Source organism: Nerophis lumbriciformis, linkage group LG22 (assembly GCF_033978685.3).
Source record: "Nerophis lumbriciformis linkage group LG22, RoL_Nlum_v2.1, whole genome shotgun sequence".
Classification (NCBI taxonomy): domain Eukaryota; kingdom Metazoa; phylum Chordata; class Actinopteri; order Syngnathiformes; family Syngnathidae; genus Nerophis; species Nerophis lumbriciformis.
Genome location: NC_084569.2, coordinates 26757459 through 26889958, shown reverse-complemented (window position 1 = coordinate 26889958; position 132500 = coordinate 26757459). Strand labels below are relative to the sequence as shown.

Below are 132500 nucleotides of genomic sequence, written 5' to 3'. Positions count from 1 at the left end.
TTTTGGGGGCCTGAGACCCAAACCGTAAACAATGTCATAGTGTAAGCTTGTGAATACATTAGGAGTCAATAATGACATAAGTGAGAAAATGTCATATAATCCGCAACAACGGCCCTATGATAAGGGCCCCACCTGGCTAAAGTGGGACCCTCGGCAATTTTTTTTTATGTGAAACAATTTTATACTTTATACGACTAAAACAAATTCATTATTCAATATATCTATATATTGTATTTATATTATTTGTTTTATTAACTGAAAAATAACATATTTAACCTCATAAAATTTGACACATTACCAAATGGAATTTGATGACTGTGCTATTAAGGAGAATATCTGTGGAATTGTACTGTTATATATTAGTTGTGGTAATATTTCTTATTCACTCAAAACAAGGAACCCCTGGTGCGTGGGGCCCTACGCACAACAAGTGCTAATAATAACTCATATTCTGGCCAAATAGAAAATAAATAAAAACAGAATACAATGATTTGCAAATCCTTTTCAACTTATATTCAATTTAATAGACTGCAAAGTCAAGATACTTAACGTTAGAACTGGAAAACTTTGTGATTTTTTTGCAAATATTAGCTCATTTGGAATTTGATGCCTGCAACATGGCGGTCTTTCGCAAGACACTAAAGGAGCCTTGCCAGTGTGAGCTAGTCCATTTTCTATACTGCTTGTCCTCATTACGATTTCAGGTGAGTTGGAGCCTAAGTAGCATTATCACAGAAGTACGAGGCTAAACTTGTTACACAGTTAGCCAAGAGAAGGCATGCTAATAGCTAAGATAGCTTGAAACAACACCAAGGCATACTGTAAGCATACTTGCCAACCCTCTTGAATTTTCCAGGAGACTCCCGAAATTCAGCGCCTCTCCCGAAAACCTACCGGGACAAATATTCTCCCGAAAATCTCCCGATTTTCAGCCGGAGCTGGAAGCCACGCCCCCTCCAGCTCCATGCGGACCTGAGTGAGGACAGCCTTTTTTCACGTCCGCTTTCCCACGATATAAACAGCGTGCATGCCCAATCATGTTATTCCATGCTCATCGGCATACCGCCGATGAGCTTGGTGCAGATGGAGATGTACGAGCTGCGCAACGACGGGCCGCCGACCGTGTTGTTGACGTAGTGCAGTGGTCCCCAACCACCGGTACCGGTCAGTGGATATATATATATATATATATATATATATATATATATATATATATATATATATATATATATATATATATATATATATATATATATATATATATGTATGTGTGGGAAAAAATCACAAGACTATTTAATCTCTACAGGCCTGTTTCATGAGGGGGGGTACCCTCAATCATCAGGAGATTATATATATTATATATATATACATATATATATATATATATATGAAATACTTGACTTGGTGAATTCTAGCTGTAAATATACTCCTCCCCTCTTAACCACGCCCCCATCCCATATGGACCACAGCTCAGAAACAGATGTTTTGTTGGCGGCCCTAACATTTTGGACCTCGGGGCCCAACTTTTCCACGACATAGGAGCCCGGACCCACACAAATATTACCACTAAATTAATAATCATACTCTTGATTTGAATCCTATTCATTAATTACAGTGCTAAAATTAAAACAAATACATTTCAATATATATGTAAGATAACATAAAAAAAATCAATACATATGTAATAAATTTTGACTAAATGTAATAATAAATACTGTATAATATATGTTTCTTAAATAAACTGTTAATAAAATTAAAGTGCAAATGAAAATACAGCTTAACCACTTTAGTCCTATATTTTGCGCTTAAGAATCTTTTCTATGACTTTTGCTTCAGACTTTTTTTGTTTGATAGTGTCATTACTGCCACAAGTGGTGGAAAATTGTATTACAACGGAGCATCCCATACGGGCCACAGCTCAGAAACAGATGTTTTGTTGGCGGCCCTCTAGAGGGTTTCTTAACATTTTGGACCTCGGGGCCCAACTTTTCCACGACATAGGAGCCCAGGCCCACTCAAATATTACCACTAAATTAGTAATCGTACTTTTGATTTGAATCCTATTCATTAATTACAGTTTAGTCCTATTTTTTGCGCTTAAGAATCTTTTCTATGACTTTTGCTTCAAACTTCTTTTGTTTGTTTGATACTGTCATTACTGCCACAAGTGGTGGAAAATTGTAGTACAACAGGCTGTTAGGTTCCCAGATGGCTCAGAGTCTAGGGATTGTAGGAGAACGCAACATAAAAGTGTATAAACCAAATGAGTTGTAAATTAAAGACACCGAAGCCAAGAATTTAAAACAAAACTAGTGTTATTGAAAAGTAACCATGGGGGGGGTTTACAACAAGACACAACATTAGCCTAGCTTTGGAATACAGGTGCTGTCAAAGAAATAAACTTAACATACCAAAAGACACCTCTGAAAAAGAAAGGTAACAAACAAACCACCACTATGTGGCATGTTTTGCCATATTAAGAAACACTGAACTAAATGTATTATTGGAGTGTTATTTACAGTCGCTTGTTGACAACTTCCGTTACAGACACATGGATTTTTGTTTTCTTTTTACATTTTATGAACGTCTTAAAGTGGGCTTTTTTTAAGCAGGTAACACACACATTTGCTGCCTCCTCTGAATGGCATTGGTTGATCACACGAAACAAAAGTGTACATAGAAGAGAGGACACAGTTTCTGTTGTGTTTATTCATTTTTACTTTGCCAGAGCAGCAGGGAGAGAAAACAGTCAATAAAGAGACACAGAGAACAAAGGCAGACTTTTTCTGAGCGAAGAGCTCAGGGGCCTGTGTGTGCGTGTGTGTGGTTGCGTGCGTGTGGTGTGTGTGTGTGTGTGTGTGTGTGTGTGTGTGTGTGTGTGTGTGTGTGTGCTTGCGTGCGTGTGTGTGTATTAGTGTTTTAGTCTTTCATATGAATGGTAATTGGATGCAGCCTCAAAGCAGACTTGGCACGGGCCAACCAGTAGATGAAAAGACCTTCAAACACACACACACACACACACACACACACACACACACACACACACACACACACACACACACACACACACACACACGCACACACACACACACACACACACACACACACATGCACACACACACACATACACACACACGCACATGTTCTTGTATTTGATACCTTCTTGAGACCTCCAAAAAAGGCCTACCCCTTTAGAACCACCCTTTCTAGATATTTAAAGATTTGTATTTACAACATTAATGATATATACATACTGTGCAAATATAAAAAAGGTAAGCTTTTAGTTAATTAGTTTTTATTTATTTTTTGTTGTTAATTGGTTTTTAATCCTCATTATTTACTTCAAGTTATTACAGTATGTCTCTATATACATATTTATTTTTTATTTTTTTATTAATTTTGTTCAAAAGGGGCGCATTTCATTTCCTTACACACACTTGTTATTTCAAATGTTGACCAGAGGGGGAACACTTTTAAAACCGACACACAGTCAATTTGAAAAAGCCCTCCTTTGTGGGACCACCCTAGTTTTGATAGATTTCACCACCAGGGGTGCAAATGAGACATTATCTATTAGATGCAATGGTTTTCCATATTGGGACCATGATTTATGTCCTAACTTGTTCACACCTCCTCATATGGAAGGTACTTTTCCTTGTTGATGTCTCAAGAAGGGTATAAAATACAAGAACACACACACACACACACACACACACACACACACACACACACACACACACACACACACACACACACACACACACACACACACACACACACACACACACACACACACACACACAAACATATTGTTGTATTTGATACCTTCTTGAGACCTCCGAAAAATGCCTCTTTAGGACCACCCTTTTTAGATGTATAAAGATTTGTATTCACAACATTAATATTATATACATATTATGCAAGGTAAGCTTTTAGTAAAAAAATGTTCTTTTGAATTTTTTTGTTTGTAATTGGTTTTTAATCGTTATTACAGTATGTCTCTGTATATTCAAAGCATTATATTAGCAATTTTTTGTATTTAATTTTGGCCAAAAGGGCCGCATTTAAGTTGTTTACAGACTTATTACATATGTTGGCCAGAGGGGGAGCACTTCAAATTCTTACACACACTTGTTATTTCATATGTTGGCCAGACGGGGAGCATTTCAAATTTTTACACACAATTGTTATTTCACATGTTGAACCAGTGGGGGAGCACTTTTAAAACCGACACACAGTCAATTTAAAAAATGTTGATAGATTTCACCACCAGGGGTGCAAATGAGACATTCTCTATTAGATGCAATGGTTTTCCGTTTTGGGACCATGATTTATGTCCTAACTTGTTCACCGGTCCTCATATGGACGGTACTTTTCCTTGTTGATGTCTCAAGAAGGGTAGAAATACAAGAACACACACACACACACACACACACACACACACACACACACACACACACACACACACACACACACACACACACACACACACACACACACGCACACACACACGCACACACACACACACACACACTGAGCTAAGCCTATTACAATGACGCAAAGAGTACTGCAAGAGTACACGTTGGCTAACAGCTGTGTTTTTGTGTGTAATACCTCCACTGCTACACAGTAAAGGTGTACACAGTATTGATACAGTGTCCATCTACAGTACACACACAAATCCGTCTGTCAGGTGAAGCACAATTCCACTTCCAATTTGAGCAAGAAACCTCATCATGCGCCTGAAATATTCCATAATATGCAGGAGAACGTGTTGTTGTCCTTGCAAATATTAATTGCATTCACTGCGTCAGGGTGTACTGCACAGTGGGGTCCGTCCTCAGAAGACCATACTACTACTTTAGAATTTTGAGGACCAACAGGGTGCCCTATAGCATATGACATCATGTCCGTTTTTCTTCTTGGCGGCTTAATCGACACGATGGTCAAGCAGCTTGAGCGTAGCATTAACACAAGTGAGCGTGAGTGGAGAGTTTGATCAGAAAATGTATTTTGCTGTTCTGTTCTTGGGTGTTGCAGTCGTTCCAATAGAGAGATAGGAAAGAGTCCCCAGAGAAGTGGTTTATAAAGGTAATACAGTCAGGGGAAAACAAAAGTGCGTCGAAGAAATGGTTCTTAAAAACTTCATTTTCATCATCTGGTGGAATACAATCGGACCATGCTTGTGTCTGCAGCGATCACTTTGTAAAATGTTTGTTTGAACATTTGATTTGTTTGAGAAACTTTCTGTGATGCAATTGTGTTTATTCTCTACTATATTAGTAGTGTTAGAGAGCAGAACTAAACGTAAAGAAAGGACAAGAGTTAGTTTCAAATAAACTAACATAATGTTAAGTCCTACTAATAAATATTGTGATTGTTGGTAAACACCATATTTTTGTCGATTTTCATAACAAACTAAAAGCTTAGTTGTTGTTGTTGTTGTGCAGGAAAGACAAGTGCTTTTTTAGACACGGATGACCACATTATAGCGTCTTTGGTGATATTTGTTAGCATCGATAAAATATTCTTAATACATCCTTTCCAGTTCTGCAAAAGTAAAAGTCTGCTTGTATCGGAATTTATTATTATTATTATTTAAGATGCAAGTTGATATCATCCGACACTTCTTTTTTTGCTGATTTGGGAATGATATCAGTATTGGATTAGGACACCCCTAGTTAAAACCAATCCAATGTAGGTCGATATATGCTAAGTTAATATATGTGAAATAGGGTTGTACGGTATACCAGTATTGGTATAGTACCGCGATACTAATCAATCATATTTGGTACTATACCGCCTCTAAAACATTTGACTTCCGGTTGAGTGAACGCTGGTGCGTGCTGCTGCCGCTACTTATCGGTTTTATCTCTTCTCTTAAGTTGTTTTGGGTGCTTTTGAAGTTTCTTTTTTGACTGCACATGCTCACTTTTAATACACTTTTAAATTATTTTCTTGTCATGGTTATCTGAGAAATACCTCACCTGCTGATCATCGGAGTTTGGCGAAAGACGCCACTTCTCGATTGCCGCCACAATGTGGATGACCAGATCAAATGTTTGAATCCCGCTGATGTGGATTCTTTTGACCCACGTCCACTCTCCGGTGACTGCTCTCCTCCAATATTCTGCTGCAGACCTCCTGCGACTGCGTTCTGGGCTGTTTCGTCCCCAGCCAGTGACGCTTTGCCTCCACCCGGACATAGCCTACCAGCCTTACCGAAGGTACATCCACCGTGGGTTCCGCAGAAATCACCAGCTCAGTGACAACACGCCAATAAAATCAATTTGGTCCAAAACATGTCGCCCACCACGGAACATTGGCCTGGGAGTCGACCACAAGGTGTTAGCCGGCCTAGCTAGGTCGGCTAACCCAATACATCAAAATGACAGCGCTAACGTAAACTTCGGTATTCTTAACATCCGCTCACTCACGAGCAAACGACATCTCGTCCAGGATCTCCTTGCTGACCATAAACTGGACTTCATCTGCCTAACAGAAACATGGCAACACCTAAGTGATTACACAGACCTTAACGACGCGACTCCTCCCGGGTTTGTTTACACTTCCAAACCTCCTGGTCGCGGAGGAGGTCTCGCGATGATCTATCGCGAGAAGTGGAAAGTCTTCTACCGCCTTCTGCTCCTTTGAATGCACAGTTTTGCAACTATCTAGACCTACTCTCAGAATCATTGCTGCTGTGTACCGACCAACAAATTATAACAAAGATTTTATTAGTGATTTTTCTGCTTTTCTTGCTCATCTTTCCTCACTTTCCCCTAATATTGTACTGCTGGGGGATTTTAATTTTCAAATGGACAGCACTAACAATACAATCGCCAGTGATTTTTCATCCTGTCTTCAAAGCTTCGGTCTGCAGCAGTACATCAACTTCCCTACCCACTGTAAAGGACACACACTTGATTTGGTTTTGCTGTTCAGGTGTAAATGTTGTTAATGCCATTTCCAACTCACTGCCTCACCCGCTAGCATCTTTTACTGTCAAACTGCCTGGTTGCCTGGATTTCAGACTACCTCACCGATAGGCCACAGTACGTCAGACTGAAGGACATCACATCTGACACTGTGATCAGCAGCACCGGAGCACCGCAGGGAACGGTGCTGGCCCCTCTTCTCTTCACCCTGTACACCGCTGACTTCTGCTACAACTCAGAGCTCTGTCACATCCAGAAGTACGCGGATGACACAGCCATTGTCGTGTGCATCAGGGACGGCAGAGAGGAGGAGTTTTGTAGGCTGGTGAGGGACTTTGTTGTCTGGTGCCACAGGAACCTCTTGCAGCTCAATCCGTCAAAGACCAAGGAGCTGGTCATTGACTTTGGGAGGTCGAGTCCAAGGTCACAACCTATTGTGATCGAGGGAGTCGAGGTACAGACCGTGGACTCATTCAAGTACCTCGGGGTGTGGGCGGACAATAAGCTGGACTGGACTGTTAACACGGACCACTTGTACAGGAAAGGACAGAGCAGGCTGTACTTCCTGAGGAGGCTGCACTCCTTCAACGTCAGTAAAAAACTCTTGTGGATGTACTACCAGTCTGTGGTTGCCAGTGTTCTGTACTGCATCGTAGTGTGCTGGGGGGCAGTACATCTAAGAAGGACAGCTCCAGACTGGAGAAACTGATCAGGCGGGCCGGTTCTACGATGGGAATAAAACTGGACTCACTGGTGACGGTGGCAGAGAAGAGGACTGTGGAAAAACTAGTGAGCATCTTGGATGATGCCAGTCACCCTCTGCATACCGTTGTCAGTAGCCAGAGGAGCCTGTTCAGTGCTAGACTGCTTCATCCCAAGTGCAGGTCTAATAGACTAAAAAACTCCTTTGTCCCACACGCCATTAGACTGTACAACTCCTCTCTGGGAGGGAGGGAGGGGGGTACTAGGATGACAGGGGATGCAAAACAATAACAGTGCAATAATTTTTCATAACATGGTCACTACTGCCTAGTTTCTCTTGTTATATTCTTATTTTACTGTTATATTTTTGTTCTCATTGTTGCTTTTTATTTTTATTACATTATAATATGTTTTTATTTTGTTTCCATTTGTACCCCCATTATTTACTTTTTACTTTTTAAATTCGATCTCAATTCTGTACACTGCTGCTGGAATTTTAATTTTCCTGAGGGAACTCTCCTGAAGGAATCAATAAAGTACTATCTATCTATCTATCAAGTTTTTCTACAATTACCTTTTCCCGCAATATCTGTTTTCGCAAAATCAAGGACATCCACTCTGACACTCTTTCCACCGCCATTGACAGCATAGACTCTCTTTCCTCTCCCGATGAATTGGTCAACTACTACAACAATAATCTTCATCATCTACTGGACATGCTGGCTCCAGAAAAAAAAACTGAAGTGTCTCCTTCACCAACTCTGCACCCTGGTTTACTACCACACTCCGCAAATTAAAAACAAAGAGATGCTAACTTGAACGTCTTTACAAAAAAAACTGGTCTCACTGTACACAAGGACATGTACATCCAACACCTTCAACATTACAAAGACTGCCTAAACAACACCAAATCATCCTACTACACAACTTTAATAAGTTCTAATGAAGGCAATTCCAAGACACTTTTTTCTCTTCTTGGCAAAATTTCAAATCCTCCGCACTCACTTCCCTCTCATATGGCCTCAACTTATTTTTGTTGTTCCCTTATGCCATTTTTCAATTCCAAAATCACCCAGATTCTCCAACAACTTCCTTCTTCTTCTCCTCAACCACAGTTCACCACCCCTGCCTCCCTCATCCATTCATTTTCTAGTTTTTCACTGCCTTCTCAGTTGGACATCACTGCACTTATCCGTTGATCCAAGCCATCCACCTGTCATTTAGATCCCCTCAATACTGCTTTGGTGAAAGTCACTGATCCACTTCATGACGAATATCCACTGGAATTGTTACCTCAGCTTTCAAAACAGCAGCCATAGCACAAATTTTGAAAAAACCAGGCTCAGATCCAAATAATTGTAATAATCTTTGTCCCATTTCAAATCTGCCATTCATTTAAAAAATCCTTGAAAAAACTGTCTCCTCCCAACTTCACTCCCACCTACAGTTAAACAACATATATGCAATTTTCCAATCTGGTTTCTTCCCCCTGCACAGCACTGAAACAGCACTTGTAAAAATCACAAACAATCTCCTCCTGGCAGTTCATTCTGGTGTTCTCACTATCCTCATCCTTTTAGATCTCACTGCAGCCTTTGATACCATTTCACACATTGTCCTCCTTCATAGATTGCACAGCATTGGCATCACAAACACCCCTTCACTGGTTTAGATCATATCTCTCCCACCGCACTCAGTTTGTTCATCTCCGTTCATTCAAATCCCCTCCGTCTCCCGTTTCCTCTGGCGTGCCCCAGGGCTCTGTTCTCGGTCCCCTGCTTTTTTTCATCTACATTCTTCCCCTTGGCAATATTTTCCGTAAATTTAAAATACATTTTCACTGTTATGCGGATGACACCCAGCTCTCCGTCTCAACCAAACCAACTGCTTCTCTTCCTCCTTTCTCCCTTACGGACTGCCTCAGTGAACTCAAACTGTGGTTCACATCCAATTTCCTTCAACTCAGTAGTAATAAAACCGAAATCTTACTTGTAGGTACAAAATCCATTCTCGCCAAAACCAACAGCTTGTCCATTACTCTCGGCAATTCCTCTGTCTCACCCTCCTCCCAAGTTAAGAGTCTGGGTGTCATCCTCGACAGCACACTCTCCTTTCAAGCCAACATAAACAACATTACCCGGTCTGCTTACTTTCATCTACGCAACATTAATCGACTTCGCCCCTCCCTAACCCCACATACTGCTGCCATACTAGTCCATAGCCTTGTCACCTCTCGCCTGGACTACTGCAACTCACTCCTGTTTGGTCTCCCTCACAAGTCACTTCATAAACTTCAGCTTCTCCAGAACTCTGCAGCCCGGATAATCACCAGAACCCCTTCAATACGGCACATCACCCCTATTCTGCAAAAACTCCATTGGCTACCCATCAAACACTGTATCCAATATAAAATAATTCTCCTCACTTTCAAAGCTATCCATAACCTTTCTCCGCCATATCTCTCTGACCTGCTCCATGTCACCACGCCCTCATGTTCCCTAAGATCCTCTTCATCCATCCATCTCACTGTCCCCTTATTTAAACTGTCCACCATGGGTGCCCGAGCTTTCAGCCGCTCAGCCCCTCATCTTTGAAACTCATTACCACCAGACCTTCGTAACTTAGACTCAATATCCCTCTTCAAATCAAGACTCAAAACACACCTATTCCTGACTGCTTATTCTTTGTAAATCTTATTGATCTTTGTTGTTGTTGTTGTTTTCATCCAATTGATTTTATTGTTTTGATTCTGTACGGTGTCCTTGAGTGCCCAAAAGGCGCCTTATAATTAAAATGTATTATTATTATTATTATAAAAGGTCCCGGTACCTGAAAAGGGAGAACAGACGCATTTTGGCTTAAAAACTAAAGATAAAGGTGAAGTTATAACACTGAAACGCCCTCAGGAAGAGGTGCTTTAAGACATGGCTAGCTAGCTAGCGGCTAAAGTCCAGCTGCAGTCAGCAGTGTTTTAGCTACTTCTAAATCACTAATCCTCGCCTCCATGGCGATGAATAAAGTAAGTTTCTTACACGTATCGTTATCACTGGAGGACAAGGAATAGCTAAACATGCCTCACTACACACCGTAGCTCACCGGCGTCACATTGTAAAGAAACGCCATTGGTGGATCTACACCTGACATCCACTGTAATGATACCAAGTACAGGAGCGTATCTAGTCGATACTATTATGATTACATCGATATTTTTCAGCATCACAAAATCTTTTTTCGTTTTTTAAACATTTATATTATGTTTATAAACTCAGGAAATATGTCCTTGGAAACATGAGGACTTTGGATATGACCAATGGATGATCCTGTAACTACTTGGTATCGGATTAATACATAAATTTGTGGTATCATCCAAAACTAATTTAAAGTATCAAACAACAGAAGAATAAGTGATTATTACATTTTAAGAGAAGTGCAGATAGAACATGTTAAAAGAGAAAATAAGCAGATATCAACACTAGATGAAGTAGATTAATAATTCATTTTCTACTGCTTGTCCTTAATAATGTTGACAAAATAATAGAATATAAATGACACAATATGTTATTGCATATGTCAGCAGACTAATTAGGAGCCTTTGTTTGTTTACTTACTACTAAAAGACAAGTTGTCTTGTTTGTTCACTATTTTATCTAAGAACAAACTTGCAATAATAAACATATATTTAATGTACCCTAAGATTTTTTGTTAAAATAATGCCAATAATAAAATTTTTATGGTCCCCTTTATTTAGACAAGTATCAAAAAGTATCGAAATGCATTTTGGTACCGGCACCGATAAAAAAATATTGGTTTTGGGACAACACTAACATAAAATTGTCATTTTACATTGGCGTTATAGATGACAAAGCAAATCACTGTATTTTTTTAACTTTATGTCGCTCCTTTTTTCCCACGTTTTGAACCCTGCGGTGTGAAAAACGGCGCGACTAATTTCTGGATTTTACTTGGCTAACCGGCATAATGATCTGTAGTCGGCGAATGATGTTCAACACCGACAGAGACACTGAAAAGGTGTGTTATTGTTTGTGCCATGGCGCCATCTTTTGGACGAGTTCGCTCACTGCAGATGCTGCAGGTTGAAAATGCACTTCCTGTTTCACGCCTAGAACCGGAAGTGTTTCCCAGTTTGGTCTATGTCTGTGTGCGTTGGCACTTATAATAACAATATCACTCATATTTGGTTGATTTTCAGGTCACAACATGTAAATGAAGTATTGTTGGCGCTGTCTGGATATTTTTAGAGACTATAATGAGAGGACCCTCCATTTGTTGACTCAATTGTTAGATACTCATTTACCATTTAGAATGCATAAAAAAGCCAAGCACGTTTTCTTGTCTTACATACGGATTGTGAATGATAAACAACACATCTCTTTCACATTGTTGCATATTTCCAGTATGACTGACCTAATAATATGGTCAGAGTGCAGAAGCGTTATGTCGCTCTCTGAAAATAGCCGAAGATATTCAGAGCGGAGTATTCAAAATGGCTGACTGAATTTGTGGCATTTTGTGATGTTTAGACAGTATTTTCACATACTTTGTGGATTGTAAATACAATTGGATATGGTTTAATGCGGTGTTTTTCAACCTTTTTTGAGCCGAGGCACATTTTTTGCATTGAAAAAATCCAGAGGCACACCACCTGCAGAAATCATTAAAAACGGAACTCAGTTGACAGTAAAAAGTCGTTGTCGCAATTGTTGTGTATGACTTTAAACCATAACCAAGCATGCATCAATATAGTTCTTGTCTCAAAGTAGGTGTGCTGTCACCACCTGTCACATCACCCCCTGACTTATTTGGAGTTTTTTTTGCTGTTTTCCTGTGTGTAGAGTTTTAGTTCTTGTCTTGCGCTCCTATTTTGGTGGCTTTTTCTCTTTTGTTGGTATTTTCCTGTTGCAGTTTCATGTCTTCCTTTGAGCGATATTTCCCGCATCTACTTTGTTTTAGCAATCAAAAATATTTCAGTTGTTTTTGTCCTTCTTTGTGTTGACATTGTTGATTGTCATGTCATGTTAGGATGTACATTGTGGACGCCGTCTTTGCTCCACAGTAAGTTTTTGCTGTCGTCCAGCATTCTGTTTTTGTTGACTTTGTAGTCCGTTCAGTTTTAGTTTCGTTCTGCATAGCCTTCCCTAAGCTTCAATGCCTTTTCTTAGGGGCACTCACCTTTTGTTTATTTTTGGTTTAAGCATTAGACACCTTTTTATCTGCACCCTGCCTCCCGCTGTTTCCGGCATCTACAAAGCAATTAGCTACCGGCTGCCACCTACTGATATGGAAGAGTATTACACTCCACTGACACATGCCTTCTCTATCTGACCGACTACATCAAACATGAGGTGGACGCGGGCAAACACTGCGGCATGGTCATGCTGGATCTTCAGAAGGCCTTTGACACCGTTGACCACGCTATACTGTTGGATAAGCTCAGAGCAATCGGATTTGACAAAACCTCATCGAGCTGGATGCAATCTTACTTGGAGGGGAGGGAACAGGTGGTAGAGGTGAACGGCACCGTGTCCCCCCCCTCTCAGTGAGCTGTGGAGTCCCCCAAGGCAGTATATTAGGGCCTTTACTGTTCCTAGTATACATAAACGACTTGTCATCAGCATGCGACTGTGAATTGTTCTTGTTTGCGGATGACTCGGCCCTGCTGGTATCAGACAAGGACAAGTCACAGGTGGAGAAAATCCTCAGTGCTGAACTCTGTAGAATTTGCACCTGGCTCGCTGACAACAAGTCAGACCTCTACTGTTTCAATATCCATTTCTCTGTTCTCAATTGTTGATGATAATGATAACAACTAAACCTAACCCTCCCCCTCCACACCCGAATTGTAAATAATGTAAATAATGCAATGTATACACCCTGATGATTATCTTGTGTGAAGACTGTATTATGATGATAGTATATACGATAGGACACCCTAGGCCGCAGTTCCATGATCGACTTCGTAGTTGTGTCATCGAATTTGCGGCCTCATGTTTTGGACACTCGGGTGAAGAGAGGGGCGGAGCTTTCTACCGATCACCACCTGGTGGTGAGTTGGCTGCGATGGTGGGGGAGGATGCCGGTCAGACCTGGCAGGCCCAAACGCATTGTGAGGGTCTGCTGGGAACGTCTGGCAGAGTCTCCTGTCAGAGAGAGTTTCAATTCCCACCTCCGGAAGAACTTTGAACATGTCACGAGGGAGGTGCTGGACATTGAGTCCGAATGGACCATGTTCCGCGCCTCTATTGTTGAGGCGGCTGATTGGAACTGTGGCCGCAAGGTAGTTGGTGCTTGTCGTGGCGGTAATCCTAGAACCCATTGGTGGACACCGGCGGTGAGGGATGCCGTCAAGCTGAAGAAGGAGTCCTATCGGGTTCTTTTGGCTCATGGGACTCCGGAGGCAGCGGACAGGTACCGACAGGCCAAGCGGGGTGCGGCTTCAGCGGTCGCAAAGGCAAAAACTTGGACATGGGAGGAGTTCGGGGAAGCCATGGAAAGCGACTTCCGGACGGCTTCGAAGTGATTCTGGACCACCATCCGCCGCCTCAGGAAGGGGAAGCAGTGCACTGTCAACACCGTGTATGGTGCGGATGGTGTTCTGCTGACCTCGACTGCAGATGTTGTGGATCGGTGGAGGGAATACTTCGAAGACCTCCTCAATCCCACCAACACGTCTTCCTATGAGGAAGCAGTGCCTGGGGTATCTGTGGTGGGCTCTCCTATTTCTGGGGCTGAGGTTGCTGAGGTAGTTAAAAAGCTCCTCGGTGGCAAGGCCCCGTGGGTGGAAGAGATCCGCCCGGAGTTCCTTAAGGCTCTGGATGCTGTGGGGCTGTCTTGGTTGACAAGACTCTGCAGCATCGCGTGGACATCGGGGGCGGTACCTCTGGATTGGCAGACCGGGGTGGTGGTTCCTCTCTTTAAGAAGGGGAACCGGAGGGTGTGTTCTAACTATCGTGGGATCACACTCCTCAGCCTTCCCGGTAAGGTCTATTCAGGTGTACTGGAGAGGAGGCTACGCCGGATAGTCGAACCTCGGATTCAGGAGGAACAGTGTGGTTTTCGTCCTGGTCGTGGAACTGTGGACCAGCTCTATACTCTCGGCAGGGTCCTTGAGGGTGCATGGGAGTTTGCCCAACCAGTCTACATGTGCTTTGTGGACTTGGAGAAGGCATTCGACCGTGTCCCTCGGGAGGTCCTGTGGGGAGTGCTCAGAGAGTATGGGGTATCGGACTGTCTGATTGTGGCTGTCCGCTCCCTGTACGATCAGTGTCAGAGCTTGGTCCGCATTGCCGGCAGTAGGTCGGACACGTTTCCAGTGAGGGTTGGACTCCGCCAAGGCTGCCCTTTGTCACCGATTCTGTTCATAACTTTTATGGACAGAATTTCTAGGCGCAGTCAAGGCGTTGAGGGGATCCGGTTTGGTGGCTGCAGGATTAGGTCTCTGCTTTTTGCGGATGATGTGGTCCTGATGGCTTCATCTGGCCAGGATCTTCAGCTCTCACTGGATCGGTTCGCAGCTGAGTGTGAAGCGACTGGGATGAGAATCAGCACCTCCAAGTCCGAGTCCATGGTTCTCGCCCGGAAAAAGTTGGAGTGCCATCTTCGGTTTGGGGAGGAGACCCTGCCCCAAGTGGAGGAGTTCAAGTACCTAGGAGTCTTGTTCACGAGTGGGGGAAGAGTGGATCGTGAGATCGACAGGCGGATCGGTGCGGCATCTTCAGTAATGCGGACGCTGTATCGATCCGTTGTGGTGAAGAAGGAGCTGAGTCGGAAGGCAAAGCTCTCAATTTACCGGTCGATCTACGTTCCCATCCTCACCTATGGTCATGAGCTTTGGGTTATGACCGAAAGGACAAGATCACGGGTACAAGCGGTCGAAATGAGTTTCCTCCGCCGGGTGGCGGGGCTCTCCCTTAGAGATAGGGTGAGAAGCTCTGTCATCCGGGGGGAGCTCAAAGTAAAGCCGCTGCTCCTCCACATCGAGAGGAGCCAGATGAGGTGGTTCGGGCATCTGGTCAGGATGCCACCCGAACGCCTCCCTAGGGAGGTGTTTAGGGCACGTCCAACCGGTAGGAGGCCACGGGGAAGACCCAGGACACGTTGGGAAGACTATGTCTCTCGGCTGGCCTGGGAACGCCTCGGGATCCCCCGGGAAGAGCTGGACGAAGTGGCTGGGGAGAGGAAAGTCTGGGCTTCCCTGCTTAGGCTGCTGCCCCCGCGACCCGACCTTGGATAAGCGGAAGAAGATGGATGGATGGATGGATACGATAGTATATATCTGTATCATGAATCAACTTAAGCAAGTTGAAAAACTTATTCGGGTGTTACCATTTAGTGGTCAATTGTACGGAATATGTACTTCACTGTGCAACTTACTAATAAAAGTCTCAATCAATCAATCAACACGGTTACTCTGCCGAGCTCTAGACAGCACCGACACTCAACAACAACACATCATTTGCAGACTATAATTACTGGTTTGCAAAAAATATTTTTAACCTAAATAGGTGAAATTAGATAATCTCCCACGGCACACCAGATTGCATCTCACGGTGTGCCGTGGCACAGTGGTTGAAAAACACTGGTTTAATGGATATATTCAGACACAATTAAGCATATAAAGTCAACGTGTTTTTACACTCTACTGCTGCTTTAAAGATGTTTTAAATGTGTTGGGAAAGTAAATGCGATTATACACTTTCGTCCTTTCTAATAAGCTATATTTTGTTGCAAATTTTGCACAAAACAAACAAAAACAAACAATTGGATACAAAAAAGGAATAAGCTGATGTATCTGACAAGTGGCCAATAGTTACACTTTCAGAACATTTGCAATGTTCAATGTCATTGTTTTAGCTTGAAAGTACAATGCAGTGAATCATTTACACATTTTTCTGCGTGTGGAGAATCACACCGACTGAGCAATCTTAATTAAATGTGACAAATGTAATCATAAACTTAAAATGGAAACTGGTTTAAGTTGTTGCAGGTGATATTTCAACCCATTTTAGTCATCCACTTTGGTAATAAGACGATTATATAAAGAAAGTAACTGACACAATATTATCAAGTTGTTAATATTTTAAAATTTAAAAAGAATTAACGTAATGTATGTATAAAAAAAAAATCATTATTAATGTAAAATGGTGTACAATTAATTAAATTCAGGGAAACTATTTTTGTTCCTCGTGGTCATGACAGAAAATAATTTAGAATCACGGCTGCAGTGTTCATTGTGCCAGTCAAAAGTTTGGAGACACCTTCTCATCCAACAGCATGTGAATGACTGCTACTTTATTTCATTAATGATGATGTCATGAGTTTTTAGAATATGTAGCTGTAGGCCAAAATGCCTCTTTGGACACCCAGGACCAATAAACAATTAAGCAGAGAACCCCCCAAAAAAATCAAAAATACAAGGGTTTTTAAAAATGTATGCAATAGTGCAATCTAACCACTGGGAGGAGAACTTTCACTGCTTGACTATGACTTGTCCAGGGTGTACCCCGCCTTCCGCCCGATTGTAGCTGAGATAGGCTCCAGCGCCCCCGCGACCCCAAAGGGAATAAGCGGTAGAAAATGGATGGATGGATGTTTACATGTCATATTTCTGTGTTTTCTTTGGAGCATAAATTATCCACTTAGCGCAGGGGTCGGCAACCCACAATGTTGAAAGAGCCATATTGGACCAAAGATACAAAAAAGTAATCGGTCTGGAGCCGCAAAAAAATTTAAAGATTTACATAAGTCTTATAATGAAGACAACACATGATGTCAGTGGCTAATTAGATATATTTGCCTACTATCAAAATGATTTTAAAAGCCTTATATAAGTGTTATAATGAAGACAACACATGATGTAAGTGTCTATATTAGTTATATTAGCCTACTATCAAAATAACTTTAAAAGTCTTATATAAGTCTTATAATGAAGACAACACATGATGTCAGTGGCTAATTAGATATATTTGCCTACTATCAAAATGATTTTAAAAGCCTTATACAAGTGTTATAATGAAGACAGCACATGATGTAAGTGTCTATATTAGTTATATTAGCCTACTATCAAAATGACTATGTGTCGCAGGCTGACACAAATCTTTGTTGACAGAAATGTTGAAATGTAACATTTATTCTACACATTTTTACAACATTAGAAAACATTAGTACAACTTCTCAGAGGGTGAGATAACTCCTGGAAATGACTGTCTTAGAATGGCCAAAGGAATAGATGTGTGTGTCCAAGTTAAAAGGAAACGGCAGGCTGTCTTCTTCTAATGGATTTATTACAATCTTTTCAAGCTGGGTAACGTTTGCTGTGGTCTGGAACAACATGGCACACAAACAGCTATCAGAAATGCAACCAATATTACATACAGATAATGTGTCATGAGACATGAAAAAATAAACTAAATACACAGAGGACATAAGTAAACTAAATTAAATAAGCTCAAATATACTTACAAACGAGGCATAATGATGCAATATGTACATACAGCTAGCCTAAATAACATGTTAGTTCTTAACGCCTCTATTGCTCCATTAGTCCTCAGTCGCTCGTGGCTCCACAAGCACGATCTCCATATCTCTTGGTCCACGGGTAAAGTCCTAGCTTGGGGTACAGCGTGCCACGGCCACTGCCTTAAGTCCGCAGTCTCCCGGTCTTGCAGTCCTAAGCCCGCTTCACCTCCCACGGATCTCTCCAATATTCCCCCTGTCTACCATGATCTGGCCGCTGTATTTAACAAGGCAGTACACTCTCCGTTCCCCCAATTGATCTGGTTCCCAATGCTGTCCTTCCTACTAGCCGTCTATACAATCCCCAGTTCACTTCCCGGGTGTGACAGACCTTCTGCAAGGGGATTGGAGCTACGGTCTGCCTCTCATCTGGATACCATCCCTAGAGCAATGGACAGAGAGCCAACCAGTGCTTGGAGACCATGCTGCGCTGTATTGCTGCATGCCGACCCGCCTCCTGGAGCGAGTACTTACCCTGGGTGGAGTATGCTTATAACTCCATGGCCAGCTCAGCCACCGGTATGTCTCCGTTTGAGTGCTCCTTGGGCTATCGAACCCCATGTTTCCCCAGCAGGAGGTCGAAGCAGCGGTGCCGTCCACCAGATTCCACCTTCGATGCTGCATTTGGAGGACCGCTCATGCTTCACTTATGAAAGCCTCTGGGAGGATGCGCCGCAGCGCCAAGCGGCGCTGCATTCTGGCGCTGCACTCCGGCGCCATTCTATCAGCCCGGGCAGCAGGTGATGTTGCGGGCCAAGGACCCCAACCTACAGGTGCCCTCCCAGAAGTTGGCACCTCGCTACGTGAGTCCTTTCCCAGTAGAGGCTATCATCAACCCAGCCTCCGTACGTCTTTCCCTTCCACACTCTATAAAAGGCATCCCGTGTTCCATGTGTCCCAACTCAAGCCTGTGGCGGTCAGGCCCCTCTCGCCCCCTGTCCCTGCTCCTCCTTCTCCGAGGGTTCTTGAGAATGGTGACCCAGCTTGGACGGTAAAGGCGATTCTCAAGGTTCGTTGTCAAGGCAGGGGGGCTTCACTACTTGGTCGACTGGGAGGGCTATGGACCTGAGGACCGATCCTGGGTACCGGCCTCCTACTTTGCTGACCCCTCATTGTTGGAATAATTCTACCAAGCAAACCCTGATGCACCTCGGCGGTTGTCGGGAGCCTCGCACAAGGAGGGGATTACTGTCACGGCTCGAGCGCATCCTGCTGCGCATTCTTCAGCGCGCTCCTCTCAGTGCGCCTCTGGACACACCCATGGGCTCTCCTCTCCAGCTGCGGCTGTGGCTGTTCTCAATCTGCAATCTTCACACCTGACGCTGATGAGGAAGCACCACACTATTTAGACCAGCGCGTCCTGCGTTCCAGCACCTGTAACTTCAGTAACTGAGCTACTGTGTTGAACAATTTCCCTTGTGGATCATTAAAGTTTGTCTAAGTCTAAGTCTAAGTCTAAGTTTTATTTTAAGTAGTATATAAACTTATCAGAGCGGTTTGCCTATTTTATGGAGGAATGTAGTTCATCATAGAACTGGCACCCAATGTTATTCAAAAAGTATTGATTTTGAATCGAGAATCGTTTAAAATCGAGAATCGATTCTGAATCAAATCGTTACCCCAAAGAATCGAAACGAATTGAGTTGTGTGGTGCCCAAAGATTCACAGCCCTATCATATATATATATATATATATATATATATATATATATATATATATATATATATATATATATATATATATATATATATATATATATATATATATATATATATATATATATATATATATATCGCAATAAATTAATTAATCATGTTTAATCGAAGATAAGACATTTTTTATCTTTAATAAATGTACCTTACACAGATAATTTTAAAGTTGTTTTAATAATATCAACACGGGACTGGATAACTGTTTGGTTTATTAAATGTTTTTTAAAGAGCTCAACACAAAATGGACATAAACAATGTTCGTGTTCATCTATCAGGGTCAACAAAACCAACCTGAGATTTTTCAAGTGCCCGCCCATCTTCTCTAACACCAATATACAGTATGGCTGTCCAATTTTGGAATTAATTAGTTTAATTTAATCAATCATTCTGATACTTTTGTCACTCTTGTCACTTTTTACTAGACTCAAACCTCCTACATTTAGAGTGACAAGTGTAGCAATTTATCTTCCGGGCAGCATCAGGAGTTGGCATTTCCACCAAATGAGACACGTCTGTCAACATAAAGGTCGCATAATTTCACTCCTTCTTTAGCACAGCCTGCAAAAATGTCTCCTGCAGTACTTGTGTGCGTTACATGAGGCCTGCAGTACTACACTTGTGTGTGTCAGGTCGCTCAAGAGAGTGCTACTGGTAACATGTAAACTGGTTCTACCTGTTCCATGGTCGAGCCATCGGCGACTAAACCGGCACCCCCATCAAGTGCACTTGATGAGGGGGTGGTTGGACACCCAGCAGAACAAAAACAATATCTGCAAAAGTGCGGATGAGCACAAGAGTGCCAACGGCCATCTAGCAAGTTCCAGTACACCAAACTTTAAGCAATGACTACCCCCAGGACCCAAGAAACCCACCGACCAGGAGTAAACTAGTTATGATTCTCCTTTTGAAGGGAGAAGGAGCTACATAAGGGACACAACCCTAACAGAAAACAAGACCTCAACGGCTGAACAGGCAACTGTGAGGGCGGATGAAGGCTGCAACAGACCATAGAAGTGCCGTTTGTCTTGGTTCTCCATGCCACGGAGTCCACTTCTTAATCTGCCAAGTGCTGTGTGTTTGACAAAGCGAAACTTCAGATACATAAAAAAAAATAAAAAAATAAAAAAAAATCACCTGATCTCATCTCATCTCATTTATGTCATCTACATCATCATACCACACTACAAGCCTGTCGGCGATCAAGGATTGGCAATGGGGGAAGGCTCGTGAGGCTGGGAGCCCCTAGTCAGAATTGACACGTACAGCGGGAACATTTTGCTATAATGTCGTTCTTGCTTCTGGATTTGAAGTGAAGAAGCAAGTTGATCAGCGGTGTTCTGACTGAGCAGTCCTATTTAGGATCCACTCTGCTCAACCAATTTTGGGAAGGGGATGGAAAAGGTGCCCTAAACATTGTTTCACTTCGCCTACTCTGCCTGGGACGCCACGAAGGATACGTACAAAAATATGAAACTTGGAACTTGGAATATACGAACGTTAATGGACAACGAAAAGTCAGACAGACCAGAGAGAAGAACAGCTTTTGTGGCAAGAGAACTTCAGAAGTTCAATTTTGATATTGTTGCTCTCCAAGAGACCAGGACAGCGGAAGAAGGCCAGTTGAGGGAAGAACAGGGCAACAACACTTCCTTTTGGAAAGGAAAATCAGCAGATCAACCCAGAACACACGGGGTAGGATTTGCCATTAGAAATTAACTACTTGGTCAACTGACAGAACAGCCCGTGGGTATAAATGAAAGACTTATGACTGAGAATCAGCTTAAAACACAACCACTCTCATAAGTGCATATGCCCCAACTCTAGGTGCTGAAGAAGAAACTAAGGAGGCTTTCTATGCGGAGTTAGATGAGCTCATCTCTACAACACCACAACACGATAAACTTATTATTCTTGGTGATTTCAATGCAAGGGTTGGAAAAGATCACAATATATGGGAGGGTGTAATTGGACATAATGGTGTAGGTAAAGCCAATGCAAATGGGGCCTTACTTCTGACCAAATGTGCAGAACACAGTTTGATAATCACCAACACCATCTTTAGACAAAGGAATTCCGTCAAAGTGTGCTGGCAACACCCAAAATCAAAGCACTGGCACTTGATTGACTATGTTATAGTGAGGAAGAGGGACCAACAAGATGTGCTTCATACCAGAGCTGTAACTGGTGCAGATGAGTGCTGGTCAGATCACAGATTGATTGCATCAGTTATGAGGCTGAAACTAAAGGCTTGAAGAAAATGTCACAACAAAAATACAATGTTGAATGTCTAAAGGAAGATGAGCATGCCATGGAACTACAAACCCCGTTTCCATATGAGTTGGGAAATTGTGTTAGATGTAAATATAAACGGAATACAATGATTTGCAAATCATTTTCAACCCATATTCAGTTGAATATGCTACAAAAACAACATATTTGATGTTCAAACTGATAAACATTTTTTTTTTGCAAATAATCATTAACTTTAGAATTTGATGCCAGCAACACGTGACAAAGAAGTTGGGAAAGGTGGCAATAAATACTGATAAAGTTGAGGAATGCTCATCAAACACTTATTTGGAACATCCCACAGGTGAACAGGCACATTGGGAACAAGTGGGTGCCATGATTGGGTATAAAAGTAGATTCCATGAAATGCTCAGTCATTCACAAACAAGGATGGGGCGAGGGTCACCACTTTGTCAACAAATGCGTGAGCAAATTGTTGAACAGTTTAAGAAAAACCTTTCTCAACCAGCTATTGCAAGGAATTTAGGAATTTCACCATCTACGGTTCGTAATATCATCAAAGGGTTCAGAGAATCTGGAGAAATCACTGCACGTAAGCAGCTAAGCCCGTGACCTTCGATCCCTCAGGCTGTACTGCATCAACAAGCAACATGTGTAAAGGATATCACCACATGGGCTCAGGAACACTTCAGAAACGCACTGTCAGTAACTACAGTTGGTCGCTACATCTGTAAGTGCAAGTTAAAACTCTCCTATGCAAGGCGAAAACCCTTTATCAACAACACCCAGAAACGCCGTCGGCTTTGCTGAGCCTGAGCTCATCTAAGATGGACTGATACAAAGTGAAAAAGTGTTCTGTGGTCTGACGAGTCCACATTTCAAATTGTTTTTGGAAACTGTGGACGTCGTGTCTTCCGGACCAAAGGGGAAAAGAACCATCCGTATTGTTATAGGCGCAAAGTTGAAAAGCCAGCATCTGTGATGGTATGGGGGTGTATTAGTGCCCAAGACATGGGTAACTTACACATCTGTGAAGGCACCATTAATGCTGACAGGTACATACAGGTTTTGGAGCAACATATGTTGCCATCCAAGCAACGTTACCATGGACGCCCCTGTTTATTTCAGCAAGACAATGCTAAGCCACGTGTTACATCAACGTGGCTTGATAGTAAAAGAGTGCGGGTACTAGACTGGCCTGCCTGTAGTCCAGACCTGTCTCCCATTGAAAATGTGTGGCGCATTATGAAGCCTAAAATACCACAACGGAGACCCCCGGACTGTTGAACAACTTAAGCTGTACGCAGCTGTGATTCTGCACCTATTGAAGTAAAAACTGGAGTAAAACAGGGATGCCTGAAAGCCCCGACACTGTTCTCTGTCTTTATCTCTGTTGTGATCCACATTGCATATTCACGAATACCAGCTGAGCTATTTCAAATTGCATTTCGGTTAGATAGAAAACTGTTCAACCTGAGGAGGCTGCAAGCCAGAACAAAAGTTTCAAGGTCCACAGTAGTAGAATTTCAACATGCCGATGGTAATGCAATAGCAACCCAGAGTGCAGAAGATTTACAAGTAATACTGGATGCATTTAACCCCCACCCCGCCCATCTCTCGAATTCGGAGGTCTCAAGGTTGGCAAGTATGCTCTAGTATACTCTGGACTGAAGCTGTGTGCCTTCATTGTTTTTGTAGCTGTTGTTTTGAGGCATATTTAAAAAAAATAAAAAATAATGCACTTTGTGAAAGTCAAAGTATAGTATTTCCCATAGTTGTAGTGGGTATTAGGATTATCTCAGGGAGAGCATGTCCCAAATTCCAAGCTGCTGTTTTGAGGCATTTTTAAAAAAAATAATGCACTTTGTGACTTCAATTATGTCAGAGTTTGTAGGACGCGAACCCCAAGATGCAGAGAAGGCGGAAGGCGTTATACGGGAAAACATGATTTAATGTTCGAAATAAAGTAAAAACACAAACTAGGAACAGGCAAAATGGAAACAGGAACCAGAAAACAGAAAAACTGGAAATAGCAAACGGCTAACAGGATCTGGCTAACAGGAAAACAAGAAGCTAGGAGAAACCAACCGTAAATAGCTATAAGGAACAGCTTACCGCTATGACGACAGCGACAAGGACAGGTAGACACTACAATGACATCGGCAATGACAATCAGGTAGTGATGACAATGATCCAGCAGTGACTGGAGGGTAGGGCAGGTATAAATAGCAGCTGGCTGATTGACACCAGGTGTGGCCAGGTGCCAATCAGCCACAGCTGAGGGGACACAGCACTCAGGGAGACAAGTAGGAAATAAAGGCAAAATAAAAGTGCTGGACAGAAAACTAAGACAAACTCAGAGAAAAAACTAAAACACAGTCAAACTGTCAGGGACAAGCCTGACAGTAGCCCCCCTTCCTATAACGGATACCAGACGTTCTAGAACCCCCCCCCCCGCCCCAAAAAAGTCCAAAGTCACGGGAGGGTGGAGGGAGGACAAGGAGGTGGGCCACCAGGCTAAGTGTCCCCGCAACCAGCGGGGAAGAGTTAGGTGGCGACGGCGAGTTGAACGCCGCCGCAATTGGCGAGGCGGCTCGTCCGCCGGTGTGGGAGAACCCACCGGAGACGATGGTGGCGCCCTCTGCTGGCCCACCGGAGAAGATGGCGGTGGCGCCCTCTGCTGGCCCATCGGAGAAGATGGCGGTGGCGCCCTCTGCTGGCCCACCGGAGAAGATGGCGGTGGCGCCCTCTGCTGGCCCACCGGGGAGGATGGCGGTGGCGCCCTCTGCTGGCCCACCGGGGAGGATGGCGGTGGCGCCCTCTGCTGGCCCACCGGGGAGGATGGCGGTGGCGCCCTCTGCTGGCCCACCGGGGAGGATGGCGGTGGCGCCCTCTGCTGCTGGCCCACCGGAGAAGAGGATGGCAGTGGCGCCCTCTGCTGGCCCACCGGGGAGGATGGCGGTGAGTAGGCTGGATCATTATGTCAGAGTTTGTAGGACGCGAACCCCAAGATGCAGAGAAGGCGGAAGGCGTTATACGGGAAAACATGATTTAATGTTCGAAATAAAGTAAAAACACAAACTAGGAACAGGCAAAATGGAAACAGGAACCAGAAAACAGAAAAACTGGAAATAGCAAACGGCTAACAGGATCTGGCTAACAGGAAAACAAGAAGCTAGGAGAAACCAACCGTAAATAGCTATAAGGAACAGCTTACCGCTATGACGACAGCGACAAGGACAGGTAGACACTACAATGACATCGGCAATGACAATCAGGTAGTGATGACAATGATCCAGCAGTGACTGGAGGGTAGGGCAGGTATAAATAGCAGCTGGCTGATTGACACCAGGTGTGGCCAGGTGCCAATCAGCCACAGCTGAGGGGACACAGCACTCAGGGAGACAAGTAGGAAATAAAGACAAAATAAAAGTGCTGGACAGAAAACTAAGACAAACTCAGAGAAAAAACTAAAACACAGTCAAACTGTCAGGGACAAGCCTGACAAATAATAAATATGGCAGTGCCATGTTGGCACTTTTTTCCATAACTGGAGTTGAAGTTGTTCACTTATTTTGGAAAACCTTGTTTTTGATTGATTGATTGAAACTTTTTTAAGTAGATTGCACAGTACAGTACATATTCCGTACAATTGACCACTAAATGGTAACGCCCGAATAAATTTTTCAACTTGTTTAAGTCGGGGTCCACGTTAATCAATTCATGGTAAAGTTTCATTGTTTAATGCATCCAGGGGGGCATCACAACAAAATTAGGCATAATAATGTGTTAATTCCACGACTGTATAAATTGGTATCGGTTGATATCGGAATCGGTAATTAAGAATTGGACAATATCGGAATATTGGATATCGGCAAAAAAGCCATTATCGGACATCTCTAGTTCAGAGCAATTGTTATAACAACTTTGCTATATGGTTCAGAGGCATGGACAGCATATCAAAGACATATCCCAGCACTTGAAAGGTTTCAAAAGCGATGTCTACGCCAGATGATGAATATTAAGTGGCAAGATATGAGAACAAACATCAGATATGAGAACAAACATCAGTGTACTTGAACAGGCCATGATTCCCAGTGTAGAGAGTACAATCGTTAAATACCAACTACGATGGACAGGGCATGTCATACGGATGAATGACGACAGACTGCCAAAACAGATGTTATACTGTCAGCTAAATGAAGGGAAAAGAAATGTTGGTGGGCAGAGAAAACGCTACAAGGATTGCTTAAAGAAGACATTGAAACAATGTGAAATAGATACTACATACTGGGAAGACCTAGCAAAAGACAGAATAACATGGAGAGCTGCAGTCAGTGAAGGAGTGACAAAGTATGAGGAAAAAAGAACATCTATGATACTTGAAAAAGGTGGAGGAGACTGGAAAGAAGAGTCATGCCAAAATGTATATTACCACCTGGTCTGATCTGTCCCATATGCGGCAGAAACTTCAAAGCTCGTATTGGCTTGTACAGTCACGACAGAGCACATCATTCTTAGGGACGACGGACCCCTATCTTCTAACAAGAAGAGGAGCCAGCAAGCAAGCGTGCTATGAGGCCTGAAGTACTTGTGTGTGTTACATAATGTGTGTGTTACATGAGGCCTGCAGTACTTGTGTGTGTTACATGAGGCCTGCAGTAATTGTGTGTGTTACATAATGTGTGTGTTACATGAGGCCTGCAGACTTGTGTGTGTTACATAATGTGTTACACGAGGCCTGCAGTACTTGTGTGTGTTACATAATGTTTGTTGCATGAGGCCTGCAGTACTTGTGTGTGTTCTGTGAGGCCTGCAGTACTTGCGTGTGTTACATAATGTTTGTTACATGAGGCCTGCAGTACTTGTGTGTGTTACATGAGGCCTGCAGTACCAACATGCAGTCACTGTCTCAAATTGATAACAGTACAATTCAAAATTAAAATCTTAAAGGTGCAGTTTACAGTCTAATACAAACACACTTTTCTATTTGATATCATTTGAATATTTGGCAATTATATTATTTTTTTCACATTTAGCTCACTCATAAATTGGTCAATATAATCTTATATCTGAATATTAAATACAAAAGCTAGATATAAATATAAATGTTAAACAGTTTTAAATGTAAAATCTAAATCTAAAAAATTATATTTATTATAATTAAAACATTTTAATTACCGTAATCGAATTGTCTCCTGTGGACAATATGGTAAAAACAAGAGCGTAGTCATCGTTTGGCCACAAATTCTAATCCTGCAGTTGCTGATATGTCCCCTCTTTTATGTTCCTTTTCCTCACTGCACGGCCGCTTTACAACACGGGCAGTCAGAGATGTGGGCATGTTTCTGCATGCTGGGAACAGTGCAATATTTACATATTTTCTAAATATTATATATTTATATAATTTTATACACTTGGCGAGACATTTATATTTAACATTGACATTTTTATTGAACATTTAGCTGTAATATTTAAATGTATATTTTATATTTATACTTAACATTTTGATTTAGATTTAGCACTTGTATTTAACATTGAATATTCATATGTAACACTTATATTTATATTCAACATTTAGATTCCTATTTAACATCTAGTTTTAACATTTAGCATTTATATTTGGATTCAACATTTAGATTTAGAGTTCACTTTAGAATTAGATTCAACATTTAGATTTAATTTTAACATGTATATGTATAATAAAATGTATTGTTTAGATATAAAATTTAGATTTGTGTTTATTGTTAATCTTGAAAATTTAACATTAGATTTAGATTCAACATTTATAATTTGTATTTAGAATTAACATTTAGATTTATACCTAACATTTAGATTTAATAATTATATTTAACACTTGGATTTAGATTCAGCAGTTGTATTTAACATTAAATATTTATACAGTATGTAACATTTATATTTTTCACATTTGGCATTTATATTTGGATTTAACATTTAGATTTAGAGTTAACATTTAGAATTAGATTTAACATTTAGATTTAACTTCAACATTTTTATATACAGGAATATGTATTATTTAGATTTGGATTTAAAATTCAGATTTATGTTACATGTTAATATTGAAATTAACATTAGATTTAGATTAAACATTTATCATTTGTGGCCCTGCGATGAGGTGGCGACTTGTCCAGGGTGTACCCAGCCTTCTGCCCCAATGCAGCTGAGATAGGCTCCATCACCCCCCGCGACCCCGAAAGGGACAAGCAGTAGGAAATGGATGGATGGATGGATGGATTTATTATTTGTATTTAGAATTGACATTTAGATTTATACTTAACATATATTTTCAACTTCCAACATTTAGATTTAGATTTAACATTTATATTTGACAGGTTACATTTAGATTGAATACTGTACATATATTTAACATGTACAATTTAAATTTAGCATTTAGTTTTATATTTAGCGTTTTGATTACATTTAACATTTACTTTCAACATTTAACATTTACATCTAGGTTTAACATTTAATTTTAACATTTACATTTAGATTTAACATATGATTTAGTTGCAACATTTAGAGTTAGATTTAACATTTAGGTTCACCATTTCATTTATATCTAAATGTGCTGAAAATGGGCTAAATGTGAGAAAAGTGTGCTACATATTCCAAATGTATCAGCTGGACAAGTGTGATTTCATTTTAACATTCGGCACCACATATGTGATTATATCAAACATGGAACGCCAACAAGACAGTAGAACATACAGCAAGTCAAATATCAACTTTCATACCTCAACTGCACACCTTTGTGCCATTTAAGACAGAAAACAAGTATGAAAAGAAGTATTCCACAAGTATTGAAAGATATCTCTTCCTACTGTCACATGTTTTCCTGTAACTGCCTGTGTGGAGATCACATCAACTTCCTCTTTTGTAACAGTAGCCTTCAAAATAAGATGAGGGGTTACGATGCATGCAGCCACCAAATCTGTTTGTGGCGGTCCAAATGTAATTGAACTAAATAAATATATGGGAAACAATGCGGTATAAAAATTACAACAAATGATCTGGAATATGTTTTCAAAGTACTGTAGCTTTCTGGACACCCAGCAGGCACAAGACATTGATACAATGTTGATGCATGTCCTGACTTTGAAAAAACGTTGCAAATACAACTATTGTTGTATTTGAAAACTGAGAAATGGTTGGAGTCTAACGTTGGATCCACGTTGTTGGCTGGGAAATTACTAAATTTCAATGGTCAAATCAACGTCACAACCTGACATTGAATATAAGAGAGATCAAGTCCTTACCTTTTGTCAAGAATGATTTACGACCTAGCTGTCAAAAATGATTTACGACCTAGCTGTCAAAAATTAGCTGTCAAAAATGATTAATGACCTAGCTGTCAAAAATGATTAATGACCTAGCTGTCAAAAATGATTAATGACCTAGCTGTCAAAAATGATTAATGACCTAGCTGTCAAAAATGATTAATGACTGTGATACACCTTGTGTCAAAAATGATTAAAGACCTAGCTGTCAAAAGGTCGAAGGGGGGGTGGGGTTATGGAAAGGTCAGAGGGAAGGGGGGCTGGAGGGCTGAGTACACCTTATGTCATAACGAGATTTATGGCCCTAGAAGAGCGGGAGAAAAAAAAAAAGAAATGAATAGGTATTAGGAGTATGAAAGGGTTATTGATGAATGACATCTGACTGACATCAGTCCTTTGAGTACACACACACACACACACACACACACACACACACACACACACACACACACACACACACACACACACACACACACACACACACACACACACACACACACACACACACACATATGTGAATGGGTTTGGTTATAACAAAGTATTTGTTAGTATGAGCACCAAGAGGAAATGGAAAAGATGGAGAAGCCCTTTGTTTCAGCAGCCGTGATTAGTGAAACGTCAGTTTCCATTTATAAAAATAATAAAACTTACCTGGCCGCTCCTCGCAAAAGTAGAGTTTTTTTGAAACGCACTCAAATTCCTCCAACCGAGTCTTTGCGTGAGAAATGGTGCTTGGATGCTTACGGAATGGTTGGATCTTTTGGATTTGTTTTCAAATATCAGACAGGAGATATTTGCTTGTTTCAGCTGAAAGAGAGAAGAGTCGTAAGCCCGATTAGTGAAATTGTACCCAAGCACACACACACACACACACATACACACACACACACACACACACACACACACACACACACACACACACACACACACACACACACACACACACACACACACACACACACACACACACACATACACACACAACAATGGTGCACAGGAAGGTGTGGAAGAAGAGGAGATAAGACAGTCAAAAATGGTAAAAAGTTCCAATTTTATCCAAAATACCTCTCAGGGTTCCAGTCCCACGAGTCAGGCAGCCGGCCTTGTGAGCCCCGACAGAGACATGCGAGGAGTGGTGGAGAAAAGTTGGAAAAGTGGTCAAAAGTCCTCAAAATGTTCAAAATCACACGCGTAATAAACAGCATGTGCTCACACACACACACACACACACACACACACACACACACACACACATGAATCACACACGCACGCACACACACACACACACACACACACACACACACACACACACACACACACACACGCACTTTTTTTTTCTTTTTTTTTTTAAGATTATATTTTTCCTTTTTTTTTTTTTTTTTTTGTTGAGAATGATTGTTGTACGTTCTAGGGTTCCATTATAGTCTGCTTTGTACATTATTTTAGCTGTTTGCAATTTTACCAAATTATAGAACTTTAATATATCTGACGAGTCAAATTATTTTCATTTTAGAAGAAAAAACAGACAATATACAATATATATATATATATATATTTACTTACAAATGTTCTGCTCCCGGTGGAGCGGAGGATTTTTTCCCGGTAAAGAGTCCAGAGGAGACCGTCGTCGAAGGCTTGCTCACGGACAACATCATCGAAAAGACGGCGAGGGTCTTACATGCTCCCGCTGTAAGTTCTTTTTGCATTCTGTACGTTCTTCCTTAAAGCTCCGGAGTTTTGAGGAGATCCTCACACTAGCCCGTCTTTTGCACAAATGAATTTCGCGCTCAGAGAAGTAGGCGGGGTCTGATTCCGGAGGTGGGGGTTGTTTCCGAGTGCTATTGTGAGAGTGTTGAGTGAAAACGACAGCGCCACATGCTGTTAAAGTGGATCGTGTTTTTCCATACTTTATTGTTACATCCCTAATGCCAACGAACAATAAAGATGGTAACCTTGTTTAGAAATATGTATTCATACCGTAAATGTGCTGTTTATTACGCTGTTACATGAATACTAATAACTCTTAAAGTTTTGTCCATTTTATAGCAATGAAAAGTGCTGATAAAAAAAAACTAGTAATCAATGTTTTGAGGACGGTCAAAATAGCGGCAATAAATATAAACAAAACAACACCAAAGCTTTCTTGATGTGTTAAGAAAGCTGCACATATGTATATAGACGAAATTAGCCGGCAAACTTTGACTAAAGGCTTTTTTTCCTTTTTTTCCAACATTTTCTCGCCGTAGTTAGACAGCTTCAGGAATACAAAACGCATTAACGTCTTACAAACAACAAGCGTTTTGCCTCTAACAATAAACGCTCTAAAACATTTACGAATTAAAACATATAAAGAAAAAACATATTTTAAAACTCATATAATAGTAGAACAATATTTATAATGTTTGTTCTGCTAAATAAAGTATATTATATAGGTATGTTGCTAATGTTTTATACATGTGTTTATTTTAAATAACACTTTGTTAAAATATTTTAAGGTATTAGTTATTTTTGAGCACATTTGACAATTGATGATAACCGTGATATTTTGGTCACAATAACTGTGATATGATTTTATTTTTTAACATTTCTAATTTACATAAACTTGTTGTAATGCCTCCATGTTTGTTTCGTGTTTTAACATTAAGGAAAGTTTGTATTGTTTATTATTGTTGTTTGGCACAGTTTATTTTTTAATAAGCTAAGCGTTTTATTAAAGTACATCACAGATTAACACTCGCACATGTCCAAAAAATTGCAACGTTGTACAAGTTGGAATAAGAATAATAGTAGTAGTTACAACGCACAAACTGTCTGTTGTTTAGAAACGTTTTTGAATCGTTGAAATGAAAATGCTGTACACAATGTGTTTGATGAATAAAAAAACATTTTATTGAAACAAAAGTTTTGTCACATCATTCAAGGTTTAGCCAATGCGGTAACAATGTCACTTTTTTACTTCTTCTTATCCTCTCAGGGGATAGAAATGTTTCTTTTTTTTATATAAATGATAAATGATAAATGGGTTGTACTTGTATAGCGCTTTTCTACCTTCAAGGTACTCAAAGCGCTTTGACACTACTTCCACATTTACCCATTCACACACACATTCACACACTGATGGCGGGAGCTGCCATGCAAGGCGCTAACCAGCAGCCATCAGGAGCAAGGGGTGAAGTGTCTTGCCCAAGGACACAACGGACATGACGAGGTTGGCACTAGGTGGGGATTGAACCAGGGACCCTCGGGTCGCGCACGGCCATTCTTCCACTGCGCCACGCCGTCCGACACGATGTATTATTTCGGTCGGAATGTGCACGGATTGAAATTTATACATTTACGATCGTCTTAAAGAGACAGAGACAGATTTAATGTCAGAGGTCATCCCAGCCAGAAACCAGATCCTTTGAGTACACAAACACATACACACGCACACACACGCACACACACACACACACACACACACACACACACACACACACACACACACACACACACACACACACACACACACACACACACACACATGCACACATGCAAACACACACACACACACAGAAAAGGGTTGGTATAAGGTTTAATTGATGTTGATTGAAACATTATACGTTTACGATTTTTACTGACAAAAACCAAACGTTATTTTCTTGAGAAAGCAAAAGGTCTTTTAGATTAGATGCCCACCCCAGACAGAGACAGAAACACAACAGTTTTGTAATATGTAATTAATTTAGTCGTTATTAACATACTGAGATGAAGAATATCTTATTTTTAATAAGGTTGAAAGTATCTCTCATCATTATTTTTCTTTGTACTCTGTAAGCACAAATATTTTGAACAATCTCTTAAACAGGATCATATCAGACTTCCAGGTAAACATCCACACTTAATGTCAAAGAGTGGACAAAATCAATTGTGTGATTAATCTTAATTCATACATAATTAATGCATTAATTTTTGATAATTCACATTAGCAAAGTTTTACAACCCAAATGTTTACATTTTTGTGTTACTTGTTATCCAAACTATACTTTAATATAATGTTAAAATGTACGCTTTAGCTATTTTCATTCAGTCCTGTTACCTTAACACATGACATAATATTCCTCCATAAGTCACATGGTCCACAGGTAGTTGCATCATTCACATCCTCTGCAGGGAAGGAACATTAAAAGTAAGTTTATAAATTGTTATGTATATTCCATCATATATAGAACACTATGACGGGGGGTTCAAATCTCAACACAGTCCTGTTACATACATTATTATTATTATTTTTAAATACATGTTTTTGTTGATGATTGTAATGTTTTTAGTGTCAACATGACATTAACGTACATGCCATAAGGTTATATTTCATCTAAAATCTCACTCCTGTTACTTTCAGTGCTGTTATTAAAATGTGTCATCTTCAGCTTCGGAACCTTGTAAAATGAAGTTGTCTTGGATGAAACAGTGAGTATTTTGAGTCGTGGAGTATGTGTTTTATCACATTTATAGCTTAGTTTTTATTAAATTTTTTAGAGGGAACAAATATACATAGATGTCATAAGAATGTGCTGTAAATGTATATTGGTTGAAATAATACAACATTTAAAAAAAAAAGCAAGAAGAAACACAACTAAACAAGTTATTTTTTTCCCACTCTTCTAGTACTTATCGGCAAAAAAGTGCTTCTATACCAAAGATAAATATTGTTTAAAAAAAATCTAAATTAGAAGTCCGTTTCAGTAATTTTTTATTTTTTTTCGGTCTTCCCTCCAAAAGATATATTTTATCACATTTAAAAATGAAAAAGACATAACTTAAGTTTATTTGGAAAATTACAACAATCACATGATTCAAGTTTTTTTTACCGTAATCATTAATAATAATAATAATAACAGACGACATGTTTATCGCAGGTCATTTTTTCGGTCTCCCTATTTTTTAATGAACGATTACTTCCTGCTGCTGTTTGCGGCACCTGCTGTTTGATGCGTCCCAATCCTGCGTTTATTTTGTAAAAACTACATTCCAAACGCTGTGAGTCAGACGCCACTTTGACCTGTGGGCTCCTTCTAAAGGCCGCCAATTATGCCTTAATTTTTCTTCAGTTTATTAAGAGGGAAAATGTCAAATATGATGGTAGAAAAAAAAATAACAAAATCAACAGCAAAAAAAAATGCTTCAAAAAGAGAAAATTATTTCACCTATTTTTTGGAATAATCGAGTTGTCAGAGTTAAATCTGGTGTTGCTACATGAAACATTTAGAGGATTTTTTACAAATACGTGATAAAAAAAGATGGGGTTGACTGCTTCACGCGCAATTATTACAAAACAATACGGTTTATTGGGATCATATTCAAAATAAACAATTAATACTCAAACAGTTCAACACATAGAAAAAAGGGAGAGTGAAGAAGCCAAACTTACTTGATCCAAATCATGTTCAATAAATATGAAGTGTTTGACACGATATTAAGTACAGTTCTTCTCCTTTGTTGTATTTTGAAAACACCATATGCTTATACTGTTTCTCAAACTGATACATATTTGATATTATTTCAAGCCTTTTTTTTTTAATTACATACTTTGATTCCACATACAAATACATACAATGTTGTGCATACAAATGTTTTAGAGTATGTTTAGATCTCAACTTGTTTTTCTCCCCTTTTGATGAGAAAAAATACTTTTTCTGCTAGCCTCTTTTGGCAACTTAAGGTTGTTTATTACTTATAGCTTGCACATATTATAAATTTTTTATATTATCACTCTTATTATATCTTCTTCAAGCTACAGATCCCTTTGATTAAAAAAGTAAGATTAATTACATTTTATACATCATAAATTGAGTAAAATGTAAATGAATGGTGGAATTTTGCTATTTCATACAACATCTAAATACATGCTTTATTCATCTGTACCTACATATTTCCTAAAAAAACTATTTTATCCTCAACTCATGACAGTAGAATATATAAATATAGATAAATAGATAATATAAATGTTGTGTAATGCACCAGGATTTTATGACGCCACATTTCTTCACTTAACACAAAAAGAATAATCAAATAAAAACACATTCTTTACAGTCTTTTTTTTTTATTTACAAAAATCAAAACAAAGCAGTGTGAAAATGATCAGATAAAATTCCATAAATATGTGCATACACATACATATTATCAGTGTTGGGTTAGTTACTGAAAACCAGTAACTAGTTACAGTTACTAGTTACTTTATTTCAAAAGTAACTCAGTTACTAACTCAGTTACTTACACCAAAAAGTAATACGTTACTGTGAAAAGTAACTATTTAGTTACTTCTTTTTTTCTTCTTTTTTTTTTAAAGCTCCCATTAATGCCCTTTTTGCCTTCATTTCAGTACTGTTATTGCACTGGAGAATAATACAATCTGTTGATCAACTTGACATGCATTTTTTTTTCCTTTTAACATAATTAATGAAAAACAGTGCAACATAAAAAGGCATTCCTCCTTTCTTTAAACTTGGACCAATGACCATTAATAAAAAACAAGTTTAAGTGCAACATAAGAAGAAACATCATCTTCCTTGAAACATAGGTAGTGAAATAAAGCCTGACATCTGGAGTGATGCTGCTGACTTCCACACTTGGAGCCATGGATTGTAGAATCCTTGTTTTCAGTGGCAGGATCATTGACACAGATGGTGAAGTTTCAGTGCTCAGTAGAGATGGAACACTTTTGAGGGGTTTAAGCACCTAGAGGACCTCATCTGCCACTCTCACGTCATCATCAGACAGGGTGACATTTGTCTTCAGGGTGTTGTGGGTCAATGCAGAGTATATAGCTGCCTGCTGCTCCAACATATCATAAGTGGAGTTCCACCTTGTTGGGACATCATGTATGAGCAGGCAGCTTTAGCATTTCTTGCTTTGTCTTAAGCACATGAGCAGCTGTTGTGCTTGGGTGGAAGTAAGAAACCTTCCTGATCCTCCCAAAGAGGCGCTCCATCCTATTGACTGAGATTCCCTTCTGTGATGCCAAATTCACTACATGTGCAAAGCACCTATCTGTGGTCCCAGTCCTGCCTCATTCTCTGTAATTATTTGATTTTTGGCATTATCACGTGTGACTGGGATATCTTTATCTTCCACTGCTTGTGTCAGTACCTGCGCAAGGTGACTCTCGTAGAGGGGGCATGTCTTCTCATCTCCCAGTCTGCTGTGATGAAGTGAGCGCTTATAGTTCCCCATAAACGTCCACCCGTCTGTCATGAGCGCAACAGATGATGCTCGGGATAGTTCATCCACAACTTTTTTCTTCTCCTGCTCATAAAGATCTGGCACAATTTTATTGCTGAAGTGGGTGCGCGACGGGATGTCGTAACGTGGTTCAAGCACGTTCAGCATGTGTTTAAAACCCGCGTTTTGCACAACCGAGTCTGCACTTATAAACACACCGATTCAATGGCGGGGGCGTTCAAGCTCCTCCGTTACTCCGCTCGCCATGACCACGCTGTGTGTGGACTGAACGTGCCAACAACTTTTTTTTTTTCACTTGTGTGCCTCCCCACACCCACACACACACACACATAGACTGCGCCTCTTTTCTTCTCTCCGGCTTGTGACAGAGGAAGATTCAGAAGAATGACACCTCAGCGCTTCTGTTTCTAGCCGATACTACATCAAAAGTAACGTAAAATAACACAGTAACGCATCATGTAGTAACGGTAACTAAATTACTGAATAAAAAAAAAATAACGCGTTAGATTACTAGTTACCGCCGAAACTAACGGCGTTACAGTAACGCGTTACTTTGTAACGCGTTAGTCCCAACACTGCATATTATTATGTTATTATATCGTATTGCATTTTGATTACAACTAAATATCTCAAATAGGAAAAAGGTGTTCTTGTATTTTTACTTCAAGTTGAGTTTTTTTCAGAAAGTTCAATACATTGTGTAAATAAATTGACAATTACTATAACAATAATAACAATAAGTTTGCAATACTAGCAGGGTATTACACGCAAAAGAAGACCAACTTTGAAATACTAGTACTCACAGCGTATTTTGAAGTATCCATATTTTTGCTTCGGTCACAGAAGTTTTTGTTGGTAAAATGAAGAAACATTTGTGAGTTAGAGGCAAGAAAAAGAAGTTTAGACTGCTGTTTTTTGTGTTGTTAGTTGAATGAATACGAGCTTGATGTGACTCAGAAGTACTGACTCACTCTTGATCATCGCGTCCGAGATGAGTCGCCCGCCATTTCTAAAAACCCTTTGTCTACTACTTTTTTCTTCTTTCTCTTCTTTTCTAACTCTTAATTCTGTAAAAACATCATCACTTAAAGCTACTGTATTGTGTGGAAAAGTGAAGTATGTATATACGGTGTATAAATGTACATGTATATATGTTTGTTTGTTGGCCAGCAGCATGTTCTCAAAATCAAATCAAACAAAAAATCGTAAATCATTTTTGACAGCTAGGTCGTAAATCATTTTTGACAAAAGGTAGGGACTTGATCTCTCTAATATACGTTGTCAAAAAGCATGTTGTTTCAACGTTGTATTTGTGTTGTAGAATATTAGTTGGGAAATTACCAAATTTCAATAGTCAAATCAATGTCACAACCTGACATTGATTAATTTGTCAAAAAGCATGTTGTTTCAACGTTGTATTTGTGTTGTAGAATATTGTTTGGGAAATGACTAAAATTCAATGTTAAATCAACGTCAGAACCTGACATTGAATAAACGTCCTCAAAAAGCATGTTGTTTCAACGTTGTATTTGTGTTGTAGAATATTGGCTGGAAAATGACCAAATTTCAATGGTCAAATTAACGTCAGAACCCAATATTGATTAAACGTTGTCAAAAAGTATGTTGTTTCAACGTTGTATTTGTGTTGTAAAATATTGGTTGGGAAATGACCAAATTTCAATAGTCAAATCAACGTCAGAACCCAACATTGATTAAACGTCGTCACAAAGCATGTTGTTCTGATGTCAGGTTTGAGGACCTAATTCAACCAGTTCTCAACGTTGTTTCGAAGTGCCTGTCCCAACCAAAGTGGGGAATAGGTCAGTGGAATGTATTGAAGAAACTCTCAATGGTGAAAATGAATGTTGGTCATTTAGTGAGTCAACAAAGATGGGTGACACAGCCGAGGGCCAGCCGAAGGCTCAAAGAACAGGCAGTGATCCAACTCTGACAAATGAGAATGACTGCGAGGGTACACAGCGAGCACTGATGGTCTGTTTTGTCCTCTCTCTCTGTTCCCCGAATAGCTCTTGCACAAAGGATATCGTTATTTCTCCTCTAATTACCAAATGGTGAACTGTTTGTCTGCCTCTCGCTCCTCCGCTCTCGCCCCCCAGAAATAAAGTGCTCTGAGCTGGTGACCCTGTGCAGTTATGAAACAGTCTGCCGGGTCACCGCGGTCCCTCATTTCTGATTCAGCTCCATCCATGAAATCTGTAAAGTGCTTCTCCTCTGAGACCATTGAGAGTGTTGTCACAGAGGACCTTCCATGCATGGGAATTAAGACAAACATATGTGAAGAGACAAGATTTCATGAGAATTTGCTAAATTGGAGGTCAGTCTATAACTCAGAACTTAAATATGGTCAACATATTTACAACCTCTGGCAAAAATGATGGAATCACCAGACTTGAAGGATGTTCATCCAGTTGTTTGATTTTGTAGAAATAAAGCAGATAACAGACATGACACAAAACCTTAGACATTTCAAATGGCAACTTTCTGGCTTTCAGAAACAATAAAATAAGTTGTGGTAGTCAGTAACAGTTTAATTTTTTAGATCAAGCAGAGTGAAAACATTATGGAATCACTCAATTCTTAGAAAAATGATGCAATCAACCTGTATATTGTCATTTCCAATGCTAAGATCTGCACCACAAATAAATCTGTTCATTATTCCGCAGATAAAAATGAATGTTCTCACATTGGAGAGCTGTAGCAGCAGGTGGATCGACATGAATCATGGCTCCAACATGAGAGATGTCAATTGAAACAAAGGAGAGGATTATCAAAGTTCTTCAAGAAGATAAATATTCACGCGCTGTTGCAAAAGATGTTGATTGTTTACAGTCAGCTGTGTGTAAAATATGGACCAAATACGTTTGTACAATCAACATGGGAAAGTTATAAAAGGCAAGCGTACTGGTAGACCAAGGAAAACATCAAAGTGCCAGGACAGAAAAGTTCAAGCACTATGACTTGAAAACAGAAAATACACAGCAAAACAAATGAAGAACAAATGGGCGCAAACCGGAGAAACCATCTGTAAGAAACAGCCTAAAGGAAAAAGGATTTAAAAATAGAAAAACTAAACAAATGTCATCATCAACATCTAAACATAAAAATACAAGGTTCCAATGGGCTAAGTAAAAGCAATGGCGGACTATGGATGACTGGATGAAAGTCATATTCAGTGATGAATCATGAATCTGCATTGGACAAGGTGTTGATGCTGGAACTTTTGTTTGGTTTTGGGTCCAATGAGAGTTATGAAGACGACCGCCTGAAGAAAACATTTCCAGAGTCATGACGATATGTGCTGCATGTCAGGTAATGATGGCTGCCATTACATCTTCAATACATGCACAAGTTCACTTTGTGTCTCTTATTCCATCAATGGAAAGGATGTTTGGGGATGATGAGATCATTCAGGATGATAATGCATCTTGCCATAGAGCAAAAACTGTAAAAACGTTTCTTGATAAAGACACAAGTTCAGTGTCATGGCCTGCAAATAGTCTGGATGTCAATCCAATGTCAAATCTATTGTGGATATTAAAGAAAATGGTCGATGGCAAGGACCTGCAAAGATGACCTGACAACAGCAATCAGAGATAGTTGGAGCAAGACTGATGAGGAGTTCTGTCACTCGTTAAGTTCAAATTAAAGTTAAAGTACCAATGATTGTCACACACACACTAGGTGTGCCAAAATTATTCTCTGCATCGGACCCATCACCCTTGATCACCCCCTGGAAGGTGAGGGGAGCAGTGGGCAGCAGCGGTGGCCCCGCCCGGGAAGCCATTGTCCGTTGTCTACATTTTCCCCCTACAAAATTAAACAACTGAATGAACATCCTTCAAGTCGGGTGATTCTGCACAACCGTGGAGGCCACACCTCACATCGCATCACTTTTTGAAATGTGTCAAGCATGGTATACTGTTTCATGTCATTTCAATGTTTATCAATCAATGTTTATTTATATAGCCCTAAATCACAAGTGTCTCAAAGGGCTGCACAAGCCACAACGCCATCCTCAGTTCAGATCCCACATAAAGGCAAGGAAAAACTCAACCCAGTGGGATGTCAATGAGAATGACAATGAGAAACCTTGGAGAGGACCGCAGATGTGGGTGACCCCACCTCTAGGGGAGACCGAATGCAATGGATGTTGAGTGGGTCTAGCAAAAAAAATCCACCACACCTTTAATTGCAATATATTCCTAACATTGTCTGACTAATTATTTCCTGCTAAGCTTTCCTTAAGGGGGTCCTATTATGCAAACCCAACCTTTCTTACCTATTGGTCCGGTCACACCCTTGTGACTGTTTTGGACCGTTTGTGTGGTGTTTTTACTCTTATTTTGGAGTTTCACTTTTCCTGTCTTTCCTCTGAGTACTGGATCCCACACCTGTTCTTCATTGGCAACCAGAACACACCTATACCCGGTTGCCAATCAGTCTTCTATTTCAGTTTTCTATTGTTTGCACTGCTGTGCATAGGCACAGCATAGGCACGTGTAAATAAGCAAAGCGATAGCGCTTTGCTTCCTGAACAAAATAAGTTCCATGTCTGGCATACTTGCCAACCCTCCCGGATTTTCCGGGAGACTCCCGGAATTCAGTGCCTCTCCCGAAAACCTCCCGGGACAAATTTTTTCCTGAAACTCTCCCGAAATTCAGGCGGAGCTGGAGGCCACGCCCCCTCCAGCACCATGTGGACCTGAGTGAGTGTTGACAGCCTGTTTTCACGTCCGCTTTCCCACAATATAAACAGCGTGCCTGCCCAATCACGTTATAACTGTAGAATGATCGAGGGCGAGTTCTTGGTTTCTTATGTGGGTTTATTGTTAGGCAGTTTCATTAACATCCTCCCAGCGCGGTAACAACACACAACAACGGCAGTCACGTTTTCGTCTACCGTAAAGCAGTTTGTCTGCCGTAAACAGCAATGTTGTGACATTCTTAAACAGGACAATACTGCCATCTACTGTACATGCATATGTGACAATAACATCTACGGCGTTTAGAGAGTGCAGTGCACAACTGCGCACACAAGGAGACGAAGCAGAAGAACGAGGAAGATACAGCCGTGGCGACGTAGACGACGAGTAAGATGAAGAAATACGCTTGTAAGTTCCAAGCCGCAGCTGCGATTGGACCTGGATAGCCTCCGGGAAGAAGTAGTGGACTACCAAATGCTTGGCAGTGAAGATCTTCCTCAGGAAGCAAAGATTGACCGGTTTTGGGCCATGCTAGGGAGAGATGGAAGATTCTGACTCCAGTGCATTTGATGAAAGCACTTTTGTGCGTGCCACACAGCAATGCATCATTAGAGCGGGTGTTCAGCATGGTTAGAAAAATAGTGACAGAGAATAGAACAAGGATGCAACAATGAGTAGATGAGTGTTATGTGTGTGTATACGTGTAAATAAATGAACACTGAAATTCAAGTATTTATTTTATATATATATATATATATATATATATATATATATATATATAGATATATATATATATATATATATATATATATATATATAATACAATATATATATATATATATATATAGCTAGAATTCACTGAAATATATAAGTATTTCTTATATATATATATATATATATATATATATATATATAAGAAATACTTGACTTGGTGAATTCTAGCTGTAAATATACTCCTCCCCTCTTAACCACGCCCCCGCCCCAACAACCCCCCCCCCCACACACACCTCCCGAAATCGGAGGTCTCAAGGTTGGCAAGTATGATATCTGGTGCGCGGATTAGTTGCACTCGCCTTCTTTTGTTTTTTTCCACCATTAGTTTCGTGTTCTCCCACTCCCAATTGAGTGTGTTTTCCTTTGTCCGTATTAACAAACATTCTTTTTATTCACCATCTGCCTGTCGTCTGCCAACGCTACCTCCATGCTCGTGACGGATACCTGCTTTTATTTATTTGGGATCTGCGTAAATCTCGAAAATGCAAAATCTAACCATGGAGGCATTACGGGGATATTTATAAAACAATATTGCCTTCCTTCATACTTCCTCCAAACTAGTCGTTTGGAATTTGCCCCAATTTTGACGTTTTTACCAAGTTTGACGTCAGCGAATATCTCCATATACTGTATGGTCAAGTTTTACCTAAAGAGCTTTGCGCGAGACCGCCTTTGTAGTCTGACGCTGTAGTCAATAAGCTCCGTCTTTTTCTCTATCCTCTTGTTTTGGGGCAGACTGGTTCGTAAAGGCACATGCATCCTCCACTGTTGCCATTTCTAATACAAAGTAGCGTATAGTTTGAATCCTAATCTGTCTGTGGACTCGCTACGGAAGCGGTAAAAAGTACAACAAAGATGGCTGGGAGAAGACTGTTCAAGAGCGAAAAAATACATGAAAAAAATATAGAAAAATAGAAGAAAAAAAACATAATATGACCCCTTTAAAGAATTTCTCACAATGTATGGTCATTTTGATGGCTAATATGTTGCAATGTCCAATTAAGGTAGTCATCATGTTTCCCAGTCTTTGGTTTTGAGAGGCGAGTATGTAGGCCACAAGACGCTCTCCATCTGCTGCTCTGTGGCCAAAAGCTTTAGGAGGGAAAGAGCGACGCACCAGGGATTACCATGGCACACTGGGTCCAAGCGGAGGTGAGATTAAAACCCACAAGCATTGACACACACGCACACGCACACACACACACACACACACACACACACACACACACACACCCGCACACGTACACGCACACGCAGACACACATGTCCCACGCACATCGGGAGCGTTTCAATGTGTTCTCAATGTGGGTGGAAAGACGGCCTCAGACTGGCATTATTGGCAAGGTTTCAGCAGACATGTAGAGTAGGTCTGGGCTCAGGTGGTAAAAATAAACCCAGCCTGGGCAATTGGTTTAGGTGCGAGCCGGAAGTGTTTTGCAACACGTTGCTTCCTGTTTGGTTCTGCGGAGATTTGTGTTCCCGGTGGTCAGCTTAGCATTCAATTATAAATAACCTCATCCAACACTGTCATGTGGGGGGGTGTTTATGTGTACAGTATGTGTGTATGTATATATACATATCAGAATCAGAATAGTTTTATTGCATACATATAGATATGTAGACTTCTAAATATAAATATGTATATACATGTATATATATGTTTGTACATATATATATATTTGTGCATAAATGTATATGTATATATGTACATCAAATATACACTATATTGCCAAAAGTATTTGGCCACCCATCCAAATGATGAGAATCAGGTGTCCTAATCACTTGGTGTATAAAATCAAGCACTTAGGCATGGAGACTGTTTCTACAAACATTTGTGAAAGAATGGGCCGCTCTCAGTGATTTCCAGCGTGGAACTGTCATAGGATGCCACCTGTGCAACAAATCCAGTGGTGAAATTTCCTCACTCCTAAATATTCCAAAGTAAATTGTATTATAAGAAAAGTGAAGGGTTTGGAAACAACAGCAACTCAGCCACCAAGTGGTAGGCCACGTAAACTGACAGAGAGGGGTCAGCAGATGCTGAAGCGCATAGTGCAAAGACTTTCTGCACAGTCAGTTGCTACAGAGCTCCAAACTTCATGTGACCTTCCAATTAGCCCCCGTACAGTACGCAGAGAGCTTCATGGAATGGGTTTCCATGGCAGAGCAGCTGCATCTAAGGCATACATCACCAAGTCTATTGCAAAGCGTGGGATGCAGTGGTATAAAGTACGTCCCCACTGGACTCTAGAGCAGTGGAGACGCCTTCTCTGGAGTGATAAATCACACTTTTCCATCTGGCAATCTGATGGACCAGTCTGGGTTTGGAGGTTGCCAGGAGAACGGTACATTTTGGACTGCATTGTGCCGAGTGTGAAATTTGGTGGAGGGGGAATTATGGTGTGGGGTTGTTTTTCAGGAGTTGGACTTGCCCCCTTAGTTCCAGTGAAAGAGACTTTGAATGCTCCAGATTACCAAAACATTTTGGACAATTCCATGGGATGGCAATTCAAGTTCATATGTGAGTAAAGGCAGGTGGCCAAATACTTTTGGCAATATAGTGTGTATATATATATACACATATAAATATATATATATATATATATACACACATGTATATATATATATATATATATATATATATATATATATATATATATATATATATATATATATATATATATATATATATATATACAGTACATATATATATATATATGTGTATATATTCATATATACATACATATACATACATACATACATATATATATATATATATATATATATATATATATATATATATATATATATATATATATATATATATATATATATATATATTTAAGTTGGTGCAGGAATATAACTGGGGATTTGGTAAACGTCTTTATTGGGGGATTATTGCAGGAGAGAGAGAGAGAGAGAGAGAGAGAGAGAGAGAGAGAGAGAGAGAGAGAGAGAGAGAGAGAGAGAGAGAGAGAGAGAGAGAGAGAGAGAGAGAGAGAGGAGGGGGGCGAGTGGATGGGAGAGAAATGTCCTTCATATAAACCAGACACAATCAAGCAGGTAGCACAAGAGGAGGAGACTGGAGCATCTTTTTCCCCGCCAAGTGCGTGTTGGAGAAAACCAACCCAGGTAAATGTACACCTTTATACAAGCTCAACCAAGGAATATTCAACTAAATGTCTATGTTTTTGTATTTTCACCACTCTATTACAGCTTCACTTTATTATACACATTTGCTTTATATGTCCTCTTTCTACGGTTGTACTATTTTGTTTCTCTGGTGAATCCATTCCTATCCTATTCTGCAAAATATTGTACTTGTTAAAGTCAGAGTTTACGTTACAAATCATTTAAAAAAAGACAATTGTGTTGGAGTCATAGCACGGTTTGACCATCTTAGTGCACCCTTGCAAGTGTTAGTCTGCCTCGGGGGTCACGCCGCCAGCAGGTAATTGTTTAATTCGGGTGCGGCAGCTTGTCAGATTACACAACCATCCGAGCACAGTGTCTCAGTCCCACCTAATCAGGCTCACCACGCTATTAGGTCACCACACGCAGAGTTGAGGAGGGGCGGCTTTTAGACCAGGGGCCTCAAACTTGTTGCCCGTTCTTTAACGTCATGGTTTAGTAAAAATGACAGGAAGACAAACATTGAGTATGACAAAAAGCAACATCCTGTAAGCAAGCAGAATCCTCCGACCATTACAGGGCAAATCAACAGTTTAAAAATATAACATTAAACTAGATGAGGCAATTCCTGGAGGAATTGCGTGTGAAATCCTGGATTTTTTTTTTTAATTATTGAGGTAGAGCACACAATTCCCTAAACAGGTTGAATATTTTGAAGTTGGAAGAGTTTGAATCAGATGAAAAATGTGGGAGTTGTGGAACTTTGAAGAATGTCCTATTGATTTCAATGGAAATTTCCAAAACATTTGGAAATTTCGGGAAAAGCGGAATTTTTTGGGGAAAATGGTAAAAAAAAATAAAAAATTAAAATGGTCTGAATGAGTTAAAATGTTTGGTGTTGGAATTTTTCAAATCGGTCGAGAAATGTTGAAGTATTGAATTGAGAAACGGTATTATGGAATTCCTGGAATTTCGGGAAAACTGGGAACTATTCCAGTTGAAAAAAACAACTTTGTTTTGTCCTGATTGAGAGGAACGGTTGAAGTGGGTTGAAAAATGTGGGAGGAGTAGTCGCCAGAAAAAAGGGTGGAAATCGGGCTTTGGAATACCAGGAATTCTGGAAAATCCTATAAATTTTTTTGAACTTAAAGGGTAGTATGAATTTCCAGAATGGTGAAATGTGTTGAAGGTGGAATGGTTTGAAAAATTTGGAAATGGTGGAAGTTTGAAAAATGGCCAATTTATTTTGAATGGGAATTTTTTTTTTTATGGCAAAGTCATGAATCTAATCATGCTTTTTTTTATTCAGGGTTTCACAGAAAAAATGAAAAATGTATTTTTGTTATAAAAATTATATAACCTGAAATGATAAAATGAATGTTTATGTTGTGCAATGACAGTGTGGATAAAAACAAATTCGTAATAGCACGCGGACTAATAACATCTTTTAAAAAATGTCAAAAGAAATTTTTAGGGGAAAAAAAACAGATTTTAATCATTTGTTTTCTTTTTTAACTACATTTTTAAAATAATCAATTTGGAATCGGAACGAATAAAACAAATCACCACCCTTATTCAGTGGCGGGCTGTGCGTTTCCCACCGAGGCCTTCAGCAATTTACGACTTCAATGATCACCTCTCAAAATGGTTAGAGTGTCAGCCCTGAGATCGGTAGGTCGGGAGTTCAAACCCCGGCCGAGTCATACCAAAGATTATAAAAAAATGGGACCAATTACTTCCCTGCTTAACACTCCGCATCAAGGCTTGGAATTGGGGGTTAAATCACCAAAAATGATTCCCGGGCGTGGCCACCGCTGCTGCTTACTGCTCCCCTCACCTCCCAGGGGGTGATGGGTCAAATGCAGAAAATCATTCCGCCACACCTAGTGTGTGTGTGACAATCATTGGTACTTTAAAAAACAAAAAAAACAATATTGATGTCACCACATGACCATTGCTGGAGAAATTCTATACAGGAACACATTTACGCACTACTGGTCATTTAATCGCATCAACAGTGTACAAAACAGGCTATTTTCTGGCGCATTCAAAAATCAAACCCTCACGGTATTGTCAAAATTACACTAATTGTAAAAAAAAACATATTAAATTTGACAAAATTGTTAGGCCTTGGCAAAAATGAGGACTCAGTTGCAGACGGGAAACGATTGACGCAGGCTTTTATTCAACAGTTTCTGAGAACTCTCTTCAGATCGAGTGAATAAACAAATGGCTATAAATTCTATACTAGACACACTAGAGTAAAAAGGAAACAATAAACGGAATATCACTCCCGAGGGAGGGGAAAAAAGGTGAAAGCAAAAAAATCTACACCGTTCTAATAATAATAAAAAAACAATCTACGATTAACTACACTAAAAGAAAAAACAAAAAGCTATAAACAATGGTGATGGGTCCGGCAACACCGATGCATCGGCGCATGCGTCGAGCTCATCGAGCAAAACCCTGTGTCGGTGCGCGTACCGCTTTTAGAAAGTCACGTGACCGATCATGAGCTGTTTTGGTCACGTGACCGATACACGAACTGTGTCGCACTGACGCCTCCTCTGTGCCCTGTGAGCGGGTCTTTTCTACAGCCGGAGAAATAATAACTAAAAAGAGAAATCGTCTAAAATTTAATACGTTGGAAAAACTGTTTTTTTGGAATAAAAATGTGTAAAAAAAATAAATAAAAATTCACAATCCACAAGCATCCTCATTCACAACACGTTCTCTTAGATTTCCATGTTATGATACATGTTCATATTATTTATTGACTGTATCTAAAAAAGATAAAAATATATTTTTATTTAAATGAAGATATGAAATAATCCTAAATGAAATACAATAACTTGGTTTATATTATTGTATATACTAGGTCATAAAATCAGTGTCAGTTGAGTCGGTCCATAGGTTGCCTGTAGGGATTTTTAACGTCCAGCAGATGTCAGTATTTAGTGACACAGTATCGACACAGTATCAATACAGTTTTGCAATGTGTCGAAACGCTTCATGACGCCTCATCAACCCATCACTACTACACGGTTCTAATAATAAAAAAAAAAAATCTACGATTAACTACACCAAAAGAAAATCGCTCACGAAGATGAGACAAAAAGCTATAAACAAACTACACTATAAAGGGCTAAGAAAACTACAAATTAAAGCGCTCCAAGGAGGGAAAAAAGAAGGCATAGCACTATGAAACTAGCTCCAAAAAACTGACCAAAAAACTTTAGCAAATCAAAATCAGTCTTCTTCAGAGGGTACAAAGAAATTAAGGAATAAAGCGACTGTGGAAGACGGCTGGCGGTACACGACGAGACGATATACTCTGGCAACAAGACAGGGGAAGACGAAGGCTTTATACACACATGAGGGAGGGTGACACAGGTGGGCACAATCAGGCAATCAGAAAAGACATCAGACCAGTGACACAGGAGGAAGAGCAAGTGGCCTGAAACGAGAGAAGGATTAGACTTTCAACATAAAACAGGAAGTTTGCCAGACAACCCCAAAACAGGACTTCCCTCACCGCAGTGTGACAAAAATAGAGAAATTTGTAGCACTAGTGATGGGTCCGGCAACACCGATGCATCGGCGCATGCGTCGAGCTCATTGAGCAAAACCCTGTGTCGGTGCGCGTACCGCTTTTAAAAAGTCACGTGACCGATCATGAGCTGTTTTGGTCACGTGACCGATACGCGAACTGTGTTGCACTGACGCCTCCTCTGTGCCCTGTGAGCGTGTCTTTTCTACAGCCGGAGAAATAATAACTAAGAGAAATCGTCTAAAATGTAATACGTCAGAAAAACTTTTTTTTTTTTTTTTTAATAAAAATGTGTAAAAAAATTAAATTAAAAAAATTCCCAGGCCACAATCATCCACAACACGTTCTCTTAGATTTCCATGTTATGATACATGTTCACATTATTTATTGACTGTATCTAAAAAAGATAAAAATATATTTTTATTTAAATGAAGATATGAAATAATCCTAAATTAAATACAATGACTTGGTTTATATTATTGTATATACTAGGGCAGGGGTCACCAACGCGGTGCCCGCGGTCACCAGGTAGCCCGTAAGGACCAGATCTGTCGCCCGCTGGCCTGTTCTAAAAATAGCTCAAAGAGCAGCACTTACCAGTGAGCTGCCTCTATTTTTTAAATGTTATTTATTTACTAGCAAGCTGGTCTCGCTTTGCTCCACATTTTTAATTCTAAAAGAGACAAAACTCAAATAGAATTTGAAAATCCAAGAAAATATTTTAAAGACTTGGTCTTCACTTGGAATAAGCGGTAGAAAATGGATGGATGGATGGGTCTTCACTTGTTTGAATAAATTCATTTATTTTTTACTTTGCTTCTTATTACTTTTAGAAATACAATTTTAGAGAAAAAATACAACCTTAAAAATGATTTTAGGATTTTTAAACAAATATATCTTTTTACCTTTTAAATTTCTTCCTCTTCTTTCCTGACAATGTTCAAGTAATTTTTATTTTTTTTATTGTAAAGAATAATAAATATTCTAGCTTCTGGTTTTTCGACGAAGAATATTTGTGAAATATTTCTTCAAACTTACTATGATTAAAATTCAAAAAAATTATTCTGGCAAATCTAGAAAATCTGTAGAATCAAATTTAAATCTTATTTCAAAGTATTTTGAATTTCTTTTAAAATTTTTGTTCTGGAAAATCTAGAAGAAATACTGATTTGTCCTTGTTAGAAATATAGCTTGGTCCAATTTGTTAAATATTCTAACAAAGTGCAGATTGGATTTTAACCAATTTAAAACATGTCATCAAAATTCTAAAATGTATCTTAATCAGGAAAAATTACTAATGATGTTCCATAAATTCTTTTTTTAATTTTTTCAAAAAGATTCAAATTAGCTAGTTTTTCTCTTCTTTTTGTCGGTTGAATTTTGAATTATAAAGAGTCGAAATTGAAGATAAACTATGTTTCAAAATTTTATTTTAAATTTTTTCTTGTTTTCTCCTCTTTTAAACCGTTCAATTAAGTGTTTTTTTCATCATTTATTCTCTACAAAAAACCTTCCGTAAAAGGAAAAAAAAAATGTACGACAGAATGACAGACAGAAATACCCATTTTTTTATATATATACATTTATTTAGGTATTCTTGTTTAAATCACACTTACGTGTAACTTACAAATGACAACATATTTATTTATTTAAGTGTGTATCAAACTGGTAGCCCTTCGCATTAATCAGTATCCAAGAAGTAGTTTTTGATTTCAAAAAGGTTGGTGACCCCTGTACTAGGGCATAAAATCAGTGTCAGTTGAGTCGGTCCATAGGTTGCCTGTAGGGATTTTTAATGTCCAGCAGATGTCAGTATTTAGTGACACAGTATCGACACAGTATCAATACAGTTTTGCAATGTGTCGAAACGCTTCATGACGCCTCATCAACCCATCACTATGTAGCACCCATTCGACGCCGTATAAGCCAGTGTATCCCTTGTAGTCGGTTGATTCGAGTGGAAGTGGCGGGCATTTCCCCATTTCATCTTTAAATATCCTTCTTGAAAATGGCCTTGCAAATATATATCTGCCACCTAATCAACGTTTTGCTGTCCTTCTTTGTGGGTTTCTCTGCTTTGGCTCGGCTCCAGTGCAACACTTCCTGCTTTTGTAAAGTGCAACTTGTGATTGGATACTCACTTGGGAGTGACAAGTGAGTATCCAATCACAGGACGCGTAAATGTAACGTTCAAGGTGAGGCCAGCTAGAAGGCCTTGCTGAACAACAACTGGTGATCTGATTGGCTATGGCAATTGTCTATCAACTGTATGTGCCCGTTCACTTACAGTGCACAGATATTGGTGATACTGAAGGCAGATTTGATACAGCATGGCAACATAAGCTAGCTGTATTCTGATTGGATAAAAACTAACCTAAAAACAACAGCTCTGCAAGGAGCATAATATGACATGAAGAGAATATGAATAATTTTAGATATTTAGGGAAAGTAAATAAAAAAATACTTTTATCTTTAATTATGATCATGATTCTCTGGTTATGTTAGACCAGTGTTTTTCAACCTTTCCTGAGCCGAGGCACATTTTTTTCATTGAAAAAATCCAGAGGCACACCCCCAGCAGAAAACATAAAAAAATGAAACCCAGCAGCCGATATTGACAATAAAAAGTCGTTCTCGCAATTGTTGGATATGAATTCCAACCATAACCAAGCATGCATCACTATAGCTCTTGTCTCAAAGTAGGTGTACTGTCACGACCGGTCACATCACACTGTGACTTATTTGAAGTTTTTTTGGTGTTTTCCTGTGTGTAGTGTTTTAGTTCTTGTCTTGAAGTGAATTATATTTACATAGCGCTTGTTTTTTTTCCTCTAGTGACTCAAAGCGGTATAGCTCGGTTGGTAGAGTGCCCGTGCCAGCAACTTGAGGGTTCCCGGTTTGATCCCAGCTTCTGCCATCCTAGTTACTGCTGTTGTGTCCTTGGGCAAGACACTTTACCCACCTGCTCCCAGTGCCACCCACACTGGTTTAAATGTAACTTAGATATTTTGTTTCACTATGTAAAACGCTTTGAGTCACTAGAGAAAAAGCGCTATATAAATATAATTCACGTTTTACGCTCCTATTTTGGTGTTGATTGTCATGTCATTTGTGGACGCCGTCTGCTCCACACTCTGTAAGTCTTTGCTGTCGTCCAGCATTCTGTTTTTGTTTACTTTGCAGCCAGTTCAGTTTTAGTTTTGCCTTTTCATAGCGGCACTCGCCTTTTGTTTATTTTTGGTTTAAGCATTAGACACCTTTTTACCTGCAAACCATTGTCGTCGTTCCCGACATCTACAAAGCAATTTAGCTACCTGCTGCCACCTACTGGTATGGAAGAGTATTACACGGTTACTCTGCCGAGCTCTAGACAGTACAGACACTCAACAACGGCACATTTAGGAATTATAATTACTGGTTTGCAAAAAATATTTTTAACCCAATTAGGTGAAATTACATAATCTCCCACGGCACACCAGACAATATCTCACGGTACACTAGTGTGCCGCGGCACAGTGGTTGAAAAACAATGTGTTAGACTGCCCCTATGATACAAATGTGCTGTCTAATGCATTGACTTCCATTGCAGACATGCTTCTGTTGATATGCACACTTTGGACCACAGCCCTGATAGGTGCAATCAGTTCGGAGGGGGTGTGTCTGCAAGATGGCAAGCACAAGGCATCTCCCGGCCCGGAGCCTCATCTGAAGGAGTGTTCGCTCTATGCCGACGGTGAGTGACGGCATGTTGGCGTGATTAGAAACAATCGTGTGACAGTGCAGTGACACATTGACTGACAGATGTCCTTGTTGCTTACAGACAGCTGCTGCACTCAGGAACACGTCCGGGACATTTCCCATCTTCCCTCTGCCAGCAATCACAACCAACCTTGGGACAAGTGTGGGCCCCTCAGCTCTGCGTAAGCTTCCAGGAATAACACAATGCACATCATTTTATGACAAATATATGTAATATGTAGTCAATTTCAGTCCCTCCAAGGACTGTTGCCGCATAAAATGCCTGAAAATTTGCCGATGTTTTGCGGCTTGTGAACGGCTCCCAAACTAACGGCTCACACCGTCAAATCCGTTCTCATCGTTCACTTAAAAAAAACATTAAAAAGACTTGATTCGTTTGTGAACGTCACATCGCTAATATTTACACAGGATGATTCTGTAAATGTTTTATTTACATACCAAACGGTGTCTGTAACAAGGCAGTAAAACGGTCGATCAAACAAAACAGAAGTCATCATCATGGACACACTAGCTGCGCAAGCTCGCTCTCCAATCAGCTAAACAGACTCAATAACTCCACGGTGACATTTTGCTGAATTTACTGACAAATTTGTGAAAGTGAAACAAAACAAAAAGAATGCCATTGTAAGTTAATAATACTAACACAGAAACTCGTAGACGTGTTAGCATACTAGGTCATGCTAATGACACTTGCTTCATTACACTACGATAGCACGTGCAAATATGCATGAAAACACTCCTACAGAGATCACACATGGGACGGTTTAGTAAGTATGAATTGTTTTAGTCATATTGAAAAATGTATAAACGTTGCTAGGAGTGATGAAATAAGAATCCATAGAAGTAGAAACGGCTAGAAGACGTAACGGTACTTCTACTTCCGGTTTAAAGCTCAGTCTAAACAGTCCGCAGTGAGGTAAGTCGTCTAAAAGATGGCGCCATACGACAAACAACAACACACCATTCGAGTGTTTCTGCTTGGGTTTATTGAAAACTATTCAATACAAAACATTATAGCCGCAGCGAAGAAAAATCCGTAGGAAAAAAGTAGCGGTTTATAGTCTGGAATTTTGGGTACTGTAATGATGTTTTACTTGTTTTACACCACACAGATTTAAGATTAGACATTAGATGGCAGTAAACGTACATACCGGTAATCAAAATTCATTGTCAAATTCCTGTACTGTTTAATGCATTCTGACTAATAATAGTAATCGTCAATTATAATTACAGAAAAAGAACACCAACAAAGGCTTTCTTATTGTTGAGAACAATTCTATAGCAAATTGTTGTTGGTAAATGAGAGACGATGGGATTATCATCACACTTCAACCTCTCTAACATGTAAATGTTGCCTCTGGGGCGGTATAGCTCGGTTGGTAGAGTGGCCGTGCCAGCAACTTGAGGGTTCCAGGTTCGATCCCCGCTTCCGCCATCCTAGTCACTGCCGTTGTGTCCTTGGGCAAGACACTTTACCCACCTGCTCCCAGTGCCACCCACACTGGTTTAAATGTAACTTAGATATTGGGTTTCACTATGTAAAAGCGCTTTGAGTCACTAGAGAAAAGCGCTATATAAATAGAATTCACTTCACTTCACTCTTTGCTAGGTCAGCATTACAAACAAAAATCGTTTTTTAATCACCTAACCCTGGGTAAATAAAAGTTCAATAGATCAGTGTTTTTCAACCACTGTGTCGCGGCACACTAGTGTGCCGTGAGATATTGTCTGGTGTGCCGTGGGAAATTATGCAACTTCACCTAATTGGTCCAAAAAATATTTTTTGCAAATCAATAATTATAATCTGCAAATAATGTGCCTTTGCTTAGTGTCTGTGCTGTGTAAAACTCGGCAGGGTAACCACATAATACTCCATGTCAGTAGGTGGCAGCAGGTAGTTAATTGCTTTGTAAAATTCGGAATGTGTCGGGTGAGACGAGGATGGTTTGTTGTGATCCCAATATGCAGACCACATCGGGAGGAAGTGTGCAGGTAAAAAAGGTATGTAATGCTTAAACCAAAAATTAACAAAAGGGAAAGGGACAGGCAATGGCTATGCGAAACGAACGTAAAACTGAACTGGCTACAAAGTAAACAGAAAGAGAATGCTGGACGACAGCAAAAACTGACAGTGTCCACAAAGTACGTCCGTTCTTGACATGACCATCAACAATGTCCACACAAATAAGGATAGCAACAATGTAAATAGCCTTGCTTGCTAACATAAACCAGGTGTGCGGAATAGCGTTCAAAGGAAGACATGAAACTGTTATAGGAAAACACCAACAAAACAGAAAAGGCCACCAAAATAACAGCGCAAGACAAGGACTAAAGCACGACACACAGGAAAACACCAACAAACTCAAAATAAGGCAGGACGACCTGGTGGAGTTTATTTTTTTAACGTTTTCTGCTGGTGGTGTGCCTTCGGATTTTTTAATGAGAAAAAGGTGCCTTGCCTCAAAAAAGGTTGAAAAACACTGCAATAGATACATGAATAAACTAGGAAGTAAATGTTTATAAAAGGTTAGATGTTCCTGCTTTGTCTACACAAGAAACAAACATAAGTTTTGATTAGACAGTTGATGTGTGCGTTTGAGCGCCGCTCAGAGACAAGTTGTGTGAAAATGATGCTGATTGGCCAAAATATGCGGGAAGTTTTGGGCACTGGACAAAAATGCGAGGCATTGCATAATTTGCTGGATTTTGGTTGATTTTTGCACACAGTGACGTGATCGCGACATCACAAATTCCTGGAGGGACTGATTGGATGTTTGGGGAACTGATGTATGGCGTTTGTGGTTTCACGGTCACATTTTTCCTCCCACATTAAGACTTAGACTTAGACTTAGACTTCCTTTTTATTGTCATTCAAATTTGAACTTAAAGGTTCCATTGCACGATGAAGGGTTGTACCCTTCTTTTTTTTTAAACGGGCATGGCGGCGCGTCGTTGTCACATTCGTACCGACCGATTTAACGATTAACGTAAAATCAAAGGGTGCCATAGTTGGTTACCTTTGCTGTACGTGCCGCGACGTCTGGTGACAGACTCTGTCTACACCGACTCAAATAATTGGCGGGCTCAGTGTACATTTTATCATCAACTAAATGAACACACACAAAAGTGCCGAACAGTTCTACTGTAGAATACCGGTACCAGTTCTCGGTCGCTGGGAATTGGTACCCGGTACAAAAGAAAAGGTACCCATCTCTAATGACTAGGGATGTCCGATAATGGCTTTTTGCCGATATTCGATATTCCGATATTGTCCAACTCTTTAATTACCGATACCGATATCAACCAATACCGATATCAACCGATATATACAGTCGTGGAATTAACACATTATTATGCCTAATTTGGATAACCAGGTATGGTGAAGATAAGGTACTTAAAAAAAGAATTAATAAAATAAAATAAGATAAATAAATTAAAAACATTTTCTTGAATAAAAAAGAAAGTAAAATAATAAAAAAACAGTTACATTGAAACTAGTAATTAATGAAAATTAGTAAAATTAACTGTTAAATGTTAGTACTATTAGTGGACCAGCAGCACGCACAAGCATGTGTGCTTACGGGCTGTATCCCTTGCAGACTGTATTGATATATATTGATATATAATGTAGGAACCAGAATATTAATAACAGAAAGAAACAACCCTTTTGTGTGAATGAGTGTGAATGAATGGTTTTTTGGGTTGGTGCACTAATTGTAAGTGTATCTTGGGTTTCTTATGTTGATTTAATAAAACATTAAAAAAACGATACCGATAATAAAAAAAACGATACCGATAATTCCCAATATTACATTTTAACGCATTTATCGGCCGATAATATCGGCAGGCCGAAATTATCGAACATCTCTACTAATGACCCTTACCCAGGATAATGGCCATTCATTTGACACAATTAATCACAATATTTGAATCAAAAAACTAGAACGGTATGGCATCAGAGGGTTGGTCTTAAACTGGATTAGAAGTTATTTAACGAACAGGAAACAATACGTGAAGCTAGGCGAACACACGTCTACAACGCTAAATATATTCTGTGGTGTACCTCAGGGATCAATACTAGGACCAAAAATGTTCAATCGCTATATGAATGACATTTGTAAAGTTACAAAAGATTTAAAGTTAGTAATATTTGCGGATGATACAACAGCGTTTCGTTCAGGGGAGAACGCACAGAAGCTAATACAAATAGTAACAGAAGAAATTAAGAAATTAAAAAGATGATTTGACAAAAACAGACTATCTTTGAATCTCAGTAAGACTAAAATAATGCTATTTGGTAACAGTAGTAGAGAAAGTCAAACACAAATACAAATAGATGGAAAATAAATTGAAAGAGTAAATGAAACCAAATTTCTAGGTACAATGATTGATGATAAATTGAACTGGAAATCTCATGTAAAAAATATACAACATAAAGTAGCAATAAACACGTCAATAATGAATAAAGCAAAACATGTTCTAGACCAAAAATCACTCCATATTCTCTACTGCTCGCTAGTGTTACCATATCTGAGTTACTGTGTAGAAATATGGGGAAATAACTACAAATGTACACTTCGTTCATTAACGGTGTTACAAAAAAGATCAGTTAGAATAATACACAATGTTGGATATAGAGAACATACAAACCCTTTGTTTGTTAAATCACAAATACTGAAATTCAAAGACAGTGAATTTGCAAACAGCTAAAATTATTCACAAAGCAAACTATAATCTGCTACCAAAGAACAATTCTTCTCAACAAAAGAGGAGAAATATTATCTTTGAGAAAAATGTCATTTAAAACATTTGTACGCACGTACAACACTTAAGACCCTCAGTATATCAGTATGTGGAATTAAATGATGGAATGGATTAACCAAAGAAATCAAACAATGTACTAATATGATCCACTTCAAGAAACTCTTCAAACTTAGTGTTTACAAAGTACAAAGAAGAAGAACCATGATAAACATTCTGAATTTAACTCATCCATCCATTAATTTTTTAGATACGGTACTCTTACTCATCTCACCATATGAAATATAACTTACTTCACCAATTATTATTTATGTATTTATTTTTATTGTTATTACTTATGAAGTATATTGTGAATACATTGAGAACAGGAAGTGAACAAAAGTTTTTAGCAACTGCTATGTAAAGGAAATGGGGTAGGATTAGATAAACTTCTTCCTACTCCTTTTCGAACATGTTGAATAGAGAAACTGGAAATTGTGATGTATCATGTTGTGTGCATGAATGTTCCAAATAAACTCAACTCAACGGCCGCCCGAATGCATGTGAGCATCACATGACCGCAGCGCTCCTCTCCCCTCAGGTGTGAAGGCTTCCTGAAGCGCGTGTCGTGTTTTTACCGCTGCTCCCCAGACGCCGCCCGCTGGCCTCATCCCCATCGCCGCTCCTACATCCAGGCCGTGCCACTCTGCCACAGCTTCTGTCGAGATTGGTGAGGCTGCCAGGGATGTTACCACTGTACATCCAACCCAGATTAGGAACTAAACAAATACATACAGAAAAATACATGGACATGTTGTAACTCCAACAAGTTTAGTTTGATTGAAAACATTTGTGAGAATGATTTACTGTACATTTAAGCAGTGATGGGCAGGCTACTTGGGAAATGTAGTAAGCTAAGCTACAAGTTACTCTCCATTAAATGTAGCTAAGCTACAAGTTACTCTCCATTAAATGTAGCTAAGCCACAAGTTACTCTCCATTAAATGTAGCTAAACTACAAGTTACTTTCCATTTAATGTAGCTAAGCCACAAGTTACTCTCCATTAAATGTAACTAAGCTACAAGTTACTCTCCATTAAATGTAACTAAGTTACAAGTTACTCTCCATTAAATGTAGCTAAGCTACAAGTTACTCTCCATTAAATGTAGCTAAGCTACAAGTTACTTTCCATTAAATGTAGCTAAGCCACAAGTTACTCTCCATTAAATGTAACTAAGCTACAAGTTACTCTCCACTAAATGTAGCTAAGCTACAAGTTATTCTCCATTAAATGTAACTAAGCTACAAGTTGCTCTCCATTAAATGTAGCTAAGCTACAAGTTACTCTCCATTAAATGTAGCTAAGCCACAAGTTACTTTCCATTAAATGTAGCTAAGCCACAAGTTACTCTCCATTAAATGTAACTAAGCTACAAGTTACTCTCCATTAAATGTAGCTAAGCTACAAGTTATTCTCCATTAAATGTAACTAAGCTACAAGTTGCTCTCCATTAAATGTAGCTAAGCTACAAGTTACTCTCCATTAAATGTAGCTAAGCTACAAGTTACTTTCCATTAAATGTAGCTAAGCCGCAAGTTACTCTCCATTAAATGTAACTAAGTTACAAGTTACTCTCCATTAAATGTAGCTAAGTTACAAGTTAGTCTCCATTAAATGTAGCTAAGCTACAAGTTACTTTCCATTAAATGTAGCTAAGCCGCAAGTTACTCTCCATTAAATGTAACTAAGTTACAAGTTACTCTCCATTAAATGTAGCTAAGCTACTAGTTACTTTCCATTAAATGTAGCAAAGCTACTAGTTACTCTTCATTAAATGTAGTTAAGCTACAAGTTACTCTCTGTTAAATGTAGCTAAGCAACTACTTACTCTCCATTAAATGTAGCTAAACTACAAGTTACTCTCCATTAAATGTAGCTAAGATACTAGTTACTCTTCATTAAATGTAACTAAGCTACAAGTTACTCTTCATTAAATGTAGCTAAGATACTAGTTACTCTCCATTAAATGTAGCTAAGCTACTAGTTACTCTTCATTAAATGTAGCTAAGCTACAAGTTACTCTTCATTAAATGTAGCTAACTACTAGTTACTCTCTATTAAATGTAGCTAAGCTACTAGTTACTCTCCATTACATGTAGCTAAGCCACAAGTTACTCTCCATTAAATGTAGCTAAGCCACAAGTTACTCGCCATTAAATATAGCTAAGCTACAAGTTATTCTCCATTAAATGTAGCTAAGTTAGTATTTACTCTTCATTAAATGTAGCTAAGCTACAAGTTACTATTTATTAAATGTAGCTAAGCTACTAGTTACTCTCCGTTAAATGTAGCTAAGTTACAAGTTACTCTCCATTAAATGTAGCATGTAGCTAAGCTACTAGTTACTCTCCATTAAATGTAGCTAAACCACAAGTTACTCTCCATTAAATGTAGCTAAGCCACAAGTTACTCGCCATTAAATATAGCTAAGCTACAAGTTATTCTCCATTAAATGTAACTAAGTTACAAGTTACTTTCCATTAAATATAGCTAAGATACTAGTTACTCTCCATTAAATGTAGCTAAGCTACTAGTTACTCTTCATTAAATGTAGCTAAACTACAAGTTATTCTCCATTAAATGTAACTACGTTACAAGTTACTCTCCATTAAATGTAGCTAAGTTACTAGTTACAGTACTCTTCATTAAATGTAGCTAAGCTACAAGGTACTCTTTATTAATTGTAGCTAAGCTACTAGTTACTCTCCGTTAAATGTAGCTAAGCTACTAGTTACTCTCCATTAAATGTAGCTAAGCTACAAGTTACTTTTCATTAAATGTAGCTAAGATACTAGTTACTCTCCATTAAATGTAGCTAAACTACTAGTTACTCTTCATTAAATGTAGCTAAGCTACAAGTTACTCTCCATTAAATGTAGCTAAGCTACTAGTTACTCTCCATTAAATGTAGCTAAGCCACAAGTTACTCTCCATTAAATGTAGCTAAGCTACAAGTTACTCTCCATTAAATGTAGCTAAGCTACAAGTTACTCTCCAATAAATGTAGCTAAGCTAAAATGTAGTTAATAATCATAAGAACACCAACCAGTCATCATAGATGTTCTCTGTATGTATGGATGCTCTCTTTCATCCAGATCTTTGTATTTTCTCCATATTTTTTGGGCCTAGATTCGCAGTCCATTTTCTCTCTTTGTAGCCTTGATGTAAGCTACCTCGCTACATGGGTATAAAAGTAGCTAAACAACAGAAAAAGGTTCTCGTTAAAATAGTAGCTAAGCTACCGCCAAGCCACTGCAAAATGTAGTTAAGCTACGTAGCTTAGCTACATGTAGCTTGTTACTGCCCATCACTGCATTTAAGTTAGTAAAATAGTAAATACCGTATTTTTCGGAGTATAAGTCGCACCGGAGTATAAGTCGCACCTGCCGAAAATGCATAATAAAGAAGGAAAAAAACATATATAAGTCGCACTGGAGCCCGGCCAAACTATGAAAAAAACTGCGACTTATAGTCCGAAAAATACGGTAGTCATCTCCTTGATCCTTGTGCACAGATATTTTGTCAATATCAACACCTTTAGCTCGTACAATATAATTCTACAAAAAAATCATATACTCCTATATGACTATATTATACCATTTAATTATCGGTTTTTTTCTGCAGGTTTGATGCATGCAGGACAGACTTGACTTGCGCTCGTAATTGGGCCAGAGACCCCAGAGGACAGAACTGCACAGGAACCTGTGTTCAATATCAGCAGGTGAGTGAGTGAGTGAGTGAGTGAGTGTGTGTGTGTGTGTGTGTGTGTGTGTGTGTCCTTCAGTGCTGAGGGGGATTTACACTTATACATCAAAGAGAATAAAATAAATATTGTAGTTTGGTCAGACTGACAATGGAACAAATGACCTCATCATGAGCTGCATCCAAATCTCCCATAAACAAAGGTTTGACTTGACACCATAATAATTTAACATTATGTTTATTTTTAAGAATGTTTGCAGTGGGAGCTACTGTATTTCCAATATGTGAATTATTTATTTTGTACATGAAAGGGCACATCTGAATATTGGATTTTTCAGATTAAGTCAGTTTGTATAGCACAAACAATAACACACCTTGTCTTTAGACTATTTGCATTATCAGCGAAGAAAAAATCATAAATTTGCGACACGGTTTTATAAGCCGCATGGTACAAAGTGTAGGGAAAAAGTAACTGCTTATAGTCTGGAATTTACGGTATTAATGGTTCTATGGTCAACATTAAAGAGCGGTCTTCAAGCCACTTTTTGGCTGCCTCCTAAAACGTTTCGGTTTTAAAGTTGTGAAAAAGTAGTTTTTCCGGAAATCCATCTTTTTATGAAGGTCGCATACCTTCATAAAAGTTTGCAAAGCAGGACTCTTCTTGGCACTCATTAGGCACGAATTATTCACAGATGAAGGCACATTACCACAAAGCATAACTTTTGAAAAGATGACATTCCAATCGGGTTTGGACTACCTCCAGATGTGGTCTAAATCTGACGCAAACGCACTTTGGAGCGTTTAAAAAAATTCAGGTTTGGTGTGCAGTGTAAATGGGGCGCAATACACGACAACAGGTACTAATATATATATATATATATATATATATATATATATATATATATATATATATATATATATATACACACTGTTGGCGTTACGCACTTTTTGTGTCTTTTTACGCATTGAAATCAGAAAAGACGCGCATTTCCGGAAGTCCGCGCGTTCCCGGGATGCAGATCGATCACAAATACTGCATTTCCGATATTAGGACTCCCGCGTGTTATTGTTTTCGTCATGGCGAGCAATAAACCCAAGAAGCAAAGCTTCAATGAAAAGTGACTTCAGGAGCCACTTTTCAGCAAATGGCTCACATATGAAGATGGAAAGATGTTTTGCACGCCATGTAAACGGGCTAAGAAAAAGAACACTGATTTTCATATTACACCTTTCCTGCTTGTCGGCTCCCAGACCATGGTCGAGGAGCGCAGGGGAGACGTTCCCTCCGGGGCTGATATATTGTCGGGGGTAACATCCTCCACTTTACCCTGCAGTGGGTCCCTACAGTTCCGCTCTTTGGTCAGAATGACGAGGCCGTTGATTTGTTACAACTCTTTATTTATGTTTTCCACAAAGCCAAGCGGACATCCACCATGCTATTAACACTCCTGAACATGCTAGCACTCCCTCTCCTAACTTGCCCAGTCACTTACACACGTCACTCACCCCACATACCGCCATTTTTAAAGGGGAACACACAGCTTAGGACCATCACCAAGCCAGAGATGAAATGCTCGAGGCATTGAGTGGCACTCTATTAAATGACATTAAAATGAACCTGCAAAATTCCAAGTTTGTTGGCATTATTTGCCATGAAAGTGTAGATGTGGCGGTTTTTAAACGACTGATGATCTCATACAGATGAGAATAATCAATTTGTCATATGCATGTATGACCTGGCACACCATTATCATCATTTCATGACTGAAGCAAAACACTTTTTACACTTTTATACTGAAATAAATTAACCTACAGTTATTATTAAATGCAAATATATAAAAAAATACCGACAGCAGTAAAGTTTAGATCCATGAAGGAAAGAAGAAAGTGAATAAATGTTTATAACTGAATACATAAAAAAATTGGGGTTTTTTCGTATTATTTTTTTAATGAATTAAGTAACGTTTATGACAACCTTTTCCCAAAACACAATATAGAATGTGAGATATAACAGGATAATGCATACATTTATCATTTGTGTTCAAAACGGTTGCAAAAAAAGTGGGACCATATACACTTGTAAAGAACATAATGTCATGGCTGTCTTGAATTTCCAATAATTTCTACAACTCTTATTTTTTGTGATAGAGTGATTGGAGCACATACTGGTTGGTCACAAAAAACATTCATGAAGTTTGGTTCTTTTATGAATATATTATGGGTCTACTGAAAATGTGACCAAATCTGTTGGGTCAAAAGTATACATACAGCAATGTTAATATTTGGTTACATGTCCCTTGGCAAGTTGCACTGCAATAAGGCGCTTTTGGTAGCCATCCACAAGCTTCTGGCAAGATTCTGGTTGAATTGTTGACCACTCCCTCTTGACAAAATTGGTGCAGTCCAGCTAAATGTGTTGGTTTTCTGACATGGACTTGTTTCTTCAGCATTTGTTTAAGTGAGGACTTTGGGAAGGCCATTCTAAAACCTTAATTTTAGCCTGATTTAGCCATTCCTTTACCACTTTTGACGTGTGTTTGGGGTCATTGTCCTGTTGGAACACCCAACTGCGCCCAAGACCCAACCTCCGGGGTGATGATTTTAGGTTGTCATGAAGAATTTGGAGGTAATCCTCCTTTTTCATTGTCCCGTAGTCTCATGTCCCATTGTCTCATGTCCCATGTCTCTGTAAAGCACCAGTTCCATTGGCAGCAAAACAGGCCCAGAGCATAATACTACCACCACCATACTTGATGGTAGGAATGGTGTTCCTGGGATTAAAGGCCTCACCTTTTCGCCTCCAAACATATTGCTGGGTGTTGTGGCCAAATAGCTCAATTTTTGTTTCATCTGACCACAGAAATTTCCTCCAGAAGGTCTTATCTTTGTCCATGTGTTGTCAGATGAAACAAAAATTGAGCAGTTTGGCCACAATACCCAGCAATATGTTTGGAGGAGAAAAGGTGAAAATTAAAAAGGAGGATTACCTCCAATTTCTTCAAGACAAACTAAAATCATCAGCCCAGAGGTTGGGTCTTGGGCGCTGTTGGGTGTTCCAACAGGACAATGACCTCAAACACACGTCAAAAGTGGTAAAGGAATGGCTAAATCAGGCTAAAATGAAGGTTTTAGAATGGCCTTCCCAAAGTCCTCAAGTGTGGACAATGCTGAAGAAACAAGTCCATGTCAGAAAACCAACAAATGTAGCTGAACTGCACCAATTTAGTCAAGAGGAGTGGTCAAAAATTCAAGCAGAGGCTTGCCAGAAGCTTGTGGATGGCTCCCAAAAGCACCTTATTGCAGTGAAACTTGCCAAGGGACATGTAGCCAAATATTAACATTGCTGGATGTATACTTTTGACCCAGCAGATTTGGTCACATTTTCAGTAGACCCACAATAAATTCATAAAAGAACCAAACTTCATGAATGTTTTTTGTGACCAACAAGTATGTGCTCCAATCACTCTATCACAAAAAATAAGAGTTGTAGAAATGATTGGAAACTCAAGAAAGCATTATGTTCTTTTCAAGTGTATGTAAACTTTTGACCACGACTGTATATATATATATATATATATATATATATATATATATATATATATATATATATATATATATATATATATATATATACACACACACACACATACATATATTACCCCATACGTCAGCAGCTAAATTAGGAGCCTTTGTAACCCGTTTTAAACTGCCTCTATTATCATTTACATACCAAATAATATATTGTGATTGTTATCGTAGGAGGCTGCAATATGTATTGCAGTATAAACTCATTACTTTACATTTGGACATTTGTCCATCTATTCAAAAATGCCCACGTCCCAAACATGATGCATACTCGCGTCTGCAATGTTTTGTTTTAGATTTAAGGAGAAGGTCAGAACTGAATAAGCAAAAGGACGTCAAGGACAGAGTAGCGCCCGGGGAAATGTCTGCTTGTACTGAATAAGTGTTGGCAGCAAGCAATGTAACCCCGGGGAAGAACACCAGTGTGTGTGTGTGTGTGTATGTGTGTGTCACAGAACTCAATGTTACTCCATGAGAGATCCTCTTTGCCCTTCAAAAAATTATAAATAAATGACAGCTGTTCCCTCTAAACACCTTGCAAGGAAGCAGACTGGAGGTGCCGGCGTTCTGTAGGGAAGCAAGAAGAAGGGAGACTCACAAATGAGGGTTTAGGGGAGAGAAGGAAAATAATACACTGGGGGGATAAAGTAGAAGAGCACAAATGAGCTGTTGGCAGCTCAGCTTAATGGCTGCTTATTAGCGAGTCCCCGAGACTTACACTAACTCGCAAACTTTTTAACTCGCGGCCACAATCTAAAACGTCTGACAGGGTTTTGCACCCACGCGTCCCAAACAAATTAGAATAGTGTGGATTTCACCTGCCTATACGTAGTTATCTAACTAAAAAAATCACAGTTTATTTGTACAACTCTTAAAGAGGTCATATTATCTATTTTTAAAACACTTCATTTTGCACCGTATTTTCCGGACTAATAGAAGCCACACTCACTACATTTTAGGAAAATAAATATTTTTCTATATATTAGCCGCAGATATATCTGTTGTAAAATTAGTTATTAACACAAAAATATTGTGTAAATGTTTATTTACATACCTAATTGTTTCCAAACGGTGTCTGTAACATGGCAGTAAAACGGTTGATCAAACAAAACAGAAGTCATCGTCATGGACCCACTAGCTGCGCGAGCTCGCTCTCCAATCAGCAAAACAGACTCAGTTACTCCACGGTGACGTTTTGGTGAATTTAATGAGGAATTTGTGAAACTGAAACAATACAAAAAGAATGGCGTTGTAAGTTAATAATACAAACACAGACCTGTTAGCATATTAGCTACAATAGCACATACAAATATGCATGACATAACTCCGACAGACATCACACATGGGTTTAGTAAGTATAAACAATTTTAGTTATATTGTAAAACTTACAAACGTTGCTTGGAGTGATGAATGAAGAATTCATTCAAGTAGGACCGCTATGGACGGCAAGAAGACGGAACGACCCTTCTACTTCCGGTTGAAAGCACTAAATGGAAATACAATGCAGCAACTGCAGTGAGCAAACTCGTTCAAAAGATGGTGCCATAGCACAAATAATAACTTAGACTTAGACTTAGACTTAGACAAACTTTAATGATCCACAAGGGAAATCGTTCAACCCAGTAGCTCAGTTACAATGAAGGTAAGTGTAAGGATGGAAAGGACAATGCAGGTATAAATAGACTAATATAGCGATAAAAAATCTAACATACATACGAATATATACATAATATGTGTACAGAATAATATATATACAGATATATTATATTATGTCTATAATACAATATATAATAACACAAAAATTCATAAATTAGTCGCATTGTTTTATAAGCCGCATGGTTCAAAGTGTATGAAAAAAGTTGCTGCTTATAGTCTGGAATTTATGGTATTAATGGTTCTATGGTCAACACTGAAGAGCGAACTTCAAGACACTTTTTGGCTGCCCCTAAAACGGTTTGTTTTTAAAGTTGTTAAAAAGTAGTTTTTCCGGAAACACATCTTTTTATGAAGGTATGCGGATGGCAAAGCAGCACTCTTCTTGGTCCTCACTCGGCCCAAATTATTCACAGATGAAGGCGCATTACCACAAAGCAAAACAATTTAAAAGATGAGATTCCAATCGGATTTGGACTACCTCCAGATGTGGTCTGAATCTGATGCAAACGCACTTTGGAGCGTTTAAACTGGCACTTAAGAGCAAAAATATCAGATTTGGTGTGCAGTGTAAACGGGGCCCAATACACGACAACATGTACCAATAGGTCCAAAATAGTTGGTTTTGCATAATAGGGCCCCTTTAACCACAAGTGCCTCAAAGAGCTTAACAAACCACAATGACATCCCCTGTTGTGCCTACGTAGACAACAATAGAGCGTTTTCACGTGACGCCACCAATCCGGAAGTCGACCGTGTTGGAGGACAGCACAACAATATAGGACTCAGCCTCCACTGTGAAAGTAAGCTGGTTAAGTCTTTTGGTGTTTGTTCGGTGCCACAATCGAGTGGACGGAGGAAAAAACATGTTTGCGTGTGCTAAAACATGTGCAAAAATTTGTTTAAAAAGTGTTAACATACTTAATGTGCAAAAAGAGAAAATAGGCAAACTTTTAATGGCTCAGTTCCATCCCCAATTAGCAATTGATGAGAGTTGCATTCAATTTGTAAAATGATTATAAATATTTAAAAATGTGTAAACTGTATTACAATTGTCTAAAACCTACCTGTAACTACAAACCCCGTTTCCATATGAGTTGGGAAATTCTGTTAGATGTAAATATAAAAGGAATACAATGATTTGCAAATCATTTTCAACCCATATTCAATTGAATATGCTACAAAGACAACATATTTGATGTTCAAACTGATAAACTTTTTTTTTTTTGCAAATACCGTATTTTCCGCACCATAAGGCGCCCTGGGTTATAAGCCGCGCCTTCAATGAACGGCATATTTCAAAACTTTGTGCACCTATAAGCCGCCCCGTGTTGTAAGCCGCATCTAACTGCGCTAAAGGAATGTCAAAAAAACAGTCAGATAGGTCAGTCAAACTTTAATAATATATTAAAAACCAGCGTTCTAACAACTCTGTTCACTCCCAAAATGTACGCAAATGTGCAATCACAAACATAGTAAAATTCAAAATAGTGCAGAGCAATAGCAACATAATGTTGCTCGAACGTTAATGTCACAACACACAAAATAAACATAACGCTCACTTTCTGAAGTTATTCTTCATTCATAAATCCCTCGAATTCTTCTTCTTCGGTGTCCGAATTGAAAAGTTGGGCGAATGTGGGATCCAAAATGGCCGGCTCCGTCTCGTCGAAGTAATCGGAGTCAGTGTCGCTGTTGTCCAGCAGTTCTGTGAATCCTGCCTTCCGGAAAGCTCGGACCACAGTTGTGACTGAAATATCTGCCCAGGCATTTACGATCCACTGGCAGATGTTGGCGTATGTCGTCCGGCGCTGTCTCCCTGTCTTGGTGAACGTCACGTGTGTTCGCCTTCTGTCATCCACTGTTCCCACGCAGTTAGCAGTCTAGCTTCGAATGCCCTGTTGACACCAATATCTAGCGGCTGGAGGTCTTTTGTCAATCCACCCGGAATGACGGCGAGTATTGAATTAAGCGCGTAAGCGTGTTTCTTAATGTGACGTTATGAGCTAGCAAATATAACAACTACACTACCCAGCATGCAACGATAGTGACGAGCATGCGCGGTAGCCCTGAGAAGCGTTGTTGTATGTGCTGGCAGTTAGAATGTGGTTATGAGCACGCTGTGAGTAAACGTTGAGAACTCAGTTAACACGCCTCGTCTGCATTATTTATAACTAGACAGACAACACACTTAATAGGAGCCATTTTGGGGTCTTTACATAAACACACAAATGGAAATGAAACGTCACATATCCCAGCATGCACCGCGCGCTTCTTCTACGGGGAAAAAAGATGGCGGCTGTTTACCGTACTTGCGAGACCTAAACTTTATGAAAATTAATATTAATATTAACCCATATATAAGGCGCACCGGATTATAAGGCGCACTGTCAGCTTTTGAGAAAATTTGTGGTTTTTAGGTGCGCCTTATAGTGCGGAAAATCATTAACTTTAGAATTTGATGCCAGCAACACAAAGAAGTTGGGAAAGGTGGCAATAAATACTGATAAAGTTGAGGAATGCTCATCAAACACTTATTTGGAACATCCCACAGGTGAACAGGCTAATTGGGAACAGGTGGGTGCCATGACTGGGTATAAAAGTAGATTCCATGAAATGCTCAGTCATTCACAAACAAGGATGGGGCGAGGGTCACCACTTTGTCAACAAATGCGTGAGCAAATTGTTGAACAGTTTAAGAAAAACCTTTCTCAACCAGCTATTGCAAAGAATTTAGGGATTTCACCATCTACGCTCCGTAATATCATCAAAGGGTTCAGAGAATCTGGAGAAATCACTGCACGTAAGCAGCTTAGCCCGTGACCTTCGATCCCTCAGGCTGTACTGCATTAACAAGCGACATCAGTGTGTAAAGGATATCACTACATGGGCTCAGGAACACTTCAGAAACCCACTGTCAGTAACTACAGTTGGTCGCTACATCTGTAAGTGCAAGTTAAAACTCTCCTATGCAAGGCAAAAACCGTTTATCAACAACACCCAGAAACGCCGTCGGCTTCGCTGGGCCTGAGCTCATCTAAGATGGACTGATACAAAGTGGAAAAGTGTTCTGTGGTCTGACAAGTCCACATTTCAAATTGTTTTTAAAAACTGTGGATGTCGTGTCCTCCGGACCAAAGAGGAAAAGAACCATCCGGATTGTTATGGGCGCAAAGTTAAAAAGCCAGCATCTGTGATGGTATGGGGGTGTATTAGTGCCCAAGACACAGTAACTTACACATCTGTGAAGGTGCCATTAATGCTGAAAGGTACATACAGATTTTGGAGCAACATATGTTGCCATCCAAGCAACGTTACCATGGACGCCCCTGTTTATTTCAGCAAGACAATGCCAAGCCACGTGTTACATCAACGTGGCTTCATAGTAAAAGAGTGCGGGTACTAGACTTGCCTGCCTGTTGTCCAGACCTGTCTCCCATTGAAAATGTGTGGCGCATTATGAAGCCTAAAATACCACAACGGAGACCCCCGGACTGTTGAACAACTTAAGCTGTACATCAAGCAAGAATGGGAAAGAATTCCACCTGAGAAGCTTAAAAAATGTGTCTCCTCAGTTCCCAAACGTTTACTGAGTGTTGTTAAAAGGAAAGGCTATGTAACACAGTGGTGAACATGCCCTTTCCCAACTACTTTGGCACGTGTTGCAGCCATGAAATTCTAAGTTAATCATTATTTGCAAAAAAAAAATAAAGTTTATGAGTTTGAACATCAAATATCTTGTCTTTGTAGCATATTCAACTGAATATGGGTTGAAAAGGATTTGCTAATCATTGTATTCCGTTTATATTTACATCTAACACAATTTCCCAACTCATATGGAAACGGGGTTTGTATTTCATCAGGCATATGTGCTAGAATGATTGCTCATATATCGATTAGTTATGTCTACAGGACTGGAGGGGGCGCTGTTGGCTGCTTTGCGTCATTCTGGATGAAGCTGCCATCATAGCAACATCAAATCTCCCCTTTCCTAGGTGTCAGTGTTGGCACTAGGAATTTCCAAAATGGGGTCCCAAGGACCCCATCAAGTCATAAAAATGGGGTACCACAGTAAATTTTTGGGGTCCCACTTTTTTGTAACCGTTTTGAAAACAAAAGATAAATGTATGCATTATCCTGTTATATCTCACATTCTATATTGTGTTTTGGGAAAAGGTTGTCATAAATGTTACTTAATTCATTAAAAAAAATAACAAAAAAGAAAAATATTTATTTTGCATATTTTGCTAATTTATTCAGTTATAAACATTCATTCACTTTCTTCTTTCCTTCATGGATCTAAACTTTACCGTTGCCGGTAGTTTTTTCTATATTTTCATTTATAAATGTATTATTTATTCACCTACTCGGTGGCCTAGTGGTTAGAGTGTCCGCCCTGAGATCGGTATTGTGAGTTCAAACCCCTGCTGAGTCATACCAAAGACTATAAAAATGGGACCCATTAGCTCCCTGCTTGGCACTCAGCATTAAGGGTTGGAATTGGGGGTTAAATCACCAAAAATTATACCCGGCGCAGCCACCGCTGCTCCTCACCTCCCAGGGGGTGAACAAGGGGATGGGTCAAATGCAGAGGACAAATTTCACCACACCTAGTGTGTGTGTGTAACAATCATTGGTACTTTACTTTATAAGTTGTAGGTGTATTTATTTCAGTATAAAAGTGTAAAACGTTTTTTGCTTCGGTCATGAAATGATAATAATGGTGTGCCAGGGCATACATGAATATGGCAAATTTAATTGATTATTCTCACTTGTATGTAGCTCATCAGTCGTTTAAAAACCGCCACATCTACACTTTCATGGCAAATAATGCCAACAAACTAAGAATTTGGCAAGTTAGTTTCAATGTAATTTAATAGAGTGGCACTCAATGCCTCTAGCATTTCATCTCTGGCTTGGTGATGGCCATAGGCTGTGTGTTCCCCTTTAAGAATGGCGGTTTGTGGGGGGAGTGACGTGTGTAAGTGAGTGGGCAAGTTAGGAGAGGGAGCGCTAACATGTTCAGGAGTGTTAATAGCATGGTGGATGTCTGCTTGACTTTGTGGAAAACAAAAATAAAGAGTTGTAACAAATCGACGGCCTCGTCATTCCCACCAAAGAGCGGAACTCTAGGGACCCACTGCCGGGTCTGGAGGGAACGTCTCCCCCGCGCTCCTCGACCACGGTCTGGGAGCAAACAAGCAGGATGTAACATGTTGTTTATTGATGCCTGGTGAGGCTAGATCTTTGAAAATCAGTGCACCCGTTCATAAAGGTGTTCTTTTTCTTAGCCCGTTTACATGGAGTGCAATACATCTTTCCATCGTCATAAGTGAGCCATTTGCTGAAAAGTGGCTCCTAAAGCCACTTTTCATTGAAGCTTTGCTTCTTGGGTTTATTGCTCGCCATGACGAAAACAATAACACGCGGGAGTCCTAATATCGGAAATGCAGTATTTGTGATCGATAAAACTTTCGGCGAATCAAAATTTAAGAAATTGTACCGGAAAGTGCATTACTTTGAATTCGACCAATAATTAATAATAATTTGACCCAGCAAACATAAACAAAACAAAACACTGGCGGAAAGCCCATCCATCCATCCATCCATCTTTTTCCGCTTATCCGAGGTCGGGTCGCGGGGGCAGCAGCCTAAGCAGGGAAGCCCAGACTTTCCTCTCCCCAGCCACCTCGTCCAGCTCCTCCCGGGGGATCCCGAGGCGTTCCCAGGCCAGCCGGGAGACATAGTCTTCCCAACGTGTCCTGGGTCTTCCCCGTGGCCTCCTACCGGTTGGACGTGCCCTAAACACCTCCCTAGGGAGGCGTTCGGGTGGCATCCTGACCAGATGCCCGAACCACCTCATCTGGCTCCTCTCGATGTGGAGGAGCAGCGGCTTTACTCTGAGCTGCCCCCTGGATGGCAGAGCTTCTCACCCTATCTCTAAGGGAGAGCCCCGCCACCCGGCGGAGGAAACTCATTTCGGCCGCTTGTACCCGTGATCTTGTCCTTTCGGTCATAACCCAAAGCTCATGACCATAGGTGAGGGTGAGAACGTAGATCGACCAGTAAATTGAGAGCTTTGCCTTCCGGCTCAGCTCCTTCTTCACCACAACCGGCGGAAAGCGATAATCGATAAAAACAAAACAAAAAAACAAGCAACCGGGCAGTAAATAAAACAAAAATAACGCGCGGACTTCCAGAAATTTGCATCCTTTCTGATTTCAATGCGTAAAAAGACACAAACAGTGCGTTAACACCACCACTGGGTGTGTTGACTTGCCGGTTCTAGTGTTGTATGTATTTAGAACATGTTGGGTGCATTTTGAGCACTATTCAAGCTAGGTTAAGTCATACTTGCCAACCTTGAGACCTCCGAATTCGGGAGATTGGGGGCGGGGGCGGGTCGGGCCAGGGGGCGGGGTTAAGGGGGAGGAGTATATCTATAGCTAGAATTCACTGAAATTAAAGTATTTCTTATATATATATATATATATATATATATATCCATCCATCCATTTTCTACCGCTTATTCCCTTCGGGGTCGCGGGGGGCACTGGAGCCTATCTCAGCTACAATTGGGCGGAAGGCGGAGTACACCCTGAACAAGTCGCCACCTCATCACAGGGCCAACACAGATAGACAGACAACATTCCCACTCACATTCACACACTAGGGCCAATTTTTTTTAGTGTTGCCAATCAACCTATCCCTATAGGTGCATGTCTTTGGAGGTGGGAGGAAGCCGGAGTACCCGGAGGGAACCCACGCAGTCACGGGGAGAACATGCAAACTCCACACAGAAAGATCCCGAGCCCGGGATTGAACCCAGGACTACTCAAGACCTTCGTATTGTGAGGCAGATGCACTAACCCCTCTGTCACCGTGCTGCCCATATATTTTATATATATATATATATATATATATATATATATATATATATATATATATATATATATAGTACAGTAAACAGTAATGAAAACACAGTTGTTCTACTAACTGTACTGTACTTGCTGCTTTCTTTAAAAAAAAAACATAACACTTACCTTTCACTATTTGAGTAGCTTTTGTTCTGCCATTTGAGTACTGGCGAGCGATCTCTGAACCCGGGAACATATCCTTCACGGATTTGTTGAAAACATCCGCAAATGAGAACGGAATGTTGCTTGCAAGGTGACCCATAATACTGGGCTGTGACCAGCCTTGTGCTTCTCTGACCGTTCATGAGTGACTATATCCATTCGGTTATAGATAAACCTATGGATAACGGAGACATATATAATAGTCTCCTTTTCAGGTGAGAGGACGCTAAAGGCAGTGCCTTTAAGGCACGCCCCCAATATTGTTTGTCCGGCTGGAAATTTTGGATAGTACAACTTGCCGTAGTTTTGAAGCAATGCATGATGGGAATCCGGATGTTGTGTGTCAGTGTATTAATGTGACGGCTGGAATAAACACACGCTGAGAAATAATTCCGTGCCTGCCTACTTTATGGGTTATAGATAAACATATGGATAACGGAGTCATATATAATAGTCTCCTTTTTAGGTGAGAGACGACGCTAAAGGCAGTGCCTTTAAGGCACGCCCCCAATATTGTTGTCCGGCTGGAAATCGGGAGATTTTCGGGAGAATGGTTATCCCGGGAGATTTTTGGGAGAGGCACTGAAAATTCGGGAGTGTTGGCAAGTGTGAGTTAAGTGCGAGGTCGAGTGCTAAGTAGCATGCTAAGTAGCAATTTGCTAACAAACTGCTGTGCCCATGGCCACCAGTGGGAGCAATGGCGGCGGTGCAGATGCAAGTAGCACACATTTGTATGTTTCTTTGGGGTTGAAGTACATTTATAAGTACTTGTATATATGTTTACTGTATGTCAAGGCAGGGACTTTGTTTGTAAAAAGAAAATAAAGTAATTCTGGATGAAGCTGCCATCATTGCAACATTCAAATCTCCACTTTCCTAGAGCTATAACTAGGGATGATGTTTGATAAGAAATTATCGAGTTCGAGCCTTTTATCGAATCCTCTTATCGAACCGATTCCTTATCGATTCTCTTATCGAGTCCAGATAGGTTGTTGTATATGGAAAAAAACACACAATATTTGGTTTAACAAATCACTTCACATTCTCTACTGCTCGCTACTATAGTATTACCATATCTGAGTTATTGTGCAGAAATGTGGGGAAATACTACAAATGTGCGCTACATTCGTTAACCGTGTTACAAAAAAAATCAATTAGACTGATACATAATGTTGGATATAGAGAATATACAAACACTTTATTTATTGAGTCAAAAATATTAAAGTTCGATGATTTGGTAAAATTGCAAACAGCTAAAATTATGTGGAATTAAATGATGAAATGGATTAAGTAAAGAAGTTAATCATTGTACTGATATGATCCAGTTTAAGAGGTTGTTCAAATGAATAGTGCTTACAAAGTACAAAGAAGAAGAATTATGAGAAATACTTTCAACCTTATTAAAAATAAGATATTCTTCATCTCAGTATATTAATAATGACTGAATTAATTAATTACATATTACAAAACTGTTGTATACACTAATTCAGATATATTCTATTATAAAAAGGTCAGTAAATGATGTATATATTTGTATGAAGTGGGAAAGGGGTAGGATTAAATAAGCTTTACTTCTTCCTACTCCTATAAAGTGAAATGATATTAAACTGTGATGTATTATGATGTGGTCGGATCATGTTTTTAGTTATGTTCTGTTAGTTTGGGACTTCCTTAGTTGTTTTGTGCACTTCGGGGGGTTGTTTTAGTCACCATGGTTACTTATGATTTTCACCTGTTGCTCATTAGAGACTCTATTTAAGCCTGCCTTTTCCGGTCACTCGTCGTGGCTTCATTGTTTGCATTTGCAACAGTTACGTTGGCATTCTGGTTTTTGAGCTCATGATTCCTGTGCTAAAGTTACCTTAGCTTCTAGTATTCCTGTGCTAAGTAAGTTTTTGCTCTAGCTTCTCGTGCGAACGGCACGCTTTCCTTTTGTTTCGTTCCTGTCTGTTGTAATGTGTATGATTTATGAGAAATAAATCATCTCCTACCTGCACGCTTTCGTACGGAGCCGTCAATTTTGCGTCCCGGGAACGAACCGCACCCCACCGTGACAAATGACTGAGCTACGTGACGTCATTTCTTGTGATGTCCTACGGGGCATTTCTGGTCGGGACGGGAGTCGTTCCTAGGGATTCGAATAAAGAACCAACTCTTTGTTTTTACTATAGTGGTCTCGATAACGGGTACCGGTTCTCAAAAAGGGATTCGAGTCCGAGGACTCGGTTCTTTTCTTATCGAACAACCGGTAAAACCGGTTTCGAGCATCATCCCTAGCTATAACACAAAGCGACTAAGCTTGTGCGTGGGATCTGCGTGTTCGGAGGGCCGCACCTGCACGTGTCGACCAACTCAGTGAGAGTTTTCTGTGTTTGTGTTTGCAAGGCTCAAGTTTAACCACGGCAACTGCAGCGACCGCCCTCGTCTTTTGGCATAATGCCCAAAAAATTGACGAACATTTGCGGCAAGAACATGCCGTGACCGCCCTTGCCTTTTTACTTGTTAGTTGACGAGGGATTTAACAGTAAACGGTGATAATTGATGATCATTTGCGATAAAATTCCCAACGGTTAGTAATAACGTTTAATTTTTTAATTACCGAAAAAACGTCATTTATTAATGCTTTTTTGGCAACACAAAGTCAGGCGCATGCGCACTAGCGTTGTTTGGCTTGATAATCATGGTGGACCAACGACACAGACTTTGCTGCGGAGATTTCCCCTCGGAGTAAACGAAGCCAAGCGCTTAGTTTAACGTCATTTTCTCTCGCTTCCCGCCGTGTGTTTCAGAGCGCACTGCTGGGTTTAGATCAGTGGTTCTTAACCTTGTTTGAGGTACCGAACCCCACCAGTTTCATATGTGCATTCACCGAACCCTTCTTTAGTGAAAAATTAAAAAAAATGTTTTTTTAAATTCAATACAAAGTTATATGTTTTTGGTAACACTTTAGTATAGGGAACATATTCTAAGTAACAAAGACTTAATTTAGAGTTATTTGGACACTAAGGGAACATATTCTAAGTAATAAGACTTAATTTAGAGTTATTTGGTTAGGGTCAGGGTTAGAGGGTCAGGGTTAGAGGGTTAGGGTTATAATAAGGCCATGCCGAATAAGGCATTAATAAGTACTTAATAATGACTCGTTCAGAGCCAATATGTTAGTAATTTGCATGTTAATAAGCAACTAATTAATGGTGAATATGTTCCCCATACTAAAGTGTTACCATGTTTTTTTACTAGTGCATAAAATGAACCGTGCATGAACATCACCTTGTTCAAACAACAAAACCAACAAAGTGCATAAACTCACAACAAATTACACACCTGCAAACCAGTCAGCTGTTTCCGTATCTGTAATACGCCGATAGGGAGAAGTTTGTATTTACACGATGAGTCGGGTGTGTTTTGACCTCTACGGTGGAGGCTCCACCGAACCCCTGAGGCCGACTCACCGAACCCCTAGGGTTCGATCGAACCCAGGTTAAGAACCACTGGTTTAGATGGAGACAGGTGTGGACACACTAAAAGTACACAGCGAAGGAGAAAACTATTTGATGTTTTGCAGCAGGCGGTGTGTCGTGAACGTTGTCACAACTTGTTTATAAAGTCTTTACTTTGTTTACTGGGATGTTCACTCCTCCTTTATTTAACTGCAAACTGTATCAGTGTTCAAATAACATCAATACCAGCTAAAATGTTTTGTCATCTCATCAAATTGAACGCAGGCTGTGAAGATTGTGTATTCGATGTGCAAGGTATCACTCCGGGTGCCCTAAAATATGAGCCCTCTTTTAAGGCAACACTTGCCTTGACCTTAAAAAGTTTAAATTCGAGGCCTGTGTTTGTGCTCAGATGTATCAGCATGGCCGAGATTTGTGCGAGAGCCTGTGGGGTGACGCCTTCATGACAGTGGAGGATGCCTCCCAGGAGGTGGGGGGTGTCCTAGACAACGGCAGCCCGGGCGGCGGTCGCCCATGCAGCTGCCTGACCCTCGGCCCCGCCGACAGAGACGTCATCGCCGCCCTCCGAGCCCAGCGGGACGACCCGGAGGAGCTGGACAGCACCAAGCCCGCGTACACATCTCCCTGCCGGGCCAAGCTGCCCCCTCTGACAAGAAGCGGCCGGAAGGGCAACTCCGTCCTTCGCAAACGTTCCATCGTGGTAGACGACGGGGAGGGCAGCGGAAGTGGCTTGTAGATAAATGAGGAGGTAACTGTAACTAGATCTTATTACGCAACACGTGGAGTTTCCGAATGCTAACTTTGCTGGCTGTCATTATCATATTTCAACGTTCGTAATCGTCGCTTAGGTAAGTGGACGCATCTCTACTTCGCGACTTTGCTTCTCTTCTCCATCACCAAGGTGACGTCAAGTCTGTGCTATGCAGGTGTTGTGATCCCGTGTAATATGCAGCATGTTTGTCATTAGGGGTGGAACGTTCAAGATCACTATGGATGTGGGACAGGAAGCGTTTGGTATGCTAATGACACCGGAGAAGACGCATTTAGTATTCAATAGCAAAATCTGCTCGTCAGCTGTAGACTAAATCCGCAGAATCAAGAGGAGATCATGTATGGTTAGCTCGGTCCTCAAGGTACAATTACAACATGTAGCTCGATTTAAATGTTTGGGGTTTTTTTTAAAGGAAGGGAAAGTTCTCTAATATGGTTGTTGTTTCTGTGCCGTTCTTTTACATTCTCAATAAAGAAAACTTTCTAAATGTCATCCACAGCCTGCAGTGTTTTCTTATGAATACAAACCCTGTTTCCATATGAGTTGGGAAATTGTGTTAGATGTAAATATAAACGGAATACAATGATTTGCAAATCATTTTCAACCCATATTCAGTTGAATATGCTACAAAGACAACATATTTGATGTTCAAACTGATAAACTTTTTTTTTTTGTTGCAAATAATCATTAACTTTAGATTTTGATGCCAGCAACATGTGACAAAGAAGTTGGGAAAGGTGGCAATAAATACTGATAAAGTTGAGGAATGCTCATCAAACACTTATTTGGAACATCCCACAGGTGAACAGGCAAATTGGGAACAGGTGGGTGCCGTGATTGGGTATAAAAGTAGATTCCATGAAATGCTCAGTCATTCACAAACAAGGATGGGGCGAGGGTCACCACTTTGTCAACAAATGTGTAAGCAAATTGTTGAACAGTTTATGAAAAACCTTTCTCAACCAGCTATTGCAAGGAATTTAGGGATTTCACCATCTACGGTCCGTAATATCATAAAAGGGTTCAGAGAATCTGGAGAAATCACTGCACGTAAGCAGCTAAGCCTGTGACCTTCGATCCCTCAGGCTGTACTGCATCAACAAGCGACATCAGCGTGTAAAGGATGGGCACATGGGCTCAGGAACACTTCAGAAACCCACTGTCAGTAACTACAGTTGGTCGCTACATCTGTAAGTGCAAGTTAAAACTCTCCTATACAAGGCGAAAACCGTTTATCAACAACACCCAGAAACACCGTCGGCTTCGCTGGGCCTGAGATCATCTAAGATGGACTGATACAAAGTGAAAAAGTGTTCTGTGGTCTGACAAGTCCACATTTCAAATTGTTTTTAAAAACTGTGGTCGTCGTGTCCTCCGGACCAAAGAGGAAAAGAACCATCCGGATTGTTATAGGCGCGAAGTTGAAAAGCCAGCATCTGTGATGGTATGGGGGTGTATTAGTGCCCAAGACATGGGTAACTTACACATCTGTGAAGGCGCCATTAATGCTGAAAGGTACATACAGGTTTTGGAGCAACATATGTTGCCATCCAAGCAACGTTACCATGGACGCCCCTGCTTATTTCAGCAAGCCAATGCCAAGCCACGTGTTACATCAACGTGGCTTCAGAGTAAAAGAGTGCGGGTACTAGACTGGCCTGCCTGTAGTCCAGACCTGTCTCCCATTGAAAATGTGTGGCGCATTATGAAGCCTAAAATACCACAACGGAGACCCCCGGACTGTTGAACAACTGAAGCCCTACATAAAACAAGAATGGCAAAGAATTCCACCTGAGAAGCTTAAAACATGTGTCTTCTCAGTTTCCAAACGTTTACTGAGTGTTGTTAAAAGGAAAGGCCATGTAACACAGTGGTGAACATGCCCTTTCCCAACTACTTTGGCACGTGTTGCAGCCATGAAATTCTAAGTTAATTATTATTTGCAAAAAAAATAAAGTTTATGAGTTTGAACATCAAATATCTTGTCTTTGTAATGCATTCAATTGAAAATGGGTTGAAAAGGATTTGCAAATCATTGTATTCCGTTTATATTTACATCTAACTCAATTTCCCAACTCATATGGAAACGGGGTTTGTAGATGATAAACGATAAACATGTGACTTTTGAACGCACGTAAATGCTGCCAAAACAACATGGCTACTGTGCAGCAAACAGAGCGCGATCAATGTGAGTATGCAAGGGCCCAGATCTAACCACCAAAAAAAATTAGATACGTGCAAAAACCGTAACTATGCAATGAAATAGATCTCTCCGACCTCGGATAAGCGGAAGAAGATGGATGGATGGACTTTATCATAAAAAGATTTGTCGAGTGATCAAGGATTATCCGTTGGTCGCGTTGCATCATTCTACACGACAAAACAGATGAAACTTGGAAAAGCATGGAGGTCTACAACTTTGTGTGTTGCTAGGCCAAGGACATTGGAATCAAGACTCTCCTGGATAAATATGTATCGTTTTTGTAAGGGTAAGGTTGTATTTCATGATTTAACTTCACATCTTCAACCATGTTTGTTGTTGTTGCACACGCCGTTTACGAGTAGCGTGTTCTTCCCCGTCTTTATCAAAATATAACTATAGATGTCAACATTGTATACGTGCTGAAAGATTCATTTATAACTGTTTATCAAAATATAACTATAGATGTCAACATGGTGTATGTGCTGAAAGATTCATTTATGATTGTTTATCAAAATATCAATATAGATGTCAACATTGTGTATGTGTTGAAAGATTTATTTATGATTGTTTATCAAAATATAACTATAGATGTCAACATTGTGTATGTGCTGAAAGATTCATTTATGATTATCAAAATATAACTACAGTTGTCAACATTGTGTATGTGCTGAAAGATTTATTTATGATTACTTATCAAAATATAACTATAGATGTCAACATGGTGTATGTGCTGAAAGATTCATTTATGATTGTTTAGCAAAATGTAACTATAGATGTCAACATTGTTCATGTGCTGAAAGATTAATTTATGATTGTTTATCAAAATATAACTACAGATGCCAATATTGTGTATGTGCTGAAAGATTAATTTATGATTATCAAAATATAACTAGAGATGTCAACATTGTGTATGTGCTGAAAGATTCATTTATGATTGTTAATCAAAATATAACTATAGATGTCAACATTGTGTACGTGCTGAAAGATTAATTTATGATTGTTTTTCAAAATATAACAATAGATGTCAACATTAAGTATGTGCTAAAAGATTCATTCATGATTATCAAAATATAACCATAGATGTCAACATTAAGTATGTGCTGAAAGATTCATTTATGATTATCAAAATATAAGTATAGATGTCAACATTGTGTATGTGCTGAAAGATTAATTCATGATTGTTTATCAAAATGTAACTATATACTGTATGTCAACATTGTGTATGTGCTGAAAGATTAATTTATGATTGTTTATCAAAATATAACTATAAAAGTCAACATTGTGTATGTGCTGAAAGATTCATTTATAAATGTTTATCAAAATATAACTATAGATGTCAACAATGTGTATGTGCTGAAAGATTCATTTATGATTGTTTTGTCTGGCTTGTCCCTGACAGTCTGGCTATGTCTTAGTTTTTCCTCTGCATTTGTCTTTGTTTCCTGTCTTTAGTTCCTGTCAGCACTCTTATTTTGGTTATTTCCTGATTGTCTCCCTGAGTGCTTTTTCCCCTCAGCTGTGGCTGATTGGCAACGCGCCACACCTGGTGTCAATCAGCCAGCTGCTAATAAAAAGACCTGCTAAATCCTCCACTCTGCGCTGGATTATTGTCGCTACTACCTGTCGTTTATACTTGTCGTTGTAGCTGTGTCTACTTCTGTTCACTCTGCTCATGTCATAGTTCCTTCGTGTCACAGTAAGTGTTTTTGTTTCTTGTCCACAGTTAGCCTTTGTGCTAGTTTTTGTTCATAGTCAAGTTTGTTTGTACCATTTTGTTTGTTTTTGGTTATAGTGTTAGATTAAATCATGTTTTCCTGCTCAATGCCTGCCACCATCTCTGCATCTTGGGGTTCGTCACCAACACACTCTGACATGTTTATCAAAAAATAGCTATAAAAGACAACATTGTGTATGTGCTGGAAGATTCATTTATGATTATCAAAATATAACTATAGATGTCAACATTGTGTACGCGCGGAAAGATTAATTTATGATTATCAAAAAATAACTATAGATGTCAGCATTGTGTATGTGCTGAAAGATTCATTTATGATTGTTGTCTTTGGTAAAACCTTAACTTTTAGGTTTTGCTCACATTTGATTTATTTTATTTAGAGTCGCCGAGTTTGTGCTTTTCGGAACAATCGTTGCAAACATGTGTTTAAGAAATACAAATAGTTTCAAGATAATACTAAATGGGAAATACTAAACGTTGAAAGTATATCAAAAACAAACCTTTAACGAAGTGCCATTCATCCATCCATTTTCTACCGCTTGTAACTTGAACAAACCTGTCCATGTGATGTTTTTTTAATTTTTTACTCAGGGAATTAATCTTCCATACTCAACAAACTGGGGGCTGCGGGGGATGCTGGAGCCTATCTCAGCTGCATTCGGGCGGTAGGACACCCTGGACAAGTCGCCACCTCATCGCAGGGCCAACACAGATAAACAGACAACATTCACAGACTAGGGCCAATTTAGTGTTGCCAATCAACCTATCCCCAGGTGCATGTCTTTGGAGGTGGGAGGAAGCCTGAGTACCCGGAGGGAACCCACGCAGTCACGGATAGAACATGCAAACTCCACACAGAAAGATCCCGAGCGCAGGATCGAACCCAGGACCTTCGTATTGTGAGGCAGACGCACAAACCCGTCTGCCATCCGTGCAAACTTGTACGTTGTATGACTCTGTTCCCTTGGACTGCAGTGTGTGCTACTTTTGTCGTAAAATCTTGACATCTTTCGCCCTTCTTGATTACCTCTCGAGGAACTCTGGAAAAAACTTTCATCCTTTTCACGATTTGAACAATTCGTACAGCTGAAAACAACACAAGCATAAACATTTTTGAGGAGATTACCTAACGAGCCGGTGTGAATACAACCTAAAATATGATTTCAAAGATACAACTCTGACATCGCCGAATAATTGTAAATCATCTGGGACAGTTATCAATTGTTTTAAAGCCCCTTTTAAGAACTTTCAGTTTTGGTTGATGTTGGCGTCGCCAGTGGACCAAAGCGGTAGCATTTTTGCCAGAAGAAGACCACATTTTCCATGATGACACTGACACGCTGTAATATTGTCACAAATATTAGGTCTCTAATGGCTGTGCTGATGTTAAATAGTAGACAATATCAAGAAATTATCTTGGATAGTTCTACAAACATGACGCTACTACTAAGAATGTATCGGGGCAGATGCAGGTCCCAAGCAAAGGTTTGTAGTTAAACTATCACAATGGGGGCTATTTATTGCTACCACGCAAATTTCCGATAGCTAAGATTAGCATTAGGATTTTGATTGGAGCATTGAAAGGTACTTACTAGTTTAGCGGCAACAGAGCCAAGGCAGAATCGGTCTGAAATTCCTCGTCTTTGAGCTCACGCCAGCGAGTGAAAGCCAGGGCAATGTTGATCCTGACTGCCCTTTTATACGGGTAAGCTCCATTTTTCTTTTTTTTGTCTCCTCAGACAAAACGTTTTGTTTCTCTAGTTGTTTTGGAGCTTCTACCATGATAACAGCAGTGGTGTGCCGTCAGGGCCAGCAAGGCCTTCTCTGCTGGCCTAACATAACCAGAAATCATGATCATAATTAAATATAAAAGTATTTTATTGTTTTATTTACTTTCCCTAAATATCTAAATGTATTCATATTCTCTTCATGTCATATTATGCTCCTTCCAGCGCTGTTGTTTTTAGATTATAGAGTTTTTATCCAATCAGAATTCAGCTAGCTTATGTTGCCATGCTGTACGAAATCTGCCCGAGGCCTTCAGAATCAACAATGCGGGCGTCCGTGCACCGTCATTGAACGGACACACACATTTGACAGACAGCTGCGATAGCCAATCAGATCACGAGTTGTTGTTAGTAAGGCCTTCAAGCTGGCCTAAGGCAGATATACAGTATATTGTGATGTTATGAGCTAAGTAACGTAAGAACTCCATTACCCAGCATGCCGCAGTAGTGAAAAGCATGCGCAGTAGCCCCGTTTAGGTTGTTGAATGTAGCCATGCCGGCAGCTGGATGTTTTTGATGAGCACGCTGTGGAGTAAACTTTAAGAACTCAGCCAACACGCCTCGTCTGCATCTTTTAGGATTAGACAAGACAACACATATATTGGCAAGGCCATTTTCAAGAAGGATATTTAAAGAGAAACTACATCTTGTGAGACGATGTCGGCCAACCCCGGAAGCTCGAATGGGTGCTACAAATTGTGAGTTCAGATATTTTATTTCTTTATTTGTTCACGTTTAATATGTGTTTTGCAATTTTAATTTTGACAGTAAGATATCTTTTAATTGATGATGCGGGTTGATTGATTTTTAAATGCGCCAGAAAATAACCTGCTTTGTACACTGTTGAGGTGATTTAATGCCGTGTAGTGCGTAAATGTGTTACTGTATAGTATTTCTCCAGCAATGGTCATGTGGTGATATAAATGATGGCATTTTGAGAGGTAATCATTGAAGTCGGACAATACTGAAGGCCTAGGTGGGAAATGCACGGCTCGCCACGAGATAACAGTATTTACACGTAGGCGTTTTTCTTCTTTTTGTTTTCTGGCGGCACGTAGGCGTTCGCATCGACTCTTGTCTTTTGAACGAATGCGGAAAGGGGGAGTGATGTATGCTGTAAAGCAAGTCAGCACATTTGTACTTTTTTGAGTGGCAGGATTCTTGCCACCCTCCTCAAAGTCGCCAAGGGCCAGTAAATGCGATACAGGCCATGACAAGGTGTCATTCAACTAGTTGTAGGTCCATGTATCCAGAGGTGGGTAGTAACACGCTACATTTACTCCGTTACATCTACTTGAGTAACTTTTGGGATGAATTGTACTTCGAAGAGTAGTTTTAATGCAACATACTTTTACTTTTACTTGAGTATATTTATAGAGAAGAAACGCTACTTTTACTCCGCTCCATTTATCTACATTCAGCTCGCTACTCGCTACTGATTTTTATCGATCTGTTAATGCACGCTTTGTTTGTTTTGGTTTGTCAGACAGACCTTCAAAGTAAGATCTATTGGATGCCTGCGTTTCACAAACCAAATACAGTCACTGGTGACGTTTGACTCCGTTTCACCAATCAAACAGAGCCAGGCGGTCACATGATTAACTGCACAAAGTTTCAGCGGCAAACCACCACAACAATGGCAGAGACAACAACGAACGCAAACACCCCTGGCCTGACATGAAATTGATGATCATGCTTCAGACAACCTAAAAAACAGTTATGTAATGCGTTGTCATATGTGTCTCCCCAAACAAGTGGACATTTCAGCTTACATGAACTCAACGTCAAATTTGAGGAAGCACATCTCGGTAAGTAACGTTAGTAGATATTTTGGCTGTCACCGTAGGCTGATGTTAGCTTCCCTGCTATGAATCACTGTCAAATGTACATCATGTGGGGACATTTATTAACGCACTGCAGCCTCATAGACACGCACAGTCGCACACACACTCACGCATGCATGCAAACACCAATCAGAAGTGCACGGTGTGTTCTCAGGTGCAGCCCAAACCTATCAGTTTATGGTTTACGTAAAGGCTAACTTGTTATTTTCCTTTGTAATCTCTGTCTACTGAGCCTATGGTGTTGTTAAGTTATTGTGGTTCAATTTGCCTTAATTTTTTTTATTTTAATGTATTATAAATTAATATATTATTGTTTTAGTTGCTTAAGAGATATTCCTGGCTCTGAATTTGTTCATTGCTATTTTATGTTTTTGTGCATTATTTGTTGCCGTCATCATTAAACGAACAGGTTACTCATCAGTTACTCAGTACTTGAGTAGTTCTTTCACAACATACTTTTTATTTTTACTCAAGTACATATTTGGGTGACTACTCCTTACTTTTACTTGAGTAATAAAACTCTAAAGTAACAGTACTCTTACTTGAGTACAATTTCTGGCTACTCTACCCACCTCTGCTCACAAGTTACTAGTAGTTTTTTTCACATAATACTTACTCAATTAATTATTTTGATGACTACTTTTAACTTTTACTTCAGTCATATTATTCTAAAGCAGGGCCGGCCCGTGGCATAGGCCGTATAGGCAAATGCTAAGGGCGCCGTCCATCAGGGGGCGCCACGCCAGTGCCACAAATGTTGGAGAGAAAAAAAGAAAAGAAAAAAAAGTTGGTACTATTATTTCTAAATACAAAAAATAATCCCACATTAATTAAAATGCAAAGTAAAGCCTATTTAATAGAAATATTATTTGTTACAACATTACGCCCCCTCACCCCCTCCTTCTCCCCCCTCACGGTGCGCCCCCTCCCTTCCCGTATCATGACTCTTTTTGGACGTCACCACATCAAAAAATCAACACAAGATGTCAAAACGGCCAAAACTGTCAGGTGCCCAGGGAAGAAAAAAGCGAAAAGAAGAGGAGGAGAAACGAGAAAAGACAGAGGTAGCAGGTAGGTGAGCCGAACATGAAATTATTTGTCTGTTACAGAATGTGATAGTAACCCGGCTTTTTAGCATTAAGCTAATGTCACATGATTTGGCAATTGCTAATCAATAAATAGCTAGTTCTGTTTTAACGTCGGGTTAATATTGTGGAGGGGGCTAAATTGTTATGGAAAATAATAATGTAACGTTAGGTAATTACAGTACTCCCACCTTACATTTTTCAGGGACATTTGTATTAGATCTTTTAAGCAGCTGTTTTTTGTTTACATTGTTATTGCCTTCTGGTTAGCTATATTTGCCCTGCAGGTAATAGTCACTTTTCCACCCCTTTATATATTAGGTATAGTTGTAAGTAAAAAAAAAAAAAGGTCAAAGACAAAGCTATTCGGTTTCTTGTGAGTATATACACTTCACTGCCGATGTGGGGGGGCGCCACCTAAAATCTTGCCTAGGGCGCCAGATTGGTTAGGGCCGGGCCTGTTCTAAAGTAACGGTACTCTTACCTGAGTACAATTTTTGGGTACTCTACCCACCTCTGGGTGTCACTACCCAATCGATCCCAGTAGACCTGGTTAGTCCACGCATGATCACATTTTACGATGGAGTTTCTGCGATGTCATGTGCCGTGATTTTTTTAATGTTTTATTGTTTTGTATAAAAATAACTTACCTAGTTGTAAGAGAACAATATAACCATGAACAAGTGGTAGATTTAAAATAGGGACTATTACCGTTATATTTTCAACAACTTCCACACTTCTTTCTTGCAATGGACGACATTCGAGGGCGCCTCTGACTCCCTTCGAGTATTTTCTTTTTTAAACAGGGCACTTAAAAAAAAAATCTATATAGGCATCCTAACAAAAAGTAAGAATTTTCTTGTCAGTTTTGTGATTTTGTGTATTTGATTAAACTAAAGGAGTGAAATAAAGATATTTATTTGCCATTTAACGCTGTCAAACACATCGTTCAGGTTTTTGTAGTCTCAAAATAAATACTGTTTTCTTAAATAACGTATGTTTTGTATGTAATCTTTTATATGCCATTGTTATTGAAATAAAGATTACAACAAAAAACCATGGTAACAGTGACCGTGCTTGTGCAGAATAACTGCCGAAAAATAACTTGGCAGAAAGTGACGTATTTGCGCATGCGTGGACCGATTAGGTCTTCCGGTATCGATCGTGTCGTCTCATGTGGCCTGCCTTTTCGAAAGTGCCAGTCTCGCCATAGTCTATGGGTCTAGCGAGATCCCTTGTACACTACTGCCATCTAGTGTCTCAAAACGGAAATCCATTCAAATCTACTACACGAGTCCTAATATACAGACTTCGACAACCAATTGTGTTACACTACATCAGGGCCGGCCCGTGGCATAGGCCGTATAGGCATGCTAAGGGCGCCGTCCATCAGGGGGCGCCATACGCCAGTGCCACAAATGTTGGAGAAAAAAAAATAATAAAAAAAAGTTGGTACTATTATTTCTAAATACAAAAAATAATCCCACGTTAATTAAAATGCAAAGTAAAGCCTATTTAATAGAAATATTATTTGTTACAACATTACGCCCCCCCCCCCCCTCCCCCCGCACGGTGCGTCCTCTCCCTTCCCGTATCATGATTCTTTTTGGACGTCACCACATCAAAAAATCAACACAAGATGCCAAAACTGTCAGGTGCCCAGGGAAGAAAAAAGAGAAAAGAAGAGGAGAAACGAGAAAAGACAGAGGTAGCAGGTAGGTAACGTTAGCCTACATGAAATTATTTGTCTGTTACAGAATGTGATAGTAACCTGGCTTTTTAGCATTAAGCTAATGTTACATGATTCGGCAATTGCTAATCAATAAATAGCTAGTTCTGTTTTAACGTCGGGTTAATATTGTGGAGGGGGCTAAATTGTTATGGAAAATAATAATGTAACGTTAGGTAATTACAGTACTCCCACCTTACATTCCTCAGGGACATTTCTTTCTTTCTTTAGTTTATTTCGAACATGAACACACTTACAGTACAATACATCACACAATTTCATATCATTTCACTTTACATCATGTCCGAAAAGGAGTAGGAAGAAGCAAAGCTTATTTAATCCTACCCCTTTCCCACTTCAAAGCGTTTACAAATATATAGAATCATTTACTGACCTTTTTATATAATAAAATAACATCTATGAATTAGTATACAACAGTTTTGTAATATGTAATTAATTAATTAATTCAGTCATTATTAACATACTGAGATGAAGAATATCTTATTTTCAATAAGGTTGAAAGTATTTCTCATAATTCTTCTTCTTTGTACTCTGTAAGCACTATTATTTTGAACAACCTCTTAAACTGGATCATATCAGTACAATTTTTAACTTCTTTACTTAATCCATTCCATAATTTAATTCCACATACTGATATGCTAAAAGTTCTAAGTGTTGTACGTGCATATAAATGTTTGTATTAGATCTTTTAAGCAGGAGTTTTTTGTTTACATTGTTATTGCCTTCTGGTTAGCTAATGTTTGCCCTGCAGGTAATCGTCACTTTTCCATCCCTTTATATATTAGGTATAGTTGTAAGTAAAAAAAAGGTCAAAGACAAAGCTATTCGGGTTCTTGTGAGTATATACACTTCACTGCCGATGTGGGGGGGCGCCACCTAAAATCTTGCCTAGGGCGCCAGATTGGTTAGGGCCGGGCCTGCACTACATAGTAGTGTTGTCCCGCTACCAATATTTTGGTATCGGTACTAAAATGATTTCGGTACTTTTCGGACCACAATAAAAAATTGCATTTTTGGTGTTATTTTAACAAAAAATCTTAGGGTACATTAAACATATGTTTCTTATTGCAAGTTTGTCCTTAAATAAAATAGTGAACATACAAGACAACTTGTCTTTTAGTCGTAAGTAAACATACAAAAGCTCCTAATTTAGCTGCTGACATATGCAGTAACATATTGTGTCATTTTCCATGTTATTATTTTGTCAAAATTATTAAGGACAAGTGGTAGAAAATGAATTATTCATCTACTTGCCATCCGGGAGGAGCTCAAAGTAAAGCCGCTGCTCCTCCACATCGAGAGGAGCCAGATGAGGTGGTTCGGGCATCTGGTCAGGATGCCACCCGAACGCCTCCCTAGGGAGGTGTTTAGGGCACGTCCCACCGGTAGGAGGCCGCGGGGAAGACCCAGGACACGTTGGGAAGACTGTCTCCCGGCTGGCCTGGGAACGCCTCGGGGTCCCACAGGAAGAGCTGGACGAAGTGGCTGGGGAGAGGGAAGTCTGGGCTTCCCTGCTTAAGCTGCTGCCCCCGCGACCCGACCTCGGATAAGCGGAAGAAGATGGATGGATGGATGGATTGTTAATTTATTGTTACTATATGGTTATTTTCTCTTCTAACATGTTCTTTCAACACTTCTGTTAAAATTTAATAATCATTTATTCTTCTGTTGTTTAGATGCCTTACATTAGTTTTGGATGATACCACAAATTTGGGTATCAATCAGATACCAAGTAGTTACAGGATCATACATTGGTCATATTCAAAGTCCTCATGTGTCCAGGGACATATTTCCTGAGTTTATAAACTTAATATACATTTTTTTTAAACGAAAGAAGATGTTGTGATGCCAAAAAAATATCGACGTAATCATAGTAGTATCGACTAGATACGCTCTTGTACTTGGTATCATTACAGTGGATTTCAGGTGTAGAGCCACCAATGGCGTTTGTTTACATTGTGACGCCGGTGAGCGTCACAATGTAAAGCATGTTTAGTTATACCTCGTCCTGCAGAGATGATACTTGTAAGAAACATACTTTATTTGTCCCCATGGAGGCGAGGATTAATGATTTAGAAGTAGCTACAACACTGCCGACAGCGGCTGGACTTTAGCCGCTAGGTAGCTAGCCATGTCTTAAAGAAGCTCTTTCTGAGGGCGTTTCAGTGTTATAACTTCACCTTTATTGTTGGCTTAGTTTTCAAGCCAAAATGCGTCCGTTCTCCCTTTTCTGTCTACACGCTGTGTCTGCTCGTAAATACTCTGTGTGTGTGCGCTACCGAACATGCTCGTAGACCAGTAATGACACGCCGTGATAACGACTCTTTTCAATATGATTAATTAGTATTGCAGTATTATACTAATACCGGTATACCTTACAACCCTTATAAAGAGAAATTGCAATTTCACACTTTTGACATGTTTTATTTTTCAATCTAAAGAACACTACTTGACCTGTGTCTTAAAACTGTCTTTTTATACCAAAGTCTTCAAAATGTGCTGGTGGTCTGCTGTTCTGCTGCTGTCTGACCAAGTCCATGACAGGTGAACCAGCATGTGCTTTGTTTTCTTGAAGGTAGCACTTCTTCATCCACTGATATCACACTTGTTGGTCAGAGTTTGGAGGTATGGCCTGCCCCTCGTGTTGAAATTCGAAAGACCACTTGCAGTTCTTGCTCCTGTCTGTGTAGTAAACTGGTCCAGTCAGTCCGTCCTGGTATCCACTTGGATAGTATTTTGTGTATATGTCGTCGCCAGTTACAAAGTTGCGTTCCTTTGCATGCTTGCCATGATGAGCTTTTTGACTTGCTGGACTAGATTCCACTTTTGGTTTCGAGACGAGATGAATAAGATCAAGTGTCCCATCATCTTCTCGGCAGGTGACAGTCCATCGGTCGACTGTGGTGTGATGTGATAACTAACCAAACATCCATCCTGTACTCAACTCCGTTTGTCTTTGTCGGTAAGGCATCAAGTCTCTGTTCAAACGATGAAGCCAACCTCTGAGCTCGTAGTCACATACTCGTCAATGAGCATCATTGTTTTTATGTTCTGATGTCATCAGCGGTGGATGTTCCTGATCCAACATCGGGTGCTGAAACACTGGATGTTACTGGAAGTGGGAGATTCCACCTTTAGTTTCGAGACAGGATGAATAAGATTAAGAGTCCTCTCATCATCTCGGCAACTGACAGTCCATTGGTCGACTGTGGTGTGATGCGATAACTAAGCAAAGCTCTGCTCAACTTTGTCTCTGTCTTGGTCCATGTGTGGCCACCACACATAGCTTGGTGCTAAGTCCTTTCATTCGACTTCTTCCTGGAGGCAACTGTTCCAACATGGCCGCTTGTCCTCGACATTGCGTGCTCTCCACATCGAACATTCATCCTGTACTCAACTCCGTTTGTCTTTGTCGGTAAGACATCAAGTCTCTGTTCAAATGGTGAAGCCAACCTCTGAGCACATAGTCACGTAGTTGTCAAAGATGAGGGTCTTTTGTAAGTCCATTGTTTTTATCTGTGGATGTTCCTGATCCAACATCGGGTGCTGAAACAATGGATGTTACTGGAAGTGGGAGACGACTGAGAGCATTACCATTGTTTTTGCCTTTTCTGTACACAAAGACATATTCCTAAGCCATTTTTCTGAGATGTCATCTGTGACAGTGCTTTCATCACGTGGAATACATTTATGAATGGTTTATGATCTCTGAAAATCCCAATTGTGCGTGTTTACTGTAACATATCTTCTTGATTCCTCGTCAGGTCCAATCTGTTGATATGCATGGCTTATGTCCAACTTTGTTTGCTGTGAGTTTGTAGTCCCCACAAATCCCAACTCTCATGTCTGGTTTTAGAACAGGCACATTTGGGGCAGCCCGTTCTGTAAACTTCACTGGTTCTATTCATACCGACAGCCATCAGACGGTATAATTCATGTTCCTTTTTGACTGTACTTGAATGTAGAATAGACTGTTTTTATATTATTCACATGCTGAATTTCCCCCAGGGATCAATAAAGTACTTTCTATTCTATTCTATTCTATTCTATAATAATGTCCTGGAAAAGCATCTCTATTTCTTGCTCTATTTCTTTGCAAGAGGTAGACATTGGCTTGTAGAAGCCGGTTGTGGAACCACTAGCTTCATTTATTTGTGCTGTGAAACCCTTCAACATCCCTAGTTCTTCTTTGAACACTGTCATGTTGCCAAAGGACTTCTTGTAGTGTGTCCGTTCTTTCTATCCTGTGTAAAGAGGTTGCCGATCCACAGAGTGCTTTAATCTCACCGAGTAGGCTGGTTTCTGAATTTATGACTACGACTACTGCCACCATCTTCTAATGTTTGGTTTTGACTTTTGTTGCTCCCAATATGGGTACACAGTGACCACCGTATGGTCTCAGTTTTATAAAGCACTTGGCTGGTTTGGGTTCATCGGTATCACTGAATAGCTTATAAAATCCCTTTTTTGACTTTGAAGTGTACTCACAGCATGTGTCTACTTCATAGGTCCCATTTATTTACTTATTTCTTATGGCTTCCTCCCTGAGAATGACTTCATGTACATAGTCATGTGAGTCTTTGATTTCATTGGGAAAACTTCCTCTTTTATCACTCCTCTCCTCTTGTATAAAATGTGCCTTTCTGTCCATCCTTCTTGCTTCCCCCTAGGTTATTACTTCTTACTCTTTCCTTTCCCAGCTGTAATCAGCCGGCAGGCCCGCTTTATGTGTCCCACTTTACCACAATTGCGGCACTTCTCCTTGGCAAAACTGCAGTCTTTAGGCAGGTGGCTGTCTCCACCGCACCTGTAGCATCTACTCACAACCTCTTGATGTCTCGATTCGTCGTCGCTCACCTTGGCGACCGAGCTTAAGCAGTCGTCGCTCACCTTGGGCACCGAACTTGAGCAGTCATCGCTCACCTTGGGGACTGAGCTCACCGTCTGGTTCCTTAGCACCTCGTTCTGCATGAACCGCAAGTTTGAATTGCATCTCCGGCTTGAGTCTTCCAGTTGGGCTATTTCCAGAGCATCTTCAAACGTCAACCCGTTCAACAACAGCAGCCTTCGCTGGAAACTGTCGTCATTAACGCCGCACACCAGACGGTCCCTCAGCATCATAGACAACGTGTTTCCAAACTCACAGTCTTGTGCCAGTTTGCTCAGCTCAGCCGCATAATCACTAATGGTTTCTTCAGGTTTTCTGTTCCTCGTATTAAACTTCCATCTTTGCAATATTTCACTTGGTTTCGGGTGAAAGTGAGTTTGCAACAGACGCACCAGGTCCTTGTAGGACTTATCTCCTGGTTTGTGAGGGCTCAACAGGCTCCTCATCAGTGCGTAGGTCTGGGATCCCACGCAACTCAACAGCACAGCACGTTTCTTCTCCTCATTTGCAATGTCATTAGCCACAAAATAATGGTCCAAAATCTCACAGTATTCCTCCCAAGTTTGGGAATCTCTGTCAAAAACGGAAATAGAGCCCACCGTGGCAGCCATGGTTCTTGTCTAAGGAGAGTGCCCAACTTCTTAAGAGTGGACTGTTAGCACTAGCTTAGCTTCACTTGCTGGGTTTTTATCCTCGCTGCTATAAGTGATATCTTGATATATCAACTGTATACCAGGAACTTGTCTTTAGTTTTGTTGGTTTTAAAGCAGACGATCCTAACACTTCCAATGTGTCGGTATTAATACTCTCTGCCATCTAGTCTCTCAAACCTTCCAACCCCGTTGACGTTGTTGTCATTAAAGAACCTCTGTGATGTCACGCAAAGTTGCAAGCTTTGTGACACAACGTCTTTGTCATGTCATCTACTCAAGTGTGGATATGTTTGATGATAATTTCAACATTTGAAAAGGAATGATACAACCTTCCGGGATCATGAAAAGAAGTATCCACATAAATTCAAAGTCGTATTTCTATTTCATAACAACAATATGTACATCATTATGCTATATTTGTTATTTTTGACTAAGGGGAGATGACGGCTCAGACACCAGGGGGCAGTAATGTTCAATAATTTATTATATAGTCAATATATCTAATAATAATAAACAATACTAACTAATAAACTAAACTAAGGAAATGGAGTGTGTGACAAAAACCCAGGAGTGTGTACGTATGAGGCTATGTGTAAGGTTAACTGAATCGTTTGTTACCAAGTGTTGTCAAGAGCGAAGGAACAAGGCAGTCCGAGGGGCAGGCAGATGATCCAGGGCAGGACAGAAGAGGCTAGGTCCGTGTCCAGGCGAGGGTCGGGAATCGAGGAAGGCAGTCCAAAACACAGGGGAAACAACGGGAGATCTCAAAGGGGAAGACTCGGGAAGGCACTGCGGGAGAGCAACATGGAGAGAAACAGAAACACGAAAATCAGAAACACGGAGGGAAAAAACAACAGTGAAGCCTTACGGTACACAAAGAGGTAACTAAGTTCCCGCATGGATCCTTGGGTCCACTGGTCCTTTATCCAGCTCGCCCTCATCAGTTCCAGGTGTGCCAATTGCCGATTGTCTGCAGGCTTGTCGCTGCGGGGGCGTGTCCGGGCGAGCAGCCAGAGGAGGAACTGTGACACTCAGTTGCAGGAAGGAAGCGGGTTCCAGTCCGCACCGTGACAATATTTCTATTTATTAACTAGCTGAGATAGGCTCCAGCACCCCCCGCGACCCTGAAAGGGATAAGCGGTAGAAAATGGATGGCTGGAACGTACAAAGTCATGTATTTTATATATTATGATTTTTTTTATATACAGAAAGATTACAATTATTTTGTTACACTGCCACGTTTGTTCTATTAATGTTCTAAAAGTGCATTTTAACTAAATGGTTTACTTTTAATAATTTATAATTTTTTTAAGCTGGAAAATATGGAAATATTCTATAACTTTTAAAAGCATGTTCAAAATGAACCTTAACCAAGGGGGTGAGGGTGATGGGTCAAATGCAGAGGATAATCTCACCACACCTAGTGTGTGTGTGTGACAATCATTGGTACTTTAATATACAATTCATGAATATATATGTATATATATATATATATATAAACAATTCAACTACTGCACAACATAAAAATACAATTATTTTGGATTGTACTCACCACCACACACCACTAGATGATGCCAGAAACAGTCCTCAGAACGCTTTATATCTTTAAACACAAAAGCATGACGAAAACAATAAACAAGTTAAATAATGAATTCAAGTCCGTTTTAAACAAACAGTGAAAATGACGTTGGTGAGCTGAGTGGTGTAAATGTGATTCATTCTGAATACTCATATTTTATTCATGTAAAATCATCAAAACTAACCCTTATGAAAAATCTTCTTTATAATAATTTATTTTTTTAAGTTGGAAAATATTGAAATATTTTATAACTTTTAAATGCATGTTCAAAATGAACCTCAACCATATAAACGAGGAAAATGTTTGTTTTTTTAATGATATAATATACAACTCATGAATATATATAACAATTGAATTATTGCGCAACATAAAAACAATTATTTTGGTTCAATTTAAAACATTTAAATAATTACAATAGAGAAGTCATTACAATGAAATAGATACATTTCATAAATATATTTCCTTATACAGACATATTTCAGCAATTATATTACATGTTCTGATATGTGAATTAATTTAAGCATCAGAAATAAAAAACATTTGTTTTATTTGTACTCACCACAACACACCACTAGATGGTGCCAGAAAAAGTCTTCAGAACGCTTTAATGTCTTTAAACCAGGGGTGTCAAACTCGTTTTCATTGAGGGCCACATTGCAGTTATGGTTGCCCTCAGAGGGCCGCTATTAACAATGTGTAATATATGAACATACATGTGTGTGTGTGTGTATGTGTATATATATATATATATATATATATATATATATATATATATATATATATATATATATATATATATATATATATATATATATAATACATTAACAATATATTTTTTTACATAAGCTGCAAAACAAATATTTACCATGCATCCATCTATTTTCTACCGCTTGTCCCTTTCGGGGTCGCGGGACATTTTACTTTAAAAACTGGCAGCTCAGTCACCAGAATTTTACAGTAAAAGCAGTGTTTTTTTTTATTACAACATATAAAAAATGGAATGGAATGGAAACACAATACCTCTGTTTTTAGCGGTAAAATTCAAGCAACGGAGCTGACAGTTTTTTTTTTACCGTAAAATCTTGTTTTAATGGGGTTTTCTTTGTTTTGTTTTTTATGTTTTAGTGTCTTACTGTATATGGAAAAAAAACAGTACCAAAGTTGATTTTACGGTAAAAAACTCAGTTGGCGGAATTTAACCGTAAAATCTATTGTCAATTTTACAGTATACAAATTGATTGATAATTTGTTTGGAAATCATAAGTAAAGCAGATACTTAAGTACAATATTTATCTTTATTTTGACTAAAAATATTTTTGGAATAGATGATAATATAATATTTAGATTTTGATAATATTGAATTTTAAAAGAGATGCAATTGCATGCAGTACATGATTTTTAATGTCAAAAGGGAAAGAACAAATATATTTAGTAAGAAAAGATTAAGCATTTTATTAACGCGTATTATTTCCAGGCTTTCGTGGGCCACATAAAATAATGTAGCGGGCCAGATTTGGCCCCCGGGCCTTGAATTTAACACTTATGCTTTAAACACAACACTAGAGCAATAAGAACAATAAACAAGTTAAATAATTAATACAAGTCCGTTATAAACAAACAAACAAACAGTAAAAATGATGTTGGTGAGCATTTGAAAAGAAAAACATACGCAAATTAAAAGAAACACCTTCTGTATTCATGATTGGATTTGAAGTTTTTTGTAAACATTGAAAGTGTTGAAAATTAAAAAAAGGAATGTAAAGTTTATGAGTGTCATCCTTTTGGATCCTTGGAGGTTAGACTAATTCAGGTCCTCAAGAGTCTCAACAAAGAGTGTCATTAAAACATGAAGTTATCCGATTTATGGGGGTTGTAAGAAAATAATCGATTTTAATGACTTAAGGTATTGTTTTTTCGATAAAAGAAGTTAGGATACACGCCCCAAGCATGTTCAACATTAAAGTAGTTTTAATTGCATTTGACCAAGATGTAGTGTCACTATTATTAAGTGTAGTGTCACTTTTATCAAATGCAGTGTCACTATCATACGGTGTAGTGTCACTGTCATAAAGTGTAGTGTCACTTTTATCAAATGCAGTGTCACTATCATACGGTGTAGTGTCACTGTCATAAAGTGTAGTGTCACTTTTATCAAATGCAGTGTCACTATCATACGGTGTAGTGTCACTGTCATAAAGTGTAGTGTCACTTTTATCAAATGTAGTGTCACAATCATACGGTGTAGTGTCACTGTCATAAAGTGTACTGTCACTTTTATCAAATGTAGTGTCACTATCATACGGCGTAGTGTCACTGTCATAAAGTGTAGTGTCACTTTTATCAAATGTAGTGTCACTATCATACGGCGTAGTGTCACTGTCATAAAGTGTAGTGTCACTTTTATCAAATGCAGTGTCACTATCATACGGTGTAGTGTCACTGTCATAAAGTGTAGTGTCACTTTTATCAAATGTAGTGTCACTATCATACGGTGTAGTGTCACTGTCATAAAGTGTAGTGTCACTTTTATCAAATGTAGTGTCACTATCATGCGGTGTAGTGTCACTGTCATGAAGTGTAGTGTCACTTTTATCAAATGTAGTGTCACTATCATAAGGTGTAGTGTCACTATTATAAAGTGTAGTGTCACTATCAAAGTGTAGTGTCACTATCATAAAGTGTAGTGTCACTACCATAATGTGGTGTCACTATTATAAAGTGTAGTGTCACTATCATTAAAATTTGGTTTTACTATCATAAGGCATAGTGTCACTATCATACATTGTAGTCACTATCATAAAGTGTAGTGTCACTATACCATAAAGTGTAGAGTCACTATCATAAAGTGTAGTGTACCTATAATCAAATGGGACCCATTACCTCCCTGCTTGACACTCAGCATCAAGGGTGATCAAGGGTGATGGGTCAAATGCAGAGAATAATTTCGCCACACCTAGTGTGTGTGTGACAATCATGGGTACTTTAACTTTAAGTGTAGCATCACTATCATAAATTGTAGTCACTATCATAAAGTGTAGTATCACTATCGTAAGGTGTAGCGTCACTATCATAAAGTGAAGTGTTACTATCATATAGTGACATGTCACTATCTGATTCCCGGGCGCGGCCACCGCTGCTGCTCACTGCTCCCCTCAACTCCCAGGGGTGATCAAGGGTGACGGGTCAAATGCAGAGAATAATGTTGCCACACCTCGTGTGTGTGTGACAATCATTGGTACTTTAACTTTAAATAATGTGTAGTGTCACTATCATAAAGTGTAGTGTCACTATGATAAATTGTAGTCACTGTCATAAAGTGTAGTCACTAATGCCACACACAGATATAAATAGTCAGCTAAACAACAGGAGTAGTCTTTAAAAATATTTTACTGATGGACAAATGACTAGAAATAGTCTAGATGAATAAATGAAGACTTAATCAGCATGCTAAATCAAACTATAACCTACATTCTTGTATGACAACAGAATGGCTAGCAGAACAGAATGCAGAGGAAACTACACATTTTGATTTTGTATTTGCTAGTTGAACTTTACAGATCACAAAAAAGGTAAATTTGGATCGCGAACGTTGTTAGCATAAATGAATGGGAATTACCATAGAGAAAATTAGCATCACGGCTAACGGAGAAATATTTTCGGTTCATTATGATACTGTGGTGGTACATAAACCTAGCTAGCTAGAGATATTGGCCTCAAAATCATTTAACAAGTACAGGAACAGCTAGCTAGCTTGAGTGGAAGTCTGCTGGAGTAGTGTTAGTGGAAGCCCTTAGAGATATTTTCGTTCACTTTTGTCTAAAAGCGCCAAATTTGGCACAGGTGTAGCTCAGGGCATACTTAAATGAGTTAGTGAGGGCGCCCGCGCCGGTGACCTTTGGGGTCGCCACCATACTTGCCAACCTTGAGACCTCTGATTTCGGGAGTGGGAGGGCGTGGTCGGGGGGCGTGGTTTGGGGTGGGGGCGTGGTTGGGGCGTGGTTAAGAGGGGAGGAGTATATTTACAGCTAGAATTCACCAAGTCAAGTATTTCATATATATATATATATATATATATATATATATATATATATATATATATATATATATATATATATATATATATATATATATATATATATATATATATGTATATATATGTATATATATATATATATATATATATATATATATATATATATATGTATGTATGTATGTATGTATGTATGTATGTATGTATGTATGTATGTATGTATGTATATATATATATATATATATATATATATATATATATATATATATATATATATATATATATATATATATATATATATATGTATGTATATATATATATATATATATATATATATATATATATATATATATATATATATATATATATATATGGGCAGCACGGTGGAGGGGTTAGTGCGTCTGCCTCACAATACGAAGGTCCTGAGTAGTCTTGGGTTCAATCCCGGGCTCGGGATCTTTCTGTGTGGAGTTTGCAGGTTCTCCCCGTGACTGCGTGGGTTCCCTCCGGGTACTCCGGCTTCCTCCCACCTCCAAAGACATGCACCTGGGGATAGGTTGATTGGCAACACTGAATTGTCCCTAGTGTGTGAATGTGAGTGTGAATGTTGTCTGTCTATCTGTGTTGGCCCTGCGATGAGGTGGCGACTTGTCCAGGGTGTACCCCGCCTTCCGCCCGATTGTAGCTGAGATAGGCTCCAGCACCCCCGCGACCCCAAAGGGAATAAGCGGTAGAAAATGGATGGATGGATATATATATATATATATATATATATATATATATATATATATATATATATATATATATATATATACAAGAAATACTTGACTTTCAGTGAATTCTAGCTATATATATATATATATATATATATATATATATATATATATATATATATATATATATATATATATATATATATATATAAATAAAAGAAATACTTGAATTTCAGTGTTCATTTATTTACACATTTACACAACACTCATGTACTCATTGTTGAGTTAAGGGTTGAATTGTCCATCCTTGTTCTATTCTCTGTCACTATTTTTCTAACCATGCTGAACACCCTCTCTGATGCATTGCTGTGTGGCATGCACAAAAGTGCTTTCATCAAATGCACTAGAGTCTGGAATCTTCCATCTCTCCCTAGCATGGCCCAAAACCGGTCAATCTTTGCTTCCTGAGGAAGATCTTCACTGCCAAGCACTTGGTAGTCCACTACTTCTTCCCGGAAGCTATCCAGGTCCTATCGCAGCCGCGGCTTGGAACTTACAAGCGTATTTCTTCATCTTACTTGTCGTCGGCGTCGCCAGGGCTGTATCTTCCTCGTTCTTCTGCTTCGTCTCCTTGTTGTGTGCTCAGTTGTGCACTGCACTCTCTAAAAGCCGTAGATGTTATTGTCACATATACATGTACAGTAGATGGCAGTATTGTCCTGTTTAAGAGTGTCACAACATTGCTGTTTACGGCAGACAAACTGCTTTACGGTAGACGAAAACGTGACTGCTGTTGTGTGTTGTTACCGCGCTGGGAGGACGTTAATGAAACTGCCTAACAATAAACCCACATAAGAAACCAAGAACTCGCCCTCGATCATTCTACAGTTATAACGTGATTGGACAGGCACGCTGTTTATATAGTGGGAAAGCGGACGTGAGAACAGGCTGTCGACACGTCACTCAGATCCGCCTGAATTTCGGGAGATTTTCAGGAGAAAATTTGTCCTGGGAGGTTTTCGGGAGAGGCGCTGAATTTCGGGAGTCTCCCAGAAAATCCGGGAGGGTTGGCAAGTATGAGTATGGTTGTAGCTCAGAGCATACTTAAATGATTTAGCTGGGGCGCCCGCGCCGGTGACCTTTGGGGTCGCCACAGCGGCCAATCAAATATGGCCACCACTTGTAATAGCTTTTGTCTCTAACATTTGAAACAGATGAGCTACAAATGTAAACTTGGTGTCTATTTCATGTGTTTTGACAATTAGAAATGTGTTGGAATGCTCATTTTTATTTTTGGGTGTGTCTAGACCCCTAATTTGCATATTTCCAAGTGGCGTTTTGCTATTCTGAAGACATTGGACGTAACTTGGGCATTGTTGTGAGTAAAACCTGGCGCAACATGCATGATTCCTTTCTAATGTTTATCTGAAATGAATTTTTGTATTTTTTTTTTTTTTTTTTTTTTTTGGGGGGGGTTGTTGTTTTTGTTCCCCAATTACTTGACAAAAGCTGCACCAAGGTTAGTGTGCTGGACCCTCATTGTTGGTGCATGGCTTTGAGGAGTCCTGGTGCTTGAAGGACAATGTCATTGAATACTCTTAAAGGCCTCCTGAAATGCGATTTTGTTATTTAAACGGGGATAGCAGGTCCATTCTATGTGTCATACTTGATCATTTCGCGATATTGCCATATTTTTGCTGAAAGGATTTCGTAGAGAACATCGACGATAAAGTTCGCAACTTTTGGTCGCTGATAAAAAAGCCTTGCCTGTACCGGAAGTAGCAGACGGTATGTGCGTGACGTCACAGGTTGTGGAGCTCCTCACATCCGCACATTGTTTACAATCATGGCCACCAGCAGCGAGAGCGATTCGGACCGAGAAAGCCACGATTTCCCCATTAATTTGAGCGAGGACGAAAGATTTGTGGATGAGGAAAGTGAGAGTGAAGGACTAGAGGGCAGTGGGAGCGATTCATATAGGGAAGATGCTGTGAGAGGCGGGTGGGACCTGATATTCAGCTGGGAATGACTAAAACAGTAAATAAACACAAGACATATATATATACTCTATTAGCCACAACACAACCAGGCTTATATTTAATATGCCACAAATTAATCCTGCATAACAAACACCTCCCCCCCTCCCGTCCATATAACCCGCCAATACAACTCAAACACCTGCACAACACACTCAATCCCACAGCCCAAAGTACCGTTCATCTCCTCAAAGTTCATACAGCACATATATTTCCCCAAAGTCCCCAAAGTTACGTACGTGACATGCACATAGCGGCACGCACGTACGGGCAAGCGATCAAATGTTTGGAAGCGTACTCACGGTACCGTGTCTGCGTATCCAACTCAAAGTCCTCCTGGTAAGAGTCTCTGTTGTCCCAGTTCTCCACAGGCCAATGGTAAAGCTTGACTGTCATCTTTTTTCGGGAATGTAAACAATGAAACACCGGCCGTGTTTGTGTTGCTGAAGTCGTCCGCAATACACCGCTTCCCTCCTACAGCTTTCTTCTTTGCTGTCTCCATTGTTCATTGAACAAATTGCAAAAGATTTACCAACACAGATGTCCAGAATACTGTGGAATTTTGCGATGAAAACAGACGACTTAATAGCTGGCCACCATGCTGTCTCAAAATGTCCTCTACAATCCGCGACGTCACGCGCTGACGTCATCATACCGAGACGTTTTCAGCAGGATATTTGGGCGCGAAATTTAAAATTGCACTTCAGTAAACTAACCCGGCTGTATTGGCATGTGTTGCAATGTTAAGATTTCATCATTGATATATAAACTATCAGACTGCGTGGTCGGTAGTAATGGGTTTCAGTAGGCCTTTAAAGGTTCAGGAACAGATACCGTAAGACAGTTGGAAGGTAAGGTGCCATCAAATTTGTGTCCTGGTTGTAAACAATACTTGCGTAAAACCAAGGCAGCCCTTGTCAACAAAAGGGCCTCATCTTGATCAATCTGGTTGGAATCATGGCCTCGAGCTACGCTGTCTGACACTTTTTGCCTGCTTGCAATGTACGTCTCCCTCTCTTTCTGGTGTTCACTCCAGTCAGGCAGAAAAGAGAGGAGATGTGTCTTGAATCTTGTTGTGTGAGCTTCATTAGAACAACAGACATGCCCACGTTCATTCATAAGGGTTCTATAGAGTTGCCTTGAATTTGAAATTGTGAAGGAGCAATCTGAATCCTCAACTAGGGCAACAATTTGCGCTATAGTCAGAGGGTCAAAGGTTTCCCTGGATTCACTGGTAGACGCTTCTTCTTTTGATATGCTGGAAGATGTTTTATGTTGTGCAACTTGTGCTGCATATCTCAAGTTCAGATAACATTTGGTGTGATGCTGCGTGCACATCAGACGCTTGAGTAAGTAATCTCCCAAGAAGTTTAAAATCTTTACTAGATTCTGCCCAGCTTTTAATTTTGGAATCAACATTATTTGTTAATGCCTTGTGCAGATCTTTCGTATCCTCCCCTTCACATATCACACAATGAATACCACTGGTTTGGGGATGACTTGATCGAAGCTTTTTAGGACTTAATAAGGAGTTTGAAATCTTTACTAGATTCTGCCCAGCTTTTCATTTTGGAATCAACATTATTTGTTAATGCCTTGTGCAGATCTTTCGTATACTCCCCTTCACATATCACACAATGAATACTGGTTTGGGGATGACTTGATAGAAGCTTTTAAGAACTTAATAAGGAGGGGACTGTCATGTCTGTGTGATCATGTTTTGTTTTAGTCATGTTCGGTTTTGTTTTTGGACTTTTTGTGCACTTTTGTTTGTTTTGTCACCATAGCAACCATTAGTTTTCACCTGTCACGTCACGCACCTGCTTCACGTTCGGACTCACACACACCTGTCACCAATCATGTCAATGTTATTTAAGCCTACCTTTGTTCATCACTCGTTCTGCCTGCATTGTCTTTGTGTCACACCGGCTTATGTCTCGTTCTGACCATGTAAGTTTTCCTAGTCCATGCCATAGCTTCTGCTAATTAGCAGCTTCACTTGTGTTTTAGGCACGCTTGCCTTTTTTTGTTGTATTTTTGTGTTTGTGGTAGTGAGTGATTTATGTCAATAAATCCAAGCCTACCTTCACGCTGTCGTCCAGAGCCGTCCTTTGCACTGGAAGAACAACCCCGCAGCGAGCTGCGACCCCCACGTGACAGAATTCAGGCAGCAGACGTTCTTCCGCAGACCGGCCACGAGGAGGTGATGGAGACGCGCTGGCAAAGATGGAAGCCAGCCAGAAAGGCTTTTTTTCGCCAGCATGACGCGTTGTTCCCCCAGTTCACCCGGACAACAAGATTCCCCAACCAGCCGAGTCTTCCTCGCCGCAGCAGGAGACCCGTGCTGATGACGTCATCCCGCCCACTAGTGATGACATCAGAGACCAAGACTTTTTTTAGATTCCATTTACTCCCTCTGTCAGCCGCCCACTAAGGACTTTGTTTAAAAAAAAAAAATCATTTTGAGAAGATTTTCTCTAAATTTAGATTTTTTCAGATCCAGTCTAAAGTGGGGGTGGGGAATAGACATTTTGGACAATTTAGAGAGGAGGATTCTGCCCCCCTCCTGACCACCCTCCACCCACCCAAAGAAACGGTTCCAGACCGCGGGGAGCGCGTCTGGTATCCGCTCCTTGAAGGGGGGGCTAGGGCCAGGAGCTGTGCTGGTGGGGTGGTTCCACCAGTTCTTCGGGCTGCTAAGCCGCAGCCTCCAGCTTCGCCGCCTGTATCTGCACCACGCCAAGCTTTGCCGCCTGTACCTGCACCACGCCAAGCTTTGCCGCCTGTTCCTGCACCCCGCCAAGCTTTGCCGCCTGTACCTGCACCACGCCAAGCTTTGCCGCCTGTACCTGCACCACGCCAAGCTTTGCCGCCTGTACCTGCACCACGCCAAGCTTTGCCGCCTGTACCTGCACCACGCCAAGCTTTTCCGCCTGTACCTGCACCACGCCAAGCTTTGCCGCCTGTACCTGCACCACACCGAGCTTTGCCGCCTGTACCTGCACTACGCCAAGCTTTGCCGCCTGTACCTGCACCGCACCAAGCTTTGCCGCCTGTACCTGCACCGCACCAAGCTTTGCTGCCTGTACCTGCACCACGCCAAGCTTTGCCGCCTGTACCTGCACCACGCCAAGCTTTGCCGCCTGTACCTGCACCACGCCAAGCTTCGCCGCCTGTACCTGCACTACGCCAAGACCCAAGCCAAGACCAAGACCAAGACCCTCCATGCCAAGACCAAGACCCACGCCAAGACCAAGACCCGCCACGCCAAGCTTCGCCGCCTGACGCGCCACGCCAAGCTTCGCCGCCTGACGCGCCACGCCAAGCTTCGCCGCCTGACGCGCCACGCCAAGCTTCGCCGCCTGACGCGCCACGCCAAGCTTCGCCGCCTGACGCGCCACGCCAAGCTTCGCCGCCTGACACGCCACGCCAAGCTTCGCCGCCTGACACGCCACGCCATGCTTTGTCTGCTGTTTCCACGCCTGCCACGATGACGACGCGCCTGCCTTCTCGTCGGCCACGGATATGGCCGCTACCTGGTCGTCCGCCACGCCAAGTGCGCCTACCTCCTCGTCGGCCACGAATGTGGCCCTTCCCGGGTCGTCCACCTCGCCTGCTGCAGCGGCGTTCCACTCGCCGCCGCCACATGACTATGCCTCGGTGGATTCGGGGCCACTTGGTCTGGCGACTCACCGCCATGTCCCCCTCCCGCCCTCCCATGACTCTTGTTAATTTTGTTTTTCTTTTGGACATCTGGGATCTGTCCGTAAGGGGGGACTGTCATGTCTGTGTGATCATGTTTTGTTTTAGTCATGTTCGGTTTTGTTTTTGGACTTTTTGTGCACTTTTGTTTGTTTTGTCACCATAGCAACCATTAGTTTTCACCTGTCACGTCACGCACCTGTTTCACGTTCGGACTCACACACACCTGTCACCAATCATGTCACTGTTATTTAAGCCTACCTTTGTTCATCACTCGTTCTGCCTGCATTGTCTTTGTGTCACACCGGCTTATGTCTCGTTCTGACCATGTAAGTTTTCCTAGTCCATGCTAATTAGCAGCTTCACTTGTGTTTTAGGCACGCTTGCCTTTTTTTGTTGTATTTTTGTGTTTGTGGTAGTGAGTGATTTATGTCAATAAATCCAAGCCTACCTTCATCCTGTCGTCCAGAGCCGTCCTTTGCACTGGAAGAACAACCCCGCAGCGAGCTGCGACCTCCACGTGACAGGGACAGCATGTTCCTCATGCTTTCGAGCCCTTTTAACACGAGAACTACTACAGTAGCTTCTGCAGCGTTTGTGTTATTTGGCCTTATTTAATACAAGTGTTGATGCGATACCTGAACCATCATTCAATTGATCAATTGTGACATTTATACATGAAGGTATAGCATTTGCAATTTCAATGAAATATTTTAGATCCTTTTCTGGCGACAAAAGTTCTTCGCTTTTGGGTGTTTGTAAGGGGTCATCAGACTGTAATTGGCAGAGACAACATAAGTCCCAATTGATGCTGATGCTGCTACTATTACTATCAGATGATGTGGAGGTCATATTGTTTGATAATAGCTACACTGAAAAATGCCTTACATGAAAATAAAGTTGATGATTTTCACAGTGTTAGATTAGGCAGTAGAATGACTGTACATAGATAAGCTCTTCTGTATGATTTTCACATCAGGAGAAGTCAGGAGACACAAGAGTAGCCTGTCGAGGGACCAAACTATTATCACACTGTGTGGATAACAGTGTCGGAGCCTTCTCTCTAAGATACGTTTTTGTTTCTGTTGAAACAGAAACCTATATTACGGGGGGTGGAGTGGACACTGGCTTTCTCTACTTTTACTAATGTTACAATGAAATATATCTGTAGCTTTACATTCTATCTATGTGCAATACACTTTGGTAGATAATGGCTATGGTGTTAATATAGAAATTAAAGTGCTCTAATAAATAAATGATCATAAATCTGATCATTCCAGTATGTTTCTGATGCTCAAAAAACCTAAAATAGCTTTCCAAAAGTATCAAAAGTTAACGGACACCTAATTTTTACATAGCCGCCATCTTGGAAATATGCTAATTAGGTGTCCAGACACACCCAATCATAAAGATGATTTTTCCATCATATTTGTAATTGTCAAAAAACATGAAATAGACACCAAGTTTGGATATGTAGCTCATCTGGTTCAAATGAATGAATCAATCAATCAATCAATCAATGTTTATTTATATAGCCCTAAATCACAAGTGTCTCAAAGGGCTGCACAAGCCACAACGACATACTCGGTACACATAAGGGCAAGGAAAAACTCACCCCAGTGGGACGTCGATGTGAATGACTATGAGAAACCTTGGAGAGGACCGCATATGTGGGTAACCCCCCCCCCCCTCTAGGGGAGACCGAATGCAATGGATGTCGAGTGGGTCTGACATAATATTGTGAGAGTCCAGTCCATAGTGGATCCAACATAATAGTAAGAGTCCAGTCCATAGTGGGGCCAGCAGGAAACCATCCCAAGCGGAGACGGGTCAGCAGTGCAGAGATGTTCCCAACCGATGCACAGGCGAGCGGTCCACCCCGGGTCCCGACTTTGGACAGCCAGGACTTCATCCATGGCCACCGGACCTGTGTGTCTCCCCCTTCACAAGGGAGAGGGGAGCAGAGGAGAAAAGAAAAGAAACGGCAGATCAACTGGTCTAAAAAAGGGGGGCTATTTAAAGGCTAGAGTATACAAATGAGTTTTAAGATGGGATTTAAATGCTTCTACTGAGGTTGCATCTCTAATTGTTACCGGGAGGGCATTCCATAGTACTGGAGCCCGAATAGAAAACGCTCTATAGCCCGCAGACTTTTTTTGTGCTCTGGGAATCACTAATAAGTAACGCAGATTTCTTACCGGGACATATGGTACAATGCAATCGGCAAGATAGGCTGGAGCTAGACCGTGTAGTATTTTATACGTAAGTAGTAAAACCCTAAAGTCACATCTTAAGTGCGCAGGAAGCCAGTGCAGGTGAGCCAGTATAGGCGTAATATGATCAAACATCCTTGTTCTTGTCAAAAGTCTAGCAGACGCATTTTGTACCAACTGTAATCTTTTAATGATAGACATAGGGAGAACAGAAAATAATACGTAAAATAAAATGTAGAGGCAAAAGCGTGTTCAGGTGGTGGCCATATTGGATCAGTCGCTGTGGCGACCCTAAAGGTCACCGGCGTGGGCACCCTAGCCAAATCATTTCAGTATGCCCTGAGCTACACCTGTGCCAAATTTGGCGCTTTTAGACAAAAGTGAACGAACACACCCTAAAATCTCCCTAAGGGCTCCCCACTATCTACAGTCATACAGTAACAAGCAATTAAACCTCTATTAAACTTAAATACCACGGTGGCAGAGGGGTTAGTGCATCTGCCTCACAATACGAAGGTCCTGAGTAGTCTTGGGTTCAATCCCGGGCTCGGGATCTTTCTGTGTGGTTGTTTGCATGTTCTCCCCGTGACTGCGTGGGTTCCCTCCGGGTACTCCGGCTTCCTCCCACCTCCAAAGACATGCACCTGGGGATAGGTTGATTGGCAACACTAAATTGGCCCTAGTGTGTGGATGTGAGTGTGAATGTTGTCTGTCTATCTGTGTAGGCCCTGCGATGAGGTGGCGACTTGTCCAGGGTGTACCCCGCCTTCCGCCCGATTGTAGCTGAGATAGGCTCCAGCGCCCCCCGCGACCCCAAAAGGGAATAAGCGGTAGAAAATGGATGGATGGACCATATATCAAATATATTTACCCCAGTAATAGCATCAAAATTTACCTGACTGGATGAAGTCCTTGGGCTCAAATACTATTGTGGCCTCAATAGCCCTGCTGTGGTGTGTAGCATGCTGGGAATCATCTGTGCATGTGATGGAAGAATGCACTGCACATGTGATGGAGGAACGCACTGTGAAGGGTTGAAATTCTACTGAATTTGCATTAATTCAGGTTGTTTTAGCTAATAATCATGCTGCAAGATCTAGCATGTTGCATTCAATGTTTATTCCCATTAATTCCCGTTAATTCCCGTTAATTCCCATATATTCCCGTTAATTTATTCACGTTTATTTCAATTGTTAGTTTTTTCTTTATTACCTGTTGTGTGATTTAATTTATTTTTACCCCATATTTGTTCCCACTACCGCACCTTAAATTGGAGTCCTTAATCTCGTTATATGCAAATATAATGACAATAAAGTCCATTCTATTCTATTCTATTCTATTATATTCTAATTCCCATGGAAAGTTTCCAACTTTGAATATTCCCGGAATTTTGCAACCCTAGTCACTATCATAAAGTGTAGTGTAACTATCATAAAGCTGGGAAACACTTTATGTTTAACAACTTTGATAAACAGCTGGTGTTTTGAGGGCAAGACATTATTATGACAACACAAAAGCAGAAGTGCTAAGACTAACAAGTACGTATAGCGGACACATTTGTAGCTTCCTTGATGAACAAAAACTATGCTCTTTTTTTAAGGTTTATTTGTTTTTGTTTTATTCTTCTAGTGTTATCCTTCACAGATTTCTTGTTTCTTTTGGGTGTTTTTCTTTCTTTATGCTAAAATTCTAGTGAAAATAATTCGTATGTGATTATTTTTAAATGTATAGAAGACATCTTTATTTGTATGTTTAGATTGTTGAAAATTATACGTATCCTATTGTTATTGAAATAAAGTTTTGGGAACAAAAATTGTTCAATAAGCCATATCTCTCCGGGCTTTCAAAATAAAAGTACATCTGCATAAAACAGGGCTACACCAATACAATAGATATGTCAATGGCTAAACCCCAGCGGCTATATTAGTCTTTTACTCATTTTCGGCATACTTCTAATACAACTGCTTCAAAAGTGATGGCACAAGGAGGAGTGTTACTCGTTTCGCCGGTTTTGTGTTAACCGTTGCCAACTTCCTTATCGACGTCACAAAAAACATTAACATATTGCATCACTTCCTGTTCAGCTCACATACAGGCGGAAGTCCCGAACATAAAGTACAGTGCTAGTTACATCTCACTTAAAATGAAATTGAATCCCGATATTATCCCCAAAATCACGGTAAAAATATACAAACAATACCTTTTGTGGCAAATGGTGCTTACACGAACAACCGTCACTGTGATTGTTGCTAACGTACATGCTAATAACAACAACACTGAATCACTTCATTTAATGACCTGAGAGTTGGTTCTTTTGTGAGAAAACACTAAGGCACACTCGGTTATATTTGTGCTTAAAAATCTATTTTTTGCTGCACTATTTAATCTCATTGTGTTTCTACAGACTGAGCAGAGGAAGCTTTTTAAGGACTTGAACCTTCCAGCAGCAGCAGACTTGGAAAAAAATCCCTGCTCAACGTTAACTTTTAGCACCTGTAAGTATTTATTTTCGATTTTAAGTTTGATCAAATTAAGTGTACAAATAAATTTTTCTTAAATTAAAAAAAAGTTTGAACAAATGTAAAGGGTGGGTGATGCTTCAAAATAAAATTTTGCTCAGGGCCCCAATTTAAATCAAATCAAATCAAATCAACTTTATTTATAAAGCACATTTAAAATTTACCACAGGGGTAGCCAAAGTGCTGTACAATGGACAGGTTAAAAGATAAAACGAGTACCGAGCAAACACAACACAACACAAACAGAACACGATAAAAAATAAATAAATAAAAATAGAATAAATAAAAACATAAAAACAGGTTCACAGCAGGTGTATTATGGGGCGCCATTGCAGGATGGATATCACTCAGTGTTAAAAGCCATGGAATAAAAGTATGTTTTTAAGAGAGATTTAAAAACAGGAAGAGAGGAGGCTTGTCTTACACTTAGAGGTAGGTCGTCCCAGAGCTTGGGAGCAGCAACGGCGAAATTTATTTCCCAAACATTTGTTTTAGTACAAAACATACGTTAAATTTAAACAAGTTTGATTAAAAAAGTATAACAATTGGTTTACATTAATAAAAAAAAAGTGTGAACATATTTTTTAATGGGTGGGTGGAAATTCATAGTGAAATTCTATTTTTATGTATAAAATTAAATAACATTAACGATTTCTCCTCTCTGAGCTGCCACCTTAACGTGGTAGAGGAGTTTGCGTGTCCCAATGATCCTAGGAGCTATGTTGTCCGGGGGCTTTATGCCCCCTGGTAGGGTCTCCCAAGACAAACTGGTCCTAGGTGAGGGATCAGACAAAGAGCAGCTCGAAGACCTTTATGAAGAAAACAAACAAGGAACCCAGATTTCCCTTGCCCGGACGCGGGTCACCGGGGCCCCCCTCTGGAGCCAGGCCCCGAGGTGGGGCACGATGGCGAGCGCCTGGTGGCCGGGCCTGTCCCCATGGGGCCCGGCCGGGCACAGCCCGAAGAGGCAACGTGGGTCCCCCCTCCAATGGGCTCACCACCCATAGCAGGGGTCATAGAGGTCGGGTGCAATGTGAGCTGGGCGGAAGCTGAGGGCAGGGCACTTGGCGGTCCGATCCTCGGCTACAGAAGCTAGCTCTTGGGACGTGGAACGTCACCTCGCTGGGGGGGAAGGAGCCTGAGCTAGTGCGCGAGGTGGAGAAGTTCCGGCTAGATATAGTCGGACTCACTTCGACGCACAGCAAGGGCTCTGGAACCAGTTCTCTCGAGAGGGGCTGGACTCTCTTCCACTCTGGCGTTGCCGGCAGTGAGAGGCGACGGGCTGGGGTGGCAATTCTTGTTTCCCCCCCGGCTCAGAGCCTGTACGTTGGAGTTCAACCCGGTGGACGAGAGGGTAGCTTCCCTCCGCCTTCGGGTGGGGGGACGGGTCCTGACTGTGGTTTGCGCTTACGCGCCAAACCGCAGCTCAGAGTACCCACCCTTTTTGGATTCACTCGAGGGAGTACTTGAGAGTGCTCCCCCGAGTGATTCCCTCGTTCTACTGGGGGACTTCAATGCTCATGTTGGCAGCGACAGTGAAACCTGGAGAGGCGTGATTGGGAAGAATGGCTGCCCGGATCTGAACCCGAGTGGTGTTTTGTTATTGGACTTTTGTGCCCGTCACAGATTGTCCATAATGAACACCATGTTCAAACATAAGGGTGTCCATATGTGCACTTGGCACCAGGATACCCTAGGCCGCAGTTCCATGATCGACTTTGTAGTTGTGTCATCGGATTTGCGGCCTCATGTTTTGGACACTCGGGTGAAGAGAGGGGCGGAGCTTTCTACCGATCACCACCTGGTGGTGAGTTGGCTGCGATGGTGGGGGAGGATGCCGGACAGACCTGGCAAGCCCAAACGCATTGTGAGGGTTTGCTGGGAACGTCTGGCAGAGTCTCCTGTCAGAGAGAGTTTCAATTCCCACCTCCGGAAGAACTTTGAACATGTCACGAGGGAGGTGCTGGACATTGAGTCCGAATGGACCATGTTCCGCGCCTCTATTGTCGAGGCGGCTGATTGGAGCTGTGGCCGCAAGGTAGTTGGTGCTTGTCGTGGCGGTAATCCTAGAACCCGTTGGTGGACACCGGCGGTGAGGGATGCCGTCAAGCTGAAGAAGGAGTCCTATCGGGTTCTTTTGGCTCATAGGACTCCTGAGGCAGCGGACAAGTACCGACAGGCCAAGCGGTGTGCGGCTTCAGCGGTCGCAGAGGCAAAAACTCGGACATGGGAGGAGTTCGGTGAGGCCATGGAAAACGACTTCCGGACGGCTTCGAAGCAATTCTGGACCACCATCCGCCGCCTCAGGAAGGGGAAGCAGTGCACTATCAACACCGTGTATGGCGAGGATGGTGTTCTGCTGACCTCGACTGCGGATGTCGTGGATCGGTGGAGGGAATACTTCGAAGACCTCCTCAATCCCACCAACACGTCTTCCTATGAGGAAGCAGTGCCTGGGGAGTCTGTGGTGGGCTCTCCTATTTCTGGGGCTGAGGTTGCTGAGGTAGTTAAAAAGCTCCTCGGTGGCAAGGCCCCGGGGGTAGATGAGATCCGCCCGGAGTTCCTTAAGGCTCTGGATGCTGTGGGGCTGTCTTGGTTGACAAGACTCTGCAGCATCGCGTGGACATCGGGGGCGGTACCACTGGATTGGCAGACCGGGGTGGTGGTTCCTCTCTTTAAGAAGGGGAACCGGAGGGTGTGTTCTAACTATCGTGGGATCACACTCCTCAGCCTTCCCGGTAAGGTCTATTCAGGTGTACTGGAGAGGAGGCTACGCCGGATAGTCGAACCTCGGATTCAGGAGGAACAGTGTGGTTTTTGTCCTGGTCGTGGAACTGTGGACCAGCTCTATACTCTCGGCAGGGTCCTTGAGGGTGCATGGGAGTTTGCCCAACCAGTCTACATGTGTTTTGTAGACTTGGAGAAGGCATTCGACCGTGTACCTCGGGAAGTCCTGTGGGGAGTGCTCAGAGAGTACGGGGTATCAGACTGTCTGATTGTGGCAGTCCGCTCCCTGTATGATCAGTGCCAGAGCTTGGTCCGCATGGCCGGTAGTAAGTCGGACACGTTTCCAGTGAGGGTTGGACTCCGCCAAGGCTGCCCTTTGTCACCGATTCTGTTCAGAACTTTTATGGACAGAATTTCTAGGCGCAGTCAAGGCGTTGAGGGGATCTGGTTTGGTGGCTGCAGGATTAGGTCTCTGCTTTTTGCAGATGATGTGGTCCTAATGGCTTCATCTGGCCAGGATCTTCAGCTCTCACTGGATCGGTTCGCAGCTGAGTGTGAAGCGACTGGGATGAGAATCAGCACCTCCAAGTCCGAGTCCATGGTTCTCGCCCGGAAAAGGGTGGAGTGCCATCTCCGGGTTGGGGAGGAGATCTTGCCTCAAGTGGAGGAGTTCAAGTACCTCGGAGTCTTGTTCACGAGTGGGGGAAGAGTGGATCGTGAGATCGACAGGCGGATCGGTGCGGCGTCTTCAGTAATGCGGACGCTGTATCGATCCGTTGTGGTGAAGAAGGAGCTGAGCCGGTAGGAGGCCGCGGGGAAGACCCAGGACACGTTGGGAAGACTATGTCTCCCGGCTGGCGTGGAAACGCCTCGGGGTCCCACGGGAAGAGCTGGACGAAGTGGCTGGGGAGAGGGAAGTCTGGGCTTCCCTGCTTAGGCTGCTTCCCCCGCGACCCGACCTCGGATAAGCGGAAGAAGATGGATGGATGGATAGAACATTTTGATTTAAAAAAAAAAAAAAAAAAGTTTCACATAAATAAAAACCTGACCATATTTTGAAATGGGTGGGTCACAGTGAGGCCTCAAAACAAAATACTCCTTAGGGCCTAATTTATTTTCCACTAGTTTGTTTTAGTACAAAACATGCATCAAATTAAATTCAGGTTTGATTTTTTTTTAAAGTACAAAAAAGTTTACACTTAAATAAAAAAGTGTGAATTTGTTTTTGTAATGGGTGGGTGGGGCCTCACAAAGAAAATTTCAAATGAAATCCAAGTTTGTTTTTTTTAAAGTATGAAAAAATGGTTTGTATACATAAAAAAGTGTTAACACATTTTGTAGTGTGTGGGTGCAGGGCCTCAAAAAGAAATGATGCTTAGGGTCCTATTTTATTGTTTTGTACTAATACAATCAAATTGAGTTTTGATTTTTTTCACATTAATAAAAATGTGTAAACAATTTTTTGTAATGGTTGGGTGGGGCCTCAAAATGAAAGATCTTCCTGGGGCTCCAAATTATTTCTCATGCACAAATTTGTTTAGTTCAAAATATGCATCACATTACACATTCAAGTTTGACTAAACGTGTGAAAAATAATTTCACATAAATAAATCAAATGTGTGCCCATATTTTGTAATGGGTCAGTGGGGCCTTAAAATAAAATTATGCTAGGGCCCCGATATATATCCCACAAATTTGTGGAAAACGTGTCAAATTAAATTAATGTGTAATTATAAAAATATATAAACAGATAAAATAATACAATATAATATATATAAAGTGTGGAAATACTTTGTAACTAGAAAAGGCAATACCTGAAAGAAATGCGTGTGAATGCTCCAATGCTGAAGTTGAACTGAAATGCTGACAGAATGTAGTTTGAATGTTGGAATTGTTTGAATGTTGAAGAGTTTGAATTTGGTGTTAGTTTGAATGTCCAGGATGAGTGGAATGTGTTGACGTTGGAATGGTTTGAATAGATTGATAAATGTGGGAATTGTGCAACTTGTCCCATTCATTTCAATGGGAACTTCCTTGAAATTTGGGGATTTTGGGAAAAGCGGGATTTTTTTGAAAATGATTAGGAGCATGAATTTCCTGAATGAGCTGAACTGGTTGGTGTTGGAATTGTTTAAATCGGTCAAGAAATGTTGAATTAGTAACAGTTTTTAATTGCGAAATTCCTGGAATTTCGGGAAAACCGGGAATTTTTCTAGTTCCTTAACCAACTTGGTTTTTGTCTTGAATATGAGTAGGGTTTTGACGGGGAACGGTTGAAATGGGTTGAAAAATCTGAAAGGAGTAGTCGAACATAAAAAGAGTGGAAATAGGTTACCAAAAAATGGGAATTCCTGGAAATGTGTTGAATGTGGAAAAATAGTAGTTTGAATGTCCAGGATGTGTTGAAGGTAGAATGGTTGGAATCAGTTGAAGAATGTGGGGATTGTGGAAGTTTGAAAAATGGCCAATTCATTTTGAATGATAAATGATAAATGATAAATGGGTTACACTTGTATAATGGGGAAAATGCAACAAAAAAAAGGAATTATGGGAAATCCGGAAACATTTTTTTTGAATTGTTGAAGTCGAGCACACAATTCCTGAACAGGCTGAATATTTAAAGCTTGGAACCGTTTGAATCGGATGAAAAATGTGGGAATTGTGGAACTTTGAAGAATGTCCTATTGATTTCAATGGGAATTTCTGGAAAAGTGGGATTTTTTTGGAAAATGTTAAAAGACTTGAATGTTCTGAAACAAGTTGAAATGGTAGGTGTTGGAATGTTTTTAATCAGTGGAGAACTGTTGAAGTGGTAACATTTTTAATTGAGAAATGGTATTAAGGAATTCCTGGAATTTCGGGAAAACCGTGAATTTTTCCACTTCAAAAAACAACTTTATTTTTTGTCCTGATTGAGAGAAATGTTTTGATGGTGTAACGGTTGAAGTGGGTTGAAAAATGCGGAAGGAGTAGTCGCCAGAAAAAAGGGTGGAAATAGAATTTTGGAAAACCAGGAATTATGAAAAATCCTGGAATCTTTTTAATTTAAAAAAGGATCGTTTGAATTTCCAGGACGGTGGAATGTGTTGAAGGTGGAATGGTTTGAATCGGTTGAAAAATGTGGAAATGGTGAACATTTGAAAAATGGCCAATTCATATTGAATGGGAAAAATGTCCCGGAAAACCTGGAATTCTGGGAAATCTGGGAATATTTGGAATTTGTCAAGGGAAAGCCCGCGATTCCCGAATGGCCTGGACAGTTTGAAGTTGGAACGGTTTGAATCGGGTGAAAAATGTGGAAGGTAGAGCGCGCCAAAATCTGGAGAAGAAGAAGAAGAAGAAAAAACATATGCTTTGGAGCATTCACACAACTAGATGAGACAATTCCTGAAGAAATTGTGTGTGAATGCTGAAGTTGAACTGAAATCCTGGAATTTTTTTTATAATTGTTGAAGTAGAGCCCACAATTCCCACGAAGGCTGAATATTTTGAAGTCGGAACAGTTTGAATCAGATGAAAAATGTGGGAGTTATTCAACTTTGAAGAATGTCCCATTGATTTCAATGGGAATTTCCCAAACATTTGGGAATTTTGGGAAAAGCAGGAATTTTTTGGAAAATGGTTATAAAAACAAACTTGAATGGTCTAAATAAGTTGAAATGTTTGGTGTAGAGGTTGCCCTCTAGTGAGTTTCTCGGACCACCACACACTGCCACGAGAGCCCGGATTTCAGGGTACAACACTGTTTTATTTTCATAAATGTTGAGAGCCTTTTGCTTTCCAGCGAAATGTCTTTGTCTTAGTCCGTGTCCGTGTCTCTCTCTCTCTCTCTCTGGCTCCCACTCCCCCCCTCGTCTCGTTCCGGCTGCTGCTAATAAAGGCGACAGGTGATTAGATAACAAGGCACAGCCGGGGAATCTACTCACCTGTCGCTGTCTTCGAGGCCGGTCCTTGCATACCCTGTTTCGCGGCAGGCCCGCAGGCCACGCCCCCCTCCACAGTTGGTTTTGGATTTTTTCAAATCGGTCGAGAAATGTTGAAGCAGTAACATGTTAAATTGGGAAATGGTGTTACGGAATTTCGGGAAAACCGGGAATTTTTCCACTTCAAAAAGCAACTTTGTTTTTTGTCCTGATTGAGAGGAATGTTTTGACGGTGGAACGGTTGAAGTGGGTTGAAAAATTTGGAAGTAGTAGTCGCCAGAAAAAAAGGTGAAAATAGGGCTTTGCAAAACCAGGAATTCTGGAAAATCCTGGAATTTTTTTATATGATAGTTTGAATTTCCATAATGGTGTAATGCGTTGAAGGTGGAATGGTTTGAATTGGTTGAAAAATGTGGACATGGGGAAAGTTTGAGAAATGGCCAATTCATTTTGAATGGGAAAAAATGTCCCGGAAAACCTGGAATTCTGGGAAATCTGGGAATTTCTGGAATTTGTCAAGGGAAAGCCCGTGATTCCCGAATAGGCCGAACAGTTTGAAGTTGGAATGGTTTGAATCGGGTAAAAAAAGTAGAAGGTAGAGCGTGCCAAAATCTGGACAAGAAGAAGAAGTAAATAGATGAATTTTGGTGTAGAAAACCATATGTGTGAATGTTATGGAGCATTCAGACAATAATAATAAATAAAAAAAACATATGTGTGAATGCTTTGGAGCTTTCACACAACAATAAATAGATGAAATTTGGTGTAGAAAACCATATGTGTGAATGTTATGGAGCAGGGGTCACCAACGCGGTGCCCGCGGGCACTAGGTAGCCCGTAAGGACCAGATGAGTAGCCCGCTGGCCTGTTCTAAAAATAGCTCAAATAGCAGCACTTACCAGTGAGCTGCCTCTATTTTTTAAATTGTATTTATTTACTAGCAAGCTGGTCTCGCTTTGCTCGACATTTTTAATTCTAAGAGAGACAAAACTCAAATAGAATTTGAAAATCCAAGAAAATATTTTAAAGACTTGGTTTTCACTAACTGACAAAGAAACAGATAACAGATGTGGTGTCCAGTTCAAAGTGTGACATGATTTATTTAAACATTTGAGAGTTTACTTTTGTATTTTACATGAGTTATTATTTGTACAAACATGGTGCAAAGTAATTCATGATTTGTTAAAAAATGTTAGTGGCTAGCTAGTTAAAATGGGATATTGTGATTTCACAAGACTGTCTTAGAAGTGATCATTTCAAAATGTTCAATTTGAAAAATGTGCATTTAGAGAAAATATAAAAATAAAATGTTGCATATTGATATTTATCTGTTTCTATATATATTTATTGTGAGAAATCATTAAGATGATCAGTGTTTCCACAAATATAAATATCATTCATTATTAATAACAGCATAGAGTTAAAGGTAAATTGAGCAAATTGGCTATTTCTGGCAATTTATTTAAGTGTGTATCAAACTGGTAGCCCTTCGCATTAATCAGTACCCAAGAAGTAGCTCTTGGTTTCAAAAAGGTTGGTGACCCCTGTTATGGAGCATTCACACAATAATAATAAAAAGAAAAACATATGTGTGAATGCTTTGGAGCATTCACACAATAATAAATAGATGAATTTTGGTGTAGAAAACCATATGTGTGAATGCTTTGTAGCATTCACACAATAATAGATGAATTTTGGTGTAGGAAACCATATGTGTGAATGCTATGGAGCATTCACACAATAATAAAAAAAAACATGTGTTAATGCTTTGGAGCATTCACACAATAATAAATAGATTACTTTTGGTGTAGAAAACCATATGTGTGAATGCTTTATTGCATTCACACAGTAATAATAAATAGATGAGTGTTGGTGTGGAAAACCATATGTGTGAATGCTTTGGAGCATTCACACAATAAGTTGAATGATAATAAATAGATTAATTTTGATGTAGAAAGTCATGTAATTCTGCTTCGTACCATTGTGCCGTCCCCTCAGGTTTTGGATTAAAAAGCGGAAGTTCATACTAATGTCCACTAGATGGCAATGTCCACTTACAAAAACTCTTCATCTCTAAGCAATCCAGACAGGCTCTTTTTCTCGGCCATGATGCAAATACCGCAGCACTTTTCAAATACACGCTGCGTAGATGCCACACACTCCTCATATTACTATCAACTTACAACATATGATATTATTATGAATATATGTGTTACATAACCCCAAAAATAGCAGGAGTTATTACTGGAAGAGCACATGTAATGTTTGCAGCCTTAGGGGGAATACAGTCTGTAGTGTGAAGCCACTGTGTCAAGGGGGCCTTCGTGTCCGTGGGAGGGTGAGGACCCTGCAGAGAGGAAACGCAAACCCACCCAGAGCTCCTCAGACGTCACTGTTCACATCACAGATGTTCCCACGCACGCTCGAGTGTGGGTTGTTCGCCGGCGAGGCTTTAATTGGCTTGTTTTTGTTGTTTCTTTATTCCGAGTGCGCGTTATTATCACGTCAGCCCCGCCGTGTTGCGCAAACGGAGCGGAGTGGGAGAGGAGAGTGAGATTTGAACGTGACCTACTTGTCACCCGTGTAGTCCGTTTCCTTTGTGCGCTTTTTGCTTTGACCAACACGGGAAAAATAAAAGAGAAGCACACGCGTGGGCGCGCAGTTTCCACGCACGCGTGACGAAAAGAGCAGACTTTGTTATTGATGGAAAGGGGAATATTTAAATGCGTTCTTAAGAAGAAGAAGTTAAAGGTGCACACATTAATGTTTTCCTTGTCAGGTGTGCTGTCATGCTCGTCAGAGGCTTGTTTACTTGTCTTCCACGGACTGCTTTATGGGACAGAAACACACGTCCGGTTTCCCTGGGGTCGATTTAAGCTCAAAGCTGTTTCGACACACTTTCTGACGTCAATTACTTTCCAGTGTGTGAGCATCACTAAGTAGACAGCTGGTCCTCAAACTTCTTCCCACCAAGTAGAAACCACTCCGCTCTCCAACAACCACCATAATGACAACATTAGAATACAGTAGTGTAGTAGACCTAAGTTTTCATTAAGTACCACTATAATGACAACATTAAATACAGTAGTGTAGTGGACCTAAGTATTCATTAAGTACCACCATAATGACAACATTCAATACAGTAGTGTAGTAGACCTAAGTATTCATTAAGTACCACCATAATGACAACATCAAAATACAATAGTGTAATAGACCTAAGTATTCATTAAGTACCACCATAATGACAACATTGAAATACAATAGTGTAATAGACCTAAGTATTCATTAAGTACCACCATAATGACAACATTAAATACAGTAGTGTAGTAGACCTAAGTATTCATTAAGTACCACCATAATGACAACATTAAAATACAATAGTGTAATAGACCTAAGTAATCATTAAGTACCACCATAATGACAACATAAAATACAGTAGTGTAGTAGACCTATAAGTGTTCATTAAGTACCACCATAATGACAACATTAAAATACAGTAGTGTAGTAGACCGAAGTATTCATTAAGTACCACCGTAATGACAACATTAAAATACAGTAGCGTAATCGGCCTAAGTATTCGTGAAACACAAGTATGTATCATTAGTAATGTTTACCGTTACATAATGATACTTGGAACCAGAGGTGGGACCAAGTCATTGTTTTGCAAGTCACAAGTAAGTCTCAAGTCTTTGCCCTCAAGTCCGAGTCAAGTCCCGAGTCAAGACAGGCAAGCCCCGAGTCAAGTCCAAAGTCAAGACTGGAAAGTCTCAAGTCAAGTCCTAAGTCCTGCATTTTGAGTTTCGAGTCCTTTCAAGTCCTTTTAACCACAGACTAATATATTAACACAGATTGTGTATGCTTTTCAAACGCTGTATTTATTTATTAAAACAAGTGCATTTTAAATTGCAGGAAAGAAAATTGTGCTGACATTGCACTTTATAATAGCACTATTAACCAGTCATTTTAAACATTAACTCATTCCTTTACAGAACAAACACATTGAAAAATAAAGTGCAAATGTACTTATTTGTACAAAAGTGTTAACATTGAAAAAACATGACATATACGTGAACATAACAAAAAAGTTGTACTTTTTATATGTCAGGGCCCTATGCTGCATTGCATTTGCAAAAGACCAAAATAGCCAAGAGTCTGTCAGTCATTTGTGCACGATGGGGGCGTAGTATGATGCCACCATGGCTGAAAACTCGCTCCACTGGAGCACTGGAGGCAGGCACTGCCAAGACTCTCATGGCCACTCGGAACAGTGAAGGAAGAGTCTTCATGTTCAATGCCCAGAACAAAAGGGGGGGGAGAGTTGTTTTGGGTTGGTGCACTACTTGTAAGTGTATCTTGTGTTTTTTATGTTGATTTATTTAAAAAAAAAAAAAATATATATATATATTTCTTGTGCGGCCCGATACCAATCGATCCACGGACCAGTACCGGGCCGCGGCCCGGTGGTTGGGGACCACTGAGGTAAACAACCAACAGTATGTCAGAAAGCTAGCTAAAACGGTACACATATTCATAATATAGTATACATTTTAACTGACCTTTATTTTACTATTTTTGTCTTTTTTTAGGTGGCTAATACGCGGTGCTGCTGACCGCCGTCTAACGTTACGTGTGATATATTGACTAACGTAACCCTGCTTAAAAAAAAATCACTGAACAAAAAGTATGAATAAGGTAGTGAACTGCAACAGATTCCCGTGTTTGCAATAACGTTATAACGTTAGCAGTGAGTTTACAGCCTCACTGATTTAACTACACAGCAAATAAAAGTCACGTTACTTAGCCAATAAACGTTATCTTACATTCAAAACTTACCGTTCTTTGTGCAACTTCAAATGCCGGACGAAGTTGGAAGTTGTTGCCTCTCCATCAGTAATTTTCGAACCGCATATGTTGCATACTGCAAACCGTTTTGTGTTGACCACCTCGTAATTTTTATACCCAAACAAAATTATTTTAGGTATCATTTTTTGTTCACTGGCGTGTGGTTTGGACATGTCTTCTTCGTTGGTTGTCCTGCAATTTGATTGGATGAATGCTGTGTGATGAAAACAAAGTAGATCTAATTTGATTGGCTGTTGTACTGAGACCACACCAGCTGACACACGCAACGCTGATAGACAAGTACACAATGAAAAATACGGAGCGCTCCCGAATAACTTTTTCATCTTTGGGTTTTGGGGAAAGTAGCAAGTCATGTCAAGTCATGTCAATTCAAAAGGCTCAAGTCCAAGTGAAGTCACAAGTCATTGATGTTAAAGTCTAAGTCGAGTTGCAAGTCTTTTTACATTTTGTCAAGTCGAGTCTAAAGTCATCAAATTCATGACTCGAGTCTGACTCGAGTCCAAGTCATGTGACTCGAGTCCACACCTATGCTTGGAACTCTAGTATGTTTGAAGCGGCTTCACATTTATGTTTGTGGTCTACAAACAAGTTGCGTTGTAGTCCGTGATTGTTGAACTATTATTCGTAGACGACCACAAGCTGACGAATAATGTTGATTTCAAAGTTATTGGTAAAATATGTCGGAAGTGTATTTGTTCATGTTTTCAAACAGTTTGCTTTGTTATTGTGCTGATGACCAGGTACCGTATGATTCATATGGTCAGTGGGGGCCCATATATCCGTCTGCTCATGAAACTATTTGTTTTTTGCTCATTCACTGGATTCCCTCCTTTCTTGTCATGCATATTCCTGCCCTTACTCACACCAGCAGCGTTGTCCTTGGCTGCATTCACGTCTCCCAGCACCCACACAGATGCTCCTGTAGGATCCGGACGCCCACTCCTCCCCCGTTACCCTGCCAAGTGCTGTGGTGCATTCAAGGGCCCCGGCAACATTCCTAAGAGTCGTCATCACTTCCTCTCAACTGCGTTTTAGTGCCACCGACACCGCTGGCGTTGGTGGTGTTCATCTCCGTACTGATCCTGCTTAGGTTCACGTTTGAGCTGGAGCCTATCCCAGCTGATTTTTGCCACCAGTCAACCACAAATAGGACCATAGGCCAGGTCTTCTCAGTACTTTTTAGGGGCCTAAATTGAAATACTTGAGAACCTGATAATATTAATTTATTTATCCGTACAAACCACTCTACGAGTTGCGGCACCTGTATGTATTAATTAATGTATATATATATATATTTTTTGTATTTTTTTTGCACAACCTATAGAAGGCAACCAATATACTTGACACTGGAAGTCCCTGGAGTCTCAGGCCCCAGCAGCCTGCCCCACGACCTGAGAAGCACTGCTCTAAAGTATGTTAGCTGTCTCCCTGTTAGCACCAGATAGGCTAACAACATTTACTCACAATTTAGACTCTAAAATGGAAGAATAATATATGGACTTCCCACGCGGCCGTCTGAGATTCACACTCCCAACCACCTGGCTGTGAGGCAGGTGTCGTAACCTTAGGGGTGCACAAAAAAAATCGACTCACATTTGAATCGCGATTCTTATTCATCCTGATTCTAAAACGATTCCTAATTTTCATAAATAAAATAACAAATATATTTTTTTGTAGGAACCCATTTTTTAAAAGAAGTTTTTAGGCCATCTATGCAAACGGAAGCAGCTTTTCTGACCTGTAACCTTTTTTTTGGTAAGTTTAAAAAAATAATTATTATACCAAATAATACATTGCGAAAATTGTGTTGAATTGAGAATCAATTCTTAATCGGATTGAATCATTCGGTGCCCAAAGATTCACACACCTAATGAAATATTGCATCATTTGTATTGTATATATTGCAGCCTCTTGGCTCGAAAGTAAGTTATGCCAAGTCAGCTTCATTAAAAATTCCCTCATAAAGAATTGATTTAATATGTCAAATCATAGCTATACTTGTGATCAGTTTTTGTATTTTTAAATATTTAAACACAGTGTCACTGTTCAAACCGTGTGCAACGTGACAGTGGCCAAAAACATTAAATATACTTGTTAAGTAAAACCTCTGCCCTGTTTTTAATGAATACTTGGGCCTACTATGCTACTGTGTTTTTATATTGCTCATTCTGGTGGTACTTGGGAGTGTTTTCCGAGGTGGTGGTTTAAGAAACACCTCGGCAATGAATGTACTAAAAAAACATAACTGAGTGGGGATTTATTTCTGGCTTGTACTGCGTCCGCCGGTTTCATTTTACTGTGATCGTGTGTGTTGAAGTGAAAGGACAATCCATTGTTGTCATGTTTTTGAAATACTTTTTACTTAAATACACATCACAAATAATAATAATTAAAAAAAAGACATTGTAAACATTGGACACGTTTGCCTGGATCAACCGGGACAAACAATAATTTACACAAATAATAAATGCAGCATGTGATGACAATGTCCATCCATTTTTTCTACCGCTTGTCCCTCTCGTGGGGGCGGGGGGTGCTGGGGCCGATCCCAGCTGCGGAAAGCGGGGGTCCACCCTGGACAAGTCGTCAATGGCAAATATACGAAGACATACAATAATAATAGCCATGTATGCCTCTTAAGTGTCTCTTTGCCCTGATTCGTACTGTTGAAAGGTTCTCTGAGGATTGTCCAGCAACCGGAAGTACCGATCAAGCAGTCTTTTGCACAACATGAGTTGTAGTCGACTCCAGTGTCATCGCCTAAAAGTCCCTTTTTAAAGTCTTTTAAAACGCCTCCATCTTGCTGGTGAGCATCAGCTGACAGCCGCTGCTCACGTGGGTGAGGACCCTCTGCTTGAGCTGCGCCACCTGGTCCCGGAGCACCGAGGCGGTGCTGGACAGGCCCGCGTTGTCGCTCTTCAGCCCTTTCACCTTCTCCTCCAGCCGGGCGATGCGCTCCAGCTTGCGCCGCCGGCACTTGGTGGCCGCCAGTCGGTTCCGCAACCGCTTGCGCTCCGCCTTGATGCGCTCCTGGGTCTCCAGGTCGATAGGGGACATGGGCGGCGAGCCGTCGCTGCTCAGGAGGTCCGGGACGGTCTGAGGCTCCTCCTTGAGGGCGACGAGCCGCGGCGGGTGGAGGGACGCCGGGTGCGGGCTCTGGAAAGCGGTCTGCGGGTGGCTCTGCTGGTGGGGCGGCAGGTAGCTGATGGTGGCCGTCGGGTAGCTGGGGGCGGCGGACGAGAGCCCGGTGCTCGGGCAGTACGCGTTGAGCGTGGTGTAGATGGGCGGCTCGGGCTGCAGTGCGGTGCCGAAGACGCTAGAGGCCGCTGCCGGGCAGGCTGTAATCCCACCGGCTCCGATCGACACGTTCGCGGGGGGCATCTGGTTCATCTTGTGCAGCTCGTCCAGGGCTTTGACGAAGCCCTCCGCGAAGCCCTCCTGCTCATCCGTGATGCCCCGGTTGTAGAAGTACTGCCCCGGGGTGGGGGTGGTGATGACACCGTTACTGTTTTGGATGATGAGCCGCTCCAGCTCCGGGGACGCGAGCCTCAGCGTGCCGACGTCCTGCTGCTGCTGCTGCTGCCCGCCCTGGTACAGGTCCGTGTCGGCCCTCAGCTGCGATTTCAGGCTGCGATAGGGCTCTGTCAAGTTCAAATTCATATTCTGCTTTAGCAGCTTGTAGTCGTGCATGGCGGCATCTGAGTGGCCGTAAGCCGACAGGAAAGAGTCATCATGATAAAAAGGCTGTTCCATCTTTGTGGACATAAAGTCGGGGGAGGGGGGCTTACCAGCGCTTTATAGAAACAAGTGTCAACAAGAACTTCTCCCGTGATAAAAAAAAAAAGTGTCCCAACACCGACAAAAATCAAAGTCCAACAAGGTGTCCAAAGAAACAAACTTAAGCACTCCTATGTCGACGTGACGGCGTCGCTGCGTGTTGAGGTGTGCCAGCGCGCCTCCTGGATGCTTTTTATAGCGGCGAGGACACACGCGCGCTGCTAGGGCAACACCGCGCTCTGATTGGCCAGCCTGCCTCGCGACCATGCCCCCTCCCGTGACGCAGCTGCCGGGAAGAAGCGACTGTAAATAAGCCCCGTAGGCAAGACATGTCTGCGGACACTCTCGTCATAAATACGGACTTTTCCTGTATTTATAACTTTAATTCTACCTTTAATTTAGTGTTTGGGTGAACGAAGTGGGGAAATAATGATACACTAATGAATTAGGGCGCTTCTTTTTGCCGCGTGTACGCCTTTTTTTTTTTTTTCTTTTTTTTTTTTTTACAAATATAAATAAAGATCACGGTTTTTTCATTCATTCGACGATTATTGTGGGATTGTCCACAAAAAGCCCGAGAGTTGCGTTGAAATAGTGTAGCCGCCCGTGGAGGAAGTCCTCAGTCCTTATATGGGCATGGTGACGTAGTAGTTCCCCTCCGAGAGAAACCGGGAACCCACTCCCACGAGACTGCATTCCTGCTCCTGTGCCATCCATGTGCGACTCAGGAAGGGACTTTCTGGATCAGAATAGAGGGAAAAGGCTCGGTATTGTTGTTTAAAATGCTCAAAATACCGCTGTTCTTGTCTTTTTGCTGCCTTTCTTGGCGACAAGCCCGGCCAGAACATGTTGTAATACATGGAGTACAAAAGCATTTGAGGTGTCTTGTGCAATCGTCTGACTGCATTGCTGAGTGAATTCCAACTTTTGTGACTTAAAAAAGAAGAAAAAAAAAAATGCGTAAAACAATAAGTCCAAGTGTGGGGGATGGGGAATTGTACAGGGGGTTCAAAACCTTTTCCATTTAAACATGTATTTATTAATACACACATTGTAAATGTGAATGTTGTCTGTCTATCTGTGTTGGCCCTGCGATGAGGTGGCGACTTGTCCAGGGTGTATCCCGCCTTCCGCCCGAATGCAGCTGAGATAGGCTCCAGCACCCCCCGCGACCCCGAAAAGGACAAGCGGTAGAAAATGGATGGATGGGATGGATTGTATATATCAGTGTTTCTTAACCATAGGGCCCATTATTGGGCCAAAAAATACCTGTTTCTCAGCTGTGGTCCATATGGGCCGCAGCGGTTCTCGGTTGTAATAAACTTTTCCACCACTTGTGGCAGTAATGACAATATCAAACAAACAGAAGAAGACTGGAGCTAAAGTCATAGAGAAGTTTCTTAAGCGCAAAAATGATGACCAATGTGATAAAAATGTATTTTCATTTGCACTTAGATTTTACTGACAGTTTAGTTAAGAAACATATTCATTATTAATTTAGTTTATTTATTTTAGCCCAACATAATTTTCATGTAAATGTATTTTCCTCAGTTATTTTTGAGTGCCTTCTTATGATTAGTACTTATTTTTCTAATCAGCCTGACCTAAGCCTGAGGTGTATGTGTTCAATAAACCTATATAATTATTAAATACGATTAAATTCCAGGGTAAGATTGGGGAAAAGTTGGGTCGTGGGGTCAAAAATGTTAGGAACCCCTGGTATATGTAATGTAAAAATAATATAGTCCCGAAAGTTCTTTAATAAGGTTGCTTGAATCAAATTAACAATAATAACTTGTTTCTTGTTTACCATGAATTGATTACGTGGACCAACTTAAACAAGTTGAAAAACGTATTCAGGTGTTACCATTTAGTGGTCAATTGTACGGAATATGTACTGAACTGTGCAATCAACTAATAAAAGTTTCAATCAATCAATCAATTCTTACAGTAGGGCCGGGGCCCATTGTTGTTACCTGTTTCTCAGCTGTGGTCTGTATGGTACTCAGTTGTAATACAGTTTTCCACCACTTGTGGCAGTAATGACAACATCAAACAAACAGAAGAAGTCTGGCGCTGAAGTCAAAGAGAAGTTTCTTACGCGCAAAAAATATGACCATTTTATTTAGGAAACATATATATTATTATTTATTTACTTAGTTAGTTAGAATTTATAAATTTTAGCACTGCATAAATGTTCATCAGTTATTTATCAGTCCCTTGTTTTGCAGTATATTTGATTAGTATTTATTTTTGTAATCGGCCTGACCTAAGCATTGCTAATGATCATTGTGAGTAGGTTTCATATCATTTGACAAGGTTTAAACTGTAAGTAGGTTAGATATAATTTTTGAATATGATTAAAATCAAGTGTAAGATTGTTAATTCAGTGTTAATATTTGAGTGTTAATATCTCTGGTGGAAAAGTTGGGCTCCAAGGTTAAAAAGGTTAAAAACCCCTGCAACAGCCCCTATAAAAATACAAAATGGTATTTGGTAAAAAATATAATGAATCTATTTGTGGCAGCTTAGGAGAAAGATATGTTCAAGTTTTACTTTTGTAACTCATTTCCCATAACTGTGGTGCGTTTAAAGACCCTCGATAAAAGTTAGAAAACAGCACGTCACAGGGAAGGAATTATCTCCCAGGAGATGCACTAATAATAATAATATAATCCTATAATTATTATCTTTGGGCACCTCACAATTCGATTCCAATTTTTGGGGTGATGATCCGATTCAGAATCGATTCTCCAATCAATGCAATAGATAATTTGGTAAATAAATGATGAAAAAAAACTTTTCAAAACAGGTTACAAAAGCTGCTCTTGGCTCTTGGCATACGACTTATACGCCTAAAAAACATATGTATTTTTTTGAAAATGTTATTTTATAAAAATTACAGAATGATACTCAATCAAATAAAAGAAAATAGAAAGCAACTCCAACCCAAGCTTTACAGTACTTAAGATTGACATTTGCAAAGCAATTGAGAATAAATACAAATAAAATACAAAAAAAAAGGGAAAACCAAAAATGTGTAAAAGCAACAGTATCAAAAATCATAATATCACTAATAGTTGTGTTTTTAATAAACAAAAAACTAAATCTTAAAAAAAATAAATTGCAAAAATTACATATATTTTTTAATCCATCCATCCATCCATCCATTTTCTACCGCTTATTCCCTTTGGGGTCGCGGGGGGCGCTGGAGCCTATCTCAGCTACAATCGGGCGGAAGGCGGGGTACACCCTGGACAAGTCGCCACCTCATCGCAGGGCCAACACAGATAGACAGACAACATTCACACTCACATTCACACACTAGGGCCAATTTAGTTTAAACGATGAAAAAAAAAAATTAATTGGTTTAGAATTGGAATAAATCAAATGTGTATACTTCTATATTTCTTTATATTTTTAGAGCACCCCTCATAATGATGTATTGTTATGATTTGTATTTAAATTTGTACATAAATGTGATTTATAATCACATTTAAATGAATAATGACAGCTTGTATGATTATTTCAATTCATATTCTGGCTACTTTATATGGAATTTCATGTCTTAAAAACAAAAACAATTTTTTTTTTTTCAAAACCAAACCAAATTATTTTGTGTGCTTTGGCACTCAGCATCAAGGGTTGGAATTGGGGGTTAAATCACAAAAAATGATTCCCGGGCGCGGCCACCGCTGCTGCTCACTGCTCTCCTCACCTCCCAGGGGGTGATCAAGGGTGATGGGTCAAATGCAGAGAATAATTTCGCCACACCTAGTGTGTGTGACAATCATGAGGGGTACTTTAACTTTTAACTTTAACTTTATCTGGATATATTGTAGATATGTTTTGACTTTTTAAAGATGGTATTAACATAATAAAGTCTTTTACTTAAAAAAAAAAAAATCCGTATATTGGTGCACTTAAACTTACCAAGTGTGTGTGTAAAGTGCGGCACCGTTGGGTGCAGTGTAGGACAGGGGGCCCCTCAGGAGTCTATGGGGGGCCAAAAACTCGGTGCTATGCCCCTGGTTATGGTAAGAGTTAATTTTCAACATGCATGCAACATGTTTCTAATTACAACATGGCCGAAAAGAGGTAGGAAGAAGCAGAGCTTATTGAATCTTACTCCTTTTCTGTTTCATTTAGCAAACACATTTGTTTGTTCACTTCCTTTAAAGCTAACAAATAGATAATAAAGATTTCATGTGTAAATAAGATTTTGACCTTGATACAGTGTAGCGCCATCGGCTATTTTGATTTTTCACAATTTTGACTGATATTTTGTGGTTTCTGTAAAAAAACGATTGAAATGAGCTTCCACCAACAATGTCATTTTGTCCTCCTGTACATAAGAAAGCTGCAGGCCGACAGAAAGAAGAAGTATATTGTCCTCGGTTAGGTCTATTTCGCTCAGGTTCTGCAAATGACAGCTGACTGTTTGAGCAGACTTTTTGAGTAGCGGGCGCACAGAGAGAGAGAGAAGGTAAAAAAGCACCTGCCCTCTGCTGCTGCTGAGAAAGGAAACCGTTGTCTCGTCTTTGTAATTCTCCAAACTCCCACACAAACGCAGACAAATGCCTCGGCCCATGGAGACTGCAGACAAAACAAGTCCGGTAGGATGCTTTGCTCTGACTGCGGCTACACCTGAAGAATTAATCATTGTTCTCGCTCTGCTCCAGCAAGTCGAGGAACTAATAACAAGTCACTTGTTTGCACATGTCAAGTACAATGTTGAGTATAATTCCCCAGTAAAATGAAGGCGAGTTCCTCCGCAGATGTGTTTGGTCTACTTCGGCACACAATGAGCCTTTGTTCCTGTCCTCGGTTTTATAGTCGCTTAATCAGACATTTCCTCTTTCAATTTTCTGGCAGTGTATTAAAAAAACTGGTCATTTTGCCCCTTTAATCCTTTGCTGGGCCATCCATCCATGCATTTTCTACCGCTTGTCCCTCTCGGGTCGCGGGGGGCACTGGAGCCTATCCTAGGTGCACTCTGGCGGAAAGCAGGGTTCACCTTAGACAAGTCGGCGATCGCACATATTCACTCCAAAATTCATCTAACGGACAAAATTTACCCGCCTATTTTGCCTAATCGGTGACATTTTCAATCAAATTTGTGTCCAAAGTGCGGACTGAGGCCATTTGTGGCTCGCAGCTAATTTTTCTAGCGGCCACGGCACATGTTGAAAATGCTTCAAATGTAACGAGAAAATGTTGCAATATTGACACAAATTTTCCCCGCAGGAAGTTTTTTACTTTAAAACTGTCATCGTCCAAAATAACCCCCCAAAAACGTATAATCGACAGACGAGTCTGCCACATGGAGAAAAATATACTCCCAAGTGGGCCGGACTGATAAAATCACGGCACAATAACTTAAAAAAGAAGACAACTTCAGATTGTTTTCTTTGTTTAAAAATAGAACAAGCACAAATGTACAAATCATAATGTTTTGGGGGTTTTTTTTACACTTACATGTTGCGATTAATAATTTATTTGTCGCTATTTATATTTTCTGAATAAATGATGTGATAATGTTCATCAGTCAACTCATCGGTGTCAATTTTCAATCCATTTTTTTTAATCAAAATCTAATTACAGGATGTTATTTATGTAGTTTGATCATTTTCCTCGACTGATGTACTAACATCATGTGGTTTATTTTGTACATATTTAGCATCGTCTACAAAGATACAAAGAATTGCTATTGCTACATCCAGTGGACACATTTAGAACAGCTGTTGCATTCATTAAAAAAATTGCAGGTTAATTTTTATACTTAGCAAACTCATCCTGCGGGCCGGATAAATCCTGTTCGCGGGCCTGATCCGGCCCTCGGGCCGTATGTTTGACACCCCTGATCTAGAGTATGGGTGTCCAAAATGCGGCCCGCCATGAGTGCAATTAAGAATCATACAGCAAAGCGCTTTTAAACGAATTGTAAATACACCAGATGTGCTGACATCTTGTGGATAATGTGAGTATATAAGATCCGTGACACTTAAATGTATTTGACAAGATAGCACAGGATGCACTTATATGACAATATCCAAACAACCTTCCCGAGTCATGGTGCGAAATAAAAATGCCACTAACGTAAAGGTCAACACACGTGATCACACATAACACAACCTGCTCACTGGACTTTGTGGATTTTATTTAAAAAAAAACATCCAAACCCCATTAAAAAAAATACAAATTACACCTATAGAGTGCGTGATGGGAAAAATGTGGAAAAAAACCCTCTCCACACTTATCTATGTTTGGCGCATTTTAGCTGCTTGATATTTATGATTGATTACAAAACTTTAAGGAGGTCGTCACAGAAGTAAACAAGGTAGGAGTCAAACTTTCCCATACTCTTATTATTCAATTATATAAATTATATATACATCATATTAATATAATATGTACACATTATATATATATATATATCATTATATATGTGTATATATATATATATATATATATATATATATATATATATATATATATATATATATATATATATACAGGTAAAAGCCAGTAAATTAGAATATTTTGAAAAACTTGATTTATTTCAGTAATTGCATTCAAAAGGTGTAACTTGTACATTATATTTATTCATTGCACACAGACTGATGCATTCAAATGTTTATTTCATTTAATTTTGATGATTTGAAGTGGCAACAAATGAAAATCCAAAATTCCGTGTGTCACAAAATTAGAATATTACTTAAGGCTAATACAAAAAAGGGATTTTTAGAAATGTTGGCCAACTGAAAAGTATGAAAATGAAAAATATGAGCATGTACAATACTCAATACTTGGTTGGAGCTCCTTT

At 40.2% G+C, this 132500-nt stretch overlaps 2 protein-coding genes and 1 long non-coding RNA gene across 3 annotated transcripts; 1 reads left to right on the top strand and 2 right to left on the bottom strand.

The window, feature by feature from the left end:
• Positions 1-45150: 45150 nt before the first annotated feature.
• Positions 45151-78139, top strand: rtbdn (retbindin). The gene is made up of 6 exons (XM_061973533.1): positions 45151-45284; positions 52424-52567; positions 52655-52754; positions 57935-58063; positions 61020-61116; positions 77267-78139. Exons 2-6 carry the CDS (start codon positions 52426-52428, stop codon positions 77609-77611), a joined length of 813 nt encoding a protein of 270 aa, XP_061829517.1. The 5' UTR covers positions 45151-45284; positions 52424-52425; the 3' UTR covers positions 77612-78139.
• Positions 57976-75641, bottom strand: LOC133615157 (uncharacterized). The gene is made up of 4 exons (XR_009816682.2): positions 75406-75641; positions 66072-66168; positions 65737-65906; positions 57976-58112 (listed from the first exon to the last, which is right to left on the bottom strand). It is a non-coding gene; the product is annotated as an uncharacterized lncRNA (long non-coding RNA).
• A 46090-nt stretch (positions 78140-124229) lies between the features above and the next one.
• On the bottom strand, positions 124230-125828 carry junbb (JunB proto-oncogene, AP-1 transcription factor subunit b). The gene has a single exon (XM_061973586.2). It carries the CDS (start codon positions 125660-125662, stop codon positions 124682-124684), a length of 981 nt encoding a protein of 326 aa, XP_061829570.2. The 5' UTR covers positions 125663-125828; the 3' UTR covers positions 124230-124681.
• Positions 125829-132500: the final 6672 nt, after the last annotated feature.

Excerpts from the sequence above, each read along its gene's own strand:
- junbb (XM_061973586.2), bottom strand. The coding sequence starts at position 125,662 with ATGTCCACAAAGATGGAACAGCCTTTTTATCATGATGACTCTTTCCTG.
- rtbdn (XM_061973533.1), top strand. The coding sequence starts at position 52,426 with ATGCTTCTGTTGATATGCACACTTTGGACCACAGCCCTGATAGGTGCA. Across the intron at positions 52,568-52,654 it reads GTGTTCGCTCTATGCCGACG|ACAGCTGCTGCACTCAGGAA; the intron begins GTGAGTGACGGC and ends TGTTGCTTACAG. Across the intron at positions 58,064-61,019 it reads CACAGCTTCTGTCGAGATTG|GTTTGATGCATGCAGGACAG; the intron begins GTGAGGCTGCCA and ends TTTTTTCTGCAG.